The sequence below is a fragment of the Pongo abelii genome, chromosome 11 (assembly GCF_028885655.2).
Source record: "Pongo abelii isolate AG06213 chromosome 11, NHGRI_mPonAbe1-v2.0_pri, whole genome shotgun sequence".
NCBI lineage: Eukaryota > Metazoa > Chordata > Mammalia > Primates > Hominidae > Pongo > Pongo abelii.
In genome coordinates, this window is record NC_071996.2 from 63617820 (window position 1) to 63761998 (window position 144179).

Below are 144179 nucleotides of genomic sequence, written 5' to 3' on the forward strand. Positions count from 1 at the left end.
TCATTCTAGAGGGAATTCTAAGGTCCTATTACTTTGGGGATATTTTTAGAATCCCCATATTATCACCTCAAGTAAAACTCAAGTCAGTTTTGTGTGACTGCTACTAACTTGCATCTCATCAGCCCTTTCCGTGATTATGCAATTCCTTTCTGGTTTTTGTTCATTTGTGGGATGGTGGTAGGGAGGGGAGTAGTAACTGACAATTTCTTAATTATTCCTATTGAATTTCATTTTGGCATCAGCCTATTACTTGAGTTTGTCAAGAGTTTTTTAAATTTTTAGTCTATCAATCTTTGTTTTATCACATATCACTAAGTTTCCTCTTTCTTTTGATAGCCAAAAATACATACCTATCATATAAAGGGGAGGACAAGGTGCTGGGGAATCCAGGGTCCCACTTTTATTCTTGTTCTCAAAAATAATGTGCCTAAGTTGCAGAGAAAAAGAAACACTTATACACTGTTGGTGGGAGTGTAAATTAATTCAACCATCGTGGAAAGCAGTGTGATGATTCCTCAAAGACCTAAAAACAGAACTACCATTTGACCCAGCAATCCCAACACTAGGTATGTACCCAAAGGAATATAAATTGCTCTATCAATAAAGATGCATGCCCGTGTATGTTCACTGCAGTACTGTTCACATAGTAAAGACATGGAATCAACCTAAATGCCCATGAATGGTAGACTGGATAAAGAAAATGTGGCACATATACACCATGGAATATTATGCAACCATAAAAAAGAACGAGATCATGTATTTGCAGGAAAATGGATGGAGCTAGAGGCCACTATCCTTAGCAAACTAACGCAGAAACAGAAAAGCAAATACCGCATGTTCTCATTTATAAGTGGGAGCTACATGATAACACGTGGACATATAGAGGGGAACAACACACACTGGAGGGAGAAGATCAGGAAAAATAACTAATGGATACTAGGCTTAATACCTGGGTAAAAAAATAATCTATTCGACAAGCCTGCATTACACAAGTTTACCCTGAACTTAAAAGTTAAAAAAATTAAAAAGAATATGCTCAAGCTACTTCTTAACTACTTAGCCTGTGTACCTCACAGATTTATTTTTTAAAGCTAGATGCTAAGAACACTCAAATTGTGTCTAACTATCATCAAGACTATAAGCTGGGTACAGTGACTCACACCTGTAATCTCAACCTTTTGGGAGGCCAAGGTTGATTGCTTGAGCCCAGAAGTTCAGGACCAGTCTGGGCAGCATGGTGAGATCTCAACTCTACAAAAAAATTTAAAAAGAAAATTAGCTGGGAGTGGTGGTGCCCACCTGTAGTCCCAGCTACTCAGGAGGCTGAGGTGGGAGGACTGCTTGAGCCCAGAAGTTCAAGGCTGCAGTGGGCTATGATTGTAACACTGCACTCCAGCCAGGAGCAACAGAGTGAGACCCTGTCTCAAAAAAAAAAAAAAAAAAAAAAAAGAAAGAAAAAGTAAAGATTAGAAATAATCCCCTACAATGTTAAAAAGATAATTAAGATTTTTACAATTATTTTACTAATAAAGCCATGGAAACAGGCAAAAAACCACAAGCTTAGTCTAAGAAAAAAATCAGAGTGGATTTATTGAGAATATGGAGAAGGGTATAAAATAAATTTTTAACCCTTGATCCTTTCGCTTGTTTAATCCGTGGGTATCTAGGCATCTCTTCATGCGTAGCTCGAGCTCTGAGAACTTCCTCTCTGCCCACACAGCCAGCACTTTGTATGCATCACCACTCTTAACTATGTCAATGAGCAGAGTTAAACGTTTGCACATCTATCTCTTCCTTAAGAACATGGGCTCCTCAAGAGCAAAAAACCATTTTAAGAACTTCTGCACCCAGCATGGAGCCTAACACATGGTAGATAATAAATGTTTATTGAATAAATACAGTTGATCCTTGAACAACATGAGTTTGAACTGTGTGGGTCCACTTACATGTGAATATATTTCAATAAAAGTTAGACCAAGTGGGCCCACCTCCCTTGCCTCCCCTTTCACCTTCTCCTTCCCTTTGACTCCTCAAACCACTGATACAGCAAGACCTTCTCATCTTCCTCCTTTTCCTCAGCCTACTCAATGTGAAGACAACAAGGATGAAGACCTTCATGATGATCCACTTCCACTTAATGAATAGCAAATATATTTTATCTTCCTTATGATTTTTAAATACATTTTCTTTCCTCTAGTTTATTGTTAGAATATAGTATATAACATATATACAAAATATTCATTAATGGATTTTATATTATAGGTAAGAAGTATTAGTAGTTAAGTTTTGGAGGAGTCAAAAGTTATACGAGGGGGGTTGATGCAACTGTAACTGACCAAGCATGCTAACTAAATGTCCCTACAGGTATAAGGCCAATCATTAACTTAGGTAACAGCTTAAGTATATGAATTGTAAAGAGTAAGGACATTTTCCCTACACTACCCCACTCCCTACATCCACTATATCCCTTTCATCCATTCACTGTGACCAGAAGTTTCATTAAATGGGGATACCTTTAATTCTACAACTCAAACTAAAATGCAAATATCCCCTCTGGAGAAGCAAAACTTTGGCATAAATTTTTGTTGAGTTGCAAATAAGTCATATAGGTTACTCTGCCCAGTGCACAATTTATAGAGGTTGGGGTGGTCATGAAAAAGAGTATCTATCATCCCTGCAGGTCTCAATTCCCCTTAGCATCAGCCCTGCTGTGGCCATGGGCCAATAAAATCCTGAAGCATCAGCCCACCAGCAAGTAGAGCCTAGAAAACACTGCTGTTTTCACAAATACTATGCCTAGAGCATGAATTTATCCTGTAGGTGTCCATGTGATCATCTGAACCAAGTTTCTCAATCAAACACCCACCCCATGCAGCCTGGCTACCTAACTAGCTACTTGGCCAGAGTCGCAGGCACCTGGGTCTCCCTCTGAAGGAGGGAACCTATTCCTAAATCCTAGTTAGCAATTAAGAGACCTGGCTTTTTTGCTCTCCACTTTCTCTAAAGAAAGACTTTCTCGGATTCTTCTTTTTTTTTTTTTAATTTTATTTTATTATTATTATACTTTAAGTTTTAGGGTACATGTGCACAATGTGCAGGTTTGTTACATATGTATACATGTGCCATGCTGGTGTGCTGCACCCATTAACTCGTCATTTAGCATTAGGTATATCTCCTAATGCTATCCCTCCCCCCTCCCGCCACCCCACAACAGTCCCCAGAGTGTGATGTTCCCCTTCCTGTGTGCATGTGTTCTCATTGTTCAATTCCCACCTATGAGTGAGAACATGCGGTGTTTGGTTTTTTGTCCTTGCGATAGTTTACTGAGAATGATGATTTCCAATTTCATCCATGTCCCTACAAAGGATGTGAACTCATCATTTTTTGTGGCTGCATAGTATTCCATGGTGTATATGTGCCACATTTTCTTAATCCAGTCTATCATTGTTGGACATTTGGGTACCATCAGAGTGAACAGGCAACCTACAAAATGGGAGAAAATTTTCGCAACCTACTCATCTGACAAAGGGCTAATATCCAGAATCTACAATGAACTCAAACAAATTTACAAGAAAAAAACAAACAACCCCATCAAAAACTGGGCAAAGGACATGAACAGACACTTCTCAAAAGAAGACATTTATGCAGCCAAAAAACACATGAAAAAATGCTCACCATCACTGGCCATCAGAGAAATGCAAATCAAAACCACAATGAGATACCATCTCACACCAGTTAGAATGGCAATCATTAAAAAGTCAGGAAACAACAGGTGCTGGAAAGGATGTGGAGAAATAGGAACACTTTTACACTGTTGGCGGGACTGTAAACTAGTTCAACCCTTGTGGAAGTCAGTGTGGCGATTCCTCAGGGATCTAGAACTAGAAATTCCATTTGACCCAGCCATCCCATTACTGGGTATATACCCAAAGGACTATAAATCATGCTGCTATAAAGACACATGCACACATATGTTTATTGCGGCACTATTCGAAAGGGAGGCCTTTCGACCAGACCTGCCCTGAGAACCCTGCTGCCCCAGGGCAGTGATGTCTGCATTCTTTGACTAGTAACTCCCCTCAGCCATTCTTCTCTGCCTGAATAGGAACCTGACTTTTGCCTCCCACTCTCTAACTTGGGCTTGGAGCTGCTCATTCCACTCCTGCCCTGGTCATTATACCCTAACCCTTGCCAATCCTGGCTTAGTACCAGTTTGCTTCCTCCTCTGAAGGAATTTCTGCATTTTTGTCAGCCCTAGTCACATGATTTATGACTCTGAGAGAAGGAGAAAGGTGAGGAGTGGGGAAATAGGAAAAGGAACTACTAGAGATGACAAAAATTAAAACTTCCATCTGCCTCACGTATTTTGCCTAGTCTAGAACTGGTCAGTGGCATAGGTTTTAAATTTCATGTACTCAGAATTTCTTCAAAAAGCTTCTCTAACTGTAGCTTCTCTGTCTTGGCCATAGGACCCTCTCTCAAACAATGCCCCACCAGATTGAGGCCAACATACCCAGGACTAGCCAGTTCTGCGGGAGGCTGGTGTCAGCCAAGCTCAAATGCCAAAGTAAATAGAGGAGGGAGGGGGCACAGGATGAAGAGACCAAAGAAAGGGACATTTCCCAGTCTAGACAGGAGAGCTGCTTTTTTTAAAAGCTGTGTTTTTAAAACTCTGCTCATTCAAAACTGTAAATTCTTAAGAAGTAAGTTTTCCTTTCACTAGTGGCTATCTCACTTTTTTGTTGGTTTGTTTTGCTATATTTACAGCACTGGATAGGTTGGTTTTATTTTTCCATTGCACACAATAGCATTTAATATTTAACATTTCATCAGTAAGATAGTTATAAAACCCATAGTTCCAAAAGAAATGTAATGCTTCATTGTATGTTAGATAAGTACGTAGAAGCCTTTAATCATAAGTTTATTCAGCATTTTAGATACTTTTGAAATTATTTTTTATAGAATAATTTCATCATAAGTAGCAATATCTCAGATTTATTTAACATATAATTTAAGAGAGGGCAGTGTTTCAAAGTGGAAAACAAACTAGACTAAGAATCAGAAGTTCTAGACATTTTAGTAACTGTTGAAGTTTAGGTAAAGCCTCAGACTTCTCATCTGTAAAATGCAGGAGCTGAAAAAGGAGACTGCTTAATTCATACAGTTTTTATCCAGCTCAGTAACTTTATGTGCCAAGAGTGTAGTGCAGTAAAAAAAAGAAATGCACTTGGATTCAAAAGACTCAGATTTTAATCTAAGCGCTGCTTCTAACTTCACTTGTGACATTGAGCATTTACCTTCTCCTGTTTACCTCATCTGTAATAAAAAGGAAATGGAAGAGATGTTGTCTAAGGATATTTCCAGCTCTAACATTTTATATCAAAGAAAAATGTCTGTGGTGCACATGCTGTCTTCTGTTTGCATGTAAAATGTGATGTTTTGCTCTAAGCAGCCTAAAAGAAATACATGTATTTGTAAAGCATTTCCTGAGTTTGCTGGAACACACTTTTATCCCACGAACAGTGAACCTTAAGTTCTCAAGGCAGAAAAGCTGTCTTAAGAGCCTTGTTTGCTTCACCTCTCTTCTGAGTACCTAAGCTCAGGCTCTGCAATTGAGCTTAAACCTTATTACTACAAAGCTTCTTCCAAGTGACTTCTGTAGGCCATAAAGACAACTATAATCAAATTGGGTTTTTACCTCCTGTTTATAAACATGCTTCTTAGGTCAAAAAGTGACTTCTTAAAGGTTAAAAAGCCACTTATCAAATAAACTGAACTTTTAAATTTTCTTACATAAAATGCTTAATCCAAAAATATTTTTGTGTTTACAATTCCTGGGGTTTTTTGTTGTTGTTGTTGTTGTTGTTGTTAAAATGCCTTAACTATTCACATAAAGTATCTTGCTTCAAAAGGAAGTCAGAGCTACAGTCACGAGTGGTTTACAGAATATTTTCTGATAGTCTTTGCTTCATTTCAGTATCGTGCCATGATTGGCTGTTGCTAGCTACAAATAAGGAAGTCTTCAAGTTGGGGGATTTCTCAGTGGAAGTTCCCACTTCAACATAAGGGAGAGCTCTGGAGAGTTTCAGCAGCATTGATAGAGCCTGTGGAAAACACTTTACGACTGTGTAACTGTCTACATCTTTACAGAGGAATAGTCTACAAAGGAAGACTTGTAACCTGGAGAAGAGGTAATCTAATTTCAATAGTTCCTACTGATTCTTAACCTAGGAAAGTGGCCTGGATGTCTTAAACTGAAGTGTTGCAGATGTGTTACCCTCTTACTCTTGCTATGTGAGTAATTTATGACATGATTCAATAATGCCTTTGTAGTCAATGTCATAGTTAGAAATTTGGCCTTTAAAAAATGGCTGGACGTGGTGGGTCATGCCTATAATCCTAGCACTTTGGGAGGCCAAGGTAAGAGGATCACTTGAGCCCAGGAGTTTGAGGCCAGCCTGGGCAACATAGTGAGACCCCATCTCTATTTAATAAATAAATAAATAAATAATGGGGTCCCTAGCCAAGACCAAGGAAAATTTAAAATTTTTTTTTATTTTCTTTCTAACTTTTAAGATAGAATTTATGTCTCTACCTGAATGATTTTTTTAAGTTTATATCTGGAATGAGAGCCTTCTTCAATGAATGATTTTTATAACATAATGTTGATATTATGCTGAAAGATATTTGGCTTAAGTTGTTCATAACTTACTAGGCTGAAAAGTAAATTAAAGTAAAAGTGTATTCACACTTTTTTGGTTATATTTTTAAAAATCGATCCTGGCCTGATCCAGTGTGTCTATTCAAACATTAACTCAAGGCTGGGCACGGTGTCTTACTCCTGTAATCCCAGCACTTTGGGAGGCTGAGGCCGGCAGATCACCTGAGATCAGAAGTTGGAGACCAGCCTGGCCAACATGATGAAACCCCGTCTCTACTAAAATACGAAAAGTAGCTGGGCGTGGTGGCACATGTCTGTAATCCCAGCTACTCAGGAGGCTGAGGCAGGAGAATCACTTGAACCCAGGAGGCAGAGGTTGCAGTGAGCCAAGACAGCGCCATTGCCTAGGCAACAAGAGCAAAACTCTGTCTCAAAATAATAATAATAATAATGATTAACTCAAGTTTAGTATTTTTCTCATCTCATAAAAAGCACATGATAGTGACTATTTCATTACACTAAAGTGTTAATCTTATAGACAATGCTGCATCTCCTTGGACCATTTAAACTTACGCAGTTATAGTAATCTAGTCTTATTCTATTACCAATTAGCCCTTATATTTTCACAACCAAAAATGAATATTAAATACCATGTAATATTTCATTAAGTTATTTTCTTAAGAATAATCATAGGAAAAATGACAGCTCAAAAAGATTAAAAGTCAAGAATTATAGTCACTATTGTTACATTATTATAATAGCTGTCATATTCAAGCTTGTAAGTGGCAGAACCAGGGCTTAAATATAAATTCATATCACCTCTTTATCCAGGGCTTTCTGTTACTACTGCCCTGCATTCTCATAATATTAAAATAATATTTGAGAGATGTCATATCCCAAAAGATGGAGATTCTTATGATAGAAAAAGGAAGATGACTTGGCCATGTTCACGCAGCAACCAAGTCATTTTAGAAGCTAGGTCTTTCTTCTCACTCACCCACTCCCATCTCTTCACTCCCTCTAGGATACATACACTTCCACATGCATACAGGTGGGCACACTAGTGTGCCTCCAAGCAGCTAGCTTCAGAGCCGGAAGAAGATGTGGAGTTGTATACCCAGACTAACCTGCCTTGAGGTTCTGCCCAGCAACCAACTGGGGACCTAGAGCAATGTCTAGTTACTTCTTTTAAACACTTATGACATTGAGTCATAGAGATAACTAACTAGATGATTAAAAATAAATAAAGCTCTCCTGAAAAAGTTCTGATTAGAATTTCATGAAACTTATGCACTAATTTGAGGAAAGTGATCATCCTTATAGCATAGAAACTTCCTGCCTGAATATTCTATTAATATGTCTCTAATGTATTAAGGCCTCAGTAGACATAAAAGTTCTTTATCATTAAATGTATTCCAATATATTTTGTTTTGTCTTCTTGTGTGTGTAGTAAAGGTACTTGATAGGGATATTCTTTCCACTATATTTTCTAACTAATTATTGCTGGCTTCTTATTTTCACAATTTTATCTTTCATCTAGCAATTTTATAGATCCCTCATTTTTTCTAAATTACTTTAGGTAATTAACATGTGATGCCTAGACAGAAAAAAATACAATTATGTATTATCCCTTTTTTTCCTCACCACATTGGCCAGAATTTCTGGAACAGTGTTTAATAACAGAGAAGAGAGCAGTCAACCTTGTCTTGTTTCTGATCTCTGTGGGAATTTCCCTAGTGGTTAACATTAAGAATGAGGTTGGCTGTTGGTTTGAGATAAGTACATTTATCATAAAAACCAAATAATTGCCAAGTACCTTGTTTACTAGAGGTTTATTTAAAAAAAAAAAATAGAGACTTCATGTTAAACTATACTCGATGTCTTTTGGAGACAGCTGTATGGTTTTTCTACTTCAAACTGTGTAGTGGTCTGCTGTTACACAAGACAGTCATTGCATTTTTAAAAACTCCATGTCATCAAATATCGTGATATTAAAATGATTGCTTTGGTAATAAAGGTAGATTTATAGTTATGAGCTATGTTTTGTTGTTGCTCCAATTAAAATAATAAATTGGTAGTTCAAAATAAACCAACCAAACCTACACGTTTCCTTTTTTTCTGTTCAATCCACATGCTTAGACACCTCTTCTCTATTATTTTGGCTTCATAATTCTGTTCACAACTCAAACTAACAGAAAAAGAATGAAAACAATGTGACATAAGCCAAGTAACCCTATCCAGGCAGAGCAACCAAATAAACAAAGCAGCTGTTCCTATGCTTTGTGCAAAAACCTTCTTCCTATTATGACAGGGCTAGCTGCAGACCGCAATTCAGTTACAACTGTGGTAAGCAAAATGTGTGTCCAAATTGATTAATCTTATATCCAACTTATATTAAGAAAATGTATGCTAAAGAGAAATGTTTGAAATTTGCTAAGAATTTTTAATATTCATATTCAAAACTAGAAGGTTAGTGTGTTTTTTTATATTCATAAGTCTGTAAAAATTAGTCTGTATTTTTATTTTCTAGAACATATCACTGATAGGTTTCAGTTTTAAAATGAGACTAGTTTAATAAAGTAAAATGATAAAAATACCAAAATGTTCCAGTTTCTAAAGAAAATTCAATAGGAGTTATCTGTTCCTTGAAATGTTTAAAGAAGAATCCATAATACTGTTGGGCCTTGGCATCCCCTTTTGAAAATAATTCTTTAAATGCTTACAATGTCTTCCATTGTTATTGATCTATTTGGGGTTTATGCTATTTTTCATGCAGCTTAGTTTACTTGCTTTTGCTTAGAAATTATTCTTTTTAAAAATTTTTCAAATATATTGACATACATGGTATTCTCTTGAACTTTTTAAAATCATCTCCATAACTATGTGTATAACCCTTTTTCATGATGCATTTTGTCCATTTGTTTTTTTCTCTCTTTTTTTTCTGATTGGATGTCAGAACTAATCTCTTGGATCTATTCCTTCTATAATTAGCTCTTTGTAAAATTGTTTTTGCTTTATCTTTGTTAATATTTTCTCAATGCCTTTATTTTAGACTATTTTACTTTTCTAAGTTTGTGAGCTGAACTCTTAGTTCATTTATTGTTATTCTTTCTTCTTTTATAATGAAAATATTTAAGGCTAGGAGTTTTTTAGTAATATTTTAACATCTTACAACTCCTGATATATTTCTTTCACATTTCACTGTCTTACAGTTTTTAATTGAAGTTTTATTTCCTCTTTGATCAGATTTATTTAGGATAGTAAAGGGTTTTTTTAAATTAATAGTCTGTCTTTTTAAAAACCATTTTAGATTTAGAGAAAAATTGAGCGAACACTACAGAGAATTCACATATACCACCCTTCCTACCTCCACCACTCACAGCATGCCCTATTATTAACAACTTGCATTAGTATGGCACATTTGTTACAATTTATGAACCAGTATAGGTACATTATTATTAACTCAAGTCCATAGTTTATTCGGGTTTTCTTATTTTTTCCCTTTTTAAAACTGAGATGAAATTCATATAACACAAAACTAATCATTTTAAAATGAACAATTCAGTGGCATTCAGTACACTGACAATGTTGTGTAAGCACCACCTCTATCTAGTTTCAAAACATTTTTACCAACCCAAAAGGAAACAGTGTACTATTAAGCAGTTGTTCTGCATTTCTGACTCCCCTCAGTCCCCGGCAACCACAAATCCGCATTCTGTCTCTGGATGCATCTATTCTGAATATTTCATATAAGTGAAACCAAACAGTGTGACTTTCTTCTTTATTATTATTTTACTTTAAGTTCTGAGATACAAGTGCAGAACGTGTAGGTTTGTTACATATATATACGTGTGCCATGGTGGTTTGTTGCACCTATCAACCTGTCATCTAGGTTTTAAGCACTGCATGCATTAGCTATTTATCCCTCCTTCCTCTTGCCCCTCAATCCTGACTGGCCCCAGTGTATGTTGTTCCCCTCCCTCTGTCCATGTGTTCTCATTGTTCAACTCACGGTTATGAGTTAGAACATGCGATGTTTGGTTTTCTGTTCCTGTGTTAGTTTGCTGAGGATGATGGCTTCCAGCTTCATCCATGACACTGCAAAGGACATGATCTCATTCTTTTTTATGGCTGCATAGTATTCCAGGTGTATATGTACACATTTTCTTTATCCTGTCTATCACTGATGGGCATTTGGATTGGTTCCATGTCTTTGCTATTGTAAATAGTGCTGCACAAAACATATGTGTGCATGTGTCTTTATAGTATAATGATGTATATTCCTTTGGGTATATACCCATTAATAGGATTGCCTTGTCAAATGGTATTTCTGGTTCTAGATCCTTGAGGAATCGCCACACTGTCTTCCACAATAGTTGAACTAATTTACATTTCCACCAACAGTGTAAAAGCATTCCTATTTCTCCAAAGCCTCGTCAGCATCTATTGTTTCTTGTTTGTAATAATCACCTTTCTGACTGGCATGAGATGGTATCTCATTGTGGGTTTGATTTGCATTTCTCTAATGATCAATAATGTTGAGCTTTTTTCCATATGTTTGTTGGCTGCATAAATGTCTTCTTTTGAGAAGTGTCTATTCATATCCTGTGCCCACTCCTTGATGGGGTTGTTTTTTTCTTGTAAATTTGTTTAAGTTCCTTGTAGATTCTGGATATTAGACCTTTTTCAGACGGGCAGATTGCAAAAATTTTCTGCCATTCTGTAGGTTGATGCTCACTCTAATGATAATTTCTTTTGCTGTGCAGAAACTCTTTAGTTTAATTAGATCTGATTTGTCAATTTGGCTTTTGTTGCAGTTGCTTTTGGCATTTTCGTCATGAAGTCTTTGCCCATGCCTATGTCATGAATGGTCTTACCTAGGTTTTCTTCCAAGGATTTTATGGTTTTAGGTCTTATGTTTAAGTCTTTAATCCATCTTGAGTTAATTTTTGTATAACGTGTAAGGAAGGGGTCCAGTTTCAGTTTTCTGCATATGGCTAGCCACTTTTCCCGACACCATTTATTAAATGGGGAATCCTTTCCCCATTGCTTGTTTTTGTCCCGTTTGTCAAAGATCAGATGGTTGTAAATGTGTGGTGTTATTTCTGAGGTCTCTGTTCTGCTCCATTGGTCTACATGTCTGTTTTGGTACCAGTACCATGCTCTTTTGGTTACTCTAGCCTTATAGTATATTTTGAAGTCTGGTAGCGTGATGCCTCTAGCTTTGTTCTTTTTGCTTAGGATTGTCTTGGCTATATGGACTCTTTTGGGGTTTCCATATGAAATATAAAGTAGTTTTTTTCTAATTCTGAGAAAAATGTCAGTGGTAGTTTGATGGAAATAGCATTGAGTCTATAAATTACTTTAGGCAGTATGGCCATTTTCATGATGTTGATTCTTCCTATCCATGAGCATGGAATGTTTTTCCATTTGTTTGTATCCTCTCTTATTTCCTTGAGCAGTAGTTTGTAGTTCTCTGAAGAGGTCCTTCACATCCCTGGTTAACTGTATTCCTAGGTATTTTATTCTCTTTGTAGCAATTGTGAATGAGACTTCATTTAGCTTTGGCTCTCTGCTTGTCTATTATTGGTGTATAGGAATGCTTGTGATTTTTGCACACTGATTTTGTATCCTGAGACTTTGCTGAAGTTGCTTATTAGCTTAAGGAGGCTTGGGGCTGAGATTATGGGGTTTTCTAAATATAGACTCATATCATCTGCAAACAGAGACAATTTGACTTCTTCTCTTCCTATTCGAATATGCTTTATTTCTTTCTCTTGCCTGATTGCCCTGGCCAGAACTTCCAATACTATGTTGAATAGGAGTGGTGAGAGAGGGCATCCTTGTCTTGTGATGGTTTTCAAATGAAATGCTTACAGCTTTTGCCCATTTAGTATGACATTGGCTGTCATAAATAGCTCTTTTTATTTTGAGATATGTTCCATCAATGCCTAGTTTATCAAGAGATTTTAACATGAAGGGATGTTGAATTTTATTGAAGGCCTATTCTGCTTCTATTGAGATAACCACGTGGTTTTTGTCATTGGTTCTGTTTATGTGATGGATTACATTTACTGATTTGCGTATGTTGAACCAACCTTGCATCCCAGGGATGAAGCTGACTTGATCTTGGTGGATAAGCTTTTTGGTGTGCTTTTGGATTCGGTTTGCCAGTACTTTATTGAGGATTTTTGCATTGATGTTCATCAGAGATATTGGCCTGAAGTTTCTTTTTTTGTTGTGTCTCTGCCAGGTTTTGGTATCAGGATGATGCTGGCCTCATAAAATGAGTTAGGGAGGAGTCCCTCCTTTTCAATTGCTTGAATTGTTTCAGAAGGAATGGTACAAGCTCCTCTTTGTACCTCTGGTAGAATTCATCCATGAATCCATCTGGTCCTGGGCTTTTGTTGGTTGGTAGGGTATTAATTACTGCCCCAATTTCAGAACTTGTTATTGGTCTATTCAAGTATCACTTCTTTCTGGTTTAGTCTTGGGAGGGTGTATTTGTCCAGGAATTTAACCATTTCTTCTAGATCTTCTAGCTTAATGCGTAGAGGTGTTTATAGTATTTGCTGATAGTAGTTTGTATTTCTGTGAGGTCAGAGGTGATATTCCCTTTATCATTTTTATTGTGTCTATTTGAGTCTTCTCTCATTTCTTTTTTATTAGTCTAGGTAGCCATCTATTTTGTAAATTTTTTCAAAAAAACAGCTCCTGGATTCATTGAGGTTTTGAAGCGTTTTTTGGTGTCTCTATCTCCTTCAGTTCTGTTCTGAACTTAGTTATTTCTTGTCTTCTGCTAGGTTTTGGATTTGTTTGCTCTTGCTTCTCTAGCTCTTTTAATTGTGATGTTAGGGTGTCAATTTCAGTTCTAGCTTTCTGATGTTGGCATTTAGTGCTATAAACTTCCCTCTTAACACTGCTTTAGCTGTGTCCCAGAGATTCTGGTACATCATCTCGTTGTTCTCATTGGTTTCAAAGAACTTCTTGATTTCTGCCTTAATTTCATTATTTACCTAGGAGTCATTCAGGAGCACGTTGTTCAATTTCCATGTAGTTGTGTGATTTTGAGTGAGTTTCTTAATCTTGATTTCTAATTTGATTGCACTCTGGTCTGAGAGACTGTTATAATTTCAGTTCTTTTACATTTGCTGAGGAGTGTTTTACTTCCAATTATGTGGTCTATTTTAGAATAAGTGCCATGTGGTACTAAGAAGAATGTATATTCTGTTGATTTGGGGTGGAGAGTTTTGTAGATTTCTATTAGGTCCACTTGATCCAGAGCTGAGTTCAAATCCTGAATATCCTTGTTAATTTTCTGTCTCATTGATCTGTCTAATATTGACAGTGGGGTATTCAAGTCTCTCAATATTATTTTGTGGGAGTCTAAGTCTCTTTGCAGGTCTCCAAGAACTTGTTTTATGAATCTGGTTGCTCCTGTATCAATTTTCTGTCTCGTTGATCTGTCTAATATTGACAGTAGGGTGTTAAAGTCTCCCACTATTATTGTGTGGGAGTCTAAGTCACTTTGTAGGTCTCTAAGAACTTGCTTTATGAATCTGGGTGCTCCTGTATTGGGTGCATATATATTTAGGATGGTTAGCTCTTCTTGTTGCATTGATCCCTTCACCATTATGTAATGCTCTTCTTTGTCTTTTTTGATCTTTGTTGGTTTAATGTCTGTTTTGTTAGAGACTAGGATTGCAACCCCTGCTTCTTTTTTTTTTTTTTTTTTTTTTTTTTTTTGCTTTCCATTTGCTTGGCAAGTGTTCCTCCATCCCTTTATTTTGAGCCTATGTGTGTCTTTGCATGTGAGATAGGTCTCCCAAACACACCACAATGATGAGTCTTGACTCTTTATCCAATTTGCCAGTCTATGTCTTTTAGTTGGGGCATTTAGCTCATTTACATTTAAGGTTAATAATGTTATATTTGAATTTGATCCTGTCATCATGATGCTTTCTGGTTATTTTGCACACTAGTTGATGCAGTTTTTTCATAGTGTCATTGGTCTTTGTTGATGTTTATATTTTGGTGTGTTTTTGCAGTGGCTGGTACCAGTTTTTCCTTTCCATAGTTAGTGCTTCCTTCAGAAGCTCTTGCAAGACAGGCCAGGTAGTGATGAAATCCCTCAGCATTTGGTTGTCTGGAAAGGATTTTATTTCTCTTTCTCTTATGTAGTTTGGCTGGATATGAAATTTTGAGTTGAAAATTCTTTTCTTTAAAATATTGGCCCCCACTCTCTTCTGGCTTGTAGAGTGTCTGCTGAGAAGTCCACTGTTAGTCTGATGGGCTTCCCTTTGTAGTTTACCTGGCCTTACTCCCCAGCTGCCCTTAACATTTTTTCCTTCATTTCAACCTTGGAGAATCTGATGATTATGTGTCTTGGGGTTGATCTTCTAGTGGAGTATCTTAGTGGTGTTCTCTGTATTTCCTGAATTTGAATGTTGGCCTGTCTTTCTAGTTTGGGGAAGTTCTCCTGGATAATATCCTGAAGTGTGTTTTCCAACTTGATTCCATTCTCCCCGTCTTTTTCAGGTACTCCAATCAATCATAGGTTAGGTCTTTTTACATAGTCTCATATTTCTCAGAGGTTTTGTTCATTCCTTTTCATTCTTTGTTCTCTAATCTTGTCTTCATGCCTGATTTCAGCAAGATGATCTTCAAACTCTGATATCCTTTATTCCGCTTGGTCAATTCGGCTATTGATACTTGTGTATGCTTCACGAAGTTCTCGTGCTGTGTTTTTCAGCTACATCAGGTAATTTGTGTTCCTCTCTAAACTGGTTATTCTATTTAGCAGCTCCTATAGCCTTTTATCAAGCTTCTTAGCTTCTTTGCATTGGGTTAGAACATGCTCCTTTAGCTCAGTGGAGTTTACTACTCACCTTCTGAAGCCTACTTCTGTCAATTTGTCCATCTCATCCTCCGTCCAGTTCTGCGTCCTTGCTGGAAAGGCATTGTGATCATTTGGAGGAGAAGAGGCACTCTGACCTTTTGGGTTTTCAGAGTTTTTTTGTTCTTTCTCATCTTCACAAGTTTGTCTAGTTTTGATCTTTGAGGTTGCTGACCCTTGGATGGGGTTTTTGTGGGGAATTTTTTTGTTGATGCTGTTGTTGTTGCTGTCTGTTTGTTTGTTTTTCTTTCAAAGGTCAGGTCCCTCTTCTGTAGGACTGCTGCAGTTCACTGGGGATTCACTACAGACCTTATTCATCTGGTGTTTGCTCTTGCGCCTGGAGACATCACTCGAGAAGGCTGGAGAACAGAAAAGATGGGTGCCTGCTCCTTCCTCTGGGATCTCTGACCTTGAGGGGCACGAACCAGTTGGCAGTAGGAATGCTCCTATATAGGGTGTCTGACAACCCCTGTTGGAGGGTCTCACCCAGTTGGGTGTCATGGGGAGCAAGACCTGTTTAATGAAACACTTTGACTATCCCTTGGTGGAGGGGGTGTGCTTTGCTGGGGGGAACCCACTCATCTGGGCTGCCTAGATTCCTCAGAACTAGCAGGAGGAAAGACTAAGTCTGCCGGTCCATGGAGACCACAGCACCCCTCACCCTAGGGGCTCAGCCCCAGGGGGATCAGAGTTCTGTCCCTGAGTCCCTGGCTAGAGTTGTTGGAGTTCCTGCAGGGAGGCCCTGCCCAATAAGGAGGGATGAGTCAGGGTTAGGCTTGAAGAGGGTTTGGCCGCAGTTTGCCACAGCTGGTGTGTTGGGGTGGGGGTGTGGGAGTTACTGCTTGGGACCAAGCCATCCAGCCTCCCTGGCTCCAGCAGGGGAAAAGTGCAGCCTGGAGCTATAGAGATGGCTGTTGCCCTTCCCCCACCCTGGGAACTTAGTGTGTTAGGTGGCTATCAGTCCCAGTGTTGGCTACCATCTCTCCCCCAAGGAGCTCAAACAGCTTGGACAGCAGACAGCTGCAGTTGTGATGCTGACTGCCCCGCCCCTGGGAACTTAGCAGGCTTAAGCAGATTCTAGCTGAGTGGCTGTTGAGAATCAGTGCCACTCCGTGCTTGGGACACTAGGCCCTGGTGGTGTGGGCTCACTAGTGGGATCTTCTGATCTGTGGGTTGCACAGTTCCATGAAAAAAGCATGGTTTCCCAGGCTGGGTAGCAAACTCACTCACTGCCTCCCCTGGCTGTGGGCTGGGGGCTTCCCTGCTGCATGTGGCTCTCAGGTGGGCCACCGCACCATAATGGTCTTCCTTCCTCTCTGAGGGTCACGCCAGCCACCTGGTCAGTTCTGATGACAGAACCTGGATACCTCCATTGCCAGTGAAGCATTTGCACGCTATTATAGTTCTTTTTGATGGGAGCCTCCAATTGCTGCTCCTTCTAGTCGGCCATCTTGGCCTCACCTGTGACTTTCTTAAACTGTCTTTTTTTTACTTAGCACAATGGTTTTGAGTTTCATCCATGTTGTAGCATGTATCAGTACTTCATTTCTTTTTATGGCTGAATAATATTCTATTATATGTATATACCACAAATTATTTATCCATTCATCTGTTGATGGATAGGGTATTTGGTCTGTCTTCACTTTTGGACTATTGTAAATCATGCTGTTATGAACATGTATTTACATGTGTTTGTTTCAGTACCTGTTTTCAGTTCTTTTGGGTATATAGCTATCAGTGGAATTCTGGGGTCATATGGTAATTCTATGTTTAGCATTTTAAGGAACTGGCAAATTATTTTCCACAGTGGTTGAACTATTTTACACTCCAACCAGCAATGTATAAGGCTTCCAATTTTTCCACATCCTCCTCCACACTTGTTATTTTCTATTTGGGTTCTTATTACAGCCATCCTAGAGAATGTGAAGTGGTAATTCATTGTAGTCCTGATTTGCATTTCCCTGAAGACTAATAATGTCAAGCATTTTTTCATGTGTTTGTTGACCATGTGTAGATCCTCTTTAGATAAATGTCTATTCAAGTCAGTTACCTATGTTTTCATTGGATTGCTTGTCTTTTTGTTGTTGAGTCATAAGAGTTTTTTATATATTCTAGATTCTAGGCCCTTATTAGATATGTGATTTGCAAATATTTTCTCCTTTTCTATAGACTGTCTTTTCAGTGTCTTGACATCTTTCAATGTTTGAAGTTTTAAAAAATTATTAAGTCAAATTTATTTGTTTTCTTGTTTGTTATTTTGGTATCACATCTAAAATCCATTGCCAAATCCAAGGTCATGATGACTTACCCACTTGTGTTTCTCTAAGGGTGCTATTATGGTTTTATCTCTTATATTTAGGTAATTGATCGACTGGGAGTTAATTTTTGTATCTGGTGTGAGGTAGGGGTCCACCTTCTTTCTTTTGCATGTGGTTATCACTTGTCCCAGCATCATTTGTTGAAGAGACTATTTTTTCTCCATTAAGTGGTCTTGGCACCCTTATAACGGTTTATTTTTGGACTCTCAGTTCTATTCCTTTGGTCCATATGTGTATCTTTATGCTAGTGCCATGCTGTTTTGATTACTGTAGCTTTGTAGTCAGTGTTGAAATTGGGAAGTGTGAGTCTTCCAACTTTGTTTTTCTTTTGCAATATTCTTCTGGCTACACTTGCAATTTAATATGAATTCCAGAATCAGCTTTTCAATTTCTGCAAAAAAAAAAAAATAGGCCATTGAAATTTCAATAGCAATTGCATTGAATCTGGAGATCAATTTGTGGAGTATTGCCATCTTAATAATATTAAGTCTTCCAATCCATGGACATAGGATGTCTTTCTACTTACTTAGGTCTTCTATAATTTCTTTCAGAAATGTTTTGTAGTTTTCAGTCTATAACTATTTACCTCTTTGGTTAAGTTTATTCCTAGGCATTTTTTTTTGGATGCCACTGTAAATAGAATTTTCTTAATTTCCTTTTAAGAGGGTTCATTGGCAATGTATAGAAACAACTGATTTTTGAGTGTTTATATCATACCCTGTAACTTTGCTAAATTCATTTATTAGCTCTAGTAGCTTTCTTGTGAATACTTTGGGAGTTTTCATATATAGGATAATATCATCTAAGGATAGAAATAGTTTTACCTCTTCCTTTCCAATTCGGATGGCTTTTATTTCTTTTTCTTGTCTAATTGCACTGGCTACTATTTCCTGGACAGTGTTAAATAGCAGTGGTGAAAGAAAGTGTCCTTGTCTTGTTCCTAATCCTAGGGAGAAAGTTTTTAGTATTTCACCATTTGATATGTTGCTACCTGAGGGTTTTTCATAAATGCTCTTTATTATGTCAAGGAAGTTCCCTTCTAATCCTAGTTTTCTGAGGAATCATGGAAGGGTGTTGGTTTTTTTCAGATGCCTTTTTGCATCAGTGGAGACAATCGTGGGGTTTTTTTTCCATTTTTCTATGATGTGGTGCATTGCCTGGAATGATTTTCTTATGTTGAACCACCCTTGTGTTACAGGGATAAATCACACTTGATCATGATGTATAATACACTTAATAGGCTATTGGATTTAGTTTGCTAGTATTTTGTGGAGAATTTTTGCATCTATATTCACAAGGAATATTGGTTTTTAGCTTTCTTTTTTATCACATCTCTGTCTGGCTTTGGTATAAAGTCAAGGCTAGCCCCATAGAATGAGTTAGTAAGCATCCTTTCCACCCGTTTTTTCTCTAGCAGTTTGAAAATTTGGTGTTATTTAAGTGCATGGCAGTACTCACCAGTGAAGCTATCTGGTTCTGATGGCTTCTTTGTGGGGAGATTTTTGGTTATTGATTCAATCTCTGTATTATTATCAGTCTGTTCAGATTTCCTATTTCCTCTTTACTTAGATTTAGTAGTCTGTGTGTTTTTAGGAATTTGTACAGTTCATCTAGATTATCTAATTGGTTGATCTACAACTGTTCCATAACATAATATTTATAATACTTTGTATTTCTATTTGGTTGGCGGTAATGTCCTCACTTTCATTTTTGATTTTAGTTATTTATTTCTTCTTCCTCTTTTTCTTATTGATTTAGATAAAGTTTTGTCAATTTTTTTGATCTTTTCCAAGAACCAACTTCTAGTTTCATTGATTCTCTCAACTGTTTCTATTCTCTATTTCGTTTATCTCTTCTCTAATCTTTATTAGTTTCATCCTTGCTAGCTTTAGATTTAGTTTGCTCTTCCTTTTCCAGTTCCTTGAGGTATAAAGTTAGATTATTGATTTCAAATCTTCTTCTTCTTCTTTTTCTTTTTTTTTTTGAGATGGAGTCTCACTCTGTCTCCCAGGCTGGTGCAATCTTGGCTCACTGCAATCTCTGCCTGCCAGGTTCAAGCAATTCTCCTGCCTCAGCCTCCCAAATAGCTGGGATTACAGGCACATGCATACCACCACACCAAGCTAATTTTTGTATTTTTAGTAGAGCCGAGGTTTCACCATGTTGGCCAGGCTGGTCTCAAACTCCTGACCTCAAGTGATCTGCTTGTCTCGACCTCCCAAAGTCCTGGGATTACAGGCGTGAGCCAGCATGCCCAGCTCTCAGATCTTTTTTAATATGAACATTTACTGCTATTAATTTCCCTCTGAGCACCGTTTTTACTGCATCCCATGTATTTTGATACATTGCAATTTTGTTTTTATTCTTCTCCAAGTAAATCTAATTTTCCTATGATTTATCCTTGTGACTCATTTGTTGTTTAAGAATGTGTTGCTTAATTTGCACATATTTGTAAATTTTTTAGTTTTCCTTGTATTAACTTCTAGTTTTATTCCATTTTGGTTGGAGAAGATACTTTGTATGATTTCAATCTTTTTAAATATATTAAGACTTTTTGTGGCCTAACATTTGATCTATCTTGGGGAAGATTCCATATCCACTTGAGAAGAATGTATATTCAGCTTTTTTGGGTGGAATGCTCTACATGTCTGCTAGGTCTAGTTGGTTTATACTATTTTTCAAGTTGTCTATTTTCCTTTGGATCTTCTGTTTTTCTATTTATTATTAAAAGTGACATAATATAGTCTTCAGTGACTATTGTAGTACTGTCTATTTCTCCCTTCAAGTCTGCCAATGTCTCTTTCATATATTTTTGGGCCCTGTTATTTGATGGATATATGTGTATAATTGCTATATCTTCTTGATGAATTATCTTTTTGTCAATACATAATATCCTTCTTTGTCTCCTGTAACAGTTTTTTACTAAAAGTCTATTTTCTCTAATATTAGTTTGGCCATGCCATCTCTCTTTTGGTTACTATTTGCATGAAAAATCTTCTTCCATAATTTCACTTTAATCTATTGGTCTTTGCATCTAAACTAAGTCCTTTGCAGATAACATATGATTTGATCATTTGATCATGTTGTATTATCCATTCTGCCAAGCTCTGCCTCTTGATTGAAGAGGTTAATCCATCTACATTTAAAGTAATTATTGATAAGGAAGGTCTTACTTCTGCCATTTTGCTATTTGATTTCTGTATGTTCTATACCATTTTTCTATTTCTCACTTCTTCCAATACTGTCTTATTTTCTATTTTAGTTTATTCTTAGTGGTATACCATTTTATTCTCTTCCATTTTCTTTTGTGATTTTTAAAAAATATTTTCTTAGTCATTACCATGTGAATTACAATTAACAACCTAAATTTATAACAACCTAATTTTAACTGATACCAACTTAGTTTCAGTAACATACAAAAACTCTACTACTAAGCAGCTTAATCACCCCTTATGTGTTGTTGTCACAAATTATATCTTTATAAGTTGTGTGCCAGATTTATAATTATTTTTAAGGATTTGTCTTTTAAATCATATACGAAATAAAAAGAGGAGTTACAAACCAAAATACAATTATTCTAGCTTTAATATATTTACCTATGTAGTTGTCTTTACTGAAGTTCTTTATTTCTTTATATGACCTCAAATTATCTCCTAGTAGTCAGCCTGAAAGACTCCCTTTATCATTTCTTTAGGGTAAGTCTACTAACACCAAGCTCCTTCTGCTTTCATTTATCTCAAAATGTCTTAATTTCTTCTTTATTTTTGAAGGATAGTCTTGCCATTTATAGAATTGTTGGTTTACACTTTTTTCTAGCACTTTATATATGTCATTCTACTATTTTCTGTTCTTCATAGTTTCAAAGCAAAATTGGCTGTTAATCTTATTGATGATACCTTGACATAATGTGTCACTTCTTTCTTGCTGCTTTCAATATTCTCTCTTTGTCCTCAATTCAAAAATTGCCTCAAAAATTGAGAGTATCTGTACAATGAAATAATATATGAACAGGACCTGGCATACAGAAGGACCTCAATAAATACTGGGTAATATAAATGATTCCTGTTATTTAGTGGGTGATTCTACATGCATTTGATTTTTAATTTAAATAATTAGCCATAATTGTAACTTAAAATGTCTAAAAATTCACACTGAGAAGGTCTAGAAATTGGACTTACTAGAAAAAGACTTTCAGTCAATTGTCTTAAATATGCCCAAAGAGCTAAAGGATAATTTGATTATAATGCCTCAGTGTGGATTTCTTTGAGTTCATTCTACTTAGAGTTCACTGAGCAACTTGAATAAGCTGGTTCAGACTTTTAACAAATTGGGAAGTTTTCAGCCATTATTTCTTCAAATATTTTTTCTGCTTCATTTCTCTCATTTCTCCTTCAAGACTCCCACAATGCATAGTAGGTAAGCTTGATGTTAACTCTCTTATCACATTCTCTGACTCTTTCTTCTGCTTGCTGAAATCTGCTATTGAACCCCTATAATTAATTTTCCATTTGTTATTGTACCATTCAGCTCCAGAATTACTATTTGCTTCTGTTTTATAATTTATATCATGTTTTTATATTCTCCTTTTGTACATAAACCATTTTCCTGATTTCTTTTAGTTCTTTGTCCATGGTTTTCTTCAGTTCTTTGGGCATATTTAAGGCAACTGATTGAAAGTCTTTTTCTATTAAGTCCAATATAGAGACCTTCTCAGTATGAACTTTTAAAGACATTTTAAGTGATAATTATGACTTTTTATTTAAATTAAAAATCAGGCTGGGTGTGATCCCAATTCACACCTGTAATCCCAGCACTTTGGGAAGCAGAGGCAGATGGATCTCTTGAGCTCAGGAGTTTAATACCAGCCTGGGCAACATGGTGAAACCCTGTCTCTACAAAAAATACAAAAATTAGCCAGGCATGATGGTGCACGTCTGTAGTCCCAGCTACTCAGGAGCATAAGGTGGGAGAATCACATGAGCCCAGGAAGTCAAGGCTGCAATAAGCCAAGATCATGCCCTGCACTCCAGCCTGGGTGACAACAGTGAGACCCTGTCTCAAAAAAAAAAAAAAAAAAAATCAACTGCATGTAGAACCACCTACTAAGTTACAGGAATTTTCTATATTACCCAATATTTACTGCAGTCCTCCTGTAGGCCAGGTCTTGTTCATACATTATTTTGTTGGACAAGTACACTAGACCTTTGACAGGAGAAGAAACTGAGGCACAGGATTAGTAAAGTCATATGATTAGTAAATGGCAATACCAACATATGAACGAGGCAACTTTAACACAGAACTCTCACTTACAATCATCATGCTTTAGCTTCTCTCAGCTGTAGTTTGCCTTCATGAGGGCAATGATAACCTAAGACTCTGCCTAGTGAGTACAAGTTTCTCTAACATCAGTCATAATGGCCATCCTAAGCTTAAAAACATCCAAACATGTATCTTGAAATTTCAAGCATAATGCATGTCATAAAGAGGAAAGGACAGGTAAAATAGGAGCCCACAGCTGAGCCCACAGTCTTAACCTAGAAAGGAAATCAAGTGTGGCCTAGCTTAGAATCAGATCATTCAGTAGAGGACTCAACAGATCAGGTAAAATATGAGGAAAACATGTTCTAGGCTGAGGAAAGCAGCAAATACCTGAAAAGGACAAAAGAGTGATCACTTAAGGTATTAAAAGAAGCCCAAAATCACCAGGAAGAAGAAGCAGGACATAAGTCTGGAGAGTTAGGAAGATGCCTTATTCCAGGATTAAGATTTTGGATTTTATCCTAAAGGTGAGGGGAAGACATTTAATAGTTGTAGGTGGTAAAGAAACATAACAACATAGAATCTGACAAGGGAGAAAGTGCGGCAAACAATTAGGAGGTTAGCATTGTAACTATGAGTTGATGGTGGCTTGAACAAGGGGTAGGAATGGAGATAGATAGTGGCAATGGGGACATAGAGCGTAAGCATGCAAGAAATACTGCAGAGGAGTACTTACATGATGTACCTGATTGGGTGACAGATTGAATGCTGGGAATTAAGATATTTAAATCTTTTTATGTGGACAATGTTTTAATTTCTTTCTTCCTCTATTAACATAAAAATTAAGCATACACTTTTTTTTTTTTTTTGAAACAGAGTCTCACTTTGTTGCCCAGGCTGGAGTGCAGTGGAGCCATCTCAGGTCACTGCAACCTCTGCCTCCCAGGTGCAAATGATTCTTGGGTGCCTCAGCCTCCTAAGTAGCTGGGATTACAGACGTGTACCACAATACCTGGCTAATTTTTGTATTTTTAGTAGAGACGAATTTTCTCCATGTTGGCCAGGCTGGTCTCGAACTCCTGGCCTCAAATGATCTGCCTGCCTTGGCCTCCCAAAGTGATAGGATTACAGGCGTGAGCTACCATGCACAGCCAAAAACAAGCGTACACTTTTAAATTCTACTTGTAGTTATTTATCTTCATATTAAAAAAACTAAAATGATACATCTTCAATTATTATACTTAGAATGAGATCCTGTAATTTTCTTATTTCTATATATAGATTAGAAAATGAGTAAAATAGCAGAACACATTTACTTCCTGCCACCTCTTTCCCACCCACTTGCGTATTTGTTGCTGTAATCAGAAAGTTGTGACCATATTATTATTATTAAATTATTTATTAGGTAATAATTTGTATCTTATGTGTCAAAAATTACATTTTTCCATTGCTTTATAGTTGCAACATGTTTTTAATTTATGTTTAAATTATTTCAAATGTTTTCTAATATTTATTTTATATCAAAATTTCACCTTTCTTGAGTTTTTAATTTTGACTTCTTCTTGAATAAGGGAAGCATATCTTCAATTGTTTCAGAAAATGGGTGGTATGATGTTTGAACCTTGAGGTATCTGAGAATGTCTTTGTTTTCCTTTTCTTGAATAAATGATAACTTGAGTAGGCAGACGCTATAGGTCAAATCTTTCCCAGACAACTGTAGATGTTATTCTATTCAGCTTTTGAAGTTTAATGCTGAAGACAAGTTTTTCTTCCTTTGCAATTAATTTTTTTTCCACCTGGATTCTTGTTGAACTTTTTCCATACCTTAGATACCAGAAGCCTTCCTTCACCCTCTTAAGGCTGGACGATGGCCTTTCCAATGTGTTTTCAGAGTACCATATATTACCCCTAATGTAAAATCATAATACCACATTGTATAATAATTGCCTGATTCTTGTATGTATGTCACCCAGTATAGACACCAAGTTCTTTAAAGGTAGGACAGTGTCTTAGTGATCTTTCTACCCCTAATTCTTAGCACACAGCAAATATTCCCAAAATATTCACTGATTAAATTAATGAATTGATAGGGCATTTAATATTGAAATTTTTAACAAGATAGGTCATTAATATATTTCAAAACACATTGAGTCATTTTCATTTTTACGAAGTATTGTATTGGTTCAAAGTATTACTTCAGATAGCTTCTGATATATCTGTGGTCGCCGTCTCTGTTCTATTTACCCCAATCTCTTCTTCAGGAAGAAGTTGGGGCATAATCTTTCTACCATTTCCTTTAATGGTTGTCACCTATTTGTACTTTCCATTCATATTTTGGAAGAGTTTTTCAAGCTTTTACTCTAATCATTGATTTATTATTCTGCAATACTGATTCCACCTTTGATTGTGTCCAAATTATATGTGAATTTTGCCATTGCATGTTGTGTGCATGTGTCCTTACAGCCTTAATTTATCCAACTTTGGTTTTATTTCACCTTGTCTCTAGTTCCCTCCTTATCTTAGTCTAATAGCTTATCATATATTTCATCTCTTTTTGCATAGAAAATACAAAGCAGATTCTCTCCATATACTTCTGCTTCTGGTAAATCATTTTCCAAAGTATTCACTTTCTTTGTATTTTGAAGACTCTCTTTCAGACAGCATAATCTTTTCAAAGGGATGCTTTCTCTTGTAATTACTCGTTCCAAGCCTTGTGTCAACCTTACTACCTGAATGTGTGGATTTTGGTTCTTGACTCTTCTCATTATCTGTCTGATGCTATTAGTTCTTCAGCATAGATGTTGAGCTGGAAGACATATAGACATGCACAGTCAACAGCTAACTTTTTGGCTTGAAGCTGACATTTATCAACTTTGTCACTGCGGGTGTTGGGCTGAGGTGAGATTCCTTACCTTTAATAGCTAGTTACTTTACTATAAAGAGAAGAATTCCTGGTTAATCAGAAACAATGATTTGTCTTTTTCTTGATAAGAACCATATATGAAAAACTAAACCCCCAGAGAAACAAACACCCAGTTCTGTCTGCCCAACCCCTTTCATTATTAGTTTCCTAAGCTTGGACACAGAGCATTACACCTATCCACTCCCTTTGGGTTATTGCTGGTATTCTCTAGGCCATAGCTCCAAAATGGGTCATAGAGAGAGAAACTAATGGGAGAGATTAGGGCAAAGAGGTGTAAAATACTTCTTAGCCATCACACATAGCGGTGGAGTTACGAGTAGGGGCCGTGAGGCAGGTAGCTTCCTTACTATCCTTCCATACCAACACCTTTGCTTGCCTTCCAACAAAAAAGTACATGTCCATTTCAGCTTCACAGTTCTTGCAATAAGTGCAATATCCTATCAAATTCTGGAACTAGGGTGCGTGTCAACAGGGTTATAGCTGCTCTTATGGTACTTTTCTGTGAGTTAGAAAAAGCACCTCTCTGAGAAGACACAGGCTGAAGGAGGCAAGGCTTTGCAACTGAGCACAGCCTGCTCAACCATACACAGTGGCCCTGGTTGTCAGTCTGCCTTCCAAGGCCATTGTGAGTTCTCATGTTTTTCTGATTTTTCATAGGCATTTTAGTTGGAGAGTCTGCAATATAAACAGCCAGTCCAGATGTCATCGTAAATCAGAAGTCAACCAGATTCCATTAATAGTGATATTTCACATCAAAGATTTGACTGAGAACATAACTGACATTCCAAGTCATAGTAAGTGTTTATATTGCCAGGTTTCCTTGTCCTTAGGTTTATATTCAGAATTCTCAATAAATTATTAAGCAGTTTTAAAACTAGGATTCAAAATATTTTTGAGACAGAGTCTTTCTCTGTTATCCAGGCTGGAGTGCAGCGGCGTGATCTTGGCTCACTGAAATTTCTGCCTTCTGGGTTCAAGTGATCCTCCTACCTCAGCCTCCCATATAGCTGGGATTACAGTGTGCACCACCAAACCTGGCTAATTTTTGTATTTTCAGCAGAAACGGGTTTTCACCATGCTGGCCAGCTGGTCTCAAACTCCTGACCTCAAGTGATCAGCCCGCCTTGGCCTCCCGAAGTGCTGGGATTACAGGCGTGAGCCACTGCACCCGTCCAGGTTCCAAAATATCTTTTAAAGGCCTGCAATTCTCCCATTTTATTTTAATAATAATTAATTAATTATTATTAAATAGAGACGTGGTCTCACTATGTTGCCTAGGCTGGTCTCAAACTCCTGTGCTCAAGTGATCCTCTGCCCTTGGCCTCCGAAAGTGTTAGGATTATATGTGTGAGCACCACACCTGGTCAGTTCCCCATTTTCCTGTCATCATACCCAACCTCCAATGCCACATCACTGCACACTAACTTGAGGTATATAATAATATGAGTGAAGGAAAATTGGAATAAAATTATGTCATTATTTTAAAAGATTATTCCTCAAATAAATGTCTCAACTCAATTTCTAACCTTTGTAAAACAAATTGTATGTGAATTCTTAAAAAATCATCATTATAGGAAAAGGAAAATGTTTGATACCATTTTAGCATTGTTTAGAAAATAATTCTACCAGCATTTATGCATATTTCACATATAGGGGAATTATGCAGCCACTTCTCTTCAAGACTACAACATCATGGAAGTGGAAGAGAAAAATACATATTTAAGAAATGTGCATATCTAGCTTATTTCCTTATTCAAAGTTTTTAGCACCTCCATATTTCAAAATGCCTATGCATTCAGCTTTAGACTCTGAGTATATTACTAAATTCCACTATTTCAATCAGAAATCTTCAAACCAGCTTATTTAATTCGCTCAAGCAGTGCTGAATAAACTGGACTTCATCAAAATTAAGAATTTCTGCTTTGCAATAGATATTGTCAAGAGAGTAAAAAGACAAGCCACAGGCAAGGAGAAAATTTTTTGCAAAAGACATATCTGATAAAGGACTGTTATCAAAAATACAAAGAACACTTAAAACTCAACATTTGGAAAACAACCTGATTTAAAAATGGGCCAAAGGCCTTTACCTCCCCAAAGAAGATAACCAGATGGTAAATAAACAGCCATATGAAAAGATCCTCCACATCATATGTCATCAGGGAAATGCAAATTAAAACAACAATAAAATACGACACACATCTATTAGAATGGCCAAAATCCAGAACACTTACAACACCAAATGCTGGCAAGGATTTGGAGCAAGGAACTCTTATTCATTCCTGGTGGGAATGCAAAATGGTAGCCACTTTGGAAGACAATTTGGCAATTGCTTACAAAACTAAACATTCTCTTACCTTATGATCCAGCAATCATACTACTTGGTGTTTATCCAAAGGAGATGAAAACTTATGTCCACACAAAAAAACCTGCACACAGATATTTATAACAGCTTTTTTTCATCACACTGGTGTGAGGAATGTTGATAATGGGGAAGGGCTATGCTTGTGTCGGGGCAGAAAGTATATGGAAAATCTCTGGACATTCCTTTACATTTTGCTGTGAATCTAAAACTGCTCTCAAAAAAAGTTTAAATAATTTTTTTAAAGCAGTACTGTATTGTCATGTTTAACTCAATTACTTATTACAAGAAAACTATTCAACTAGTCAAAACGTTATATAAGAAGTTTCTGTTGGTTAAAAACATTGTTTCAAATATATTTAGGCTTTGACTTTTAAAAGTATACAGCAACATTCAAGATAACTAGACAGAATGCACTGCAACTTGGCAGGTTTTTACATCCTTGGACTTACTGGCCTAAGGAAAGATGTGTAAACATCCATGATTCAGAAATACAGGGAGAAATTGGGGCAGCCAGACCTCATCCTCTTGCCCTAAAGGGAAAAGATATCTTTCTTGCGGTATCTAAGATTTGAATCTTAGAGAATATTCATGCATGGCTAGGAATTGAATAATGGGAAAGTCTTAATTCATGGGAAATTTTCTAATAAAGTTCCACCTCCATTTCCAGCCATTCCTCTTTAACAAATATTTAGTGAAAAATACTACTAGTTGGGGAGAAACCAAATGGGTATGTGTATATGTAGTGTTTCTCAGAGTGTGGACTTTAACCACCTTTAATTACATAAATTTACGAGGATCTGTTGAAAATGCAGGTTCCTGGGCTTCACTCCAGTTGCTCTGAAATGAAAGCTGTAGGAGTCGGTTGGTGAAACTACATTTTGTTTCTCAGGTGATTCTTGTGTACTCTAACTCATATATAGGGTGATGTTATTTATTTACTGGTTATTTATTTACCGGTTATTTATCGTTTGGCAACAAAATCCAGCAAAGACCCACAAGTTACCTTTACACTTGACATAGGATTCTCTTCCGCGGCTGACGCTTTTTTTTTTTTTTTTCCCTAAGAGGCGGGGACTTGGCTGGGCAGGGCAGGGGGAGGGCGCTGGGCGGGGCAGGGAGGGGCGGGGCAGAAGAGCCCCGGGCTGGGCGGGGCAGGGCGGAATGGCCCTGGCCTTGTCGGGTGGAAGGTGAAGAGTTAATGGCTCCGCGCGCAGGCACTGCCCTCTGAACTGGAACAAAAAGCAACTTCCGGTTGGAGTCACTCGGCCAGGCGCCGGCGACCTGAGGGGAGAGGGAGCGCAGCTGAAACCGTGAACTCTGTGAGTAAGAAACTTTGTGAATTGGTGTGTCCGAATCCGTCAAGCACGACGTCGGAGAATTTGTATGCGTGAGCGAGAGGGACGCGCTGACAGTAGGGGCGCCGCAAGGAGAGAAGCGGAGGAGCAGCGGAGACAACCAATTTGCAGTTTGGGGAGGGATTTTGTGCGGGAGGAGCCACGCGAGTCCTTCCCCCGGAGAGGACTCCTTGTGGGGGGGTTTCCGGGCCCGCGATGTCAGCATAGCATCGTCGGCCTCTGCCCCAACGGCTTCAGGGGAGGGACTCGTCCCGGCTGCTTTGCCCGGGAAATGGGGGTGGAAGGGCCTGCGGTGTCGAGGTGAGCAGTGGACCCGCCAGGAACATTCCCGACTTCCTTCGGGAGAGGGACTGCCTCCTAGAATCAAGTAGTATCGTGGTTACTCTTTCGAAAACTTAATTGGTTCTTTCTGTTGCTTTCCCAACGTGGTTGCGCAATTCCCCACTGCCTTCCTGTGGGGTGTCATCATAGCCTGGTCAATGAGAAGTTGGGTAACTTCCCAGAGGGTCACGGAGGGAGTGGGTGGCCAAGGCAGGAAGAACAGGAGCCAACTCCGCCCACAGTGGGAACCCAGGCGTTAGGTGGAGTCCTCACGCCGGTGTAAACTGACTAGCAACGAGTTACAGGCAGAAAAGCTGTGCTTTTCTAGAAGTAGAAAGAGGGGGAGGATAATCAAAGAAGAGCTGTGCCTTTATTGTTATGCTATAATGAGCAAAAGTAAAGCAGCCTTGCTATGTAAAGTGGTGTTTATCTCACCTCACAGGAGATGCTTTTGACAAGTTATAATCAGGGAGAGATGGTAGTAAAGGAAGTGAAGAAGCAACGTGAAATTGAAGGAAAAGAAAATGACCTGCCTCCTTACCGCGGTTGGAATACACACCCAAACGAGAGGTAGCAGAGAAGCAAGCAGTGCATTCTGTTAAAAATTATTGTGTCCTCATTTGAGAGAGGAGGGATCCTCAAATAATACAACTATGTCTAAAGCAGAAAGTGAAATCCTTCTCAGTCCTCTCCCCAGTTGTAATCCAAGCCTTCCACATCTTTCCTGTATGTGCATAACTATGTTATTTTGCTTTCTTATGAAAATGAGATTATGCATACTGTTCGATAATCTGGTTCAGATTAAATGTATATATATATGGTGAAAGTCTTGCCATATGTAGCTCTATTTTATTGTAATGTTGGCGTGGTACTGCATTGTGTAGATGTACCAAATTATAGTTAACTATCACTTACTATGTCCTGTCCGTATATATTGCCCAATATTCTTCAAAATTATCTGTTTCTCATTAGACCACAGGTTTCATTAATCCTTTGCGAAATATATGGCAGATATTTTCAAGAATTATCAATGCTTTGGTTTAAAATGCCCAGGCTTTTTATCTCAGGTAAGAAGGTAGTCCCCACTCAAAAATTCTTAAAATCTTCTCCTATATTGCCTGTTAATTCTCTTTTTATGATTTACTCATTAAAACATCTGAAAATGATTTTTGTATACTAAGATAAGGATTTAATTTTTTTTCTTTGTTTTTATGACTGGGCAGCCATTTTTCCTGAAATCATTTGTTGAAATCACTTCTCTCCCAACTGACTAGAAATACCTCCTTAATATAGTAAATTCTCATGTGTACGTGCATCTTTTCTTCAGACTCATCTGTTGCTTTGATCTTTTTGTCTCTTCCTTTAAAAATACCAATCTGCTTTGATATTACGTTTTCTAGTAATTCATAGGACAAGTCCCTCTTCATTTTTCCTTTTCAAAATTTTCTTGAATATAATTGCATTATCTTCGAGATAAAATTCAACATAAACTGTTCATGCTTCATTAAAATACTCTTTTTGGGATTTAACCATTATATTTTCTTATATTTTGTGACTGGTATGTAGATGAGTGTTTATGTATCTGGCCAACTTTCTAAATTTATTAGTTTTAATAAATTATTTCACTTGAATTTTCTAGGAAGCAATCATCTAATTATAATTTATCTTATCTCTTTCTTTCTATGCTTTAGTGAATTGCGGGCTTCCCCAGAATGGTGGTAAATAAAACAGTGATTCTGGCCATCCTTTATCTTGTTTCTTAGTTTGGGGATGTTTTTATTATGTCATCATTAAATATGAAGTTACTATTAATTTCTAATAAATTATATTTATCAGGGAAGTTTCCTTTAATATTTCTAGCTCATTGTGATTTTTACAGAGAACTGTTTGGATTGCATCCAAAGTCATTTTTGCAACTGGGGATGGGGAGTGTCCATTGTATTAGATAGCACTTTGAGAACAATTTTAAATAATAGATATTGGATGTTCATTTGGTGTGTATATATATTTCTTGTTGTGTTAAAAGAATGTCTCTTCATTACTTCTTAACATTTTTTCAGGAATGGAAGTTGGATTTTGTCAAATGGCTTTTTGATATCTATCATAACCTTTCATAGGTACTTTTCATCTTTGACCTAATAGGATAGTGAATTATTTTAGTATATTTCCAGTTTGTGAACCAATCTTACACTTGGTCATGGTGTGATATTTAAGTATATATTGGTTCCTTTGGTAGCATTTTTATTTAAAATCAATGATTGAGATTCATTTTATACTCACCTTTTTCTGTTATTTTTGCTAGGTTTTGGTATCAAGGTTATGCTGGTTCCTAAAAAGAACTGGGCAGAGTTCCTCTTCCTCTGCTCTGATGTAGTTTAAATAGCCTAAGAACTCTGCTCTTTGAAGATCTGAAAGAATTCACTCATGAAACCATGTGGGTCTGGGAGTACATTGTTCTTAAGACAGCAACAATACTCAGCAAAATGGTTCAGAACAAACAAAAACTCCTTGGAGTAAATAGAATTGAATGAAAGAGTCTGGGGACACAGTAATGTCAAGAACTAAGAACAGCTGCTGTACTGATGCTGGTTATTTCCCCCCTACACACGACTTTTTTTTCATGGACAAGGAAAAATGCTGTAGGTAGGCTGAGGCTGTTAAGTAAAATGTCTTGCTATTCTTTCTCTTCTCTTCTCCAGTTATGTTACAGAAGCAAGGGTATTGCTTCTACATGGGCAAGTTTGTCTATGCCCTGAAAGAAACCAAGAGTGAAACTCAACTGGGAAAGCATCAGTTTCACTTTGTTGTCACTAGCTTCCCAATTTTGCCGGGAAATTTCTTACTTTAAAGGTAATAACCAAGCTGACATTTTACTGTAGCCAAATCCTACAGAGGGTTTCAAAATGAGTGGGTGAAAAAATATACAAGCTTAACATGCTTATACTTCTTTAACATGAAGTGAAAATCATTAGCATAGTTCAGGTATGTGCATGGTATGTGCACGCACATGGAGCAGTGCTGTCATCTAACAGAAGCCCCCCTTTTTACTTGACTAATGGTTTACTGTTAATACATCGATAATAGTGTAAGTAATCTTTGATAGACTTTTATAAATGATTATTTCAAATGCTTTTTGATCACCTTCAAGAATATGACCTGAGACAGGTAATGTAATTTAGCATTTGCATCTATGAACTGTGGAGGATACTTACAGACACTAAAGTGTTACTAACAGTAGGATGCAGGCATTATGTGAATGCGTGGGTATTTTATTTCCATTTATGGGCTATTATAGCAAAAATAATTGGGGACTTGCCCATGATGAAAGAAGACTGAATGTTTTTTAAAACCATACCTTTGTCCAAAAGCAAATGGTAAATAAAAATAGCCTGTTGACATAAAGCTTCGCTATTTCGATGCTATGCATTAGCTGATTGACTGTTACGGTTTATCCTTTTTGTTTTCTAACACCTTATAAGCATAAAATATTACTGTTTAATTGCAGTTCGTTTGTGTTCAGTTATGTAAAGCCTAGTTTTAGTTTCTATTTCCTGTAGGATTTATGCTGTGGCTGCCATTTCCCACCTGCTATTTCGTATGCTTGCTGCCATGGTTTTGAATCATAAATACAGGGAAAGAGGAGGCTATTATTTAGATATGTAACAAAAATCTCTTTATAGTTCAGAACCAAGATTATGATTATCTTCAGGAAGGGATAACAGAATATGAAATGAACTACTTTTTCAGTGAGTTGTTAATTAATTTTCAAAGTCTTTTGAACTAAGTGCAGTATTTGGTCACTGTTCAAATAAGTTGAGGGTAACTGGTACCAAGCCCTATGCAACGGAAAACAGGCTTTGGGACCTATGTAGTACATGTGTCACGTTTTCCAATTCCTAATCTATAAAAGCTTTTTAAATTGTGGTAAAATTCACATAAAATTTACCATCTTAACCTTTTTAAAGTATAAGGTTCAATAATGTTAAGTGCATTCACATTGCTGTGCAACCAAGAAAAACATTTTTAAAGGGACTTATTTTTCTTAAGGAAAAGAGTTTGGGAAGTAAATGACGGCAATTGTTTGTCTCATGGAAAATTTCCTGGACAGTAACTTTTTACCTTCAGAGATATACTCTCTATAAATGGTAATTATCAGTAGTAAGTTATGAGAGTAAACAGTTTGAGTACTAGTGATCTATAATAGCTTTTACTTAACACCAATACTTTTTTTTTTTTTTTTTGCAAAAAGAAGGGTCTACTGAAAATAGGTTGCTAACATTGAAAACAAAGTATTTTAAGTCATTGCAGTAAGGAATTACTGGAAATTGAGTAGACAAAGAAAATTAATATGAGTTCCATTTTGATGGTTACTTAGCAAGTTGAAGTTATGGGAGTCTTTGAAATAGTTGCAGTAGAATGAAGTATGAGAATTGTTCTATTGGACAGCAAAACAACCCAATCAGGTAATAGTTTTGCCAGAGAGTGACTTGCTATAAGGGACAGAAGTTAGAGACTTAGATTCTTTCAAAATAAAGGATTTTTTTTAATTGCTTGAAGAAAGATTTTTGGAATCAACAAATCAACTGTTATTGTGAGAGATTTAAGTGGTTTTACTATTCATAACCATTTATTATGTGGCATTTACTGGAATGTGATTTCATAACCTCAAGTATTTGGAATCCCAAAAGTAGAGATGCCTTTCCCTTGATATTGTTGTTTCTCAACCTTTAAAAATCCATATTTCCTTTCTGATAAACATTAAAATCTCACAAATCCTAGAGGATTGTAATACATGTTCCTTCCCATACAGTCCTACTCCTCCTCTACATCTCACCATACTGACTACAGACTTTCTCTTCTAGTTCCCTCATCTGTGAATATTATGCAAAGTCCTTTATATGATTTATGTAATAGATTTTTAATATTAACTATTTTAAAATTGCATATCCTTCCTCCCCCATCTTCAGATTCTAACACTGCCCCTACTCAGAGGAGAGGATACCCCTTAACGATTACTCAGTTGAGCACAGCCAACTGAGCAGTGCCATGTTTATGTTCACCTCAGAGGAGTAGAACATCACATGCCTACTTTCCGTTTTGGTGTTATACTGTTTAGTTGTGCAGTTAAACCCATAACATTTGATAAATAGTCTCAGAGAAAGAAGTATTACTGGAGAAAAAAAGGAAGTAAGGCAAAACTGAGACTCATGGGTGTGGTCTTTGACAGTGAAATCTTTTAGCTCTTGCAAGATCGCATAGAAAATGTCACCAAGTTCTAACATCCAGCAAAATGGAGAACATGTACTGGGGAGCTTTGGGTTTAACCAGTGAGATTGTCTTGTTTATCCTGTTGCATTTAGCCTTCCAGCTTATGGAAAAATACAAAATTCAAATTCTAACACTGCTGGATTTATGATATTTAAGGTTTCTGTTATATCAGCTGCCTGGATGGAGCACAGAAACAGTGTAGTACAATATGCTATGGGTATATTCATGACCAAAGTTTACAACATGGAAGGAGAATAGAAATGCAAGAGGTCAGTTGGGGAATTAGCTGCTTGTGTTATATAACTCCCTAAAAGTAGAAAATGATCACAAGTAAATGTGAGTAGTGACAGTTCTCTTTCATTTCCTTTCTTCAGGTAAGGAAAACACACTTAATATTTTTGAGTGTTTTTAAAGGTCTTCCTAACCATCCAAAAGAGAAGATGTCTTATTTATGTGTGTATGCCGTGTTGTTGACTGATTTTTTTGCTTTTTACTCCTGATGTGTTTTGTGGATGAGAAGGCAAACATATAACTAAGATACAGAAAAGACCAAGATGTAGTGGGGCACAGTGGCTGGACGCCTATAATCTCAACTACTCAGAAGGCTGAGGTGGAAGGATTGCTTGAGGCGCGGAGTCCAGGCTGCAGTGGGCTATGATTGCACCACCACACTTGCTGCACTCTACCCTGGGGGACAGAGCAAAGCTCTGTCTCAAAAAAAACAAAAAACAAAACAAAACAAAAACACAGAATGTGTCTTTCATTCACTATTCACCTCTTTATGTACTACAGTGGCAACTTTTCTGAAATAGAATATAAACTCATCTTATTCATAGCCCAAGGGGTTGGGAAAGGCTGGTGGCTTTCTTTTCTAGGGCAAAGTGGAAGGGGTAGCAGTTACTTAAGGTGATTTCCTTTCCCCATCCTGAAACTGCTTTAGATTTGAGTTGGTCTCTCACCACAAGTGTGAACTCTGGCAGAACATTTACCCAGAAACAGAATAGGCTCAGCAGTTGGGGAAACCCAGCAGAGGGGCCTTGCCTGCCTCCCAAATTACTCACACTTGTCTCTACCACCTACAAAAAAGTAGACCTTACTAAAGAATGACTAATCATCCTGGGGCCAAGATGGCAAAAATCCTACCTTTAAGCCTTTTGATTCTCTTCAAACGTGGAATTCCAATGTATATATACATAACTGATCAAAGCTCAGATGTTCTGGTTGAACAGGCAGTTAGAGGTGGAACATGGTTTGGCTCATACACTCTCAGCCTCAGTGCAGCTCCAGAGGCACCACTACTTACTCTTAATTACTACTTTCTTTATCCAGGATTGGTTGGCTGTCATTTGGCAGGATAATAATGGCTGCGAAAGACAACAGACTTAAGATATTGTATCTATTGTCAACCTAAAGAAACTGAGGCAAAATTAATATAGGGAATTTATTTGGGTAAAGGTTGAGGACAGCTGCCTTGGACACACTTCCAGGTTGCCTTCGGGGGTTGCTCCATTCGGCCTTTGTTGAAACCAGGTTTTTTTTTTTTTGAGATGGAGTCTCACTCTGTCGCCCAGGCTGGAGTGCAGTGGCGCTATCTTGTCTCACTGCAAGCTCCACTTCCCAGGTTGATGCCATTCTTCTGCCTCAGCCTCCCAAGTAGCTGGGACTACAGGCGCCCGCCACCACGCCCGGCTAATTTTTTTGTATTTTTTTGTATTTTTTAGTAGAGACAGGGTTTCACCGTGTTAGCCAGGATGGTCTCGATCTCCTGACCTCGTGATCCACCCGCCTCAGCCTCCCAAAGTGCTGGGATTACAGGTGTGAGCCACCGTGCCCGGCCGCAACCAGGTTTTTAAAGGCAAAAGAGGGCAAGGAATGGGCTGATACTTAGTTATTTGATAGGAATTCTCACTGGTTTACAGAAATAACACTGATTAGTGATTATACATTGTTGAACTATAGGACATGAGTTTTGGTATCTAATGTAAGGCATTTTATGGCTACTTGGCATCACAGAGTAGGTAGCTTCAAGAGGGTCATTTAGTTCACAGGGGAGAGTGAGGTGTGACTGCTGTCACACACTTACATTTCAGTGCCTCTCTGGGCCTGATAATTAAAAGGGGTTTGCACTCCTCACATTAAAATTTTTATTTCTCACTATGAAATAAGGAGGGAAGTTCATTTTAAAAGGAGTGGCGGAATAAGGAGAATTGGAGAACCAGTACAGAAGATTCAAAACCCAGATAGTAGAAGTCCCAGAAAGGAATACAAAAGGAAAGAAATTGCCCCAAAAAATTTTCAAGAAAATTTCCAAGAACTGAAGGAGGAATTTCCAGATTGAAAGGGCCCACCAAACACCTATTGCTATGGTATAGTCCATGGCCAGGTATGGTCCTGAAATTTCAGAATCCTAGGGACAAAGAGAAAAAAAATCCTAATAGTTTTCAAAGAGAAAAAAATCGGTTAAGGCCAGGCACAGTGGCTTATGCCTATAATCCAAGCACTTTGGGAGGCCAAGGCAGGAAGATCACCTGAGGCTGGGAGTTCAAGACCATCCTGGCTAACATGGTGAAACCCCATCTCTACTAAAAATACAAAAATTAGCTGGGTGTGGTGGCGTGCACCTGTAATCCCAGCTACTAGGGAGGCTGAGGCACAAGAATCGCTTGAATCCCGGAGGTGGAGGTTGCAGTGAGCTGAGATCACACCATTGCACTCCAGCCTCGAGCAACAGAGTGAGAATTGTACAAGATCAGGAATCAAAATCGATCTGATCCTCAACAAAAATAAACAGAAGCTAGAAGATAGCATAGCAAAACTTCCAGAATTCTGAGGAAAAATTACTTCCAACCTAGAACTCTTAACTAGCCAAAGTATCAGTTAAGTCAGAGGGTAAAGATATTTTTAGTTATGCAAAGCCTCAAGAAATTTACTTCCCAAACACTTTCTTAGGAAGCTGTTAGAAGATTTGTGTCACCACGTGGGGATATAAAACAAGAAAAGATTTAGGAGACTGAAAATGAGGGATTCAATTAGAGAAAGAAATGAGCAAAGGGTATCCCCAAATTCAAGGTAAAGAAGGTCCCAAGATGAAGGCTTTCCATCAGGCATAGAGAGCAACTAGTCTAGACTGGAGCAAGCCAGAAAGCTTACAGAGTGATTCCTCTAAAGAGATAGAATACCTGAAGTGTCTGAATATATTGAGGAGTTGTATTAGTGATAATAGGAAACAAAGCAAACAAGAATTTTCAGGGAAAAAAATTTTCAGAAAAGGAAAAGCATCCATGGTATATTATATTGTTCAGCAGTGAATAGCATTACATAGTAATAAAGTAAAAGTTGAAAAACTGCTAATCTAATGAAAAATTAGATATAACTGTATTGGGGAAATAGGGGAGAACAGGAGGCAGGGGATGTTTAAAGAGAACTGAATCCTAATTTTCCATAATGAGGAGACAAAAACTGAAAAATCAGTAGTGGCAGTATTACATGTTATTTAGAGATACAGAGATAAATACAAAAAAGAATTAGTCAAAAGAATTGTTGTGAAGGTGAAGCAGGAAATAGGAAGGGGAAAGCAGAGGACTACTGTTTTTCTTATTTTGTAGAACTACACAACTCATTAAGATATAGGTATGTATAGCTCTGATTAAAATGAAAACTAAATTAGAGGGGAGAGAGCTAGAGATTGTGCTTTAGCAACAGAGACCTAGATTTATCTGGTTCTTCCGTTTTCTAATTCTGTGCCTTATGCAACTTATTTACCCTTTTGAAGTTCAGTTTTGAAGTTCAGTTTCCTCCTCTGTAAAGGGAAGACAATATATGCTTCTGCAGAGGGAAGATTAAAAATGAGGTAGTTTATGTAAAGCACCTGCAAATAGATCTTTGTTCTTATCCCAACCCCAGTGCTTCCCATGATCAAATAGGGAACCACCTTCTTCATTGTTGGGATGATTGCCATTCAAACAGAAGACTGAGATTGTCCTGATCAATGACTCTTTGTGCCTCTTTGAATTAAAGGCATGTCTTTGAGATCTATCTTGTCTTTCAACTATCTGTAGATAGTTTGAGAATTTAAATAGAATTAAGATGATTAGAGTATTGATAGGGGGAACATCAAGTTAAAAGTGTCCTTGCTATTAGTGGGAGATGGGCTGTGGTCAGTCAAATTTCTCAACAAGAACTTTAACAAATGCCATTAATAGAGAAAACATTTGTTTTCTCTATTAATTAAGTTGATGAGTTGTGGAAGTTTTATGGAAGCAAGATCAACAAAGTGCTGTTGCTCTGGGCCATCTGCCAAAGTATCAAAATACCTTTATTTATTTATTTGAGAAAGTCTTCTACCTTAGCAACTGCTATTTTTGTTCCTAAATTCTATATACTTCTTGTAGAATAATTAAAAAGCAGATCACTATGGGAAAAAAGGCAACTTTATGAAAGCCTGTTTCCCTGCGTTGGTGCATATTTGTATAGTGTTTTATAGTGCTTTCCAAGCTATGACTCGACCCCCATGGCAGTAATTTTAAATCCATCTTACATCTCCCCCCTGTACAAAATTAGATCCAGGAGTCTTGGACAGGGTTTGGTAATGTATTTTTTAAAACCACCGTGGATGATTCTAATGTACTGACAGGTTGCGAACCAATGTCCTACAGCCTGACTCTATGCCAAGATTCTAAATTGGGAGAAATGGGGGAACAGAGGTCCATAGAAAGGTTAAATGACTTGTTTACTCTCACTCATCACCAAGCCTGTCTAGACTGGACATGTATTGTGTACTTCAACTCTGATTTTATCTTCAGTTGACTAGGCTTTTTAATTCAGAGTATCTAATCTAAATTGCCTTAGCAGAGAAATTAGTACATTTTACACAAGATGTGGTATAGTTAAAAATATGGTTTGCAATCTTTATTTTATAGTGTCTTTCTATTTTTTTCCAGAGACAAAAGGAAGTGAAACAGCAAATCTGAGTTTCTAATCAACTATTGCTTCCCCACAGTAGGGTGGCACAGCAAGTGTTAAGGTTTACTAGGTCTGAATATTCGTATTTGAGGTAAACTGGTGTGGCCTTGAAAAGGGTAGAAAGTTGGGTAATTTTGGCACAGACGCAAGTTTGAAAGGTTGGTCTGTTGGGCTGCCCAGGGATTTTTGTAGCCTTCTCTTTAGGAATATTCAACAGTCTGAAGGAGAGAACTTGTTGCATGGTACTGGATTAAAAATATTAGATCTGGTTTTAAGCTAATATATTAAAGTCATACCCTAAACATCTTCGGAATGACTGAAAATGGAGATCCGGAAATCTCTGAAACCTTATTTATTTTTTCATTCGAGTTCTCACAATTACTTCTAATAAAACAAGTTGTGACTTGCAAATCCAGCAGCCTATAGATGTCCTCAGGGAAATTAAAAACAAGGGATAAGAAGAGCTGTGGAGTCCTATGCCAGTGGTTAAGAGCACAGAGTAAAGCTTTATAATTATGTAGGTTTTTGCCTGTTCCTATTTATCGTTGCTAATGTTCTCAAGGCTAAATGGCTGCTCAGCTATTTTAAATTGTGATTTAAAGAGAAATTAGGCCCTTTTGTGAAAAGGTCCTCTATCTCTTGAAATTTCAACTCTTTTTTCATAGAAGAGCTCTCTTCCTCCATAGTGGTTTTTTCTGATACAGTAAATGACTCAGGATACTGGAGGGGCAGCCAACCCATTAACTCATAAGATTTAAACTACTTCTCTTTCGAAACAACTTCACCATTTATGAATCTTGTGTAGCCTGTGACTTCTCTTATGTTATTATCTTGTGTTTTGGGGGACCTTTTTGAGATTACTGAAAATATTTTTTTTCAGACTTTTCTGGTTAAGACCAGAGGATAGATACAAACTCTACCACTCTTTTGAAAAATCATTAGTACTACCGTATTATTTATTTATAAATCTGGTAGAGTAGAAGATACTTAAGGAAAATCTTGCATTCAAATACTCCGCCAGAGTTGTTTTTCCTGTTATTTAACAGCCTGTAAAGGTTAACAAAGCAGAGCATTAGATAACATTTCTACATATTGGATTAATAGTCTTTTTACATAAAATAACAGACACAAAATGTCATACACTATTTTATGCATTTCCTACTTTTCCTTCTGACCTCCTTCAAAGAAATAATAAGTGGGCCTGTCCTCTTTTTTGGTTTATATTTGGTAGGAAAAACATGTACATCTTGTGCTATAAGGTGGTGCAACAATGTGTATTGCTTTTCTCTATTGTTTTCTTTTCAAAAATGTAGTTTTTTTCTGCCTTTTTTTTTTTTTTTTTTTGGTAAAACGATTTTGGCCTAATTGGCCATCCAAGGATGTACTAGTATCAGGGGACATTAAAAACAGGACTTCAAGAATACAAACAACAGTGAAGGCATAGTTGCCTTCATTTTTTTCCTATAGATAATTATGCAGTTGATGCTTTCTTCCTCTTTATTATGATGTCTTTTCTAGCACTGTTGTCCAAAATTGGATTCAGTATCTTCCTTCTCCTCCTGAAAATTTTCTTTCTGTCACTTTATGTCTGGCTATCACCACTTTCTACTGGGTGTTTTGAAAACCAATGGCTGGTGAACCATCTGCAACAAAATCACCTGAGGCACTTTGCTAATTAGAATGTAGATTCCGAGGTCCCATTTCAGGCCAACTGATTTGCAGTCACAGGTACCTGAATTGCTGCCCTCTTGTCTACTGTGCACATCCAGTCGGCCACCAAATCCTGTTAATTCTACTCTTGAAATGCCTCTTGAATCCACTCATCTTTATTTCCCCTGCTCTAGTTCAAGCCCTCATCTTTTACCTAGAATACAGCAATAGTTGCCTGTGGTATAGCCTCACTTTGTCTCCCTCGCTAGTTTGTAGTCCATGCTGTTATCTGTTCTATCTAAAATATGTCCATCATCTCCTTGAAAATCTCTCATTACTCCTTATGTCAACATGTTAAAGTCTAAATTTCTTAGAGTGACATTCGAGGTCTACTATAGTCTAGCCATAACTGAGTCTGCTGCATGTGGTTTATGCGGTCAGTGTACTCTACAGCTCTATGGGATGCCATTCCAATCATGGTCTTTATGTATGGTCTTCCCTAGGATTTTTGTAGTACAGCACAGTCATACATGCTGACCCTGACTGTAGCTTATCATGGCACCCTCACCTCGCTGTCATCTCTGCACACATACTAGACTTGCATAAACAGAATACTCACTCCCTTCACTAAAATGCACCATACTAATGACTTTTCAGGGCCTCTGCTCTTTCAGAATGAATGTACTTTCCCCATTCATTCTCTACTTGTTGAAACTCTTCTCATCTTTCGGGACTCTGTTTAAGTGTCAGATCCTCTGTGAAGCCTTCCACAATCCTTCTTATTTTGATTGTTCCTTCTATTGAGCCTTTATCTTATATACCTTTTACTTAAGTTTTCTTTTTCTTCTTTTTAGGTAGAACTTTGAATGAAATGCATAAATCTCTAGTGAACCATTGGGTGAGGTCTACAAATGCTTATACCTGTGCTACCCAGACCTCTGTGAAGATGTGCCCAGACCTTTTTTTTTAAACATTTATAATTGACCTTTTGGCTAATTATTTTCATGTGTGTCTGCCTCACTCAATTATAAGCTCTAATTGGAGAAAAAGGCAAAGACCATGACTATTTTTCACTTTCCCAGGGAGAAAAGGAGTGCCTACTGTGTGTTCAACACTGAACCAGTCTTGAACGTTGTACCAATCAGGATACAGCGCAGTTCCTCCTTTAGAGACCCACAAAACAGTGGTTAAACAAGGGTTGCCTGCATCCCAGTGTTCTAGGTGGCTTATCACTGTAACATTCCATCCAGCTGGGAAAAAAGGTGAAAGGGAAAACTTGTTATGGAAGTTACACCCATTTGCCAATGACTAGCACGTAGTCACATGACCACACCAGCTAAAAATCAGAAGTATTAGTACTATAAGAGAAGGAGAGAATAGATATTGAGGAACAAATAACATATTTTATATATGGTCTCACTTAAATTTTACTTAATTTTTACTGTATATATGGTCTTAATTTTTATTGTAACCCTACAAACTATGTATGATATGAAAACTGATGTTCAGAGTTCAGTAAATGGCTAGGAAATTGCAGATCTGGGGTCTGAATTTAAAGCCTATATTTTTTTTCACTCTAGTAAAGTGTTTAGGAGGGAATATATAAATGTTATTGAATAAACAAAAGTCACAGTAATTTTCACAGTATTATTGGTAATCACATATTTTTCATATCACATATTTTTACAGTATCATATCATCTCTTTACTTCCAGGACACTCTATATAACTTTACTCCTTGCTTCTCACCATTGTGAAATGAAATGCCCTAGCAACTGGTTTGCAATCAAGGCTTAATTTGTAACATAAATTAAGACAAAGCAGCTACTGTTTTTAAATATATGATATCATTTATGAGGAAAAATAAGTCACTGTATTTGCTGAGCAAAAGTTTTTATGCTCTGTATAGTTTGGTAATGTTATGCAATTATAAAGTTAAAGGAGACTCTGTTATCCAAACTCTTTGTCTTAATAACAAAGAAAATCAAGGCTGCAGAACTTGCCTTTTCTTTCATTTCCACCCCTACTTGTTTTCAGGCATCATGGAAAAGCTTTAGCATAATCCGTCATGTTTATAGTAACCATCATTGTTATGCTTAAGAATTGTCTCAGGTTTGCATGGTTGTCCTGATCAGGAAAATCAAACTGAGCAGTGCATAAGAAATGCATGTAATCCTGGCCTGTTTTAGTAAAGAATTGATATTATTTAATATTAAAAACATCCTTATCACAGTGGGAAACCTGTTTGAAAAAGGATGACTGCCGTTTGATAATTAAATAAAAGGATTGGGTAAGATCATTCCCACCTGTATCTCAACACCCTATTCAAATACCACCTACCTCTCAAAGCCTTTCCTAAACTTCATAAATAGATTAACTTTCCTCTCCAAACTCTAGCCTTTTGGATATCTTAGGATGCTCATATACTATATGCTTCAAGTTACAGTTAATGGTACCTTCAAGGGAGGAGATTTCATGTCTGTTTCGTTCTCACTGCATCAGTGGTACCCAGCACACTTCTGCTCGTAGTTGGCACTAAATATTTTATCAAATAAGCATATTGACCATAACACCCTGGGAGAGCACTTTGCAGCTGGCTGTAATGAACAATCCTTGAACTAAGAATTTTAAAGATTTAATCTAGTTCATAACACAGCTTTATAGCTGTAGATAAGTCATTTAAGACTTCTGAGCCTTATCAGTCAAACAGGAATGTTAATATGTAATAGGAAATGAAGAATTGATGAAAATACTTTGTGAAAGAAACATAACTTTAAGATAGTACTATATCTGAATCCCTTGCTGTTCCCCATATGGTGCCTTACACATAATAAGCCAGCAAATACCTTGTTCTGATTGAATGGTAATGGGATATATTTTATTAAAATCAAAGCTTTGCTAGGGCTGGGAAGCTTTACCAAAGGAAGGGAAAATTATCTTTCTTGCTCATGCTGCCTCTCTTACTCCAGGACAGTTTCATTATTGAACCAAGGGATCAATGAAAGAGGAAGCAGGGATTTTCTTGGTGTTTCTTCGTGGACAGGCACACCATGGGCAATCACTGGGCTGGAGAGGTGGCACAAGAACCTACTGCCCTCAGTTTTGCTTGTCTGAACCACTGGTCTGGGTAGGAAAAAAGGAATTACTGCTAGAGTGACAACAGTGGGTAGATGAGAGTATCCAGGCTCCAGAAGAACTGCAGGGGACAAGATTGGGATGGTGATTTGCATTGAGCTAGCCCTGCTACCTTCTGGGATTTCAGAATTTTTTTCTCATGTAATGGAAGGAAACCAGCAAACCAAATCCAGAAATAAAGCAAAACCCTAACTAGGAGAGTGTTTTCAAGGGAGAGATTGCTATAGCATCAGCCTCCTGGGTTTGGAGAATGAGCTTAACCATGAGATTTAGGTTCAAGCATGTTTACTGTAAATAAAAAGCATTTTCCTGGAGTCTGGCAAATATTGCGGAAGGTGTACTGAAATGTAATTGAAATATAGCTGCCTCTTAAATTAATTTTATACTTAACAAATGCTAAAAATAAATAAATAAACAAGTGGCTTTAAAGTTCAGGGTGTTAATATTTGAAATCTGTCCAGTTTAATTAGCTGAGTCCCAGAGACTTTCCTTTTTCTCTGGTCAGTGTCACTGATCTAACACCTGATTCTCTTCTTGGTTGTGAAATAGGAATTAAAAGTATCATTTACTTATTTGTATCAACCTGGAACTTGTTTCTTCAGCATACATTCTTATTTCAGGAAATAGGGTGCATCCGTGTGGAATTTACTCGGTAGCTCCTCTCTTAGTGACATTTGTGTGATCTAATTCAAGGACCTGAAGGGATGGCGCCACATGATTTACTTGCATATGATGCAGCTATTTTTAGTGCTGCATTTACATTTTTAAAAACAAGAATGCACCTTCATGATGGAACAGACATGCATTTTTAACTCACAAACTCAAGAACTGTAGAAAAAGGAAGTTTCTTAGAAATTGGGTCCAAACACCTTTTTGTACTGAAGAAAAAGAAACTTTGGTCCCAAAAGATTTAGTGGCCGTTAACTAAGGGTCAGTCAGTAATAGAACAAAGCAAGGGACTAGATGGATTTCCAGTTCAAGGCTCTTATTTGTCCCAGATCTAAAGGTACAGGTGTGGTTTATACTGACAATTTTTAATGACATGCAGCTTTTTAAGGCAGTGATAGATAGCCACTTAGCTACTTAAAACCTCTAACTTCTGTATTAGTTTATTATAGTATATTATAGTCCCTGTGACTACCTATACTTACTTTTTCTTTCCTCTTTGCATATATATTTTTAATCTCATGTATTTTTTGTAAGTAGCCTTAGTATGTTTTTGAATGAAGCAGTGTCTAAAATACTCAAAATGATGCTTTTTATTAATGCTAACTGCTTATGTTTCCATAGTGTCTATGTCTGGGCAGAGATCCTAGCAACATTAATTATCGTTAACAGGATTTCAACTTTTTCATCTATCAGAAGTAGCAGTAGAAGCTAACTTCCTAAGTGGAATGCATAAAGAATTGCCATTTCTTCAGTTTTTCTAAAAGTAATGACATTGTTATCTAAAACCCTGGAATTGTTTTTATTGAGCCTGGTAAATTACTTAAAATGTATTTAGTCTCTTAAAATGAAAGACTTTGGCTGAAAGATTACTTGCATGTGGGTATTAAAAAAATGTTGTGATTTATGATCAGTTGATTTTTGTCAAGGGTGCCAGGGCTATTCAGTGGGAAAAGAATAGCCCTTTCAACAAATAATGCCAGGACAATTGGCTAACCTCATGCAAAAGAACGAATCTGGACCCGTACCTCATACCTTATACAACATTAACTCAGTATGGATCAAAGACTTTAATATAAATTATAAACTTCTTAAAAAGAAACAATTGAAAATCTTCATGACCCTGGATTAGGCAACAGTTCCTTAGATATGACACCAATAGTACAAACAACAAAAGAAAAAATAGGTAAATTGGACTATATTAAAATTAAAGACATTGTGTGTCAGAGGACACTATCGAGAAGTGAAAAGGCATCTACAGAATGGGAGAAAATACTTACAAATCATATATTGGATAAGAGTCTAATTTCTAGAATATATAAAGAACTTTTAAAATTTAACAATAAAAAGACAAATAACCCATTTATTACAAGTGGACACAGGATTTGAATGGATAAATTGCCAGAGATACACAAATGGCCAATAAGCTCATGGAAGGATGCTCGTCATTAGGGAACTGCAAATCAAAACCTTGATAAGGTATCCTTTCACACCCACTAGGATGGCTGTAATTTTTTAAGTGGACTATAAGAAGTATTGGTGTGGATGTGGAGAAAGGGGAACCCTTATACAATGCTAGTGGAAATGTAGAATGGTACAGCTTCTATGGAAACTGGCAGTTCCTCAAAAAGTTAAACATAGAATTACCATATGACTCAGCAGTTCCACTTCTAGGTGTATATCTGAAAATATTGAAAACGTGTTCACACAAAAATGTATACACAAACGTGCACAGTAGCTTTATTCATAACAGCCAAAAGGTAGAAACAACTCAAATGTCCATCAACTGTGGAATAAACAACATGTTGCATATCCATACAATGGAATATTATTTAGCCATAAAAAGGAGTCAAGTACTGTTACATGCTACATCATGGGTGAACCTCAGAAATATTATCTTTCTGAAAGAAGCCAGACACAAAAACCATGTATTATTCCATTTATATGCAGTGTCAAAAATAGACAAATCCATAGAGACAAAAAAAAAATTAATGGTTACCAGGAGATGGGGGAAGAGGAGGATTGAGACTAACTTAATAGGTATGGACTGTTTTAGGGAGGGTGATTAAAATGTTCCAGAATTAGATGATGGTGATGATTGCACAACATAATGAATATTCTAAAAAATACCAAAGTGTACACTTTAAAATAGTGGGTTTTATATTATATGAATTGTATCTCAATTGAAAATGTGAAAATTAAAAAAGTGTGCCTGAAGATATAACAAAAGATGTTATAACAGATTAGAGACTGAAATTTTGAAGAATTTTCACAAATATGAAATAACTTGGTACCCAATATAACTGATAGAGAACTTTGTCTAGTCGGTAGCTTTTAGAGAATTAAGAGAAAGGTCCTGTGTTGTGGTTTTTACAGTTGGACAGGAAGAATCAGAGTCATTAGTTAGCCTTCTGCTCAGAGCCAAGGAATGTCGTTAAGAGATGTTATGCAAACTGAGATTATAAAACCAAATTACCTCCACTGAGCAAATCACCTGTATTCAGAAACAGCAGGGAAGCTAGAAAACTAGTTGGTAGTGGGGGTAGGACTGATGGGATGTGATTTTTCTTTTTTAATGTACAATGCAACAGCGGCTCTCCCTAGATTTTGTGCTAAAATAAGAGCATTTTCACACATTTTAATTGCTCTGTGGTAACAACAGTGCGAACTCCATCCACAAACATTTACTATCTATTTAATTTTCCTCTAATTTCAGTGTAGCAAGAATTCACCTCATAAGTGGGAGTAAGAGTCCATTTAGTAAAATGAAATCCCTTCCCACATTGCTGATCCTATTGTACATTTCTATAATAAAGAATTTAAAATGGCCTTTTATATTTTCTCATTTTTAGATTAAGTTTATAGATTAGTATTCTCAAAGTAGCATCTTCTTGAACTGGAACCCCACTTGCTCCTTGAACATTAGAATAAGAATATTTAAAAATTGTGGAACTTAAGGTTTCATAAGATTTCTAGTCAGGATTTTAGATGAGACTTATGTTTATAGTACTTGGTGCTATAATGTTTGTGGTAAACCTTATAGAACTATCTTTAAGATGCATTTTTAAAATGAGATTTATGTAACTTAGTAATTATCTAACTTGATCTCATTATTTTGCAGACCTGTCATTTACTCCATCCTTTATAGTGATGCTACAGGACGAAGAGGAATGGATAAAAACATTGGCGAGCAACTCAATAAAGCATATGAAGCCTTCCGGCAGGCATGCATGGATAGAGATTCTGCAGTAAAAGAATTACAGCAAAAGGTGTGTGGTTCTGGTTTTGAAAGTTATTCTTTATCTTGGTACATGGAATTTTAGAGCCTTTTGCATCTGAAAAATGTTATATTGTTAGAAATTGCCCTGAAGAACTATAATTACAGAAATGCAGGTATATATTAATGGATGAAATTTGAAGTTCTTGTTTGTTGTTTAAAAAATATTGCAACCCATAGGAAGAGTTGATTTGATGGGCTCCTTTTCAGGTGATTGTGAAAGATTGTGAATGTTGTCTTCCATAAATAATTTTAAAATATCAGTATTTATAAATAAGGAAGAAATAACTATAAAAACAGTTTTATGACACAGAAGTATCACTGTCTCTGTTTGTTTGGTTTTGCTGTTTTTTATGTTGTTATTTGGCTGGCAGGAAAACTTTTCAAGTCTTAAAATATTTAAGAACTAAATTTGTTATTAATTTATAATACTCTTCCATTCTTTGTAACGAGTCAAAGTAGACTATTTCAGTGAAATCTTTAATGACTTACTAAAGTTTCAGCTTTTACAATTATCCCTGTACACATAACATTTATTTTTAGTACTTTTAGTTTCAGAAGAAAGTAAATTGGAGGAAAGGCCTATCCAGGCAAAAATTACTTAACCTCATAGTTCTTAAGCACATGTCTGTTACCGGTTCATGATGAGATTTTCACTGATCTGCAGCAAAATGAGAAAAATAAGGCTAATTATTAAACTTCTCATAATGCTACATTTATTTCATTTAAAATTCTGCCTTCTATTCTGTTGTTATGTTCCATGTTTCCATACGATCAAAGTAAAGAGCAGAATTTTATTAACATATACTTTTGTGAAATGATGATGATAGGATTCTCTCCTTGTTTATTATGTTTACATAGTAGTGCTTCAGAAGTCTCCAATTTCACCTACACGTTCTGTGATTCCCCAGAAGGATTCATACAACTCAACATTCGATCATAGTCATAGCTAAGATTTATTACAGTGACATAGTAAAGATATATAGCCAGATTATTAATGGAAAAAGACATCAGGAGGAGTCTAGAGGAATCCATGTTGTTCAGCCTTCCTATACACCTTTCCTTCAACTTTAAAATTCAGTAACGTGTGCAGTACATCAGGAACTCCATTTTAGTTTCAGAGTTCAGGGTTTGTTGTTTTTTTTTTTTTAATTGAGGATTGATCACATAGGCACCCTCTTGTCAACCAAAATTCCAGACTCTCTCAAAAGGAAAGGTGTTCATTGTAAATCTCATTGTATAGTCTTAAGTGGGCTGGCACAGTAGGCACAACATTATCATTTAGGAAAGGTTTTCAAAATCCAGGTTCCCAGATGCAAGCTGTATTAGTCCGTTCTCACACTGCTATAAAGAACTACTTGATGGCCATGCGTGGTGGCTTGCGCCTGTAATCCCAGCACTTTGGGAGGCTGAGGTAGGTGGATCACCTGAGATCAGGGGTTTGAGACCAGCCTGACCAACATGGTGAAACCCCATCTCTACTGAAAGTACAAAATTAGCCGGGCATGGTGGCACATGCCTGTAATCTCAGCTACTCGGGAGGCTAAGACAGGAGAATCACTTGAACCTAGGAGGCGGAAGTTGCAGTGAGCTGAGATTGCACCATTGCACTCCAGCCTGGGCAATAAGAACGAAACTCCATCTCAAAAACAACAACAACAAAAAAAGAACTACCTGAGACTGGGTAATTTATGAAGAAAAGAGGTTTAATTGACTTACAGTTCCACAAACTTAACAGGCAGCATGACTGGGAGGCCTCAGGAAACTTACAATCATGGCGGAAGGCAAAGCAGAACCAAGTACCTTCTTCAAAGGTGGCAGGAGAGAGAGAGCAAGGGAGGGGGGATGTGCCACACACTTTTAGCATCAAATCTCATGAGAACTTGTTCACTATCACAAGAATAGCATGGGGAAAATCCGCCTCCATGATCCAGTCACTTCCCACCAGGTCCCTCCCCCAACATTGGGAATTACAATTCAGCATGAGATTTGGGTGGGTACACAGAGGCAAACCACATCACTAGCCAAGGGAAAACTTGCACCTAAACCTTTCTGAAGACAACAGCCTCAGGCCTGCTGTGTTAAATTACTTCTGCACAGGCAGTTGAAAGTGAGGGATCTTATGTTGGTTTTCCCAATTAAAAAAGAAAATTACTAGCCTGTGAAACTCTGAAGTCTAATATGCTAATATTTTGGAAAAGCTCTCAAACCTTGTTTTTCCTCTAATCTCACACAACAACAGTAATCAACAACATAGAAGAAGAGAACAGGAGAAGGTCAGAGAATTGAAGTTTAGAATTTGGATTTTTTTTTTTCCTTTCAAGTTTAAGGCGTAACCATTTTTATTAAAAAAAAAAAATCTCAGAGTTTATTCTTCTTATTTTGTGATTAGGTTCATTAAGAAAACTTGACAATTGTGACCAAATGTGTGTGGGTTTCTCCCCACATATTAAGCAGTGGACACCAGCTAGATGTCCTCCAATTCAGTTCCAACACCATCTACTCAGAGATAGCATCAGATCCCACAAGTAAAGGGCTCAGTCCCACAAGACCACCCTCTCCCCTCCCCAAGTTGCAAGTTCCGGCCTCCAGAACTTCTAACCGACTAGTTTCCAGTTGGAGTTCCCACAACCCCCTCTTTGGGTTTGATTAATTTGCTAGAGTGGCTCACAGAACTCAGGGGAACCAATACTTACTTTTACCAGTTTATTTTGAAGGATATTTTACAGGATATTAACATCCAAATGAAGAGACATATAAGGTGAGGTCTGAAAGGGTCCCGAGTACAGGAGCTTCTGTCTTTGGGGAGTTGGGGTGCACTACACTCCCAGCACGTGGATGAGTTCTTCATCTTTCTGTGAACCTCCACATGTTCAGCTCCCCAGAAGTTCCCTGAACCCTGTCCTTTGGGGCTTCTATGGAGACTTCATTGATTGTCCACAATTGAAGAATGGACAACCAGTTCAAAATGTGATTGCACAAAAAGGGTGTGATCTAAACCCAGCAGTTCCTGTCTATTCAGATTCTTCTTGGTTATTCTGTGGAGCATTCCTTCCTCCAGAGTATGCAGCAGGACCCTCTCTGGAATGAAGGTCTGATAACCCATAGTCATATTAGAGTCCTGTCTTCAGCAAGTGAGAGAAGGGCAGGAGAAGGTTAGAGAGAGAGAGAGAGAGACTGTTTCCTGAGGCCTGCTTCCAAGGCCTGAAGCACCTCAGCATTGTAACAAAAGACTATAACAAGTGTTGTGAGAGTTATGAGCTAGGAACTATGGACAAAAACCTAATCATAATGCCACAGCTAGCCATGCAATTATTAGCTTCTTCCTTAAATACAGGAGCAACACAATTTCCTTCTCCTTTCTAATTGATAAATCTTTAAAACTAGCTGTCATTCATAACCCCCTCCATTCTTCAGAAATCATCATTATTCTTTGTGAGTCTCCTCTTGGTTTACAAAAGAATACTCCATTATGGAATACCTATGAATACTTACGGACTGTAAGTCTTCATTAGGGGTGGATAACAGGAAAGAGTGCACAGTATGAGAGAGGGCTTTCTAAAATTATTGAAATGAAGTTTAGAATTTGAATTTTTTTTTTTCAGTTCAAGTTTAAGACATAGCTACTTTTGTAGAAAGCAAAAAAACTCAACGTTTGTTCTTCTTAGGTTCATTAAGAAACCATGACAATTCTATATTTCTTCTAGAGGAGTATTAAGATATCTTTTGGATAAGACAGAAACAGGAATTCCTGTTAACTCCTGTTCTTTTTGCACTAGCCATTGGTAAGCAATTGGGAGTTTAACCCCCTTATCTGCTGTGGAAGAAGCCTTTGCTCACATTAGCATATATTCCAAGGAAGGAAAAGGGAAATTTTTTTTACATTTAGTTTTCAAAGGTAATATTTGTTAAGTACTCAAGAATGGATGAAGAAAAAATGTATAATATATATTCTTATATGTTAAATTCAAAATATTCTGGTAGATTTATTTAAGAAACATTTATTGAGTACCTCCTAAGTACTGGGCCCTTAATGAAGTTTTGAGAATACTGAAATAAATAAAATATCATTTATATCATTAAGGAACTTTAAAAAGTTCAATAAATCATAAATAAAATAGATATTTTACTATATAGTAGAATAAAAAAAGAAAAGACGGTAGTTATTACTATAGTGTATTTTGCACTACAATCGAGATGAGTATAGGATAATACATGAGCACAGAGAAGAGACACTTGGTCTGTGAGAATCAGGTAATAAGCTCAATGTGAGTCAATACTTGTGCTAAGGTTAGGAAGAGTTTAGCAAACTGGGGAAGAAGCAGGAGGAGCACTATATATTAAAAACAACTCAGAAGTGAGAGAGTATATGATACATTTCATGTACCACAAGGAATCGTATAGCTTCAAAGAGAATGATGGGACATTCCAGGAAAAGAACCTGTAAAGGTAGATTGGTATGGCTAAGTAGTTTGTACTATATCCTTTTTCAATCAAAAGTTATCGAAGGATTAATACGTGCTTTGGAACAGTCTTCCTGACAGTGGGATAAAGATAGATAGGATACAGAACAATGTGAAATTGAGCTCAACAAATATATATTAAGAACCTATTTCATACTAAGCAATGTTCTAAGAGCAAGCAATATAAAATAACTGGCAACTATCCAGTTGCACTTTATGCACTTTAATATATGTATTGATATAAAATTATGTAGTTATATGATACATAAAATATCTATTAATATACATACTAAATGTATGCACATATACATTATACCTCAATTTTTTAAAAAAGTGAATGGCAATCATTTCAAGCAATCAAAATGAGGACATAAATTAAGCATTAGAGATGAGTTGGGGAAAAGATTTAAGGTTTATTGAAGAGATAAAATGGAAAGCAGGGGCACCTGAATGCAGGCCACATCTGAGGCCTTGTACCCTCTCAGATGGTATCCTGGTATCTGGAATAAATTACTGGATTAATGGTGGTGCTGATGACTGAAACCAAGGATGGATAAGAGGGTACAAATTTGGGGTGGGGAAATAAGATCTATAATTAGGTTTTAGTTAATATTTGTAGTTACCTATGAGGCTTATAGGTGAAGATGCCAATGGATGGTTGTAAATTTGGATCTAGGCCTAGAAAAAGTTCTGAATTGGAAAATGTAGATATGGAAGTAATGGATTTTGTTGTATCCTTAAATGTGGATAACATCTCCCAGTTAAGAGTGTATAGGTTGAAGGAATATTTGAAGGATAGAAGTGGGAGAGGGAGAAGGAAAGGAAGAAGGTCAGTCACTTGGCTTCTGGAGATTCAGAACATAAGCAATTTCAGAGGCATAGGAAGAGAACTTGGAGAATACCAATATTTTACAGAATAGGCATAGAGAGGGAAAAATCATTAAGGAAACTAATAAAAACCACTCTACAAGGTAAGAAACAAATTATAGAAAAAGAGTGTAGTATCATAGAAGGCATTAGAAATAAGAAGGAAGCACTAGTTAGCAGTACCAGATATCCAAGAAATCTAGTAAGATGACAACTGAGAAGCCAATTGCATTTGGCTATGTGGAGGTTACTGACATTTATGAAGGCAATTAAGTTGAGTGGGAAGGGCAGATTGTAGTAGGCTGAGGAGAATTAGGGAATGAAGAAGTAAAGACAATATAAACCACGTGGTTAAAAGCTTGACTGTGCAGAAGATAAATAGAGTGATAACTAGTGAGGTTTTCTGTTTTTTGTTTTTTTTTTCTTTTTTTGGATGAATGAAACAATGTGGAAGAATAAATAATATAGCAGAGAGAGAGGAGAAAGCTTGAACATAAAGTGAAAAAATAATTCATGCCTTTTTACAATCACATTACACAACAGCCAGAGTGATCCTTTTAAAAAGAAATATTTAAATGTTAATTATATCAGTCTCCTACTCAAAATTTTTCAGTGATTTCTATAAAATAAAAGCCAAAATTATGAAGAAAATTAGCTGGACATGGTGGTATGTGCCTGTAGTCCCAGCTACCCAGGAGGCTGAGGTGGGAGGATTGCTTGAGCCCAGTGATCCTGGGAGGCTGAGGGAGATTGAGGCTGCAGTGAGCTGAGATCACACCACTGCACTCCACCCTGGGTGACAGAGCGAGACCCTGGCTCAAAAAAAGTAAAACAACGAAAGTCCTTCCTGTGGCCTACTAAGGCAGAGCCTAATCTGGTCCTTACCAGACACTCCATTTATCTCCTACCACTGTATTCTCTCACAGCTTTTCTACCACATGGGCTTCCTGTTATTTTTCAAATATATTCCTATTTCAGAACCTTTGCATTTACTATCCCATTTGGTTGGAGTGGTTTTTATTTGGATATTTTCATGGTTTTCTCCCTTACTGTTTTCCTCCTTTATTGGTTTCAAGGGCAGTCTCTTCAATAAACAGTGCTAGGAAAACTAGATAACCATATACAGAAGAATGAAAGTAGACCCTCATTTCTCACCATATATAAAAATCAAATCAAAATGGATTAAAGATTATATAGAAGACCTGAAACTATGAAACTACTAGAAGAAAACATTGGGGAAATGCTTTAGGACATCTGTCTGGGCAAAGATATTTTGGGTAAGATCTCAAAGGCACAGGCAACAAAATTAGACAAATGGGATTACATCAAGCTAAAATTACACAACAAAAGAAACAATCAACAAAGTACAGAGACAACCTACAGAATGAGAGAAAATATTTGCGAACTATCTGTCTGACAAGGGATTAATAAGCAGGCTATATAAAGAACTCAATTCAATAGCAAAACAACAAAAACAAATCAATTTTGAAATGGGCAAAAGATCTGAATAGGCATTTCTCAAAAGAAGACATGCAAATGGCCAACAGGTATTTAAAAAAATGCTTAACATACTAATCATTAGGAAAATGGAAATCAAAACCACAATTTGATATTGTCTCACCTGAGTTAAAATAGTTTTCTTGATTAAAAAATTTGACGAAAAAATAACAGATGCTGGCAAAGAGGTGGAAAAGGGAGAACACTCATACAGTTGTTAATAACCAAAAGAGAGCAAGAGTGAATATACTAAAATCAGACAAAACAGACTTTAAATCAAAAATTGTTCCAAGCTGGGCATGGTGGCTCACACCTGTAATCCCATCACTTTGGGAGGCAGAGGCAGGTGGGTCGTTTGAGCACAGGAGTTTAAGACCAGCCTGGGCCAGCATGACAAAATCCCATCTCTACAAAAAAACAAAAGCAAAAAACACCAGGTATGGTGGTGTGCTCCTGTAGTCCCACCTACTCAGGAGACAGGCAGGTGGATTGGTTGAGCCCCAGAGGTGGAGGCTGCAGTGAGCCATGTTTGCACCACTGCTCTGGAGCCTGGATGACAGAGCAAGAGCCTGTCTCAAAAATAAAAGAACAAAACAACAAAAACTACTACAAGAGACAGGTAAGGGACATTATATAATGATAACAGGGTCAGTTTATCAAGCAAATATTAACAGTTATATATGCATCATACACCAGAGCTCCAAAGTATATGAAGCAAGCATTGACACTATTGAAGGAAGAAACATTACAGCTCTATGATAATAGTAGGAGAATTAAAGTATTATACTTTAAACACTTTAAATAATGGATAGAGCAACTAGACAAAAGATCTATATGGAAATAGAGGATTTGAACAACATTGTAGAGCGGCTAGACCTAACAGACATATGTAAAAACGCCAGCAACAACAGAATACACATTTGCTCAAGGGCATATGCAACATTATCTGGGAGAGGCCATTAAAAATGACTTAATAAATTTAAAAAGATTAAAATCATGCCAAGTATGTTTTCTAATCACAATGAAATGAAACTAGAAATCAGCAAAAGGAAAAGTGGGAGATTCACAACTATGTACAAATTAAATAACACGCTTAAACAACCAGTGGGTCAAAAAAGAAATCACAAGGGAAATTAGAATATATATTGAGACAAATGAAAGTGTGAATACAAAGTACCAAAACTTCTAGGATGCAGTAAAAGCAGTGAATAGAGAAATGTTTAGCTGTAAATGCATGTATTGAAGAAGAGAGATCTCAAATCAGTAACTTAACTGTATGCCTGAAGAAACTAGAGAAAGAACAAACTAAACCCAAAACTAGCATAAAGAAGAAAATAATAAAAATGAAAACAAATATAAATAAAAAATAGAAAAACAATACAGAAAAACAAAAACAAGTGTTGACTATTTGAAAAGATCAAGAAATGTGACAAACCTTTAGTTAGCTTGACTAAAAAAGAGGGAAGACAAATAACTAAAATAAGAAAATGACATTATTACCAACTTTACAAAAGTTAAAAATATCATAAAAGAGTGCTATGACAATTGTATGCCAACAGATTGGATAAGCTAGTAAAACATCCTAGGAACACACAAACTACTAAGAATGAATCATGAAGAAAATGAAAATCTGAATAGACCTTTACCTAGTAAGGAGATTGAATCAGTAATCAAAAACTTCCCAACAACGAAAAGCCTAGGATGAGATAGCTTCACCAGTGAATTCTGCCAAACATTTAAAACAGAATTAATACCAATCCTCTCAGTCTCTTCCAAAAACTTGAACAGTACGTAACACTTCCTTACCCATTCTATGAAGCCAGCATTACCCTGATACCAAAGACACTATTAGAAAAGAAAACTACAGACTAGTATCACTTACGAATTTTTGCTATGGTTTGAATGTTTGTCACCTCCAAAACTCATGTTGAAATTTAATTGACAGTATAACAATATTAAGAAGTGGGACCTTTAAGAGATGATTAGGCCATGAGGGCTCTGCCCCCATGGGCATAATTAATGCTGCTCCAAAACTGTCAGTTTGGCTCCTGCTGCCCTTTCTCTTTGCTCTTCAGCCACATCATACCTTCCACTATGTGGAAGATGCTAGTGTCTTGGTTTTGGACTCACCAGATACTGGTGTCTTAGTTTTGGACTTCCCAGCCTCCAGAACTGTGAAGAAATAAATTTCTGTTCTTTATAATTTATCCAACCTCAGGTATTCTGCTATAGCAACACAAAACAGACTAAGACAATATCGATGCAAAAAATCCTCAACAAAACACTAGCAAATCAAATCCAACAGCATATTAAAAGAATTACATACCATGACAAAGTGAGACTTATTCCTATAATGCAGTAATGGTTCAGCATACAAAACTAGTCATGGTATATACCATGTAATATACCACGTTAACAGGATTAAAAAGAAAAAACATGATCCTCTCAACTGATTCAGAAAAAGCATTTGATAAAATTCAACACTGTTTTAGGATTTTAAAAAACACTCAATAAACTAAGAATAGAAGGAAACGAACTCAACAAAATAAAGATCATCCAACTAGGAAAAACCCACAACTAACATCATACTCCAGAGTGAAAGACTGAAAGCTTTTTGTCTACAATCGAAATAAGTCAAGGATATACTTCTATTCACCATAGTACCGAAAGTCCTAGACAGAGCAGTTAAGGAAGAAAAAGAAATAAAAGGCATCAAATTGGATAGGAAGAAATAAAATTATCTCTGTTTGTAAACAACATGATCTTAAGTATAGAAAGCCCTAAAGATTCCACACCCAAAAAAAACCCACCTGTTAGAACTAATAAACAAATTCAGTAAAGTTACAAAATCAACATGCAAAAATCAGTTGTGTTTCTATACATTAACAACAAACCATTTAAAGAAGACACAAATATATGGAAAGAAATCACATTTTCATGAATTGGACCCTTGCCTTTCTCCATATACAAAAATTAAAACAGATCAAAGACCAAATGCAAGAGGTAAAAACCATGAAAGACTTTGAAGAAATCTTAGGGGGAAAGTTTTATGACATTGGATTTGGCAGTGACTTCTTGCATATGACACCAAAAACACAGGCAACTAAGGAAAAAATAGTTACGTTGGACTTCGTCAAAAGTAAAACTTTTGTGCGTCAAAGGACACTTATCAACAGAGTGGAAAGGCAACCCACAGAATAAGAGAAAATATTTGCAAATCATATTTGGTAAGAAATTGATATCTAGAATATATAAAGAACTACAGCTCAACAACAACAAAACCTGGATTTAAAATGGGCAAGAGACTTTACAGATTTCTCCAAGAAGTTATACAGATGGCCAATAAGCATATGAAAAGATGCTTAGCATCCCTATTCATTAGTAAAACCACAGTGAGATGCTACTTCACACCCATTGGTGTGGCTGTTACTCAAAAAAGCAAAATAAGTGTTGGCAAGGATGTTTAGAAATTAGAACCCTTATGCATTGCTAGTAGGAATGTAAAATAATGCAGCCATTGTGGAAAATGGCATGGCAATTCTTAAAAAAATTAAACATAGAATTACCATATGATTCAGCAATCCTACTACTATTGGTTACATACCCAGAAGAAGTGATAGCAAGGACTCAGTTGGATATTTGCACATTCAGATTCAGAAAAGCATTTTTCACATTAGGCAAAAGATGGAAACAACCCAAGTGTTCATAAGCAGATGAATGGATAACCGTAAGGTGGCATATACACACAACATAGTAGTATTTAGCCTTAAAATGAAAAGAAAATTTTACACGTGCTACAGAGTAGAACCTTGGACATGTTATGCTAAGTTAAATAAGTCAGTCATAAAAGCAGAAATATTGTATGATTAAATTTAAGTGAGACACTAAGAATAGTCAAATTGATAAAGACAGAAAGTAGAAGGGTAGTTGCCAGAGGTTGAGAGGGAGGAAGGAATGAGGAGTTAGTGCTTAATGGATACAGAGTTTCAGTTAGGAAGGATGAAAAATGTTTCTGGAGGTAGATGGTGGTGATGGCTGCACAACAATGTGAATCTTTTATTTGATATATATTTTACCATATTTTTAAAAACTCTATTACAAAAAAAGAATTGGTCTAGCCTAGATTATCTTAGTAGCCATGTTTTATTGCTATTCAACTGTCACTCATCAATTTATATAAACTCACCAGCCTTTTACCACTTAGCTGTCTATACTGCACGTTAGTTCTTCTCTCAGTGTTTCTTCCAGTTCACTGCAATTTGAGACTCAGAAGTTTTTCTTTGAGAAGTCAGTATGCTGTATCCATTAAGGAGCATTCTGTTCAGGAAAGACATCCAAGTATTCCAAATTGATAAGGGAGGTAAAGACAAAACAGATAAGTGATTTTTAAAATATTATTGGCTTAGATTACAAAAGCACCACATGCTTATTTTTTTTAAAGTAAACAATTCAAAATGTACAGAATATAAAGTGATAGTCCTCTCCCTCACTCCCTAGGGCTATCCATTGTTAGTAATTGGGTATATATCCTTTCAGAGTATGAGAATCATATTTTTTCAAAAATGGAAGCATGCTAATCTGAAAAAGGTTTTAAATGTTTTAATGTCATCATCTTCATCACTAAGATTTGTTGAGGTTTGTTTGCCAGAGAGCTTTACAGTTATTTAATCCTTATATAAATCTTATAAGGAAGTGTTAGTTTCATTTTTTGGATGAGGAAAATGAAGTGAGAGAAATGAAGTAACTTGCCCACAACCACATAGCTACTAAGTTAGTAGAATTAGTAGAGCTAGAATTTGCAAAAAATGTTTGACCACAAACTTCTTGTCCGTAACTTCTCTGCCAAAAATTGTCAACAGTCTTTCAGGTTTGTACATATAAACCTACCTCATATCATGAATACCTGACAATACCTTGTACTACCCTTCCTTCTTGAAACACTATTTTTCTTTTTTTTTGAGACGGAATCTCACTCTGTTGCCCAGGCTGGAGTGCAGTGGCGCTCACTTGGCTCATCTCTGCCTCTTGGGTTCAAATGATACTCCTGCCTAAGCCTCCTGAGTAGCTGAAATTACAGGCGCCTGCCATGACGCCCAGCTAATTTTTTTATTTTTAATAGAGATGGGGTTTCACCATGTTGGCCAGGCTGGTCTCGAGCTCCTGACCTCAAGTGATCTGCTCACCTCAGCCTCCCAAAGTGCTGGGATTACAGGTGTGAGCCACCATGCCCAGCCCTTACTTTCTGTTCTTATATGAACCTTCTCATTTTTTCCTGTGGCTTGAGATATCTGTGACAATTAACTCCTAAATTTATATTCCTAGTCCAGACCTGCCCTCTGAACTGTATACACATATGTATCACTGCTACTTGGAAGGCACATTAAACTGAATATCCAGACCTGAACTTACATATTCAACATTTTTTCTCACCTGTACCATTGTAAGAGCGTAATGAGTTTAATAAGCTGCTGTGTGGAATAATACTACCTTTTATTTTCCCTAAATTTACTTCACATAAATTTCAAAGGATAATCTCTCCTCTTACCACTACTAGTGTCCTGCTACTGATCACGAAGTATATTTTACCTGGCCCCTAAATTGTGTTTTTCTCTTTTAGTTCTAGACTAAATTTTCCATTGTTATGCCTAGGCTCTCTTGCCACCATGCTGTTAAATTGTTTTTTTTTTTAGAACCTCTAGTCTTAAAACATGGCTCTTTTTAGCTTATCCTCTGGTACAGCCCTCATTCTAGACCATACTAAAATACCAGACAATTTCAGATACATGGAAGCAGTGCACTAATCTCAGATACACAGAAACAATCTTCTTCCCTTCAACATTTAAATTCATATTACTTCATAAATCAGAAAGGAAAATTAACATTTAATGAATGAGCATATTCTACAGGTGTCACAGCCCTACAAAAGTAGGCATTGTTAGCTTTATTTTCAAATGAAGAAACCGAGACTCAGAAATGTTGATTTTCCAATCTAAGTTGCAGAATCTGTACTGAAACTAAGTTTATCAGAACGAAGACCGTACTCATTATACTAACCTAGCTAAGTCATAGCTCATTCCAGGTTTTCAAACTGTTTTCTTCCCATTGCTATGAATAACTTAATATAGTCTCCTCTCTTCTTGGATGAATCCTTACTTTGTGATTTATACATCTCTTTTTACCAAGAGAGGCTAGAGTATAGTTTGCTATTAATATTTCCTTTACCGATCCTTCAATTTATCATGTGCCAAGGACATCATATATGCTAGCAATTAAAAGATAGATAAAACAGAGCATTCACTTAAAGGGTTCACAGTCAAATACTGCTTATTCCATTTCTTGGCATGTGTAAGCATTCATACATACCCACACTAAGAGGTCTTCTCTTCATTCCAAAGTAGAGGAATCTTTTAATCACAATAGCCTCTGACCAGACAACTTTTACTATGCTTACAGAATAAGACAAAAGATTATTATGGAGAGTATAGGGTGATAGAGTTGGTTTGGCCCCTGAATTGGTTGTTATATAGGATAAGCTATTACAGAGAGACTAAGAAATACAGTGCATAAATATAAAAGTTGACTTTTGTCTCCACTTGGCACAAAGACTCATGTGAGTAATCCCAGCACTTTGAGAGGCTAAGGCAGGAGGATTGCTTGAGCCCAAGAGTTCAAGACCAGCCTGGGCAACATAGCGAGACCCTGTCTTTATTTAAAAATAAATAAATAAATAAATAAATAAGTTCTCTCTTTTGTAGCAGTCCGCAGGTGAATAGAACAGGGCTAGTAAGGCAGCTCTACTGTTCTTAAAATATGGTTTCCCTCTCTCAAATCACAGTGGCTGCTCTCCTCATTTCCTTGCCAGTGAGAAGGGGAAGAGAAGTGAAGAGCAGGCAGCTTTCTTTTAATGATGTTGTCCAGAATTTGTGCAGATTATTTCTGTTCACACCCTCTAGCCAGAACTTAGTCACATGATCACATCTAGTAGTGAAGACGGCTGGTAAATATATCCTCTAGCTGGGTGACCGTGTGCCCTGTTAAAACTCTAAGAAAGAAAGAAATTGGATATGGGGAATAATTAGCAGTCCTTGCCACATCTTTTGGCTGACTAGGCTAAAATTGCCTGGAGAGTTTCAGGTATCACAAGACTCCATAATATGGAATTAAATATTTAATCAGTTTATTACTCATACCAAGTTACTTGTCATCAATTTCTGCCACTGTTCCATGAGAGAAATTTCTGTTGCTTCTTTGACCATCTTTCCAAGAATCAGTAATAAAATAATTAAAACATCTGAAAATGTTAAAACTGATTGCAATTTACAAGTCAGATAACCGTAATCGTAAATGATTAGGTTATAGAAAACCTGCAGCTGGCCTCTCCTGATTGTCCCAAGATTCTTTGCATTATGTAATTAGAAAATAGAAATCTCTTTGTTGAGAAGAGAAATTTGAAATGGAATTTTTCTCTTCTTGCCCCCTCTTGATTAAAAGACAAAAACTGACAAAGTCTTACATAGAAAGGAAGCATTCTCCTTAATTCTAAAATTATTCAGATGCTATGCTGTATTAATTGCTTTTTCTTTGTACTGAGAAGAAAAGTGAAGGATACATAATATTTTAAACCATCCAATTTGCTAAGCAAAGAGTCTTATTGATTTGCCAGTAAGGCTGAAGAGAAGGCCTAAAATAAGAGTAAATTTGACTGTGCCTTGTCTTTGTATCATAAATTACAGATCTTCTCTAACGTTTTTCTGACAATAAATGTTAAGCGATAAGGACCGTTTTGTTGTCAAGATTGCTTTATTCAAGAGCTAGTCTTGACCCATATGAAATGTAAACCTTTAGCCTAAGGCTTATGTTACCTCTAAAAGCTTGTAAAACATATTTTAAAGGATTGCAAACGGCATAAAATACCTTTATTGTAGGTACTGTGTTAAAAGAAATCCTTCATTTTCACATAAGATGTAAATGGCCTGATTATTGTTTACCACTCTTTTTTTTTTCATTTTTTTTCCCCCAACAACATATATACTCTATCCAAAGTGTTGACGGGGTAAAGTGGTTCATTCTGGGTTTTTTTCCTAATGAAGCTACTGGTATTAGAATAAAAGTGCTCCAGGTAGTTTCTGATCAAAGCTTTATTTCTTTGTTGTACATTGTCAGTACTTTGCCGGTAGATTCATTTTCCACGTTATCAGAATGGAAAATATTTGTATCCTTTCTTCCAAGGTTTTACTTCCAGAAATATGTCCTGTTAAAACTTTTAATCAGGTATGTAGGATATATGTTCAAGGAGATTGGTTAATAAAGAATTAATGATATTCATTCAAAAATATATTGAGCAGCTACTATGCGTCCGGAACTGCACTAAGTACTAAATCTACAATGATAAGCAAACAGACATGCTTGCTTCCTGCTTCATGGAATGGTGGCACAGTCTAGTAAAGCAGAGACTAATCAAACAGTCTCACAAATATAGCTTGAAACTCTGATCAAAGTATCAAGAAGAAAGGTAAATTGCTCTTAGAATGTCTTTTGGGGACTTGACCTAATCCAGCAGGTCAGAGAAGATTATCATTATATAATGATTTTTGAAAGGGCAGGTTTGGAGGGCTTTTTAAGTTCAAGGACCTGCATTATAAAACCCATTGGCCTAAAAGAGCTTAAAGTATAAGGGAAATAGTGCAATGAGAAGAGTCAGGGGCTCTTAGTAGGGACTTGGAGACCATATTGAGGACTTTCGGTTCTTTATTCTAGGAGCGTAAGAAGCCATTTAAGGTTTTTTGGGGGACAAGGGTGAGGGGTAGGAAAAAAGTATGGAGTAATATGATTACATGTGCATTTTGCAAAGAACACAGTGGCTACTAGAGAATAGGCTATTGCAGCAGTCCATTAAGTTTGTGGTAATAGATTTAAGAGATATTAATAGTTAAGATTAAACTTGATACTTGGGGCCAGGCACAGTGGCTCATACCTGTAATACTGGCACTTTTTTTGGGAGGCCCAGGCAGGCGGATCACTTGAGGTCAGGAGTTCAAGACCAGCCTGGCCAACATGGTGAAACCCTGTCTGTACTAAAAATACAAAAATTAGCCAGGCGTGATGGCAGGCACCTGTAATCCCAGCTATTCAGGAGCCTGAGGCAGGAGAATCACTTGAACCCAGGAGGTGGAGGTTGCAGTGAGCCTAGATCACGCCACTGCACTCCAGTGAGCAAGACAGAGCTCCGAAAGAGCAAGACTCCATCTCAAAAAGATAAATAAAATTGATACTTGGTAATGGATTGGCTGTACAACAAATAGATGTCAAAGATGGTTACAGCTTTCTGTATAGATAAGAGCACCATATACCGAGAAAAGGAATACTAGCAAAGAACCAGACTTTTGGAGGGGTGGAGAGGAGAGATGAGAGGAAGTGGTAATTGGGGGAAATCATCAGTTTTGAATATTCTAAGTGCTTCCCCAGGAACAGTTGGCCACATAGATCTATAGCTTAGAAGAGAGATCTAAGCTAGAAGAAAAATTTGAGCTACTGGCATGGATGAGATTACCTAGGAAGAGAATATATAGCAAGAGAGGGCCTCAGGTGAGCTAGAGGTACTAATACGATGTGGCATAGTGGTTAGTTAGGGGCTTGGGCTTTGTATTCAGGCAAGCCTAGATTCAAATCTTAGCTCTGCTATCTACTGGGAAATCTTAATAGTTAAGATTAAAATTGATACTTGGGGGCCAGGCGCGGTGGCTGACACCTGTAATCCCAGCACAATGGCAGCCTGAGGCAAGCGGATCACTTGAGGTCAGGAGTTCAAGACCAGCCTGGCCAACATGGTGAAATCCTGTCTCTTCTAAAAATACAAAAATTAGCCAGGTGTGATGCGGGAGTGCTTGTAATCCCAGCTACTCGGGAGACTGAGACAGGAGAATCACTTGAACCCGGGAGGTGGAGGTTGCAGTGAGCCTAGGCAGATTATTTTGTACCTCTTTAAGACTCAGTTTTCTCATCTGTAGAATGTGGAAAATAGTCTCCTGGGAAGGTCAGTTTAAAGATTAAATGAGATAAAGAAAATAAAACTGATTTTGGTACATAGTATTAAATGAAATTATCACATGATGATAATGTGTTGCTGAGTTGAAAAATTTGGTTGCAGAATAGTTCTCATTTGTAAAAAAGTGTGATACATATACACACATGTATACAGGAGTTCTGAAAGGGTATATACCAAAATGTCAATAGCAGTTACTCTTGAGGAAAAATGGAAGGCAAAGTAAGGGAGGATACTGCCACGTTTTACTTTGTACATATCTGTATGTACTTGTACATTATTTTTGTTGTGTTGGTGGTAGTGGTCATTTTGTTATTTGAATTTTTCAACAAATGTGCGATTTTTATAACTTTTAATAGCCATTAATCTTTAATCATTTAGTCCATTTTGTCTCTTTGTAAACTTTGAACAATCAGGTCTTGGTTTTTTGTTTTGTTTTGTTTGCTTGACAGAATGTTTTTGATTCAATGGAGATACCATACTGATTTCTCATAAAGAAACACCTGAGTCCTAGGTTACAATGAACTAGAAAAATGACTGAGAGATCTGGCTTCGGTGATAACCAGAGATTTTGTTCATAAACATATGGACTACATGCTCTGTGTCTTAGTCCATTTGCACTCTATAACAAAATACCTTATACCAGGTAATTTGTAAATAATAGAAATTTATTTCTCACAGTTTTAGAGGCTGAGAAGTCCAAGATCAAGGCTCCAGCAGGCTTGGTGTCTGGTGAGGGCCCAGTCTCTGTTTCCAAGATGGCACCTCATTGCTGCATCATCTAGTGGAGATGAACACTGTGTTCTCATATGGAAGAAAGGATGGAGGGCAAAAAGGACTGAACTCTGTGTGAAGCCCCTTTTATAAAGGTCTTAATCTTATTCATGTGGGAGCAGCCCTTATAACTTAATATCTCCTAAAAGGCCCCACTTCTTAATACCATCACAATGGGGATTAAGTTTCAACATGAATTTTGGTGGGGACACACATTCAGATTATAGCATTTCACCCCTGGCTCCCCCAGATTTATATCCTGCACACATACAAAATATATGAGATACATGTACAGAATACACATTTATTCCATCCCAAAAGCCCCCAAAAGACTTACCTTATTCCAGTATTAACTTTAAAATCTAAAGTTTCATCTTAACATTATCTAAATCAGATATGGAGATGAGACTCTCAAAGTACAATATATCCAGAGACAAATTCCTTTCCAGCTGTGAGCCTATGAAATTATACAGTTATATGCTTCCAAAAGACAATAGTGGGACAGACATAGGATAGACATTCCCACCCCAAAATGGAGCAACAGGAAAGAACAAAGGGCTAACAGGTTCTAGCCAAATCCAAACACCTCAAATAAACAACAAAAAACCCAGTAGGGCAAACATTAAACCCTGAAGCTTGAGTGTAGTCTTTTACTCCCATTTGTCATTTTCTGGACACACTGGGGTGGAAGTTGGGCTCCCAAGGCTCCAGGCAACCCTACTCCATCACATTGCTGGCTGCATTTCTTGTGTGTTGGAGTTGCATGCCTTTGGGTCTCCCAGCCTGGAGTTGCACCCTGGTGGCTCTACTGGTCTGGGGTCTTGGGATGGCCCTGCCTGGGCAACTCTACTAGGAATTGCCCTGATGGTGACTCTCTGCATTGGCCTCACTCCCACGGCTTTGGATAGTATGTAGATACCTTACTCATTGTTAAAAACAGGAACTAACATTTCCGATGAGCATATTGTGAGACAAATACTTTATATATTCTGTGTCTTTCAATCCTTTAGGTAAATATAATTTTCATTTACAGAGGAAGAAACCAAAGGCTCAAAGAGGCAAGTAAATTAATCAGGACCAAAACACAGGATTGTAAAATAAAAATAGTTTGTCATAGTTTACCATTTGGCATGCTGAGAAACTGGTGGCAGCGCTGTCACCTAAAAGTAGATAATTAGATTGGAAATCTGATCTGTCAAATTGCAGATCTTCTAGATAAATCTTGGTACTGGAGGGTGGGAACGTACAAGGCTTATAACCTAGTAGGCAGAAAATGGTTGAAGAAAGACTTGTGTAAGCCAGGATCTCTGGGTTGCTGATCCTATTTGATCTCATACTATTTAAAGAAAACTCAGAATTGAAGTTGATTCTTAGCTTACCAAAATTTCAAGATGTATTTTAATTAGATTGTGTCTAAATTAATTAGTTTCTATCTAAAGTGCTATGTATTAGGATAATTAATGTTTATCTTCCTTCATGAACTGTAGAGCTTCCTATGGAGAGCATTTGTGGTAGCCATGCAAATCCTTTAGTAAATCTTTCATTCTCTTTATTAACCTCGGAATAATTTGAAAGGTTTTTAAATTGGGACTATTTCATTTTTTTTTCAATCCACTCAACATTTATTAAATTCCTTAATAAATCATTGGAGGAAAGCAGTGATATTTTTTAGACTATTGCAGTTAATTATTGAGGATGAGAAGAAATGTTTGACTTAGGATATTACAGATAACTTAAGGCACTTAAACTTTTTTTCCCCTATGTAAGAAATAAGTGCCTTGGAAAATACAAAAAAAAAAAAAATGTTCAATACCAGCAATAGGAAACAATTCAATTTATGGAACTCTATTTTAACATTTATGATACTCATGAAAATTTAAAATCTATCTACACAAAATTATAGGAAATATGCTGCCTTAGTTTTGAAGAGGAAATATTGAAATTTTGCCTGGATAAAAGGGCAATTTTTAAAATAAACTTTTTGCTTTGCTTATCATAATCTAGAGTATGGGCAACCATTTTTAATAAACTTAGGATGTGTGCTATATTTGATCACCAGTGTTTTAAGTTTTACTTTTGAACACTAAGAAAAAATACAAAGTTAACATTATGGGCCAGGCATGGTGGCTCATGCCTATAATCCCAGCACTTTGGGAGGCCAAGGTGGGAGGATCACTTGAGCCCAGGAGTTTGAGACTAGCCTGGGCAGCATAGCAAGACCCTGTCTCTATACAAATAACATAATAATAAAATAAAAAACAAAGTACCTTATAGCACAAGTACCTAAGTACCTGTTTACCTCTTTAGATGCTGGTAGACCACTTGTTTTGCTAGTCTTTGAAATTGGAAGGGGTGTCAAATACACAGAAGCCAGAGTCATCTTGGCCAGATGGTGTTTGATACAGATGGATGGTTAGTTGTCATGCAGATCTCCTAGTTGGTAACTTGTTGCTGCCATCTGACTCAAAGAATCATTCACACACACTGGCTGTCAAAAGCATCTTCTCTTCTGTCTGTTTTAGCTGTCATGTCTGTGCTCTGTACAGAAGTGTTGACAAGACATTGCTGTTGTACATTTTCAATGTGGTTGTTAGTGAGTTTTCTGTTTCGTGAGGTCTTTGATAGTGCTAGAATGTACTTGCTTTGTAATTGTATTTTAAAAAAATACTATGACTGTGCAACAATAATCTGACCTTGTAAAAGGACTTTTCAGGTTTTAAATTTAGGCAGATATGTTTTGTGAACAAAAGCATTTAATAAAATGGAAAAAAAGACTAGTTTCATTTAGTTTCCAAATAGCAAATAAACCAAGTTCTACTGGTTATTTCCCAGTTTGATGTAATATTTCCTTTTGGACTTTCCCTCTCATAGTCTGTGGTCAAAATCTTTATACTCATTTCTGAATATGCATTTTCTCAAATTACTACCTTTTTTCTAACGGTATAAGCTTCCCTTTTAAAAAAAAAAAAAATCTTCAAACATTACCTATCTTTTGCATCCATTTTCTCAAACTTAGTTTCCCTTTGTCTTATTTACCTCTGACCTTGTTTCTGTTTTTAGTGTTTCCCTTAGAGAAATATAAGCAAAAGCATTCCTCCATTCCTTCAGATCATTTCTGAAAGCATATCTGTTCCTCTGATATTTCTTTTTTTTAAGTGAAAGCAAGTTTATTAAGAAAGTAAAGGAATAAAAGAATGGCTACTCCAGAGGCAGAGCAGCGGCATGGGATGCTCAACTCTGATATTTCTTTAACAAGTTAATTAGTTTGTTTATTCAACTAATATTTACTGAGCATCCTAATATGTGCCAGGCACTCTGTAATACTCTGGAGATATCAGGAGGAAATACTCTCTACCCTTGAGGAGTTCAGTCTAGAAGGAAATCAGACATTAGACAATTAGACTAGAATATTATAACTACTAAATACAAGTATGTGAAAAGTGTAGGAGGAAAACATGGACTCTTGCTGTTCTATTTCCCCTACTATACTTCCAGAGTGTTGGTTTTTAAAATTATTGTAGACTTTGCTCGACCTTTATAATACTTTCTTAAGTAGCTTAAGAAGTAGTTAAAACTTCAATTTGAAATAGCCATTGATCCATTAATTTTTCCTAGCTATTGAATACATTTTCAGGATTATTTATTTATTGTAATATCTTATATGCAGATGTGCTAAAGTATGTTTTTTAAGTCAGAGAATAGAAGATAAAAATTAACTGGCAGAAGCTTTCTGAGTTGGTTTCAAAAGAAAATATATGGTTTCCTCATTAAGGTGGGAAAAAAAGACATAGACTTGAATAACATAGACATTTATTCTGGGCCTGTCTCTAACTTGCTAAGTTTTTTGGACTGGTTACTTAATCTCTGGACAGTATAATGTATATACCTATCAAAATAAAATGAAAAAATAGGTACTTATTGATTGATGTTTGTGAAGAACTTTGAGTTCTTGGAGAAAGCTTTAATTAACGCAGAAATATATAGAGAAGACTGTAACTTGTTTGCTGATTCTTCAGCCCTGGTGGTGCTCTGTAGCCCAAGTAAATCTAAGGTATTTAGAATTTGCTATAGATTTTTGGATCCTTCATTCAGTCAGCTTACCACACTGTTTCTAGGGGGTTGGGTGTGAATTTATACAGGAATAAGATGTCTTATCCTGGGAAGCCAGGCCCTAGACTAAACTTGGGTATCAGTGATCAGTTCTGAGACATATTCATTGGACATATACTTCATGTAGACCCACATGATTCATTCTTCTGTTCACAATAATAAAATGTAATTGGAATCCATATTTCCTTTTTTAATTTTTCAGTGAACATATACTGAACATCTCCTATGTATAAGTTACTTAATCCATATGAATTCTATGGAGAATGTGAAACTATGTAAGACTGCCTTTAGGCAATGTGCAAAGACAACATACCACATGGGTTGCTTATCAGCTTTGCCAGTTATTCATATTTGGAATGGATTACTTATAAAAGTTCACCTTTTATTTGGGAAAATGTAGTATTTAGCTATAATTTCTTTTTTTTTTTTTTTTTTTTTTTGAGATGGAGTCTCGCTCTGTTGCCCAGGCTGGAGTGCAGTGGTGTGATCTTGGCTCACTGCAAGCTCCACCTCCCAGGTTCATACCATTCTCCTGCCTCAGCCTCCCGAGTAGCTGGGACTACAGGTGCCCACCACCAGGCCTGGCTAATTTTTTGTATTTTTAGTGGAGATGGGGTTTCACCATGTTAACCAGGATGGTCTCGATCTCCTGACCTCGTGATCCACCTACCTCGGCCTCCTAAGCTTTAATTTCTTAAGCTAATTTATATTTGCTAATCTATAAACAGCTATGTAATTTATTAAAATTTTTAAGTTTATTGGTCTCTGAAAATAATAGAGCTTCACTAATTTTGAACTTTAAGAATCAGTTTAAAGTCAAATATCTGGTATCTACTGAAGATCATTCTGAGATTATTAGAACTTCATTTAATTTGCAACTTAGTCATTATTTATTTATCCCTCCAGGGATAGAAATTGGTTAAAAAAAAAGTTCTCTGTTATTGTTTGGTGATACACTTTTAAGACTGTACTAATTTGGTAATTGTGATACAACAGTTTCAAATTTGCTTGAATTTTGCAGCATCTGTATTCCTCAGTACAAACTTGTGTCTTTTTTCATTGCTTTATTCTCACAGTCATTGCAATAACATAGCAAAATGAGTGGATTAACAATATAAGGGAAACTGTGGCATTTAAGATAGACACCAAAGGTCAACCATATTCTCTTAATTTCTTAAAACTTTGTGGAGAAGTTTCTGGTCAGTATAATTTTATAATTTGTATTTGTCCCTTTGATTTTTATCAACACTTCCTTAGTGTTTGTGTACTCTAAAAATAAATTTAGAAGTGTGTTTATTTGAAAGACACAAAATCTTAATTTTTTAAGTTATTGTGTATTTTTAAAGAATCACTTTAATATAGCATCTGTTGTATCATTTGTGCTTTTTTTTTTCATTAAGGAATAAATGCTAAATTACAGTTTTGATCCTTACTGAAGAATCAGGAAATCATAGATTGAATCCTTGACTGAAATGTCTTTAAATAAGATAATCTTTAAAACTTTTATGGTGCTTTAAGTGTCTTAAATCACTGATGTTTGTAACAATTACAAGTACATTCCTGTAGCCAGTTTGTATCTCATAAATCACAATACCTGCAAAATGACAATGTGGGCAACTCATATGTATTTATATTATTAATGGACGGTAAATATATGTTCATGTCTATCAGTGAATATCAGGCTAACTAGTTTTTATGTCAGCAGACTGAGAACTATGAGCAGAGAATACGTGAACAACAGGAACAGCTGTCACTTCAACAAACTATTATTGACAAGCTAAAATCTCAGTTACTTCTTGTGAATTCCACTCAAGGTATGTTCATGTTAATTTTTTATGTATTTCTAAAACCTCTTGGTGAACAGAAAGGTGTAAGTTGAGTTTTTCTATTTTATTCCTTTGTTGTTTCTCAATAGTTTTGATATTATAACTGTGGTACAGTTATATGTTATGTTTATTTAAATGAACACTTGCAGGATATGGGAAAGTGAACTTTCACATATACTATACTATATGGTGGAACTCTAAGTTTATAAAACTTCCTAAAAAGCAATTTGCCAGTAAATAGCAGCAAAAGCTTTTGAAAACATCTATGCCTTTTGAACCAAAAACTCAAGTCCTAAGACTACATCATAAGAAAATATTTGTTCAGGTACTCAAAAATATATATGCAAGGATGTGTATCACGGTATAATTTCTAATCATGGAAAGCTAGAAACAAATATTCAATGTGTACAGTGATCTATGTGAATAGCTATGTAGCCAAGAAAAGTGATGATAATAGGTGTTAACTTGTAAGAATATGTTGACGATGTATAGCAAAATGAACAAAGCAGGATACATAAATGTTATTTTCATTTATGCAGAAAAAGGTGATTCTTGTGTGAATTTATATGTATAGGAAAAGAAGAATTCTGATAGAATATATAAACCAAAATATTAACTGGAATAATTCACAGGTGATAAAAATTTGGGTAGCATTTACTTTTTATTCTTTTTGGCTGTCTGCATTTTCTAATTTTCCTATAATAAGCATGGAGTCATAATACAAATAATTATCTTAAATAAGAAATGCATACCTGAAAATATGACTTATATAAAAGTTGAATTGTTGCTGACAGATGCAAAGAGCATATTTCTAGTTTTCTGAATTCTGCATATTTTACATACTGCTGGCTTTTGGAGAGCAGGGGTTTTGTATGTTTGTTTAGTGAGAAGGAAGAAATATAAATGGACAACTTGTCAAAGTAACTATTACCTAAAGAATTTTCTAAAACTCCTACCTTAAAATCTATTCTCTTTATGGTTTTAAGTTTGTATTATTTTTTGCTTTTTCAGGTGGTACCAAAAATAAGGGTTTTCTGCTAATGTCCAAGAGGTTTTTGTCTTGCAGATAACAGTTATGGCTGTGTTCCTCTGCTTGAAGACAGTGAAACAAGAAAGAATAATTTGACTGTTGATCAGCCACATGATAAAGTGATTTCAGGAATAGCAAGAGAAAAACTACCAAAGGTAGACGCTGCTTCTGCAGAAAGCAGCATTTAAATGCTAATGCATAACATAGCTTCCTCATTTTATTTTTCTTAAGTGATCTACCACTGGAATTCCAAACAGAAGTTCCATATATACAAATATGTGGCTTAAATATTTCTAAATAGAAGAACTATTTTCAAGTAAAATAAAGGCTGATAGTTTTGTATTTCCTACTGACCGTTTTTCTACATCACAAGCATTTCAACAAAGAAAAGATTTAACAAAGAAATAGGGCTGGGCACAGTGACTTACTCCTGTAATTCAAACACTTTGGGAGGCCAAGGAGGGAGGATCACTTGAGCTCAGCAGTTTGAGACCAGCCTGGGCAACATAGGGGGATACCTATCTCTATAAAAAATAAAAAAATTGGCCACGCAGAATGGCACACGCCTGTAGTCCCAGCTACTCAGTAGGAGGATTGTTTGGGCCTAAGAAGTCAAGGCTGCTGCAGTGACCCATGATCATGACACTGCATTCCAGTTTGGGTAACAGAGTGAGATCATATCTCTAAATAAATAAATAAATAAATGAATTAATGAATGAATGCCGCATACATATGTACGTGTGTGTGTGTGTGGTGTATGTGTGTGTGTGGTGTGTGTGTGTGTATATATAAATAAACAATGAAATAAAAGATTAAAATCAGGTAAATAATAACACACAGATTAGATAATAGCTTTCTAGCTTTTTCTTCAATTATCTGTGCTTAGTTTAAAAGAAAAATCCACCCAACTAGCTTAAGCAAAACTATTGAAGTAATACAGAAAGAAATAGTACATATCCGCAAGGAGACATATACAAGGACGTTCATGCCGTGGGTTAGAAACAACCTAAATATCCACCAATAACAGAATAGTCCATCTTTAGAAACTTTAGAAAAATTAAAATATACTAAATATATATTAATTTGCCTAAATTTCAATAGCGATGTTGAGTAAAGATGGAAATTACAAAATGATAAAATGGGAATACTTTATGTAGTTTGTTGTTGTTGTTGTTGGTTTTCTTTTGTTTTGTTTTTGGATTTTTTTGGAGATGAAGTCTTGATCTGTCACCCAGGCTGGAATGCAGTGGTGCAATCTCTGCTCACTGCAACCTCCACCTCCTAGGTTCAAGCAATTCTACAGGCGCATGCTGCCACGCGTGGCTAATTAGGATACTTTATGTAGTTTTTAAAACATAACATTAATGTTTATGAAAACACAAATATGTAATAAAAGTATAAAAACCTGGACAGGAAGGGCACACATCTTCTTTAGAAAAACGATCACCTCTAGAATTGGGGAGAAAAGGGACTGTGATATCTGAGAAAGGAATAATGAGGGCTTCAGCAGTTATATCTGCAACTTTTTTTTTTTTTTAACAGAAGAGAGCTAAGCAAGTATGCAAAATGTTAACACTTGTTAACTCAGTAGTATATGTATGTATATTATATTGTTCTCCATGTTTTCATAAGTCATTGAAATTTTATAAGTTTGAAAAGGATATTTTTAATGAGATGAGTTGGCTTTTAGTGGGATGATACATATTTTGAATAAAATAAGAACTCCTAGCAAATAAGGTTTCTTAACATCAACAAGAACAATTAAATCAAGAGTGCTATATTTATTTCTTTCCTTCTAAATAAAGTAGGAGATTTTCACTTTGTCAGGGTTATTCAGTTACTGATTGCATAACGAAGACTATCTTATTATTTAACATCAAATCTGAGAAATCCAATTTTGAGAGCTTTTTTCTATAAATAAAAATGTTAGAATAAGAAGTTCTCTTGGTACCCCTTAGTACATATATTTTTATTTTAAACCATTCTTTGAGTCATTCAGTTTTCTTCACTCCCATTCGAATTTTCATTTATCTAAAAATGCTGATAAACACAGAAACCATGGCGTTGAAATATACTAGGTTTATTTTGCAAAAGAGGAAATTGAGAAACAATGATTCTGACTTTTTGGAATGCAATTTTGTTACTAGGCCTATTGTAGTACATTATAAAATTGTTGAATTACTATACTGACATAAATTTAGTGCTTAAATAAACAATATTTCTAATCTTCCTGTTTCAATGTCTTCCAAATGCCATTACTTAACTGCAAATTTAATAATAATTTATAGCATTCCTTTGAAAGTAATAGAATATCTCCAGTTTAAAGTATGTAGAAAGTAGTTTTGAAAATAAAACCTGGGTTAGAACAAAAGGGATGATGTGAAAAGCTCTAAGATATAGTAATAGTTTTGTTTTTTTAAATTTGGATAATTTGTTATTTATGAAAGTTTTAGAGTTTATTTTCAGTCAATAAGTATCAAAAGCAGACCTTCAACAGAAATCTTTTTAAAAATTATATTTGTTTAAATTCTATAAGCTAAGTATTTTATCTGTGAAATATATATTTGGATACCTGGGATGAAATTAAGTTTAAGTAACAGAAATCATTTCAGAGATAGCCTGTGTGCAAAGAATGAATAATATTACATCAATTATAACTATATTTTTGGGCAGACGGTAAGAGGAAAAGCTCCGAGTAAGGAATAAATCTAACTTCAGTGAGTTATCTTAATTATCTTTACTAATAGGGGAAAGGTTTATGTTTTAGCCACATTTTTATACTTTGAATAGCTCATCAACTCAATTTTCTTTGTAACCATTTAATAAAAATAAAAATTAAAAATTAACTGTCTTGTATTTCAGCTTTCTCTTCTTTTATATATCTCTAGCCAAAGTGCTAATAAGCACTAAACGTATAAGGGATTAAAGAAAAGAAAAAATATATTCTAAAAGAATGGATAAATTAGATTTATTGAATATTTGAGAGTTGGCTGTATGCTTAGTGTAAAAAAATTAGGCCTATGTTAGAAAAAATACTGGCCCATCAAGCAATGGAAATTAAAATATGTTCCATTGGCCTATGTGTTGATCTATACTTAGTGAGTTATAATTCACCTTTAGCTCATACAGGTGAAACCTTTCCTAAAGAACTCTGAATATATGGTTATATTCAAGCTTCTTCCACAATGAAAAAAATCCATGTCGGTTGCAGTTTTTTAAAAGTATGCACCCACATGGATGAGAACTAGAAGGCATTATAGAGAAATGGTTAAGGTGATGGTATGATTCTTTTTTATTCTATTTTTAATATGCTTTAATATTATTGGTCTTCTGCAAAACTAATCTATTTCTAGAAATCACATTCCCAGTCAATTGGCCTAGCTTCTATAATGAATTAGTAAGTTAATAGAAATGCTTTGAACCAGTAACAGAAGGAAGCCACTATGAGCCACCCACAGTCCTTTCCTCCTTCTGTTTGGTGGGTGGTTTGAGGATTTGTTTTCTTTAGACTATTTGTTTTGTTTAGGATTTTGTTTTGTCAGGATGTTTGAGAAGGGAAAGACTTGTGGACATTTTGGCAAATAGCCATTCTGGCTGCCTTGGAAAAAGAGACACAAAGTAGAGGAAAGAGGGATATTTGAAGGGGAAAGAGGCCCTTTTAGAAAATTTTACTTAAAAAACATGAAATTTATAGTTCAGTCTCTATTCATGTTATTCCTATACAAAAAGAATGCAAAAATCCTTTGACTTCTAAAGGGACAGAAAGAGGTAAAGACAAAGCCTCTATCATTAGATGACCCTTAGTACTCTGCTTGAGACAGTAGGGAAGGAAATACTCAGTTTAATGGAAAACCTTAGTTTTGTGTTTTGTACACCACAGTAATTTGCACAGTCTTTTGCATTATCTATCATATTATTCCAGACTTACCCCAAAACTGAGGGCTTAGAACGACAAATTTACCTGAGTTTCTGTGGGTCTGAAATTCTGCAGTGACTTACCTGGGTGGCCCTGACTCAGGGTCTCTTATGTTGAAGTCAGGATGTGGACAAGGACTGCAGTCATCCAAAGGCTTAACTGGTTGGAGGATCCACTTCCAAGATGAGTCACTCACATGACTGTTGGCAGGAGGCCTTTCCATATGAGCCTCTCTGCACAAACTGATAGCTAACTTCACTCAAAGTAAGGGATCTGAGAGAGAGAAAGGTGCCCTCTGTGACGTAGTCTCAAAGTCACATTCCTTCACTTCCACTTAATTTTGTTCATTAGAAGCAAGTCACTAAGTAGTAGGGCAAGAAATTAAGCTGCACCCCTTGAAGGGAAGAGTATCAAAGTTTCATAGATATGTTTTAAACGCAACACAGGTATTGTAGATTGTGGTGTACAGAAGAGGATGGATGTGAATGATCAAGAGACAAGGGGGCTGATACTTAATTTACCTTATGACAAATATTGATGAAAGGTAAAGGAACTTAATATTCACTTAATAGTGAATTAAATTCCTGAATCGTGTGATTATTAATCCTAAAGGGAAAAAATATCATAGCCTGTCATCTTAAGAACAATTTCAAAAATTCTAATATGAATATACTTTCCAGAGGAGAATAATAGCAATGCTTAGAGAACTAAGAAATTGTTGCATATTACTAATTCTTTTTTATAATGTTAAAAACTGAAAATGCAGATAGGAAATCAGATAACAAAAATGCACACAATTATTCTTGACAAAGGCCGTTCATCTCTTGTTTACAGAACACCATTGTCAGACATAGTAACTTATGTCCATGTTAGCAGTTACTATTTAAATAACAAGTTTTGTATTTGTGTAACAAATATAAAGGCATTCTATAAAAATACAAAACTATAAATTGTCAGTTTAATTCACTTTTTTAAAAACCAGGATTGTAATGTACTGTGTCACTTATATAATCTCAGAAATGAGATTTTTGTAATTTGCTTCTGGGAAACAGTTTGGTTGCCAAGCTAAATACTATCTTGAGTGTCTAGGTTTTGACAGAAATTGTTTGCCCTCATCTTTCTATGCTACTTTTTGTTCCTGTGGAGAATTATACAAAATTCTTGGGTGGTTTGATGCAAGAAAATATGTAGAAAGCAATAATGTAGAAGACAAAAAATTTGGTGATATTGGTAAATTGATGTTCTTCATTTATCCAATAATTCTGAATTCATGATGTATACTTAATACTGCCAACCACTAGAGAGCAAAGAGATGTTGTCCCTGTCTTCTGGCTTAAAGTCTTGATTTAATAATTAACATTATTGAATGTTGAAAAGTTATTTCAGATTCTAGGATCCAAAATATGAAGTGAACATGGTATGAGTTCACTAATTAAATAGAGTTTATGTTTTCTCATGTCTATATATTTCTAATTTATTCTTTAAACATGTCTTTATTTTTCATCTGAGTTAATCAAAAACTCAAGTAAATGACGAGAGCAGTTGTTACTGAAAGATGTCAGTTAAACAGTTTGCAGATTTCAAATATAGCTATCATTGTGATTAGATCAGCAGATATGGTGGCTTTGAGGAACAAGAAAGATTTTTTAGGTTTAGAATAGTATAAACAGTGATATAGCTGTGGAGCTGGCAGTTGCAAGCAGTAAGATGTGCTGTACCTGACAATTGCAAGTAAATATAGAAACTCTGACATGTTTGGAGAAAGCTGTTGTCTAAAAAGTCATTTGTCAATCACTTACAGAAGAAGTAGTTATTGAACTCCTATTTGCCAAGCCTTGCTAGTCATTAACAGAAATACAAAAAACAAAACACAGCAATAGCAATAGTATTGTAACAGACAACATCTATCCCCTTTAAGGAGCTATAGTCTGGTTGGGGAAATGACGATTTGGAGACCTACAGCAATTAGCAAGCTTTATAAAATAATGTAAAGTTCTAATTATATAACAATATGAAACCCCATCTCTACTAAAAATACAAAAATTAGCCGGGTGTGGTGGCAGGCACCTGTAATTCCAGCCACTTGGGAGGCTGAAGCAGGATAATCGCTTGAACCCGGGAGGTGGAGGTTGCAGTGAGCTGAGATCGCGCCACTGCACTCCAGCCTAGGTGACAAGAGTGAAACTCCATCTAAAAAAAAAAAAAAAAAAAAAAGACTAACTATAATTTTATGGCACAGATAAAACATATAGGACCTTAATTTAAAAATTAAAATTCTCAGTGAGCTTAAGGTAGGCTTGATCAAGGGCCCAAAATTTAAGTTTGAGTACAGAAAAGAAGACAAGTTCTTACTTCCTTTATCTTGGTTATGTGTGCATAGATAAGTAAAGTTAAATTTTCTACAAGACTTTGATGGAAAAAGGATAATTTCTAGACAAGAGCCAGAATTATTCTAGGTCACTTGGGAGAACATTATGTATGTAAACTGAAAGCTAAAACTGAGGGTTTTGAATGAGGCATTTCATTTACCATAACCATTTTTAGTTGACATAATCATGGCTTCAGAAGAGAAAGTGCTTTCTACCTTTTTCTTACTTTATTCTATAGACAGTCCTTCAGTGAGCGGCATTTACGCATGGTCTGCTCCTTCAATTATGTATAGCAGTTTTGGCAGGCAGTACATGAACTTGAACTCTGTTTTGCTTTCTGATCTTCTGTAGCTAATAAAATCCTAATCTCACAGGTCTAGGTCTTAGATGGCATCCCCATCCTTACACTGGTCATATCTTTTATACACTGGACTTCAAGTGCAGTGCCCACTTAGGGATCTTCGTCCGAGTTTTGGGCCCCTGTAGCTTCTCTCAACACTCCAGACACTTTCTGTTGCAAGTCCCCTAAACTTTCTGTTTGTTAAGTTGCTATATGTTGTCCAGGTACCTGGTTTTATATTCATTGTAAAAGCTTTAAAATGGTTTATAGGTAAATGATAAATGTTTTTCATCATTTGAACAAAAGCTAAAAATTAGGCCGTTAGTCAACATATGTAACTGCTAAGTGATTTCTATGGAAAAGCCAAATCTCATTTACATCATCTAAACACATAGCACCTCTTCTAAGAGAGGAACTTGAAATGAATGTAATTGCATGTGTTTGTTACTCAACTTTTTAAAAATTTGCCCCTGAATTCCTTTAATGTTTAATCTTTTCTTTCCATCTTTTATCATACAGAAATGGTGATTATGCACACTGTACAATGGCACAGGCCAATGTAGGCTGGGGCTTAGAGAACTGGAGAAAAACATGTGTTTGTGTGTAGTACCTCAGGTACTCCTTGCCTTGCAGTCCAAAGCAAATGTACCACTTCTCCTGGTTTTCTTTCTGGAAACTGTGTTATATATACCCTATTTTTATATACAATGCTTCTATATTACTCCTCTTTAGAGACTAGCCTTTTTTATAGACTTTCTGGTAGAATGTTAATTAGAAAGGAAAATAACTGTCTTCCACCAATTTATTCATTAAAAGTTCAGTTTTTTCCAAAGCGTCATAATACATAAACTTTTTTTTTTTTTGAGACAGGGTCTCATTCTGTCACCCAGACTGGGGTGCAGTGGCACCATCTCGGCTCACTGCAACCTCCACCTCCCAGGCTCAAGTGAATCTCCTGCCTCAGCCTCCCGAATAGCTGGGATTACATGCATGCACCACCACACCTGGCTAATTTTTGTATTTTTAGTAGAGACGGGGTTTCACTATGTTGGCCAGGCTAGTCTTGAATGCCTGACCTCAAATGATCCACCTGCCTCGGCCTCCCATAGTGCTGGGATTACAGGCGTGTGCCACTGTGCCTGGCCGATACAGAAACTCTTAAGAAAAAAAATTGATATCCAAAACACTTTAATAATTGCATTGAAATTTTCTGTTGCAGAAACTTTGTTTCCAAATCTAAATTATTAATTAATCCTAACCCTTTCCTGCTCTGGGTTTGTGTTTTTGAATTCAGTACATCATCTTACAGTTTTTGCTTTTGTTAAAATACTGGAAATAATTTTGAGGAAGAAAAGAAAATAAGAAGTGATATGTCACCTTCTAAATTCTCTTTCCTAACTTAGAAGCAAATTCGAATGTCTCTAGTATGGCTTTTCTCTCCTTATTTCCCCTATCATCCCTTTTCTCACACTTCCCTTTATTTAAAACTTGTCTTCAAAGCACACAAAATAGAGTTGATAAGAATCTATCCAGCCCTGATTTCTCTTGGCCAAGGCATGAAAGGCTGTTCTCTCAACCTCGATAGGTAAGGAATAGCCCCCGTCCACCTCCATCTTAGTCTGTATTGCTGTAAAGGAATACCTGAGGCTGGGTGATTTATAAAGAAAAAAGGTTTATTTGGCTCATGATTTTGATATCTGTAAAAGTTCAAGATTGGACATCGACATCTGGCAAGGGCCACAGGCTGCTTCCACTCATGGCCGAAGGCAAAGAGGAGCCAGCATTGCAAAGATCCCATGATGAGAGAGGAAGCAAGAGAGAGAGGGGAGGTGGCAGATTCTTTTTAACAACCAGTTTTCTCAGGAGCTAAAAGAGTAAGAATTCACGCACCTGCCATCCTTACCCCCACAGCCCCCAGGATTTCTCTATTCATGAGGGATCTGCCCCCATGACCCAGAACCCTCCCATTAGGCCCCACCTCCAACATTGGGGATCAAATTTCAAAATCAGATTTGGAGGCGACAAGTATCCAAACTATAGCACCCACAAACCATCTAGTTTATCTTACTATTATAACCTGTCATCCTAAAAGTTCTCAAAATCTGGCTGGGCGCAGTGGCTCATGCCTGTAATCCCAACATTTTAGGAGGCCAAGGTGGGTGGATCACTTGAGGTCAGGAGTTTGAGACCAGCCTGGCCAACGTGATGAAACCCTGTCTCTACTAAGAATACAAAAATTAGCCAGGCATGATGGTGGGTGCTTGTAATCCCAGCTACTCTGGAGGCTGAGGCAGGAGAATCGCTTGAATCTAGGAGGTGGAGGTTGCATGAGCCAAGATCATACCAGTACACTCCAGCCTGGGCAAGAGTGAGACTCTGTCTCAAAAAAAAAAAAAAAAAAAAGAAAAAAAGAAAATTTCTCTAAATCTGTTTTGAAGGTATTTTTTTTTTCAGTGTTATGAAATGCTTCTACATTCAACCTGCTGTGATTTTTTTTTGGTTGAATTATATGATGAAAATTCAGCCTCAAATAGATATTGTAGTTGAAAAGGGGAAGAGTATTTTAATAGCCTTTTTAGTGATTGTGGATAGCCTTTGATATGCATTAAAACTTGGTAGTGTCTTAAAATGTTAGCTGCAATATGGAATCTGAAACCATATCAATGAACTTTTCTGCTACATTAAAAGCTGTTGGTCTGTCTTGTACTTTGCATATGTCTTTTACTAATGTATGATTCTGAAACATCATGAATCAATCATTTGGAAAATATTGGTTCACTAAGTTGTGTAGATCTTGCAAATGTTGACCTATTATATAACATTTTAAAATCACATTTAACATCATCACTGATTGCATCAGAAAAATCTTTTAAGTATTGGGCATCTGTCAAGCTTACTGTGACAGGTACAGGTTTTCCAAAATTTTAATTTTCACTTGAAAGCTCAAATTTTATCATTGGCAACAAATCTTGTCAGTTGCTTTCCTTAACATGACAGGCTAACTTCATTTGCTTTTGAGAAAATGTCTGAATAACCATAGCTTGTGTGTCAGTCATTCTTTCAAGCAAAAATGGCATTCCATTAGAAAAGTAACTAGTTTACTTGCAACTCAAATAGTTGCACTAGTACTTTTCCCCAAGACAATAATTGTACTTCAGTATGCAGCAGAAGTCCTTTTGTGTATACTTCCCATTTTGTCACACAAAATATTAAAAATATGTTGAGATCAAGTTTCAATAAAAGTAATCATTTTTACTGCCTTATTAAGGACATTCTTAGTTGAAACTGCCTTTTTTTTTTACTGAGTGTGTGACATTGAAGAATACAGTGACAACAGTTTGATATGGCCTTAGTCATACTCGGGCACCAGCAGTTTTATTCATTGTTTTTGCATCATCAGTCTAAATGCCAACACAGTAAAAAATGCAAATATTAATAATATCTTAATTGTGACAATAGTTGATTTCAATTATGTCAGGCTCTGGGATTTCATTTTATTCTACTTACAAGCTAATAAGTCAGTCAGTTACTGTTTCATGGGTGGGTACTGGAGGAAAACAGAAAAGTGAATCAGAGAAAAAGGACTTAATTATTTACAGTAAAGCTAGTAGCCAAGAACATCTTATTTTCATTGGTCCCGCCTAGGAGGTAACACAGACACAGATGATGCTTATACATGCAATGGTTACATTAAAGGAGAGGCATATTGAGCTTGGGGAACCCACCATTTTATAGCAGGCAGTAAGCATGCCTGCTCTTTGTCCAAGAGGGAGACATTACCTGGTCTTTCAAATTTGCTCTGCAAACACAAGCCTGAGAAAAGCCTCAGGTAAAGAACAGTGAGATTCTTGTATTCCTGACATGAACAGCAAAAATATGCCAGGATGCTGAGGGGCCATGGCAGATTACCTCTCCCAACAGTGGATCCCTTGAAAGGCTCTTGGGACCTTTAAGGATCCTGGACCATATTTTGAGAACCACTGGTTTAACCAGATTATAATTTCCTGTTAGAAAAAAATCATATTGCCTTTTTCTCAGTAATTTACTTTTCATCCTCCTGAAAAAATGTCATGTTCTAAGAATATTCCAGCATCTCCTCAGGAACTTTATTTGTACATGGAGGTCCTAGTGCTTCCTCATCAGTTCTTTTCACATACATTGGATAATCAATTGTTTTACATCTTCATACTTTAAATCATGATGCTTGTAAATTAATCTATATTAAGTCTAGAGCAGACTCTGAATTTTGACTCTAATTTGTTAAAAGATAGTTTGATAGTAGATATCTGCATTTTCTAGTATGTTCCATAAAACCCTAGGACTATGAAGTGCTGCATACTAGGTACTCTGTTTGGTAATTTTTAAAGGCGCAAGACTGTATCTGGGATCTGAAATCAATACCAAGAAAACCACTTAGCTTTGTTTAAGTACAGGATCTTCAGCTAACACTCTTCCCAGTATTGTATTTTAACATCCTCTAACTGGATTTGTAGTTCCCTCTAAGATACTGCTAGATTTTGAGGGTAGAGGAGGGGGGAAGAGTCACCTAATTTTTTCATTTGCACCTATACACTCTGAGCTTCTCTGCTGCTTGGTTAAGCAGTGTCTTGCTATGTTAGAAAAGCTGATTTATTTCCTGAAAGATTTTTTTCTTTGCCAGTTAGTCATCTTTCTGTATACTTATGCTCTAAACTATATATCTTAGAATCCTAATAAAACTATTGTATAGCAGTTTCCACACATTCTGCATTGTCATTAACCTGTGGTTTTTGTCTGCCTCCCTGATAAGTCCCTTTTGGAAACAAATAATTCTAAGATGAGCATCTTTTGTTGTCTCTTTCCTGTTATGTTTGTCAATAGTAGTGTGATTTTTGCATTTAAGCTTAGTTTCCTCTAAGTAATTCCATATTTGATGGATTTACTCATTGTTATTTCTACTCCTAATTTCTCTGGACTATTTAACATTAAAGACAGCATGTTTCCCTCTACATTTTATCTTAATAATATTATAGGGAGCCACTGACTTGTCTGTATTCTCTAGAAGTTACATCTGGACCGTATGTCTGCTAGATGGCCAAATGGCCACAGTGAATCTCCTTGCTTTCCTTCTTGCTTCTGCTAATTGAACATTCTCTCCTACCTTCTCTTTTTTACCTGTGCTGCAGCCTGAGACTCCTCACTTCTGTCCTCAGTCTTGCTTCTCATCTTATCCTGAGCTGTGAGCATAAAGTGATAACTTTTTGATAAAGCTGAATCTAAAACTCTTCTTCCTAGTTTTTTTCTTTTTGATAAATATTCATTCCCCTTTGACGTGAAGAATATACTAGGTCTTGGTAGTTTATTTTTTACTAAGTTCTTTCTTGGCCAAAAAAAAAAAAGTTGGTGAGGCCCCCGGTTTTGAATTTTACTACTCAGGAAAGGCCTAACCTCAGTTTCTTTAGGGTTTCTCCTGCCCTAAGATTTATTGATGCTAACAGAAAAGAAGACAAGTTCTTATTTGCCTTTATCTTGGTTATGTGTGCATAGATAACGTAAAGTTAAATTTTCTACAAGATGTTGATGGAAAAAGGATAATTTCTAGACAAGAGCCACAATTATTCTAGGTCTCTTGGGAGAAAATTATGTAAACTGAAAGCTAAAACTGAGAGTTTTGAATGAGCCATTTCATTTACCATAACTGTTTTTAAGTGACATAATCATGGCTTCAGAGGAGAAAGTGCTTCCTATCTTTTTCTTACTTTATAGACAGAATGCTGCTGTAGACATTTGTATACAGGTTTCTGTGTGAACATAAATTTTGAAGTGCCCAGGAGTGCATTCATTAGGTCATATAGTACTTACATGTTTGGAGTTTTTGTTTGTTTATTTTAAGAAACACAAAATGTTTTCTAGAGTGGTGAAGGGTATTGGTAGTTTTGTTTTTACAGGCAGTGAACTTGATTAGCTCAGGGTAAGTGTCACTCCTATGGAGAGGGGCAGCTCCAATCTCCGTCCAATCCTTAGAGCTTTAGCTGCAAAGCTTTTAGTCTCACCCAACCTGGGGACTGCCAGAGACTTGGGCTGAATTTAAACTCGGAATTTAAAGTTCTCAAATTCTCTAGGTCTCCTTTCCTTCACTCTCTGGTGACTATGGTTATGATCTCATTCTCCTTCTTGGTTCTTCCAGCCAGAATGTTAGTGGGCTTTGTTATTGGAATTTCAGCCACTACTGTGCCTCTACTGCAGTGTGGCCATCATCAGGACAAAACCATAGAAAACTGGGAATTCACTCTAAGCCAATTACTTACTACACATTTTTTACTCTCCTCCAATATATGCAAAGTTCGGTCTTCAATGTTTTCAGGTAGTTGGTTTGTGTGTGCATATGTGTGGGTGTGTGTGTGTGTGTGTGTGTGTGTTGTCCAAAGTTTATAACTGTTATTTGCAGAAGAATGGTTTGTTAGGTGCTCACTCCTCCACAATGGAATCTGAGCTCCTAAAGTCTAGCTTTTGGTTTTTTTCTGGCTGAGTATGGTCAGGATATGGTCCAAAATCACCCAACATATAAAGAACCCAGAAAATGTGACCCAGTTATAAGAGAACAGACATCAACCTTAAGATGATTCAGACACTGAAATTATCAGACAAGGACTTTATCAGCTGCTATAATTACACCCAGTCTTTTATTAAAAGATAGCTGGGGAGGCAGGAAGGGAGTTAAGCTTTCCAGAGAGGATAGAATTACCAGTAGGGTACTCCACCCATTGTCATGCTTTGTCAAATGCTTAACTTCTATGCCAAGTTTGAGAAATACTATGAAATTTTGTCAAAGAAAATACTGCCAAATTGCCTATGTTAACAAGTGACTCGTTTGGCAAAACTTGAGTAAATCTATCTTAAGTTATTTTTGGATGTACATTTCTATTTGTACGATACATCCTTGAGAACACAGCAAAAAAAAGGCTATACCAAAGGTTTCCCCTCCCACCCTGGGCAATATTTAAGCATCAAAACATGGCCTGTAACTGCTTCTTAGTGATAAATATATTTTTTATTGTATGACAGGAAGATTTTAGAATCTTAAAATTAGTTTGCCTTGGTGCAATATGTAAATGTAACCATTCTTTATCTCCAACCCTATGCTGGATAACTGTACCACTTAACTTCTCCAGCAGCCAAGCATTATGGCTAAGTAGTTAAAGCTACTGGGGCAAAAAGGCTTGTGTTCCAATCACAGCTACTCCGCCTGCCAAACTATACACAAATTATTTGATCTCTTCAAAGCAAATTTTAAAATCATAATTAAATACGTAATTCAGAAGATTTTGTGGCTTGCCAGGTGCAGTGGCGTGCACCTGTAGTCCCAGCTACTTCGGAGGCTGCAACGGGAAGACTGCTTCAGTCCAGAAATTTGACTCCAGTCTGCTCAACGTTGCAAGACCTCCATCTCAAAATAAGCAGATTTTGTGATATCAGTTAAATAAGTAATACATGCAAATTGCTTAAATAATAGCTATTTTCAAGAAGATAGCTTCTGTTCTTCATGGTATAGTGGCATAACACTAAATTTGTGGTTAAAGTATTTTTCCAAATCAGTTCATTTTTTTCTTTTTTGAGACGAGTTCTTGCTGTGTTGCCCAGGCTGGTTTCAGACTCCTCCCTCTCAGCCTCCCTAGTAGTTGGGATTACAGGAGCACACCACCATGCACAGCACAGATCAGTTCATTTTAAATGTAGTGTTTGGGGAAAGAGTGAAATGAGTGTGAGAAATCTTAATTAAATTGGTCACTGAAATTATGCAGTTTCCATTTTGCATTAAAAAAGCATGTCCACAATTAAATATTTCTTCCCTTTAAAGAAATAAATTCAGAAAGATACATGCAAAAGGTACCTAATACAAAGTGAAAGACTTAGAAGATAGTAGAAAAGTATTCATCTCATTCTACAAATTAACTTTGATAGAATTGAAATTACAGTAATTGTGGCAGTACTGGTAAAGGATTTTACCTTTTCTAAAACAATATGTTTTATTGTAGCATTGAATCAGTAGAGATTGTGGGGATGGGTTATGTTAAACCACAACCCAATAAAGAACTTGGAAGTAATTAGGGTGTTTAATTTTATTTTTATATTGTTTATTTTCTTGCCACTTCCTTCAGAACTCTGGGATGGATCCCATTTTGCCCTGGAGTTGTTCCCACACTGGCAGTGGGTTTGCCTAGCACACTGTATCACACAGAACAGACAAGGCTCCTAGGATTTGTGTTTCTCTTGCTTTGCTAGATTTTCAGGAATGTTAATGAGGGTGAGAGAACCATAGATTTTATATGGCCATAAGTTCTTTTAGATTAAATACAATATTCTATTTTTTTTTTACTTTTGTCCTCAAACTTTTATGTACTATTCTTTTATGTTTGTTCTTATCAAATATCTTTCTGTAATTTTTTTTCTGGTCCTGTTTTATACCTTAATCTTTTTCTGTCTCAGCCCTTTTTTCACTTTCTCCCTGATTTAGCTGTATCCAGTGCTTGACTTCACCATAACATCTTTTGTCTCAGTATATGTAGACTGGTAAGGAAATATTCAACCTCAGTTCCTCCTTTAACATTTCATTCTTAGATCTCAAAAATCTAAGTGACAAGTGAATCTTTATTTTCAGTTTTTTTCCTACTACTTACTTTTCCCTTTCCTGTAGTGAATTTTATCAAGCTAACATTTATACCTATTCCATAGTTTATATTCCCTCTACCAATCCATCCCATCCCACCTTGGCTTATTTCTTGGTTTACATTGATCCAAGTAAGGATTCTCGTTTCTGTTTTAAAAGCATATTTCTATTTAGCCTCATCCAGAAACGAAATAAAACATTGACTACACTCAGTTGCCTGAGCTAGCTAAAAATAAATATTCCTTTGCATGCAAGGATCGTAACTAAAGTTTAAAGGGAGTCTTTGATATGAACACTGGAGTAAAGTGAAATATGTATCATTGAAAACTAACCTTCTTTACTTAATAGAAGCCTTTTAAAGTTTAGGTTTCTTATATACCTATGAGAGAATATACATCTTGTTAAAGAGTTTAGTCAGAATTATCTTTAAAAATTCCATGACTCAGCTGGGCGCGGTGGCTCACGCCTGTAATCCCAGCACTTTCAGAGGCCGAGGTGGGCAGATCACCTGAGGTCAGGAGTTCGAAACCAGCCTGACCAACGTGTTGAAACCTTGTCTCTACTAAATATACAAAAATTACTCGAGCATGGTGGCGGGCACTTGTAATCTCAGCTACTTGAGAGGCTGAGGCAGAAGAATCGCTTGAACCCAGGAGATGGAGGTTGCAGTGAGCCAAGATCACGCCACTGCATTCCAGCCAGGGCAACAAAAGCGAGACTCTGTCTCAAAAAAAGAAAAAAAAAAAATTCCGTAACTCAATTTTATTTTGCTGACTTTAATTGCTTAAAACTTTTAAGAAAAAATATGGTTTTGAATGACAATTTTTATTTCTTTTCTATATTGTTCCAATTTTTTATAAAAGGAATAAAATAATTTCACTTTTAGTATCAACTGTAACAAAAGCAGGTGTTAAGGAAAATGTACATTTCTTTCTTTGAGAGGTTGATATCTAACATATCCTCGAACGGGAAACAAAAACATTTTTGATTATTTTTGCATCAATAATAAAGCCTGATTTGGACTAATGAAATATTAACCACTTTTTTTCTCCTTCTTAAATATCACTGCATATTCAACTGTCCCTTGAACATATATTTTTGATATAATACCCATCTAGGGAGAAGCTTAAATTGATTTACACTAAATCAAAATTCTCCCAATTCACATAAGAAATTTAAGGAAACATTTTACATCTTCCAACTGTTTCAGATGTGTTTATCTTAATGGATTTAGTTGAATGACTTACCCAGCGACATACTGGAAGTGTATATGAAAAGTATGATGTGTAAAACTCTTATTTCAGCATTCATTCCACAAGTTCAGCATTTCCAAACTAGTACTTGGAACAGTTTATGATGTTAAGTATTTTAAGTTTTAGTACCTCAAAATAAATTCATTTTTTGAATGATTTAATGCTTAAAATCTCCTAAAATATAATGTTCAAAATTCCCTTGCTTTCTTATTTGAAGTTACAACTTCATCTTCCTGCAGTACAGAGCCCACTTGGATTATATTTGAGAATAGAAAGAAAAATACAAGTTATCCTTACTCGCTGAGATGCTCAACAAACTGATTAATCTTTATTAAGATAATGCATTGAAAAAAAAGTCTGAATTTCTGGGAAAGTGTTGAAGTTGCCATTGATTATACTAATCCTAAATCCTTTGAAAAATTAATGATTGTTTTCAGAAAGTTGTATCAGACTGCTATAATGGAAAATAGCATTAACATGTTATGCCCCATTCTAAATAAACCCGACTTCAAAATGTCTGTCAGAAAACCGTTTACTTTTTTTTTTTTTTTCCCCCAAGTAACATGTTAAGAGGTCCCTTTGAAAATTTTTCTTGGGTACTGGGAACTCAGAATTTTCATTTGAAATATATTAACAGCTTTATTTGGCATCAGTGATAAAAGGTGCAGTGTATTGCCTAGTACAACCAGTAATACTTTTTTCAATAAGAATAAAAACAAAAATAATAGTAAGCAGAGCTGTGTTCCCAAAGAAGCTGAAGACCTTAGTTTAGATACTTCATAGGAATTCCTTAAGGAGTCCTCCTTTACCTCCTGCCAATACACCGAAGGAATCTTTTCTTGATAAATTCACCCACACTAGTTATCAAATCTAAACATCACAGAAGTAAGTTAGCATCAATTATTTACCAAGCGAGACAAAGGTTTGTCATTTTTTTCCTATCTTTTCCTTCAGCCCTCTTCATCCCCATTAGTTTTTAATACTTTAATCTCAGAAGCAATCATTCCTAGTTTATGTCAAAGTCAGGACTTTGGAATTTGGAGCACTATCTTTACCACTTTCTGTAACTATCTCCAGTTTTAGGCTAAAACTACAGGGCATTACTCTTTGTTTTTTTTTTTTTTTTGGTTTTTTTTTGAGACAGTCTTGCTCTCTCGCCCAGGCTGGAGTGCAGTGGTACAATCTTGGCTCACTATAAGGAGGTCATTCAATTTAATATATAATCATTTATTTTATGATTTGTTTGACATATTAAATTGTCAAATATAAGCATTCTCTTAATATACCTCTTCTCTGATTTTGTTGATATAGACTTAATGATAAAATCTTTTAAAAGTTTGTTTTCGTATTTGTAGTGTTCTGACTGGCTGGCTAGCTGTAAAATGTTGCCTTTCTTCCTAGTCCACACTAAAATCCATTGAGTGTTCTAATTGTACAAAACACCATAGAAAAATCTTGTCTACCGCTTTTAAAAACAAACGGTGAATGTGAAAATATCTTCTGATGTGACTGCATTGTAATGCTCATTACAGCAGTTTTAATCCAGAAGAATACATGACCTGAATGTTTGTCAAACACATGATATGCAGCAACAAAATAATCTTTATTTTACTTCAGTCTGACAATATAATGTATAAAATCACAAATTCTTCGTATTGGCAAGATTTTATTTTACTAATTCTGAGATATAAAAATAATACTCTGTATATATTTAAAATATTTATTTAGAAAAAACTGGGAAATAAATTGGAGAAGATATTAATTTTAAGAAAAACAAACTGAAATCAAGTCTTTGTCTTAGAGAACAAATAAGACTGAAGAAATTGAAAGAAATCTTTTGAAAAGCAAGAGTGAGGTACTTAAGTGATAAGACACAATGAAGTAAAATCTTCCATTTATAATAGCTACAATGACCTTAATTGAATAAAATCTAAATGTCACTAAAGACAGATGTCCACTGGTTTGGATTTGAAATTTAAGAACTATACAATTTTGGATGAATTATAACTTATGATTCTGTATTAGGATTCTTCAGATCTCTGGGCTTTTCAGTTTATAAGCTTTAGAAAGTACACAACACTTTCTAGGTATGATGTAAAATTTTTTAAATATTTAAACCATAGAATACATTATTATAACATGTTCTTTAATGTTGATTTTTAAATGTCAGAATAGATGTAATACCAGTGTAAGCCACAGGGTGGGAGTGAAAGGCAAGAACTTGTGTTGAAGCAGCTTAAATACATAATTGCACCATCTTTATAAACCTTTTACATGCTTGTTGAATTATAAGGAGCTGTAGCTTGGTTTTCTTTCTTCCTTTAATACAGCTGCATTCTTCAGCAAAGAATCTATAACAAAAGACAAACACGTTGATTTAAATATATAGGCCATTTTTACTGAATATCGAAAGAAGTAAACACATAGATTTTTTTCCCCCTAAGTTTCTGGGTGTATGAGGTGCTTGGTGAACAGAGCAGCAATTTTGATCAATAGTTGAATTTGAGAAATTTCTTGAATTACCAGTACCAGAAATAGTAATTGAAATTACCAGAAATATTTCACCTCTTCAGATTTTCCTTCATTTTCCTTTTTCCTTGATTTTTCTCATTTAAAGAAAAAAATCAATTGTATATTACATATAAGTCTATAAGCTGTCTCAAGTTATTTTTCAGTAGGGAAGGCAAATAAATTTTCCTTTGTGTTTTCTCTTTACTCAACCTCATTTGAATTTGGGAGCAATTTAAAGTAGTAATAGTAATCATTTTGTATCTTTAAGGTAAGAAGACAAGAGGTTTCTTCTCCTAGAAAAGAAACTTCAGCAAGGAGTCTTGGCAGTCCTTTGCTCCATGAAAGGTAGTTCTACATCCTTTTTTGCCAACTCTTAAAAATTATCAATACTGAAATATATTTTATATATTTTTTTAAGCTTTAACAATTGCAAAAAAAAATAGCCTTTTGGAATAAGTGGAAGTGACCAACCCCTGAATCCTACGTGTTAAAAATGACCTAAACAAGTCATGCAGTTAATAGCAGAGCTGGATCTAAAACTTGAATTCTCTAAAGCTCTACTATTTCAATAGACCAAGTGTTAAGGCCGTATTTCTTTATATGAATGGATCCTAATGTGAACCTTACCAAAATGAGGAATATTTAATATTCTATTTAAGATATTTGCAGAGAACAAAAGTCAATGCATTGAAATTTCTAATGTGAGAATAAGACAGCCAGCATTAGTGTATATATGAATAAGTAGATATGCTAGACTATACTATATTTATGTATTAAAACTTTTAATTTATCACTTACTTTGTGCCTGGCCCTCTACAAACACAAGCTGATTTTTGGGACATTGTCTAGGAATTTAAAATAATTTTTTTTAACTTTTAAATAATTATTTTGTGGTACTACATAAGTTTGATTATTTAAAAAACTTGGAAATTATAGCTTTACATTTTAAAATGTTGATTTTTTTTTTTTAGGGGTAATATAGAGAAGACTTTCTGGGATCTGAAAGAAGAATTTCATAGAATATGCATGCTAGCAAAAGCACAGAAAGACCACTTAAGCAAACTTAATATACCAGACACAGCAACTGGTAAGATTTAATTTAATTTACAGTAATATTGATTTGCTTGATTGAAATTGATTTCCTTTTGAATGTGAAAATATTCCTGAATGCCTATTAAGTGTGTAGCATCAGTAATTTACCCCTCATCCACATATGTTTGAATGTGTACATGCTGTGTAAGTTCTGTAATGTATTACATGTGTAATTGTTGGTTTTTTTCTCTTTGTTGTATATGGTACTATATAGATTGAATTGAAAGACATAATTACTAATTATCTTAATGAGATATCCCACCTTAAAAAAATACAAAATAAATAAACAGACTATATCCCTGAAAGTTTTCAGTTGTTGTTTGGGGACTTTATTAAACATTAACTTTTATGTTAATAAGTGACCTTGAAGCCACACTACCATATTATATGAGCTAAGTAAAATTATAACATCAGGTTTGTTTGTAACTTCTGCCTGAAAGTTCATTACATACACTATGGATAGATTTTTTTTTCATGTTCTTTTTTTTTTTTTTTAATTAAATACAGGATCTTGCTATGTTGCCCAGACTGGAGTGCAGTGGCTATTCACAGGCCTGATGGTGCACTACAGCCTTGAACTCCTGGGCTCAAGAATTCTTTGAACTCATTTGGTTCAAGAATAAAAATGTGGCCCTCAAATTTCCTGAGTGCTAGTTGTGTTTAATGCACAAAATACACATTTAGTATAAAATATAATTTAGAAGGAACATTTGTTTTACATATGTGTTATAGTATGTTTTGTAAATGCTGTACCCTTTCCTAAAACCCCAGACTGGCTTCCTGGTGTTTGTTTCAGTAGTTCTATATGAATAGCAAAATATAAGGGATTAGGTCTGGCAACCAAACACTTCTGCAAACAAAAGGAAGGTAAACTGATCATTTATAATGATAAATTCTCCTTTACCTTTGTGATTTGAGCTATTCTGCAGACAATTCCCAAGGGATGTGATTTACAGTTTTCACTCAGAGATGTTGCAGTCTTGCTAACACCCCTTTAATTAAAGATCACTTTCCATTTCTTGCAGCTCTTACATCTAGGCTATTTAAAATCATTTTATAGTGTAAATTCACTTTTTGCTACTACTACCATTTTATTTTCAGAAAAGTTACACAATGTGGTATTACAGAAACAAAATAATCTTTGTAGACAGACATAATTTGGTTCTTTCTCTCCCTTCCCCCACCTCCCCCAAAACAGCACTTTTCTTCACCTTAATTTTTGTTATTTTCATGAGAAATTGATCTTTTGCATGGACTAAAGATACTAGGTACCTCTGAAGTAAATGAATTATTTCTGTTTAAAATATGCTAGCTATGGAGAAGTAGTACCTAGAATTCATAAACATGCTTTTTTGAACATCAGCATCTTTTCAAGGCATTGTAATGGTGATATATTCTTTGTTACACAGAAAACTTACCTCATTATCAATGACTTAATACTTTGACCATTTTTAAATTGCACAGGTCTAAATCTGAGTATGTATCTGTCAACTAGAACACTGAGTATTTAACTTCAGTTTCTTCTTCACTAAAACTGCTTCTTGATGCTTTATTTTTATGCTTTATATTAACAGTGTCACAAATAATAAATACATTATTCTCAAAATATTTTGTGCTACAGACTCTAGTGAAGTTTTGCTGGGGTCCAAAGAGAAACCAAAATAAATATTATACTCTGACAGTAGTATATCAAAAGGAGAAAGGAAAAAATATTTTTTGAAAAGATGCCTATTCAGGGTTTCCAAGTATGTATGCTACACTGTATAAAAATATAGAAGAACTATTTTGAATATGATTTGCACAATATATCTGGGAAAGGTATGTGTATTGTCCCTATGTTATTTTGTATTAAAATTTGATTTTTACTTTTAAATAACCAGATATGATTCATTTGAAAATACTGAATTAGAATTCTACATTTCCTATTTATTACTTTTAAATACTTTGTTTTTTCTACTTGTCTACATATGTCAATAGACTTAAGAAATGATAAAGATAAAATGTATGTTTATCCATAGCTTCAAATAAAGTACTGTTTGGTTCATAAAGGAGTATCCAATTTCAGTAGAGATTAGGAAAGAAGAATATAGGATTAAGGGTAACAAACATCCATGAGAAGGGTAACAAACAACCATGAGGTCTTTTTCTTTTGTCAATATACAACGTAATTATACTGAGAAGTAACTAAATGGATAGCCTACATTTAAAACTGGGAAATCTAAAAATATTTCCCATTTTACTTTTTCCTTGCAAAGCTAAGTATTCTTAAAATAGACAAAATAGAAAAGCTATTTGCTCACCTGATCATGTTTCTCAATATGGTGTCAGGATGACAAGTGCTTTCATGCATCTCATTTGAGTTTTAAGTTGTCTCAGCTTAGATTTCTAGTAGCATTAGGAATGTAAGGTTTAAATTTTTTTAATAGATATTAACTCTCTTGAGTTATCAAGTTAATCTGCTTGAGCAGATTAACTCAGATTATTTTAATGTGGCTGAGTTTTATGCCAGCTAGCTTTGCTGAAAGAAAATATCTGTTTTTTTAGAGCTGTTTGATTTCTCCTCGTTTTGTTCACAGCGGGGATAGATCAACTGCTAGAAAAATAATTCAAAGCACATTTCTGTCAATTTGGGGACTTCTCTCTATATATAGGAACCAACATGTTCAATGTAGCATAATGGTTCAGAGCACAAATCTACAGTTAGGTTGCCTGGGTTCCAGTGGCAGATCTACCACTTACTATTGTAGTTGTGTGGCCTTTGAATTAACCTCTCCAACCAGTTTCTTCACATGTAAAGTGGGGATAATAATAGTGCCTACCTCAGGATTACTTTGAGTATTATATGAATTAATGTACATACAATTATTATAATAGTACATGCCATGTGGAAGTGCTATTAATGTTAATAGTCATTGCCATTAGCAGCAGCAGCAGATTCTCCAGCATTCACCTTGTTCTCCTTGTGAAGATCATTTGATAAGTCTGTCCTCTTCGGGTGTTACAGAATCTGATTATCTCAACAGTTGGTTTTCCTGATTTGTTATTTGCAAGTAGCAAATGTCATCTACAAAGACAGTACTGTTTCCTAGACTTTCCTACCACTTTCAAGTCTACTGCCAGGGAAAATGACTACTCGAGAGTTAATGGACTTTAAGAACCTCAGAGGCTAAAGAAATCCAGATAAAAATTAAGCTTGGTAACAATTACTGTAGCACTCCTAGTCATAGAGTATCTGGTAAATGTTGATTAGTATAGTAGGCTTTGTAGGGGAGAGATTACAGATTCATTCAGAATTCATTTGTTAGGGGCATACTATGTGCCAGACACTGGGCAAGGGTCTGGAGTTAGAGGGAAACAAAACGGTTTAAGACCTCAAAAAACCTACTTTAATGGGAGAAAGAGAGTTATACTTGGAAATACAGTCATGGGCCAAATGACATTTTCAGTCAACAACAGATTGCATATACAATGATGGCCCCATAAGATTATAATGGTACTTAAAAGTTCATATCAGCCCAGGCGCAGTGGCTCATGCCTGTAATCCCAGCACTTTGGGAGGCTGAGCTGGGCAGATCACCTGAGGTTGGGAGTTCGAGACCACCCTGACCAACATGGAGAAACCCCGTCTCTACTAAAAATACAAAATTAGCCGGGTGTGGTGACGCATGCCCGTAATCCCAGCTACTCGGGAGGCTGAGGCAGGAGAATCACTTGAACCTGGGAGGCAGAGGTTGCAGTGAGCCAAGATCATGCCATTGCACTCTATCCAGCCTGGGCAACAAGAGCGAAGCTCCATCTCAAAAAAAAAAAAGTTCATATCACCCTAGTGACATTGTAGGTAGCTGTTGTTACATTGTAGCACACTGGTTTTTTTTGTAAAATTAGTGTAACCTAAGTGTATAGTGTTCATAAAGTCTACAGTGATGTACAGTAATATCCTAGGCCTTCACATTCACTCACCATTAACTCACTGACTCACCCAGAGCAACCTCCAGTCCTGCAAATTCCATTCATGGTAAGTGCTCTATACAGGCATACCCATTTTTTATCTTTTATGCCATATTTTTACTGTACCTTTTCAGTGTTTAAATACACAGATACCATTGTGTTACCTACAGTATTCAGTACAGTAACATGTTGTATAGGTTTGTAGCCTAAGAACAATAGGCTATACCATATAGTGTAGGTGTGTAGTAGACTATACTGTCTAGCTTTCTGTAAGTACACTCTATGATGTTTGCACAATGACAAAATTGCCTAAGACTGCATTTCTCAAAATGTTCCATCATTAAGTGACACATAACTATATAACAGAGTGTTTCAGTCCTCAGGGCATCCAAGAGTCATGGGAGAGTCATCCAGAGAAACTTATGTCCAAGCCAAGATATGAAGGACAAATAAGAGTTGGGCAAAGAGTAATGGGAGGGGACACTTCAGGCAGTCTGCACGGCATGTGCAAAGGTGCAAAGACAAGAGAGTGTGGCTATTTTGGAGAACTATACGAAGTTCATTATAGCCAGAGTATGGAGTGAAAGATGAGCATGGAGAGATGACCAGGGGCCAGTCATGAACAGTCTAATAAGCCTTTTCTGAGATCTGAGGGGCTTGTAGAGCCATCAAAAGATTTTATTAGGAAGGTAACATGGTCAGATTAGTATTTTAGAAAAACTACTCTGAGAATGAGGGATGGAGGCGAAGTTGCAATGAAGAGAACAGATTGGATATGAGACAAATTTAGAGGCAAGGAAGCAGTTTAAAGGCTGTTATAATAATCCAATAAGAAAGGATGGTATGAAGAGAGGTATAAAGAGAGGCAGTAGGTATATAACAAGATGAACCAAAGAAGTTGGTTGCATTGTACTACACATACCCAAACAGAAAAAAATATATTGGAATGTGCTGTGGCAAAAGACAGAGAGGTGTCATGAGACTGCCAAGACCAGAGGAATATAAAGGAACTGACATTTGTTAAGTGCCTACTAACCTGTACAGATACTTTGTATACCTTGTGTTCTGTATACCCTGTCTACCTAAATTTGCATCGTTGGTAATGTCTCTATTTGTGAATGTTCAACAGTGCTGATGACAATCCTTAAAATACATACATTACCAACTTCAGTGCCTTCTTTGAGGGGCATTGTGGAGCTTAATTTGGCTTTTTCTAGTGTCTCAGAATCATCAACATGGAGAGTACTTTGATGATTGTTTTTTTGTATTGAGCACTCATTGGCCCTATACTAGACTGTAGTGTTTTCTAAGTTCTTATATCAGCTTTTTTGTCTTTCTTATCTCTTCCTATGCTTTTAGCTCTTGTTGATATCTATGTCTGCCTTTAGCAACTCATATTCCCTTTTAATTTGCTGTTTCAAACCAGCTATGAGCTACGGAAATACCACCAAGTTTGTTAGAATAAATCTAAAATGACAATAGGAACAAAATTCATATATCTATGAACCTTGTGGCTCTAATTCTGGCTAGAAAGGAAGCTGTACTTCCTTTCTAGCTTTTGACTGTGTCCTAGAAAGCTGAATTTGTTGGATAAGTGGTTCTAGATAAATGAGCTACAGAGGCCCTTTTATCTACCAGATATTTACCTGTTTTTTACAGAGGTCTTTTTTAAAAAAAGATATAAGATGATAAAATAATCTATTCATCCACAGTTTTCTTAACATGCATCACAATATTTCATCCTTCCTTTGCCTTCACTGTCTTCTTTTTCCCAACTCCTGCAACCACTAGTCCCTCACATGGATTATTGAGAGCAGACAGTGGCTAAACTGATTAGTGATATACTTAGACAGTGACAATAATAAATGACCTAATTTTAGATATACCTAGTAAGATTTTCCCTTTTAACAACTTATTTGTCTAAGCAAACTCACAGTTATAGCTTCCGTTACTGACAAAATGTTTAAATGTATACACTACAAGCAAATGTTTTTTAAGTGTGGAGCAGTGTAACTGTGAACAAGATGCAAAGCTTACAGCAGAAGACCTAGGAAAAGACAAAGTAGTTAAATTGCAACTAATAAGCTATGTTTCAGTTCACCCACTGGAGACTGCTAATATTCTGTGTAAGATGGTAGCAAATTTTAAAATTCCAGTTGTCTTCATTTGCTATAAAAACCAATAGAAAAAATAATAATAATCTCTCCAAAGCTGATTGAACAGATTTTTTTAATGATTTGAATGCGGCTGTTTCTCTTTTGTGTTCTTCTCCCTGCAGAAACACAGTGCTCTGTGCCTATACAGTGTACGGATAAAACAGATAAACAAGAAGCGCTGTTTAAGCCTCAGGCTAAAGATGATATAAATAGAGGTGCACCATCCATCACATCTGTCACACCAAGAGGACTGTGCAGAGATGAAGAAGACACCTCTTTTGAATCACTTTCTAAATTCAATGTCAAGTTTCCACCTATGGACAATGACTCAACTTTCTTACATAGCACTCCAGAGAGACCCGGCATCCTTAGTCCTGCCACGTCTGAGGCAATGTGCCAAGAGAAATTTAATATGGAGTTCAGAGACAACCCAGGGAACTTTGTTAAAACAGAAGAAACTTTATTTGAAATTCAGGGAATTGACCCCATAGCTTCAGCTATACAAAACCTTAAAACAACTGACAAAACAAAGCCCTCAAATCTTGTAAACACTTGTATCAGGACAACTCTGGATAGAGCTGCGTGTTTGCCACCTGGAGACCATAATGCATTATATGTAAATACTTTCCCACTTCTGGACCCATCTGATGCACCTTTTCCCTCACTCGATTCCCCGGGAAAAGCTGTCCGAGGACCACAGCAGGTAACTGTTTTGCATTAACAAATATATTATTATGTGTGAACACACATTTTGCCATACATGCACAGATATGCATCTCTTTTACGTTATCAAACATCTTTTTTAAACTACTGACTAGCCAAAGTTAAGGCTTTCAAAAAAACAAGTCCTATAATAAATGACATGAAATTAGAAAAGCTGAATATGGTAAAACTCTATTGTAAAGTACCCTAGAATTTATGTCAGATTTAAAAATACCTGTTAAGCTTTATCCATATCTATCATGGTGTCACTTTCTTAGTTCCTTATTCAAAGCTTGTTTACTCAGGATTAATAAGATTATTAAATTTCATAGTGTGAAACAAATGCTGTTTAATAGTTTGTGTATATCATATTCATCTTTATAAGAATTCATGATCTTTCATAAGTAAATAATTGCATCTTACATTTCTATTTATCAAAATAAGTGAACTGTCTTTCAATGAATACTTCTACTACATCCTCAGTTATATAGTACACAGATCTGTAGGGTTTAGTTTGGTTTTGGTTGCTAATCTGGAAATGAACATGTAGCCTAGTATATTTTTTAAATAGTCTCTGCATGTGTATGATATCAAATATTTTATTTAATGTTTCTAAAGCTCACAGACTTATATCCCCCAAACCACTCCTGCCCTCCCTTTTAGATTCAAGTTCTATCACAGAATGATTCTTTTAGTTAAAAAAAGTTTGTCTGAAAGCAAATGAAAACTATATAATGTTTACAAAAAACAGAAGCTTATGAAAATACAGATTGATGTAAATGTCTATGTAACTTGCAAACATTTGTCTGATTTCTCTTTGCCTTGAGATATTTAATTTTTTAAAAAAGTTATTAATACCCTTTTGCTTTAAGTACACGTATAGGTTATAGACTTAAATCAGCATGCAAAGAAGGCAGTTGTCAAGCTGTGGTATATTTTAGTAGTGGGAAGAACTAGGCATGGCTGACAATAAGTTTTAATTATAGCCTCACTGTTCTTGTTCATTGTACTTTATTTCACGTCATAGTCTCAGTTATAGTTGCTACTAAATGAAACAAATTAAACAATTTCATTTATTGCAAGTAGAATTCCTGTGGAGCTGTGAAGTGCATCAGTTCTAATGCTTGTTACTTTTTTCCCTATTGTATGTCTTGCTTGTTCTTTTACTAGTCTGTGCATTCATGTTTCAGTAGATGGCACCCTGCATTGTACATTTGCTTTCTATACTACAGCAAGGGAAACAGCTGGTATGTGATTACAACTTGATGGAAAAGTATTCAGCTTAAAAAATTCAGGAGAATTAGTGTTGAGTTGTCACAAGACATGGGGCATAAGGTTAGATAATTGATATTTTGGCAGAAAAAGCAAAGAAATTAGTTTGTTTTGAAGACCATGTTATAGTTTAGGATGGAAAGAATATTTCTTAAAATGAGTTTTTTAAAAAAAAACATTTTAAGCTATTTTATTAGTATTAATAAAGCTAGTATTATACAAGCTAGTATAAGTACAAAACTAGTATAAGTACAAAATTCCTGAGTTGGGCCAGGTACAGTGGTTCATGCCTATAATCCCAGCACTTTGGGAGGCTGAGGCAGGAGGATTGATTGAGCCTAGGAATTTGAGACCAGCCTGGGCAACATAGTGAGACCTTGTCTCTACAAATACGTATAGATATATAGATATATGTAGCTGGGTGTGGTGGCATGCACCTATGGCCCCCAGCTACTTGGGAAGCTGAGGAGGGAGGATTGCTTGAGCTAGGTAGTTCGAGGTTGCAGTGAGCTGTGATGGTGCCACCACACTCCAGCCTGGGTGACAGAGCAAGACCCTGTCTCAATAATAATAATTTTTAAAAAAAATCCTGAGTTGTTTGTAGATAGTACCAAAGAGAAGTGAAATTTTTGGCTACATATTTCAAAATTTTACTTTATATCAATCATTACTACTAAACATCTATTTTATATATTCAGCTATCATAACCAAGACTAAAGTATATCAATTATTATTGTTCTATGTGATTTTCTTTTTTACTTTGCTGAGTCAGTGAGTGGGATCCCAACTAAATTCTATGAAGAGATCAAATCTGAACTAAAAGTTCTTAATAGAGAAAAATGAATATGGACTTAATAGGTAAATCGGGAGTAGAAGATTGGCTTACCAAATTTAGAAGCTAAATTGCTTCTGACTTAATTTCTTACTATTTTATATAAATAAGAATTATCTTTAATCTTTTATTTTTGGCCATATCAATTTCCCATTACAGTGATTTGTACTTTTTTGTTTAAACTGAAAACATTAAAATTAGAATCAAGTTAACTCTAACTAGATTTTTGTTTGTATGCTCACAATTTTTACAACTTTTATCAAAGAAGTTTTTCCAAAGAAAGTTATTTACCCTAAATTTTATAACATTTATTTTAAATATTACTATTTTTGTAATAAAATTGACATTTCTTATGACAGGAATTGAGTCAGCATTTTATAAGTCCTCCATACTGATATTTGAATGTATCTGGGTGCCTAGACAGACGTATATTTACACCAATTGTACACAGCTGTCCAGTAAACTGTTTATAAGAAGACAGTGATGTCGTGAAACCCAAATGCTTCAATTAGTAATATACTGTTTATGTAAATGATTGGTTAACCAGAATGAAAGAAGTTAGGGGAAATAACAGTAACACTTGTCGGGTGCTAGACTAGGCTGTGTGACTTTAAAAACATATTAGTAATAGGAGGATAAAAGGGGTCTCTTTAAATTTGACTTTAAGAGGTGATTCTTCTTAAAATATCAGAATTTAGCTGTGTCAGAGTAATTTACCTGTGTCCACATAAGAAAGATATTTAAAAAAATAATTTGGTTTACACAATTCAGGAAACTATTTTCCAGTTAACAGACATCTATTGTGTAGCTATTATTAAGCTAAATGCTATTTCTTGTCCTTCCAGAAATTTAAAAAAAAAAGAATAAATGCAGTTATGAAAGGGTATTTATGTGCTGGTTATAGTGGAGGTGGTTCTGTTAGATTATGACTTTTCATAATTCTTTAACCAGGCAACTATTGACAAGTTTCACTTTATTCAGCCACAAGAATGAGTAAGGCCAAACTACCTATTATATATAACAGAAGCAAAGTAAGAAGTCAAAACACTGCATGTGTCAGATTTTGAATGATTAAATATTTGCGTTTTTAAAAACAAAAGATAACTGATCAGTGAAATTTGTTCAGTAGTTTAAAAGCAAAATTTTCTTTTTAAAAATCAAAATAATGCTGATTCATGTATGATGTATTCACTGTATTTGCTTATAAACAGTAGTGAAATTGATTTTGATTAAGACGCAATGCACACACACATCATGTCTTGTGTACTGTGTAATTAATAAAGCCCCTATAATTTAAGGTTTTTATTGTAAAAAACAAAAGATAGAATTTAATTTAAAAGACCAGAGTATTAACTGTTGTTCCAAAACTACTGCCTTTGTGATCATTGAGTATTAAAAATTGCATGCTAAAGCTGCAATCTTTTTAAATATATAAAGATAAAATGCATAAGTGTGTGTCCCAAGTGACTTTTAATCAAAGTTTAATTGTGTACTTTATGAAACCAAGAATTGAGTCATGTCCTCATGCTAACTTTACGGAAAAGTAATTTGCTTTTATATTAGGGAATTAAATATATATGCCCATACATAACTCATTCAGAAATTCAGATTTGAAGTCCAGTGCTATTTGAATTTAAACATAAGTAACAGATATTTTTGTTTGTTTCCTGCAGCCCATTTGGAAGCCCTTTCCTAATCAAGACAGTGACTCGGTGGTACTAAGTGGCACAGACTCAGAACTGCATATACCTCGAGTATGTGAATTCTGTCAAGCAGTTTTCCCACCATCCATTACATCCAGGGGGGATTTCCTTCGGCATCTTAATTCACACTTCAATGGAGAGACTTAAGACACATTTGAAAACAGACATATCAAGTTCTATGTGGTGATTTTGGGTTTTTAATACTATAAATACTTGATTGTAAACTAAATTCAAGATCATTTATAGGAAAATCTAGTTTCACAGCTATTTGAATTTTTTTCTGGATTTACTGTATAACTCTTACTTTTTAAAAGATCATTCTGTTCTTTCAAGGAGAAATAAGCCTAAAAGAAGAAAAACAAAAAAAATTCTGTATAAAACTAATCCTTTGTATTCATGTTTACAGTGCTATTACTGTAATTCAAAATTATGTATGTGACTTACAGAGTTATATAATAATAATTTATGTTTATTTCAAATATCTAAGTTTATTGCTTGGATTTCTAGTGAGAGCTGTTGAATTTGGTGATGTCAAATGTTTCTAGGGTTTTTTTTAGTTTTTTATTGAAAAATTTAATTATTTATGCTATAGGTGATATTCTCTTTAAATAAACCTATAATAGAAAATAGCAGACAACATAAACATCTTTGTAAATATCAAACCTAATACATTTCTTGTCCAGTGATAAAACAACTGGTAGAATTAAACACTTTAGATTTTTAAATAATATACATGGCTTTAATTTTTACTATGTGTATAGCTACATGATGAAATTAATTAAATATTAAGAGGTACTTATGTTGTGATCATTATTGTGTCCTTTGTTCCTGAGTAAAAAAAAAGAAAAGGAAGGAATCACATTTTTAGGGAAGTTTATAAAATTCATGTTTTTGTTTCAGTAACCTAATAGAATGGTGATGACCAGATTTGGTGGCATTTATTACAATTAGTGAATCACTTTGAATTTTAGAATTCTTTTTCAAACTAAACTTTCTAAGAAACATTTGTTTTTAATGGGAGCAAATCTAAAACCCTGCAAGGACTATCTATATTTGTTAACTTAGATTAGAAATGTTCATATTCTTGTTGAGAAATTTGTTATTCATTGTTAGCAGCCTGATTGATGGCCACTGGAAGAACATTTGAGAGAGTGGATACCAAATTCAGACGGCTGCAAAATTTGTTTAAAATGAGACTTCCCTTTCATTTTTATTCCCTATGATTCTCGCCTTTTAGGTTTCTGTTTTCCCCTGATTCTTAAAAGTGTTTAAGGCATGGCTTCCATTTTATGAAGTAAGCATTGATTTGCAACTCTCAGAAATTTAAGCCTTCTTGAAGCAATTGCTTTAAACTAGAGGGTGTGGGATGGGGGAATTTGAGCAGGCCTGTGTGCCACAGTGAAGAACCTTAACTTGTGGAAGAATGAGAGTGGTGCCTCGACTTCTCCCGGTGCCAAGCACATCATATTGACATGTTCCTCACCAGGGTGACAGTAATTATTAGGTATTCACTGCGAAGGGTTCTGAGGTATGTACATCTTTCTTTCATTGCCACTAGGGCTGAATGGAAATGCCTAGACAATTATCCAAGTTTCTTCCCTTCCCCCCACCTCCCGCCCACCCAGCCTCCCCTCTCCACACACACACACACACACAAATTAAAAATAAAAACTTCCCAGCGTGTACCAGCCAGAATATACCACTGTACCTATCTCGTGAAAGGGGATTCTTTTTTTCCCCTGTCCTTTTCTAGATGGGAAGACTTTCAACACAGTTGACATCTACTAGCTTGCTGACAACCAGAGGAAACTCTCTGTCCCAGAAAGTGACTCAAATTAAAGTGTACCATTGACCTTCCTCCCCAGCCCATCCTTTCCCCGCCCCCACCACTTTTAGCAGGACTAGCAAACTCGCTTTTCTTTTGGGTTCCAGCGGCACCCTGAGCTCCACGTTGTGAAGTACATAGACCTTTTGGGGCCACAGGAAAGGCGGCCTGGAGAGCAGCCCCCTGCCCTGCTCTACAGTGGGAGCGCGGTCCACCGCTCTAAAGGTGGAGTGGGCACCCGCCAGGTCTCTCCCTCTGTCTCATGACTGAGTCGTGCAGGGTCTGGCTTTTGGCATCTGGTAAGCGTGGCCGGGTAAGAACAGCTCCCAGGTAAAAAAGCTGCACACGCGAAACGCCGAGTCTGAAAAAAACCACCCCCGCCGAGGCGAGGCAGTTGTGAGCGGGATGCCTGAGAAGTGGGAGGTGAATGTCCTCGGGAGGGCCCCCCCGGTGCAGCTTTCCCCGGAGGCTGAGACTGCTGCCAGCGGGGACATCTGCTTTCTTACACTCCAGCCTGGCTCACCCCGCCCCCTCAGCCCCGGGTTGCGTGGTTATTTTACCAACACGGGGGGAGGGAGAGCTCGAGGAGGTAGAAAAGGGGTGGATGGAAGCTTAGAAGATTTTCTTCCCACTCCCCCCACGTCCCCTCCTTTCGTCACATCTTTTAACCTTCAAGGTAAAGACTTAAGGAAACAATAAGCGTGTCCGCCGGCTCGCTGGGGTTCTCGGGCGCGGGGCCTTGCCACTCTCCATCCTCCCCGAGTCCCTCCCCGAGTCGGGCCGCGCTTCGGCGGTTCGGCTGGGCGCAGGGGCCGGCCGGGTGCGCCCAGCCTGTGGCGCCTCCTCTCCCGGGCTGCTGCCTCGACAGCTGCTTGTAGCTACAGTAATTAGACTGTCAGTGCTTGTTAGAGGAGAGAGGGGAAAACACGCTTCTGACAGCAGATTCCAAGACTCCCCAGTTTGTTAATTTCTAAGAGATTTTTAAAGCATTAATTGAGGTCTCCCCAACTCTCCCCTCCCGTCCCTCTCCGCAACTCCTCCCTTCCCAAAAATATCTTTAGGAGAAGCGAGTTCTCTCGGCGTGGAAGCAGTGTTTCCCGCAAAACTGCCAGCCCGCCCCCAGCTCACGCACAGACACCCAATTTCCCATATACAGATAAATGCACACATGTATACGCGGAAGGTTAACTCGGCGGAGGACTCGCCCAAATAAGCACCGGGATTGCATTTAAAATAATAAATAAATAAATAAATAAATAAACTAGGAAGGAAAGCGGGGGGAGGGAAGCAGAAGTCGGGAAGAAAAGAGAAAAGCAGCAGGCTGATTACGAGGTGTCAAAACTGCCAGGAGCAAGAAGGTGATAGCAATCAGGGGTGAGAAGAGTGCGGCATTCGTGCGGGGCAACTAATTATCCGTCTCATTTGAGAAGAGCAGCATTTGAGGCAGCAGCGTTCGCCTGCTGAACGGTGACAGATTGGCGCGGAGGAGAGGGGAGGTGTTAAAACAATGGAGCCGGGCGCGCGAGCGCTGCTGCATGCTAATCAGCCCTCCCTCCGCCTGCCTGCCGCGCTCCCTCCTTCCTCTCGGCCTCCCTCCTCCGCGATCCCTCCTCCCGCCTGCGGCGCTCCCTCCTTTCCAGCGGGCCCCGCGCCGCCGCCGCCACCCGCTTCCTGCTCCCTCGCTTTCCCGCGCGTCCTTCCCGCCGCTGGCGAGTGGAACCCAGCCACCGCCACCGATTCCCTAGCGGGCCGGGAGCCCCCGCGCGGCCCCCCGCGCCGGCCCGGTGGAGTGGAGCCCGGCGGGCTCGCCCGAGGCCTCGGCCTGCGCCGCGCGCCCACTCCCCGGGGCGGTGGGGCAAGGACCCGCGCTCCGGGATCCACATCCTGGGGAAGAGGCCGAAGAGCCTGCGTTCTCACGCCCACTCGCTTTCTGGTGAATTGACCGCGTCGGCCAGCGAGTGCGAGTGGGAGTCCAGGCGAATTCAAAAAGGGCTAGGGACAGCCAGGGGTGGAAAGAGTGACAGGGCCACGAAGGCCAAGAAGGGCTCCAGGACTGAGCGCAGATCTCCTGCCCTGCCCGAGCGAGGCAGCCACCCTGAGGCCTCCAGCCGCCCCCAACCCGCCCTGCAGTGGCCGCGCCCTGCTGGCGTGCGGCGAGTCGGCGAGGTCAGCACCCCCCGCCACGCCTCCCGCGCTGCGGCCCTTAGACCCCTGGAGCCCCTTTTTCGTCAGAGCTACCGGTCCACGGTTTAAATGATCGCAGCGAAGACACATAAAGGGCCTTAGTATTAGCTGTGCTTCCAAGGCCTGACCTTCTGACCCCAAGACTAGGGGCCGTCTGGGCCTCGAGAGTTCCCTCGAAAGACTGTCGTGGGGAGAGAAGGGCTTGGAAAGAAGCGGGCCGCGCTCCGCCCTGCCGCGGAGACTGCGGGGCAGATGGGGGCAGGAGCTGATCTGGAGGCCCAGCTCCCCGCCTGGCCGCTCTGTTCTATACTGTGGCCTGAGAGAAGCTGGTTAAAAACAGCAGCGTCCTGGCCGCCCCTCCGACAAAGAGCCCATCGGAACCCGAGTCTGCTGAAAAAAGCCTTTCATACCTGTTGATGCAGGCGGGGACCTGAGATTTGATACAACCTCCTGTTACTTTTTGACCGTAAAAGCTGATTGTTGCGCTTAAAAGACACTTTTATTCCTACCATTAAAATATTTTTACTGTTATGGGTTTACATAAACTACCCTTATAAACATCATAAAACTTCCTTCCCCGTAAGCCATGGATGGACCTCCAGAGTAACTAAAAACCTGTGCAGTGTAATTGTTTCTTCTGCTGACCCCTACCTATGCATAACTTTATACACACCATTGTTCCTTTTTTAAAAATCAATTTAAAATAAGGTTTGCTAAAGCTCAGTCATATATACACAAAAGTTTCATTTATATTATTCTGCTTTGTAATATTTCATGATAAAAGTACACAAAAATGAAATTAAATGAGTAAATTTTGGTATTTTTATACCATCCTCATTGATCCTAGTCATGTGAAAAACTACACAAGTGCACAGAATCATTTTTCCTTTTAGAATATGACCAGGCATACCAATAGAATAGCTGAATGCAAACTTCAGATCTACTAAAATCATACAGAACGTTTTAAAGTTTTTAAGTTGAAAAATCTTAGAAGAGTTACATAAAGGATTTTGTGTAAGTAAATGTTAATGCTTTCTGCTTTCCACTCTTTGGAAAACCACTAAGCAGGCCTCTGCCCTTGGCATATTACAGATTTTTCGCTGCTACAGTATTAGCTGGCATTTGGAAAATTCCCTTGTGTCTGAATCTGTTAAAATAGCAACCTATCTAACAGCAAAACAAATTTTAACTTTATATTTATTCATGTAAACATGGAGATTCAGATGTTCCATCAGCATCAAAATTAAGCAATTTATTAACTATTCACCAGCCTTTGCTTCATTAACCAATTCTATAGAAGCAATGTCTCTCTAAAGCTGTGAATCTACAGAGCTCAAATAAATTTAGTTCAATTCCATGTTGTTAAGTATCTCACCAAATTAATCTTCCAATAACTTGGTTTATACAGGCTTAGTGTAATTTCCTCTCAGTATACAGACCTCACAAATTTGCATGACTGTTTTAACGGTGTATTTACAGATAAGTTTTTATTTGCACATAAGGACAAAAAGGTGAAGTGAAATTTGGTCCCAATGGAAACCTGTTAGGTTCCCTGAACATATGGCTCATTGGGCTGTTACTTCCTTTTTGAGATCATTTTCCAAGATTTTTTAATATATACATCAATTTGACACCAGTTATAAAGAAAATATATTGGCTTTGAAGATTCCTCCACCTGGGGCATATCTCTTAATAACACACCATGTAGTCAGGTGTACTTCTGAATGTACAGGTTTCCAGTCTCTGGAAACAGGGCATAATTTGAAATCAGTCAGAGCTGCCAGTTGATTTACACTGTCTTTGAAATTAAGTAGTTCTTTGGATTCTTAGAATGCCACATTGATTTAATTAATACAGTTTAGGGGTGACTGACTAAAACTCTTTTTTGGAAGGCTGTGCATTTGGAATCCACAGTATTACAATGATTTCTCTCAGTAGATACAAGTGATGTAAGTCTCATTTGTTGAAAGTGTGTGGTGCCAGCTTAAGACTTAAGGGGAAAATCACAGCACTTTGAAAAAGATGTAAATGTTCAATTGGTAAAAAAGGGGAAAAAACCGTGCTAAAACATGTGCCTATTTCCATTATGCTTAATTTACTATTCAAAACAAGTTTTTCCTAATAAGCTCTATTGTTTCTTTCTGTTTTGTAAAATTTAATATGTGTGAGACAAAAACCAGATTCAGAATGTGAATGAAGTCTGTTTAGCGAAAGATTGTGGGAGCTTACAGTTCAAGAAGGCCTCAAATTAAAAGAAACATCACCTTCTATCACCGAAAAGATACAAAGAAGCAAGTTTCTTGGGTCATTTCTAGAACCAGTTCCAAGATTGCCAACTTCCTCCATCCTCAGAGCTCCTCATGAATGAATTCACACACTTTAAAGTGCACCAAGCACTAGAATATTCAGAATGATTATGCCACATTTATTTACTGCATAGCTGTAGCTTTCATCTTATTGTAGTCCTCTTTTCTCTGAAGCATCAATCCCCTAATAGGACTGAAGTAAGTTCTCAAACATGTTATCCCCTTGTCCTGCCTATAGAGGGTTATGTCTATCTCAAAATCACTCACACATTTTCAGAGAATCTGCACCTGATTATGCAACCCTTTGACGTTTAACCCATCTCCCATGGTTGAATGTCCCCTTGGAATCTAGAAGGTCTGGATATCCTGGCACTTGCCCATGTGTCCTTTGTTGTTTAGAGCTATACCATGAATACATTAAAAAACTATCTTGTTAATATCCTTTGGAAGGAGTGTACAAATAATGACTTCTCACTTTAAAATAATTCAAGGAATAGTTGTTTTTAAAATAAAATATTAAAGACTGCCTAATTCAACTTTCTTTTTGTGTGGACAAAACAAACAATAAAGAAACAAACAAAAAAACCCCACTGTATCTAAAGAGAATAAATGAGTCCCTCACATCTACTCAAATAGTTGGAACTCAACTCAAGTTCTCCTGTCTTTTTCAAACTATTGTTTTTTCCATAACCAGCTCTTACCTCAAATAAAATATAGTTTTTCAGTGACTTTGTACTTTGTTTCAGAGGAAGCCTAAGTCCTATCCGAAGTCTTTTTACACAAAAGAATAAACCACAGAGAGTGTAGGGGGCCTGACATTACCTGACACTGGAGTGGAGTTTATTATTTAAAGGTTGTCGGCCAGGTGAGGTGGCTCACGCCTGTAATCCCAGCACTTTGGGAGGCCGAGGCAGGCGGATCACCTGAGGTCAGGAGTTCGAAACCATCCTGGCCAAAGGGGTGAAACCCCATCTCCACTAAAAATACAAAAATTATCTGGGCGTGGTGGTGCATGCCTGTAGTCCCAACTACTCTGGAGGTCGAGGCAGGAGAATCGCTTGAACCTGGGAGGCGGAGGTTGCAGTGAGCCGAGATCGCACCACTGCACTCCAACCTGGGGGACAGAGCCAGACTCCATCTTAATCAATTAATCAATCAATCAATCAATCAATGTTGTCAGTTTATCACCACTCTAACAAGGGCCCCAGTCCATTTCTGCTTGGAGAAGAGGCACCTTAACCCACTGGGTGTTGAGCATCTCTCTGGCCTGCTCAAATGAGGGAAGAGCAAGTCATGGAATATATTTTTGTAGACACAAACTAACATGAGAGAAGATAAAAAATGATTTGTACCTCTAGAGTATGGAGTTAAACCATACCATAACTGCCAAACCACAGTGCAAAGTTTTTTAACAGTCTGAATTCTAGGTTAGAGTTTGTCTGGGGGAAAAAAATAGCTAACCAGCATGAACTGGAAGCGAGCTTATGTATTTTCTAAAACTATTGGTCTGGAACTAAAACATTCTCTAAACCAACCAAATACTTCATTTGGTTCCAGAGCTGGCCTTCACTGTCTGGAGATGGCTGTGAAGCTCAGAAGGAAGTCTCGGCCTTATATTATCTTCCCCTGAGAGTGTTGGTGAATCAACTCTGAAAACAGCACTCATTAGACAAATAGTTTCTCCATTTGCAGCTGTTAAATAGTTCTACCCGCCAGTGATAAAGGGGCATCCTGTGTGGGTGTATTCAGACCACTTCAAGCAACTGGCTTAAAAGGAAGGCTAGCTCACTGGGGATCCAAAGTATCAGTAAGGGTGATAAAGCTTGCTTGAAAAAGCTCTCTCTAACTGGGGCTGGGGAAGCAATGCAAGCAGCAGGCTTCTTCCAGAAAGCAGCTTTCTAACTCCTCACCCTCTCACACACACTTCAGTATGCAAAGACCCACTGTTTTGTTGCGTTTTTCCTGAGGTTTTACCTTTGGCATTGCAAAAACCTTTTCTTTCGGCATCTGCAAGACCCTATTGGATGAGATCTATTTCTATGTTAAAGCCTTTGATACATTTCAAAGCGGACTTTGCCTTTAAAGTTCTCATCTCAACTCTTTTTTTTTTTTTTCAAAATAAACTAAATACCAATGGGTAACGTGGCTCTATAGTCAAGGTTTAGAAAAAATATATGCACTAATGCCGACATGGGAACCACTGTAACTGACATTCCACTTGCAGACATGCTAGGGTACGCTCTACCGGCTAGGGAGGGAGGGCTTCTGTAGGCCAGACCCAGTCAGCCAACCTTAGGAAAGGAACTCGGCTCCATTTCCTAGTGAAGTGGCAACAATGACTGTCATTTCCTCCTCAAATATAATGTAAGGACGTTTCCAAGTCGCTTCAGTCATTTCTTCCTCCTCCACCCTACCATGTGCTTACAAAAGTATGCTGTAGAAACTCAATTTCTTTTTCCAGGCAAGGTTCCATTAAACATGTCCCCAATAACCTGATTACATCAGACAATGAGCCTTCCTTCTTATATGATTTCTTCAGCAGAATATTTTTTAGTTAGAATTGCCAGATTTAGCCAATAAAAATACAGGATGCCCAGTTAAATTTCTTGAATTTCAGGTAGATAACAATTTTTTACTCTAAGAATGCCCCATGCAGTATTTGGCAACCCTATTTTTAACATCACATTGACTATATAAATATGAAGCTGAATCTTAGCAGATTCTCTCCTAGTTTGGGGCTGGGGAAGTGGTTAGGTGTGGAGCTAATATTTACTCTTTTTCCGCCCGGAGTTTTCTTTCTTCCGTTCTCCTTCCGCAGGGAACGTCTTGGGGCTTGTCGAACATCTCTCAGCATTTACTGTACGCCCCCCTCCCCTCGCTTTTGCTGATAAAATGGTTGGTGTTGTGTTTAAAGCGTTTATAAAGTCTCCTCCGTGATAACGCGAGCGTTTAAGAGAGAGAATTCGTGGCACACCGCTTCCTCCCCTCCAGAGTGCCCCGGCGTCTCTCTAGCCTCCGCCTCCAGGCGGGTGAGGAGGTGACACCTGAGAATTCCTCCCTCTCACCCCTGACCCTGCCGGAAAGGGAAACTGAGATGCGGGCATTGGGCCCTGGGAAGCGTGGGGAAGGGGAAAGGAGAAAGCCAGGTGGATTTTTAGGTCCCTTCCAGTGCCACACTGCGAGGCGTTGCGGGGCCGCGCGAGGCAGGCCCTTCCATGAGGCCTGGACTGGAGGCCTCCTCCAGGCGCCGGCCCTGGCCTGGGCCGCCTGCCGCCGCTCAGGGGCCGCTCGCCTGGGCCCCAGGGCCCCTTTGCCGGCGGGAGGCCGGGGAGACCGACTGCTCTCCGCGCCCGGGGTCGGAGGAGGCCAGGAAACTTCGGCTCCCGAGCGACAGGCACCCAGGTTCTTCTCAGCCCCCCGGCCGCGGCCGCGCCGGGCCTCGCTTCAGCCGGGCGATTCTTCCCCTCATTTGTTGCATTGTTTGCATTAATATGAATATCTTGTTCTGTTTGTTTTGTCTCCTGAGAGCCAATAAAGCTGTGAGTTTTTTCTTTACACCAAATGCAGCTCTACGGGCGATCAATCAATGGGTAGTCTTCGGATAATCTGTGAGAGTGAGAAATCTAATAAAGCTAGCGACTAAAAAAGGAAAACAAAATCTATTTTTCTCTTAGGTTAACTACGTCAGGATTAATGTGTTCCACTTCTGCTGCCTGAGGTGGGTTTAACTCTTGTTTTTCCCCCCCGCCCCCAACAAATTGATTTAAATGTCAAGATGGGAGGGGAAGAGGGCTGAGGAAAGAAAGAGAAAAGAAAAGGGATGTTTAGGAGCTTCTTAAATTTTCTGATGGTTGGCCGATTCTTTCAAGAAGAGGAAAGACGATACTTTCTAACGTCCCAGAAAATCAGAGAAATGGAGGATTCTAACAAAATGTAGTTTGGCAAAGAGGCCCTTCCTCAGTTTTCCGAACAGACAGGAAATGTAAATTGATAATGACGTAAATAAGTGATGATAATAAATCAAGTTATTATTAGTGCCCCCTGCCCCATCACTTGTTTGCTTTTGCTAGATGCTAAACTTAACTCCTCAAATGCATTTTTTGGAAGGCCCCTCAACCATCCTGAGCAATGCAGGAAATAAGAGAAAGATCATCTGCCTGGGCTGCTGCAGTTCTCCTCACAGCACAATGCAACCAAAATCATTTATAAACAGATCAAAATAACAATCTGAATTATCTAACATTAGCAGCTGAACTGAAGAGCCCAAGATTATGTGCTGAATTGTTAAATTGCAGTAGCATTGTTTTGGATTGCTAATTAAAAAAAATAAGCAAACCCCATGACTCTAGATATGACAACTGAAAATACCCACAAATTATTTAATAAATGAAGCGTCTAACAACTTTAACACTTCCTGGTCGCCCTGTTAATAAATGTAATTTGAGGTAGATTTTTAAAATCTTCAATCTAAACAGTGAATTCATTACGCGCCATTCAGATCTCTAGATGCCTATGGACTTCTTGGAATTAGGTGTTAAATAGACAGAAGTGAACCAAACTGCCTTTAAAAGCACAGCATGACCATGTAATTCTTTTTCCAGTTTGTGGTAAAAAATGATGAAACTTCTTTCCAAGTAGCTATCACCCAGATTTAGTGTGAAAAGTAGTGTAATTGTAATTCACGCCATCAGGGTCTATCGCTGATAGACGATCAGCTGTTCTGTAGAGGGGAGAGGCTTTCTTTTCAAATAGGAAAGCTGCCAAGTGCTCTGCGATACCTCCAGCAAGCTTATCGGATTGAGTTCAGAGCCAAAACAGCAGCTGCACACATATGCAAATTGGCAATTAATAGTATAACATTCTGTAAAAAAAAAAAAATGTTTAAAAAAATTTTTAAAGAAAATAGAAAGAAGCTACCTGAACATTAACCTTAACTGTAACTGGGACTTCTAAGATGAATGACTAAGGATTAATTACCCTCTGGAGAGGACTTGCTCTTTAATACCTTCTCTTACAGATTAAGTCTTTGTTGTCTTGCTGAGTTTTGTCTGTTTCATGGAACACAACAATACACTGTACAGGAAGAACTTTAAAATAACTAAAAAGCTCTTATATGTCGATTCCAGAAAATGGAGAAATTAAGTCCTTTCCATGAATCACTCCTTCTGTAAACAGAGATCACAAAGCAAGAGCTTTAGCATCCTCGTGAAAAGACATTTTGTTCTGGGTGTCATCATCTCCTTCCACTACAGCTTGCAATTGGAACAAGCTTCATATCCTGGGGGTGCTGCCTATCTCTGTCTTGATTTCTGTCTGTCTATTCCTCCCATTGACAGGAATATCGTTTGTATCCTCCACGCAGCAGTTTGCAGAAATCCAGCAAGGTTTATGGTTTATGTTGCCCAGCATGTATAAACACAGTGCTCTCAAATGTTTTTTAAAAATCTGTGAATTTGTTAGATGTCTTAACATCCTGGTCCTCCTACCCCAATTCTCAAACACAAAGTACTCTATTTCCCTGATATAGTCCTACGATAGTTCTGGCTAGGATTAGGTTGACGGTCTAAGCCCCAAGAAAGGCCTGGCATTTTCATAGCAGGCCTTCCCCAATGCTTTGAGTCTTCCTCTCTCACTCCCTTTTTCTTTTTCCCTCGGAGGAGGGGGTGATGGGGGTGGGAGGTCTTTAGCAAATGTTTCAGGTAATCCGTGAATTCTTAATAGTCATATTTCCATGGTGGAAGATCTCCCTGTTTCTCTGATGTGACAGGTTACAGAAACCTTGGTGTTGGGGGTTTTACAGATATTTACAAGTTCTAGGAGTTTGAACTTTGGGTCAAGATGTTGACTCCTTTTAATGTGTGAGGGTGAAGGAGGTTTTATTTTGCTTTATTCTTTTGGATGTTATGAGATGAGATTGTATCCAGTCTTGGCTGTAACCTATACCATAAATGCAGAGCTGCAACCATTATTTCTGTCTCTTTCTCCTTTTATCACCTACACTTCTAGAGATATTACTTTCAGTTTTATTGCAAATCATCTGTGTCTTTAGTTTAAACCATTATTTTTCATATACCCCAGGCACATTTCCCTTACAATGAGACAAATTTTAGATTATTAATGTTCCACCTAAAAGGATACTGTACACTTTTCATTGCCAATATGGGCTTTGAAGCTTAAATATCAACATTTTTATAGGAAATTTACCCATGTCAAATTTAAATATATTTGCTTATATCTCTTGGAAAAAAGATTTTGGATAACTATCAATTAAGCAGCCAATTCCATTTGGGGTGCAGAAAATTTTGAGCCCCTTGATAAGAAGGAAACAATTTTTCCTCTTAATAACCAACTCTGGATCAGAAAAATTGAACTTTTCTAAATATTTATTATTAACAAAACTTTTTTTTGTCTGATTCCACTAGAAGCATCCTGTGTTGTGAACACCATAAAGTTATCCTATGTTGTGAACACCATAAAGTTATGAGGGAAAAAATGTCAAATCTAAATTTTATTTAGAAGTAAGATATTGTTTTTCTTGACTTGCAATCCAATTTGAATGCGTTGTTAGACTTTTCTGTTTTCTTATGATTAAATAACAATGGCTTAAAATGATAGCAAGTCAACTGAAAAGTTGCTTTGGAATAAAACAAAAGTGGGAATGCCAACTTTCTTTTCTTCTCTATAACTTCATTAACATGGTTGTATAGACATTTGCGTGTAAAAATGTAGCTAACAAAAATTACACAGAAGTAAATTTAGTCCTCTAGTGCCTACCTCTATGGTGAAATCAGACCATTTGGCATAGTTTGAATTCTTCCAAGAAGCCTGGTTTCCACCTGGAAAATAAATTACTAAATTTGAATGTGTTACTTATACTATGGTGAGTTGTCTATCTGTTACATTTTATTTTAGTGCATATACTAGAAATTGTATTTAGGGTGTTCTAAAATTGTCATCTGTCAAGGTAGAGAATTATAATAATATAATTATACTCAGAAAGTGTTCTGATTTTAGATTATTTTGGCACTGTTACAAATATGAATTTTTTAAAAATTCAGAATGTTTATTACAAATTCATATGTTTAATTGTCAAATTTTGAGATTAATTTAGATAAGCTATAACCAAAGTTTATTTTCTTTGCATTTATTGGTACAGAGTTAATGCTTATACACAGGCTTCAGTGTAACACATATACACTATTACAATATTTAGCTGTACTTATTTGCTTTATCTTTAAATGGTACTTTGTCCCAAAATTTTCTGAGTTTGATAAATTATCAAACATTTATCAAATCACTGTTGCATTCTCTATTCATCAATACATTCTGTTTTAAATCATAAACAGTTTGATTCTGAGTTATAAGAAATATTTTGAGTAATCAAAGATTCTATGTTGTATGATGTAAAGTCTAATAATGAGATTATTGATGAGGTGTCATGATCAGTGAAGACCATACTCAGTGAATTTACCCAGATAAAACTATGTGTTATAATGCTGCAAGTGTACACAGAGGTAGGAGATAAAGATGTGCTATCATGGCTCAGTAAAAACTCCTCACCACAGCTAGTGACAAGAACAAACAATGTTTTGTTAAAATGTGTAGGTTTTTCTTCATCTCAAAGGATAGTGCATTAATCTCCTAAAGAAAGTAATTGTTCTCTCTGAAATGTACAGTAAGTTGAGTTAAACAACTAGAGCAAGTATGGTTGTGGAATTTTATTTTCTCAAGCTCAGAAACTTTTAAATTAACTACAATATACCCAAATATGTCTAATTACTATACCACCCTTGCAATGATTACAATTTTGATGTTTGTCATTTTTTACATCCTAAAGTGCTTTGTGAATCCAGGTGATTATATAATGGATACCATCTTCTGTGGGAGTGAAAAGAAGAAAAACTTGATTCATACTTAAAGGTGCTATATTTGAGGAATGTGATGTTAAAATATTTTCTCTTAGCACAAGGCATTTGTTTTAAAGAATTTATCCGGAGGACTCAGGACATTTTCTATATAGTAAACTGAATGATGAACATTATTTAAGATGATAAGTGGGAATAAATTTTAGAAAGTCATATCTCTAGAAAAATTTACTTGACCATTGGATTAATAGTCTAAGAAGTGATGGTGATAGAATAACAGTAGTGTCTTGGTGAAGCCCTTTCTCTTTGCTAGACACTTCATGTACATTCCCTCATTCAGTCGTTAATAATCACCTAATGAACCCAACATGATTTTGTTTTACTGATGAGAAAAATGAGGCTAAGTTTAAGTCACATAGTTTGTAATGGATGAGGCTTTATAGCTGTGGGACTCTAGAGTCCATCTGATCATGTGATGTAGTTCCATTCTGGTTTCTGAAGGACAGAGACATGGAGGAGGTTTGAAAACTGTCTCTTTCCCCTCTTAAAATTCAATTTTTCCTTTACTAAATCCAAAAGAGTAAGTGAAGTGGTCCAAGAATTTAGCAATGTAGTCAAGGTCCATTTGATTAGGAAGTCTTTATATGACTAGAAACAGGATTGCTTTGGCACATACATAAAGACTGGGAGATCTACACATCCATCCTCAAATTTAGCAATTTGAAGCAGTTAGCTACACGGACAGTTTTGTATGCATTGCTAAATGCAGACACAAAAACTGCATTTGCAAAAAGAGGAAACCCAGTTAAACTAGGTTGCAAATTTGGCCCTAATTTAGCGTAGCATTTGTGATACATATAGGTTAGAGTGACATTTATATAATGGTGTGAAATATGAGAAAGTTCCAATGCTAGACACAAAGACTTTTAAAAATTGCTTTTGCCTACTTTGGTTAGTTTAAGAAACAGGAGGAAGAATTTGGTTTTTCAAGTGATGGGAAGCCTTTAAGGATGTTGGAACACTGTTCAGTCCCCTGGGGTTCTGCCTGCTGTACAATTTTAAATGTCTTTTAGCTAAAAAATTGGCCAACAAGGGAAACATAGAGATGAAATCTCTTCTTTCTTATCTGGAAAGTGAGAAACTATAGGTGGCTAACATAATCCAATTTTGATAGTCGAATAAATGGTCAGCTTTTGGGGTCAGAAAGTCATAATCCTCCTTGTTAATATGTCTAACTGGAGTAACTACCTACCTATTAGAATTTATCTTGGAAATTTTGTCCTTATGCTCAGTTGTAGACATGTTTCAGCTTAAGAAATACAGCCAAAACTGAGACTAGATAAATACACCATGTTTCATGTAAATGCTGCTATCATGGTACCTGAAACTATTTCCATTTCTTCATTGAAGACCACTGGAGGGCAGTGTTTTCTCCTTTGGGAACAGCACCTGGTTTCACATGGAGACTGCATAGATGTGTTAAAAAGGCATCTAGGTTACGGGAAATGAGTTATACTTCTCATTCAGGCTGTGCTTGGAATTTACCCCCTCCTGTTTACGTGTCATTCAGATTGTTCCTTATCATACTGCCTGTCAAATTAGTTGTACCTGAAATCAGATTCCAAAAGATCATGTACAATACATATTTGCTGTTTTAGAGCTTTATATTCATTAACTATTTGAGGCATTATGTCAAGTTCATTTTGCTAATATAAATAGCAAATAAAAAAGGATATATAAGCAAGAGTAGGCAGTTTTAACCAGATGCTTTGCACTTAAAATTTCAATATTTCATTGATTTTATTTTCAGTATAATTTTATTACATATAATATGTATACATATATTTGTCACCAAATTAGCAAATTCACATTTTCTGGAAAGAACAAATGAAGACTTTTCCTAGAAGCTTATTTGTCGTATCTTATGATATGCCTTGTTCCCTAAGGATGGTATGTGGAAAAATGTTTAATGTCTTCTATTTTAAAAAATGATCTATTGCTGAGTATTAAATTATAAAATTATACTAATTTGTGTTTCCATTAGTTAAAAAATGAAACTGGGTTACATAATAATTTGGTGTGTCAGGGGTCCATTTAATCTTTATTTAAAGGCATATACTGCAAATTGAATTCTTTTAATTATAATAGTCATGTTTCATTGTTAAAAATGAAATTTTTAACAATTTTAGCTCTGTGACTTTGTCTAGCAAAATACTGCTATTTTTGTAAAATCAATATATAATTTTAGTCTAATGATTTACTTGATTTATTTTTTTCAATAAAGTGACCAGAAGCTTACCTGGAACTTGGCCAAAATAAGGCAGAGCAACCAATCACTTGAAGAAAAACATAAATAAAAATACCTGTATCATAAATGCTTTTTTAAAGTATTTCATTTTTATAACATTATTTCCGATTACAAAAGTAATACATGTTCATTGTGTACAGCCGCATGCCACCACGCCTGGCTAATTTTTTGTATTTTTAGTAGAGACGGGGTTTCACTGTGTTAGTAAGGATGGTCTCAATCTCCTGACCTCGTGATGCGCCCGCCTCAGCCTCCAAAAGGGCTGGGATTACAGGCGTGAGCCACTGTGCCTGACCTCTTATACATATTTTTATGCACTAGTATGTATTAAAAATAATTAGGATATATGACATTACTCATTTATGAGTGACACTTCCCTTAAAATATATCACATTTTCCCATGTCATTAAATACTAACTATAGTATTCCATAGTATAAATGCACCATAGTTTGTCTAACAGGTTCTCTAACACTATGTATTTGGTAATTGCTAATTTTTCATTTTTTTGAGATAGAGTCTCACTCTGTCACCCAGGCTGGAGTGCAGTGGTACAATCTCGTCTCACTGCAGCTTCCACCTCCTGGGTTCAAGCGATTCTCCTGCCTCAACCTCCTGAGTAGCTGGGACTACAGGCATGTGCCACCATGCCCGGCTAATTTTTGTATATTTTAGTAGAGATGGGGTTTCACTATGTTGGCCAGGGTGGTCTCGAACTCTTGACCTCAAATGATCCACCCGCCTAGGCCTCCCAAAGTGCTGGGATTACAGGCGTGAGCCACCATGCCCGGCCAATAATTGCTAATTTTTCTATATCATAAACAATGCTATGTGAACATCTCTGTAGACAAATATTTGCATACATTTATAATTACTTCCTCCGGATAAATTTCTAAAAGGGGAATTTTAGGGTCAAAAAGGATTTTTTTTATAAGTTTTGATATGTAGGCTAAAGTACCTTCCAAAATGGAAGTACATGAGAATGTGTTTATCCTTATCTTCACCAACACTAAATGTTAACAGGTTTTTAATGGTCCCGAATTTGATGTTTGAAAAAATAATTGTTTTTACTTTTAGTTATTTTGCGTACTTGAAAAATTTTAAATTTCATATATTGTTTGCCATTTACAATAATGCTTTATAGTGTACTTATTCCTATACAACACCCATTTTTTCTGTTGGGGTGTTTGTATTTTTTTTATTTTTTATAAAGAAAAGTATTTATGTAAAATTGCCATAGTAACACTATGCCATACATTTTACAAGGATCTAAGCTAAACTTTATCATATTTTGTTATTGGCTTTTTCACTTTTAAATTGTGAATTTCTCAAGTGTTTTCATTAACATTTCTACCTTTACTTGTAGAAAATCTTCCTCATGGCCGGGTGCGGTGGCTCATGCCTGTGATCCCAGCACTTTGGGAAGCTGAGGTGGGTGGATCATGAGGTCAGGAGTTCGAGACCAGCCTGGCCAGCATGGTGAAACCCCATCTCTAATAAAAAATACAAAAATTAGCCAGGCATGGTGGCACATGCCTATAGTCTCAGCTACTTAGGAGGCTGAGGTAGGAGAATCACTTGAACCCAGGAGGCGGAGGCTGCAGTGAGCTGAGATCGCACCACTGCACTCCAGCCTGGGCGACAGAGTGAGACTCCATCTCTGAAGAAAAAAAGGAAAATCTTCCTCACAAAAGGTTAGATAAATATTCACTTTTATTATTTTTTATTTACTTCTTTATTTTTTTATTCAGACAGGATCTTGCTCTGTCGCCCAGGCTGGAGTGCAGTGGGACGATCATGGCTCACTGGAGCCTCAACCTCTGGGGCTCAAGTGATCCTCCAGCCTCAGCCTTCAGAGGAGCTGGGACTACAGGCACGCATGACCACCTGCTAAAATACTCACTTTTGTTTTCTCCTACATATTTGATGATTTTTTTTTGTTTTTATTTTATGCATTTAATGCTTTAATATGTCTACAATTTATTTTGGTTTATCATGTGAGGAGAGGATTGGATCCTTGTTTTTCAACTGTTAAGCAATTGTCCCTGCAAGTGTATTGAAGAATATACTTTTTTCCTACTGATTTTAAGATTTTTGAATTTAGCTGAAAGCTTTTATCTTCTAGGGACCTCTCTGGAGATTTATTTCCACTCCACTGATTTCTCTATTCTTCTACCTTTATCACAATATTTAAATAATACAGTCTTATATCTGGTATTGCAAGTCCTTCAGTAGTTTTCCTTTCCAAAATTTTCTTTGTCATTCTTGACTATTTATTCGTTCATATTATTCTGAATTACATTATTAAGTTAAAAGATTCACTTAAGAACATATGTTTTGCTGTGAAAAAATACTCAAGATATATTAAGTGAAGAAAGCAAATTGTACAACAATATATATATTAGCCTTCTTAAAATTAAAAGTCAGAAAAAGCATAGAACTGTGTGTGCAGGCCCAAGTGTATGTAAGGCTGTTCCTTATTGATACATATAAACATTCTGGAAGACTGGCCAAAAAAAGTATTAACAATGGTTAGCTTTGGTTAGTGGGAATGGACATTGTGGAGAAGAGGAAATTTTGCTCTTTACTATAAAGAATCTTCTTAGGTAGTTTGGATTTTCTACCATGAACAAGCATTAGTCATAAAATTTTGGTAAATGTCTTTGAAAAAATCTTTGAAAAAGATTATTAAAAAGCTACTTACACATGAAAGGACAAATACTGCATAATTCCACTCATCTGAGGTACCTAGAGTAGTCAGATTCATAGAGACATCAAGTAGAATGGTGGTTGCCGGGAGCTGAGGGAAGGGGACAATGGGGGTTGTTGTTAAAGGTGTACAGGGGAGTCTCAGTTTTGCAAGATGCAGTCTGGAGACGGATGGTGGTGATAGTTGCACAACAATGTCAATGTACCTAATGCTACTGAAGTGTACACTTAAAAATGTTTAAAACAATAAGTTTTATTTACCACAATTTTTTTTTTTGAGACAGAGTGTCGCTCTGTCGCCCAGGCTGGAGTGCAGTGGAGCAATCTCGGCTCACTGCAACCTCTGCCTCCTGGGTTCAAGCGATTCTCCTGCCTCAGCCTCCTGAGTACCTGGGATTACATGCACACGCCACCATGCCCGGCTAATTTTTTTATTTTTAGTAGAGATGGGGTTTCACCATGTTGGTCAGGCTGGTCCCGAACTCCTGACCTCATGATCTGCCCACCTCGACCTCCCAAAGTGCTGAGATTACAAGCGTGAGCCACCTTGCCTGGTCCTACCACAATTTTTTTAAAGCTATTTACAATGATTTACCTCTGGGTCATTGGATTGAGGAGTTAGGATGTAGGCCAAGGACAATATTTTTCATTTAACACCTTCTGCATGGCCTGAATTTTTCAGGAGAAGCCCATATTATTTTCATAATAAAAAAATTTTAGGACTCTCTCTGGACCTATTCTGATTCAGAGGCTGCCCAATTAAAAGAAATTTAATGTCATAGCTAATTTTAAAAATTTATTGGAAATCCTACGCTGAATTACATTAAATTTATAAATGATGGGACAGCTTTAAAATATTGTTATTTACTCATATAGAAAGTTTTCAAAAATTTTAATGATCCTTTGAAAATTTTGAAATTTCTTCATATGGGTCCTACACAAGTTCTGTAGTTTATTAGTGTATCCCTGGGTTTTTTATATCTGTATCTCTATCTACAGATTGATAGATATATATAATATCAATTGCCTAATTGCTATTCTTTGTACAATTAATTTGTCTCATTGAAGACTTTTTTGTAATTATTTTTTCCTCTAAATAACTGAAGGAAACTGTTGATTTTTATAATTTTCTTGACTTTAATCTTAAAAATAATCCTAAAGTAATTGGTCCATTCAAGTTGGTCAGTTCAAGTTCAAGCTAAAATTATTGGTTTGTGTAGAAATACTCTAATTTAGCCAATGTAACTTTTTTATTTATGTGATTTTTTTGAATCATGTAAACATGGCTTAATAAAAATCTATTATAAAGAATACTCTATAATATAAATGCCTGCAGAGTATAATACCTGTCACTCTCTGAAAAGGAATGCAAAGGAGTAATGAATGAAAAATAATTATTAGTACGGTAGGATTTCCATGAATAATTTATGAGAACGTAGACAAGGAGTAAACAATAGATATCACCCATTTTGAGTCCTATAGACTTTTTCCATATTTGCAGAAGATATTGTTTGTATTTTTTTCATTTCTAAAAGGAAAGTGTTTTGCTTTTATTTCTGACTATATATTATCATTGTAGAAAGCATTCAATACTATAGATAAAAAGTATTTTCTTATATGAAGATCAACCATAAACCTATCATCCAGAAAAAACTACCATAAATAGTATTTTGCCTATTCCTCAAGAATTAATTATATTAACATATATTTCACATATTTATAAAAATGAGATCACACTGTACATACAGTTTTATAGTCTCCTTTTTTTCTCTTAATATATAATCACTGCTGTCTTTTAATGTCCATACAGATCTTCATAATTCTTAATGGCTATTGTTGAAATGTATATTTTATTTTATGGATGTTCCATAATTTATTTGATCAATGCCCTGTTGATTAACATTTAGGTAGTTTCAGCTTTTTTACTTTGAATATTGTAATACATCTTTTCACATTTGACAAGATTATTCCTTAAGAAATGTAAATGCTCAATGAGTATGCATAATTTTAAGACTTTCATGTTAAAATTAAATATTTTTTCTTAAAATTAAAATATGTGTTATTGCTGAACTGTCCTCCAAAAGAGGTCACGGTCATTTTGCTCTCAAGACTTTTCTACATTGATTTTTCTTCTCTTTTTTTTTAATTTTCAAACTCTGCAAAGTCTCAGAATATATTAGGTGTTAATATAATCTTAAAAATCATTTACATTCCAATAGATGGGAAATTTTATTTTATTGTTTCTTTTAATTTCCAGAATTTGATAAGTAATGAGGTTTATCTTGTTTCCATGTTATGGCCTATTATCTTATTCCTGCTGTTCTTCTGGAGTATACCTCTTATTATTATTGACTTGTAAGCACCTCTCTAGGATTACAAATATTAATTTTTTGTTTGCGATGTGTATTTTTTTAGTATGTCTTTAGTCTCTTTACCTTGTTTATGCCATTTTTGTCATACAAAGTTTTTATGTATTCCAATTAATGACATTGGTATCACTCTTAGACATTCTTCACAAGATTAGTAAGAAAAAATTCAGTATTTTATTCTAATTATGTTATCTTTATCTTTTCATATTTTTCATTTATATCTCTTACCAACTTAGAGTTTCTTTTTTTAAAGTATACATTAGAGATTTAATATTTCTTCCAAGGGGTTAGTTACTATCCCCACACCACTTTTGAGCAATCCATTATTTTCTCCACTAAATTCTTGGATATGCTGTTATCTAGTTCCGGATTTTTGCCTCTATTTCGTTGACCTTTTTTAGCTGTGTGATTCTGAGGTATTGTTCAGGTTTTTCTGCAATAATGCTGTGTAACAAACACTCCCCCAAATCTCAGTGGTGTACAACAACAAATATTTATTTCTCTTTCATGGGTATCTGGGTCAGCTGTGACACTGCAGTGTTCTTCTGGACACAAATGGACTTTGCTCCAAGCTACAGGTCAGATTTGAGTGCTACACATTTCTCTTTTTTCAGGCTGTGATAACAACAGCTCCCTGGAACAAATTCTTCTTATAATGGATGGTAAGAGTACAATAAGGCTTGCTGAAACTTGCCATACTCTTAAACCTCAAATCCAACACATTGTTTTTTCCATGCACACTGCATTGGTCTGAAGATTACACAATCAACCCTAAGTGAATGGGAAAGGAAAGTGCATTGTCTCCACGGGGAAGGCATGTCAGGGACTTAGAGAAAATGAAGAACTGTAAGCAAATAATAATATCTACCACACTGAGCTAGTTATATTTTCTAAGTCTCAGTTTCCTCAGTGTCAAATAGAATAATTGTGAAGACTCAATTATATAGATGATAATTGTACCTGGTATTCAGTTATTCAAAAATTGTGTATCTGGTTCCTAACAGTATATCACTTAAATTACTATAGTTATGCAAGGTTTTTTTTGTTAGTTTTTTGTTTTTTGTTTTTTTTTTTTTGAGATGGCATCTCGCACTGTCGCCCAGGCTGGAGTGCAGTGGTGCAATCTTTGGCTCACTGCAACCTCTGCCTCCTGGGTTCAAGCGATTCTTCCGCCTCTGCCTCCCAAGTAAGGACAACAGGCGCCTACCATCACGCCCCACTAATTTTTGTAGAGACGGGGTTTTATCATGTTGGCCAGGCAGGTCTTGAACGACTGACCTCAGGTGATCCGCCCGCCTCCACCTCCCAAAATGCTGTGATTACAGGCATGAGCCACTGTGCCCGGCCAAGATTTTTTAATATTTATAAAGGCAGATTAGCTCCTACCCCTATCATTCTTTCTTTTAAAGGATTTTCTGACTATTCTCTACCATTTTTTCCTCCAGATGAATAAATAGATTTTAGATTCCATCACATACGTTCATCTTTTTAATAAGTGAGGAAAATATCTTCTCAGTCATACTACTTTTAGACTGATGAGCAAGTTGTTCCACAGCCTTACCAAGAGGAGGTTGAGGAATGACTTGGAAACTGTAATAATCAACATATTTTTTGTTTATTCAAAAAATTCAAAACTATACTGCACCAATTTGCAAATGATATTGAATAAATTGGGGTGGTTAGTATCCTGGAAAAATAAACTAAAATTTAAATTAGGATAATGATCATATTTTTAAAATGAGGCTCAAAAGAAGCAAATGTGAGGTGTATACATAAACAATAACATATAGAATTGTGCAGGAATGTCTAGGCAAAAAGCACAGAAAAAAAAGACTTGAGGGTCTATCTAGAGTGCACAAACAGTCCCAATGTGGATGAAAAAGAGTTTTCATGATTTATGAAATATCCCAAACAGGCAGGAAACCATTTTTCCTCTGTTACATGTATAAATTATACTTTTTTATATTTTTTTTAATTTATTTTTTCGAGACGGAGTCTGGCTTTGTTGCCCAGGCTGGAGTGCAATGGTGTGATCTCGGTGCACTGCAACCTCTGCTTCCCAGGTTCAAGCGATTCTCCTGTCTCAGCCTCCTGAGTAGCTGGGATTACAGTTGCGCACCACTATGCCCGGCTAATTTTTGTATTTTTGGTAGAGACGGGTTTCACCATGTTGGCCAGGCTGGTATCAAATTCCTGACCTCAAGTGATCCGCCCACCTCAGCTTCCCAAAGTGCTGGGATTACAAGTGTGAGCCACCACACCTGGCCCTAATTATACTTTCATTTGAAAATTATTTCCTGCTTTGAACCACATTTTTAAAGGATGTGTAGAAATTGATGTGAGTTCAAAGAATAAAAAAGTAGCTAAAAAGATCTAATTTAGGTCCTTAAGACAAGCTAAGGGAATTGGCATTTTTAGTCTTAAAAGGCTAAGGTATGACTTGATTAGTATTCATTTGTAAAATTTATTTCCGGAGAAAAAATACTGAGCATTGTTCCTCTATGTCTAAGTAAGAACAAAAAAATTTTCATGAAAACAATTTATGACTATAAGGAACAATGATTGTTGTTAAGTCATGGAAATACTAAAGATAAATATCAAGAAAGATTTAACATTTTCTATGTCTGGAAAGTGAAATAATTCTATGTTATAAGCAAGAGAATAGACAATTATGAATCTGGTTAAAACTGTCATTTGAAGGCCAGAGATAGATGAACTCTTCTAACACTATGAGCTTATAAATTAATCTCAAGATAAATTGCCTAACATGTTAATCTGTAGCATTCATTAATAAATTAACTTGTGTATTATGTAGTTCATCATAGCAAAATATGTGACATATTTATGTACATTTTTAATGTAAAATAAAATAGCATCGTTGTCCAATTTACTCCTTCTTGATAAATAGCAACAGATATATTAGGAATTCATTTGGTCAGTTTTGTTCTGTGGATCATTTTAGGCTATTAGGCAAAAGCATCCAATAAAATGTGACTCAAACTATGCCCATTCATTATTGATTATAATATAGAAATATGGGGTTTTAAACGTATTTTTAAACACTACTTTGAGGCTTAATTTTAAAGCCATATATTTTAAGTTATCCTCCAAAGACTCAAGTTTTGGAATGAAAATCCCCTTTTAAATATTATTTGTTAGTCCTAAAAAACTGAATTTTGAAAGGGGCATCTTCCATGCATTTAAAAAGGAGTCTGTAATAATTTAAAAAAAACACACGAAATTCTCAGTAAAAAGGCAATTGGGAGGAGCAACATCCTTTGCTTTCAGTCTTATGAGGAAGTAACTGTTCCGTGTATGTGTGTGCGTGTATGTGTATGGGTGCATGCGTGTGTGTATATATATGTGTGAGATAAGAATTTTTAAGTGAGGATAAATGTCAGTTCTCAAAAATATAGACCTGTTGATTAATTTATCTTTTTTTTTTTTTTTAAGACAGGATCTCGCTCTGTTGCCCAGGCTGGAGCGCAATGGTGCAATCATAGCTCACAGCAGCCACAGCCTTCTGGGCTCAAGAGATCCTCCTACCTTAGCTTCCTGAGGAGCTGAGACTACAGGCACATGCCACTGCACCTGACTAATTTTTAATTTTTTTATAGAGATTGGGTCTCACTATGCTGTCCAGGCTGGTCTCAAACTGGTGGCCTCAAAAGATCCTCCCACCTTGGCCTCCCAGATTGCTGGGATTACAGGCATGAGCCACCACATCCAGGCCTCAGTTAATTTAGATCCAATAATAAGAAATGTGTTTTGGTAGAAAGCAAGAATGAAGTAAAGTTGTTTTGTTTTTATTTAAACATCTGCCTATAGTTCTGTGAAATGTGTGTATATATGTGGAAAGCACAAATAGTTTATTCCCTACTCAACCCACTGGTATAAACTTTGTGTAAGAAAGCAGTACATTTACAGATTACAAATGAGTCAGTCCTGTTCAAATTTTTAGAATATTTCCAAACCACTGATATTATTGGCTCTGATTTCATTTTGCCCCAAATGAAGGTCTGTTCTAACTTCTCTCTGCTTTGTTAGTTTTACATAATTAAATGGGCTTCACTGCTTGAAAGACTTCCAATGGGTTCTACTTTTTTATTGTGTTATCTCAACTATTGATAAATTCATATTTGCAAGACTAATAGGCTGTCAAACTGTGTTGATGTCTGTGTTAGTTGTGAATATCCCTTAAAGTGTTCTTTGCATTGCAGCAAGAGAGATCAACCCATTTAGAGGAGAGTGTGACCAAAAGTGACAGCCTTGCTTTCTTGGCTATAGAATCATCAATGCATGGAAATATGCACAAGGTGGAAATAATGTAGGATGTCTATTTCAATTTCTAAAATTAATTTTTAATAATATTTTGTGTTTTATTTAAAACACTTTTTTTTTGTAAGATAAAAAACTATATCACAAGACCCCACTGTCAGAACTGTCTATGGTCGTAAAGGTGAAAATAGTGTTTATTCTGCCTTCTAGTTTACTTTTCTACCACTAAACAGCACCAGAGGCATGGCAACATTCAATATTTATTTGTTGTTTTGATTAACTGACAATGTAATATAATGGTAACACAATTGACCCTTCTTTGGTTTTTTTAACTTCTACATAACTTTGCTGTTTTTAAAGCCACAGTTTAAAAGTATTTAGCTATTCTCAGGTGATATGGTTTGGATGTTTTGTTTCCTCCAAATATCATGTTGAAATGTAATCTCTGATACTGGAGGTGGGTCTAGTGGGAGGTGTTTAGGTCATTGGGGCAGATCTCTCATGAATGGCCTGATGTTGTCCTCAAGGTAATGAATGAGTTGTTGCTCTATGGGTTCACACAAGATCTGGTTGTTTAAAAAAGACTGGCACCTCCTCCCTCTGTCTTGCTCCCTCTCTCTCCATGTGACATGCTGGCTCCCCTTCACCTTCTGCCATGATTATAAGCTTCTGAGGCCCTCACCAGAGGCTGATGCCAGCACTATGCTTTGTGTACAGCCTGCAGAACATTGAGTCAAATAAATCTATTTTCTTTATAAATCACCCTGTCTCAGGTATTTCTTTATATCAAGGCAAAAGGACTATATCAGGTGAGAAGTAATTTGACACACACAAAAAAAAGTTTAGTTGGCATTTTCATTCACTGTAGTTGGAAATTTGGCAGTGTTCATCAAAATACAGTACACATGCATTTGACTCAGTAATTCCATTTCTTTAAGCCTATACTATAAAATACTCAAATGTACCCACAAAGGCTACACGTGCAAGGCTACATGTCGCATCATTGTTTTCAATAGAAAACACTTGAAAGAACCTAAATGTTCATCACAGATAGTTTAATAAAGTAAGGTATATCTTTACTTTGAAACACTATGCAACAATTTTAAAAGAAGGAGGTATATCTATGTATACAGACATGAAAAGATCTTCAAGATGTGTTGCTTAGAGTTTAAACAAGCAAACCTCTCCAAACAATGTATGTGATGTAAATGCTTAAGGATATATGCTGAAATAATAGACATTGTCTTAGTCTGCTTGGGCAGCTATAACAAAACACCTCAGCCTGGGAAAATTATAAATAATAAAATTTTATTTCTAATAGTTCTGGAGGCTGGGAAGTCCAAGATCAAGGCTCCAACAGATTCAGTGTCTGGCGAGGGCTTGTTCTCTGCTTCCAATATGATGCCTTCATGCTGCATCCTCATATGGCAGAAGAGGACAGAGGGCACTCTTCCCAACCTCATCTATAAGGGCATTAATCTCATTCATGAGAGTGGAGCCCTCAGGACTTAATCACTTCAAAAAAGACCCTACCTCTTAATACTATGAATTGGTGGGAGGTGAGAACACTAACATTCAGGCCATCACAGATGTCAAACTTTTAATCATATTAACCTCTGATGATAAAATGATGTGTTTTAAGATGTGGGGAAGAGCTTTCACTTTTTACTCTAATATATTGGTGTGTTGTTTTAATTTTTAATGATGAGCATGCATTTAAGTGTGAAATAATTAAATAAACCTTTGATTTTTAAAGCAATTTTTACAGAGAACCATTTCTCTGATAAACAATTTTTAAGAGTATAACATGAAATACTTATTCTCTAATTATTCTCTATTAATGTTTTTCTTTATGTACAACTTATGTTACTTGAATCCCAGTAGATATTAATATGTATTCATATATGTTCTGTTTTGACATTTTATTTTCTATTTATCTGCTTACCTCACACAAGACATTATTTATTGCTGAGATTAAGTCTGGTCCATATAGACCTTTGTAATTCAAATATTAAAATTACAAAAAACATTACTTACCTCCTGTCATTTCTTAAGCTCTACTTTTGTATATACTTGTTTACAATCTAAAACTTAGGTACACAATTATTTATTGTTTTTACCTGTTTTATCATGAGAAATATTTTAAATAATGAATAAGGAAGAGATGCTGACACATATTGAGAAATTGCCTTCCAAAAAAAGTAACTTTTTAAAATGTTACAAATGCATAAACTTACTTGTTCGCTCTCACTAGATTTCAGCTACAGGTTTTGATCTCCACTTTTTAAAATCCTGAATATCTAAACCAAGTCTTTCATTATTTTCTCTGAAGCATAACTTAGTCTTAACAGAGGTCTTCCTTGAAAAGAGGAAAGTTTTTTTTATGGTTGAAGCCTGAGGTTGTCTCATTTAAGGCCATTTTAAGCTGACTTCTAATATTAAGATTATTAAGGAGAAAATGTAGGTATCCCTTATCTCATATGGCCTCTACAGAATCTGATCTGGTCAGCAGAAGAACTGCAAATAAAAGCATGATTTCCTAAAGTTTACTGCAATTTTCTCCCCCACCCTCCCCTCCGGCCTTTTTTTTTTTTTTTAGACAGAGTTTCATTCTGTTGCCCAGGCTGGAATGGAGTGGTGCAATCTTAGCTCACTGCAACCTCCACCTCCCAGGTTCAAGCGATTCTCCTGCCTCAGCCTCCTGGTAGCTGGGATTACAGGTGTGCGTCATCATGCCCAGCTGATTTTTGTATTTTTAGTAGAGACAGGGTTTCACCATGTTGCCCAGGCTGGTCTTGAACTCCTGACCTCAAGTGACCCACCCGCCTCGGCCTCCCAAAGTGCTGGGATTACAGGCATGAGCCACTGCACCTGGCCAAATTTATTGCCATTTTCTAAATGAAAAGGTATTATACTAATAAGATGGAACAAAATCTAGTGATAGTTACTGCTTTAACGATTCGGATTCAGAAATAGCCACTCATATTCTCAGGAAGAAAAGTTTTTAATTCAACAAATAGAAAATAAAGCTGCTTTCATACATTTTTCTGTAAATGCATTCCAAGAAAGAAATAGGCAGGTAAAAACCTTAAAGCAGGAAAATTCAGCAATAAATAATGCAGCTTTTTGTTTGGTTTTAATCATTCATATTATTTTCTTTGTTCTTTAAATCTACTTCCCTTTTTCTTTTATAGTAGTATTTCTAAAGTCAATGGAGAAAGGATACATTGTTGAAGAAAAAGCAACAAAAGACATGTTAATGATATGATACAAAAAAAGGTTAAAAATCTTACTTAGGTCTTAATAGTCGGTGCAGGACATTAGCTTCTCTTTATATTCTGTTTTGTTTATGTTTTTTTTCTTTTAGAGATTAGGTCTTCCTAGGTTGCCCAGACTGGGCTTCAACTCCTGGGCTCAAAAGGTCCTCCTGCCTCAGGCTCCCGAGTAGCTGGGACGACAGGTGCACACCAGTGCACCCAGCTACGTTCTGTTTTCTTCTCACTTCTCACCACCTCCATTTTTCATAAGCACTGTCATCTTAATTGAATATCAACAGAATGAATGATGCTATTGGGAGCTACAACTTTCATTTAAATGTACAAACTTTTAAATAGTTGATGATCTAATAGAAGAGACAAGATAACCCTGAAATGAATTCACTTAAACTAATATGGATTGTTTAGTTATTCTAGATATTTAATTGTAGGTTTGCTTATTATATAGATATTTGTATGCATCTATTACATAAATTATTACATATAAATACATGTACACGAAGGGGGAGAAGTCATTAATTGTTCTGTATTAGTCCAGAGATGGTTTCTGCAAGGAAATATTGATGGCTGATAATTCCATGCTTTTAGAAAGCTTTAAGATTATAAAGGACCAAAGGACCATATGAACTTTTTACTTCTAGAAACTGCAATATTGTCACGAAAATGATTGGTCTCTACTGGACAACTAAAAATACACATATATAATATCCAACATATATATACACACTCATTACTATTAGTCTGTTCGCCTTAAGGTGAAAAAAATTTCTGTCTTTCAAACTTTGTTTCGAACTGAATTTGGATGAACTGGAAATAAATTCATATATGAAGAAAAAAATTTGTTTTCCATTTCTATATGCAGTTTGATAACTGACTTCTACTTTAGAACTATTTTTCACACAAATATAAATAATACACATTGAAAGAAATGTCCATGTTGTCAGCAGGAATGAAATTTAAAATCGCTTTGCTGGGAACATAACCAGTCCTCATGTAACCTTCACTCAAAAGAGCTAATAGTAGTATAAATGCATCCCATTTACTGAAACCTCCATTTATCTAACTTGGATGACTTTAGTAATGTTATACTTTCTTAAAATTAATAAAAGTATTATACTTACCTGTATCTCTATGAAGGAATAAATGAAGCTATACAACTAATTTTATGTATTTGTTAGCTATCCTATGTTTTTACGGGGCCAAGCTCCAATATATCTGTTCCTAATGATCTGCTTCTTGTCCTTGGTAGGGTGAGTTGGAATGCCATTTCTGATATTTTTCTACTGAGGATATTTTCTTAGTACTTCAAAATCCAAATAACCTTGAAGACCCCATCTAGCACAACTTTGGTTAAAGATATATTACCTACCTGTAACTAAACAACAAAGATAATTTTTTCCTCAACAGCAAAGTGGGGAAAGTATTCCGAGTTCTGTCTGAAACTTGGTTCATTTCTTTTTAGGGTACACTGGACAATTAAATAAACCATTTTCCATTTTTTTGTTAAGTGAACTTTTAATAATAAAACAAGCCACCTAAATGGTTTTCCATTGAGATGAGAAGTTTTATAGAGACCTTGGGTTGTTTTACCCAACACTTTATGCTGTGAACAACTCATGGTTATGTTGAGAACTAGGCTGTTACATGCCTTTCATGGTCTAATTTTAAAGGTTCTGCGGAATGGAGCCTCCACTACTTTCCTGGGAAGACACTTCTCCAGTGTAGCCCCTCTAATTATTTAAGGTAGGTCTCCATTGCTTTAAAATAGCTGAGTTATTCAAGTTTGAAAAGCAGCTACTCACAAGCAGCCTGACTTAAACTGATAAAAGCAAGGAAATTCTGGATCCATAATTCACCTTCCACCCCTTGACCTCACAAACCGCCATATTAGCGTGATCACACCAAAATACCAGCTTGTGTTTACAGTTTCAGTCCTCCTGATGGCGGACGGGCGCGTGTACACGAGCACTCGCTCTGTGTGCACTGAATAGGATCACGATCCGGAGAGCTGAAAATGTAAACACAAGCTGGTATTATGGTGTGACTGGCGGTTTGTGGTTCTTTGTTTGAATACTTTAAAAATGGGCACCCTGGCAAGAACAAAAGAGGCAGAAAGCAGAACTGCTCTTAAATGGCTCCTCTCATCTTTGTCCCTCCTCAGGTAGACCCGAAATAACTTACCCACTTGACAGGGTCCCCAGGAACCATGTGTTTTTGCCTAGTTGGCTAAGCTTCAATGCAACAGTTTTGTTTTCAAATGCAGGCCGTTAATACTTTGCCTTTGGTAGTTTTAAATTATTTTCTGAGTATTTGCAAGCACTGTACTTCTCCAGTTATTATTTGTACCAAAATCTTCCACCTTGCAAATTCATTGCAATTTGATATGTTTAAGTAAGAACCTAAACGTCTTATATGGCCTTTTTAAAAAATTTGCAAATTAACAATGGTTCTTTCACCCCAAATGAAGACTGGCACCAATCTAACTCTATTAGACCACATGTCTACCTACCACTCTTGCTTATGCAATTTTAGTCATTGATTTTGAAGTGCAGAAGTTGATCTCAAGAGAAATGTAAAGAGTAAAAAATTTAAAATTATAAGCTTTATTTTAGCGTAGCACCTGGTAGCATAGTTGGTCCATCCGTTTCCTCTGCAGCCATTGTTATTTTTCCATTTATTTTTCTTTTTTTCTGAGATGGAGTTTTCGCTCTTGTTGCCCAGGCTGGAGTGCAATGGCATGATCTTGGCTCACTGCAACCTCCACCTCCTGGGTTCAAGCGATTCTCCTGCCTCAGCCTCCTAAGTAGCATGCGCCACCATGCCCGGCTAATTTTTTGTATTTTTAGTAGAGACAGGGTTTCACCATGTTGGCCAGGCCAGTCTCGAACTCCTGACATCAAGTGATCCACCCACCTCGGCCTCCCAAAATGCTGGGATTACAGGTGTGAGCCACTGCGCCCAGCCCATTCCTCCATCTTAATGCTACATAAGTTTGATCATTGGCCCCTTCACTGTAAACTTTGATTCTTAAATAGATTGACTTGTAGAGTGAAGAGATTACCATATCATTGCAAGGAGAAAATACAGACATATAAAGAAGAAAGTTTGAAAAAAACTTATTTCCTCAAAAATGTCAGTACAGCACATGATATGCTTGACTTGGTGGTAAAGTATGCTGTTTTGATTTTTAAAGAACAACATTCTCCCTTTGGAATTAGGTATATCATTGTTGCCAAAAAAAGGTAACTAAAGGAACAGTGGATAGTTTGGCAGATCCCTTTTCTTAAATAAAAGTTACAAATTGATTTTACACCTATTGAAGCAGCCATTCGCCACTGTAAACTTATTTCTGACAACTGTTTCTTTTAGAATCCAGTAAGTAATTGAAAAACAAAAGTGATTTTCTCAATACAGTTGAAAAGTAGTTAATGTAAAGACATAAATACAAACAGCTCCTGGTTGTAGACAGTTTTGATGTAGACTGCAGTTCTTAATAAAGGAATAAAGAGGGATCTTAGCTTGGGATGTTTTAATGAAATGCCACTCAAATGGAAGCAAGTGATTTCAGAAGTGTTGTCAGTCACTTTAGACTGAAGAGAAATAACAAGAAATAACTTTTAAAATATCAAATAATTTGCACTAAAATGTTATACCATAGCACCTCACCTTTGAATAGGCCAAAAATTTGCCTTGTTTAAAACATACTGTACTTGATCACTTCACGAAACTGCACAACTTGACTGACCTTTGTCATGTTGTATCTTGATTATCTCTCTCCATGTGAGATCCCTCACCAAGACAGCTTGCAAGCATTTCACAAATTATAATAAAAGAACCACCTATATGTACGTCAATACTGACATATCTGGATCTTGTTATTTTCACCTGGGGTATGGTTAGGCTCAATTGAAAACTAAATTATGGAATGAATAGATTTCCTGGAAGAGTGAGTTTGGTCTTATTTTACACACACATTTTCAGAACAACCATATGAAGCTGTTTTGGAGATTTATTATCTATGGTAATATGTTCAGATATATAAATAATTAATATACAAAGAATTGAATTTTCACAAGTTTTTATCCCCAATATAACATAAACTCCTATCTTGTGTGCCATATTTCATATTCTAGAGAAAAAAAATTCTATGCTACAGGAATTCATAACTTTAGATTTTCATTTTAGTGGTTTTAAAAAGTTTTTATTTCAAATATATGATTATAATTTTACAGATAGTTCAAAACATTTATGAGCTTGCAGACATCCTTATTACTCCTCATAATTTGCATTGGCCCATCCACTTTTTGATGTCATGATTTTACTTAGCTACCTCATCCTATTAGCATTTACAGATGAATGCGGCCTTTCAGATTAGAAGGTCTTTGACAAATTTATCTTGTGGAAACTGGCTAAGAAAGGTAGAGTGGGTGTCACAAATGCTGCAACAATTTCCCACTTCTACATCTAACAATGAGGGTTTTTAAGAAAGATGAAAAAGTTCTAGAGATGGACGGCAGTGATGATTGCACAGCAATGTAAATAGTTAAAATGGTTTCATATTAAATATATTTTACAACAATACAAAATAGAGTTAAGATTAATCTGAATGAGAAATTAGGGACTGACTCTAAGAAACTACTTGCCTCACAAAATGCAACTATACTACAGAAAAGATGCGAAAATATCTGAGAGATTAAGCAGAAAAACCAAACATTCTTCCCAATTCATTGGAGCAAACACTTAGGAATTCTTTGCCATTGGAGTTCATTCAAATTCAAATTAATCATGTAAAGTAGCCAAAAGATAATATTAAAGTAAGGTAAAATTTATTAAATATTCTTTTTTCTCTCCTCTGTATTTTTTAACTGGCCATTTTTATTTGTCCAGGTTGTTATTTTTTTAAGTCCATGCACATGAGCATATAAGTTATCTGTATGACTACTTCTAAAAATGAAAATGAATAAAGTAAAAAGAAGTGAAAAATAACACTGCCTTAAATACTAGTGAATTTTAAGTAGTTGAATTTTTTAAAGTAAACTCTAAGTCATACTTTAGGGCCTACTTTCCCACTTTTTAATAGCTTTCTAAAAAAATTCAAACCTTGAAGTGCATGCAATTAGAAACATGCAACAGTGAGGCTAGGCTTAGTCACAGTACTATTTCAATGCAAGCGGCTTCTATTTTTGTGTCCTACGGAAAAATAGGATTAGAATGTTCTAACCTCTGCTCATTCTGTAGGTGAGAGTATTAAGTTGACTGTTTAAAAAATTGGGAGATTGGTTCCTTTTTAGTCAGTTCTTTCTCATGTTTTAGTTACTAGGTGATTATTTTACTAAGATTTGGAGCATTAAGGGCATACAATTAATTTTATATTCATAATCAGCTCCAAACTTTCCTGGATAGACTGCTATGGATGTGGCTTATCTATGAGTATCGGGACATGGTTTCTGCCTCATACTCATATTGTCCTACTGGTTTTGTGCCCTAGCTGCATGGTTTTTAAGGCACTCCATTATCTAAATCAGCACACTGTTATACAAATTTATAGAACCTCAGAGCTGGATGAATTTTGAACACATCTAGTTCAAGCACCCATCTGATGATATTTGTGCTTACACGGCCTTAATGTTAATAATTCTAGGGGTGGTAATACTTACTATTACTGGGGCATATATAATTGAGAACAGGAAAACTAATAAGCCAGGAACAAGTTACTATTTCCTTATCTGCAAAAGATGTATAGGATTGAAGATTAAACCAAATAACCTATATAAGCATACCTAGCACAGTGCTAGAAATATAATACATACTAAAAATAGTTATACTTAAATCCATTTGCATCACACTTATTACTCTTTATGTTCCCAAGTATCGAGTCCTATTTAATGTCACATAGTTTTTTTTGGTACTTGATTGTCTATTATGATGTTAAGGTTGAAGTTGTTGAAGTGTCATTAACCTAATATTATGATATAGAACCAGTTCACAGTTTTTTTAAATGAAAGAAAAATGAAGATACTTCTATTACATACTAGATTCTTGTGACATTAGGGTTTTGGATATGTCAAGATAAATTTACATAAATATTTACTTGTTCATTTAATTCACTTTCCCATTCACTCACTCTAATGCTAAAAGCTTCGTAAACATCACTAGAAATTTTGGAGCCTTATGACAGCCTCAATGAATGCTTGTTTTTACAAATCCAAAGCTCCTCTTCTACTTTATTCTACATTTTGGTTGACTAGATAACAGAGGAGTATGAAAACCTATTAACTTCTAAATCTAAAATACCTCACATGTCTATTTCTTAATTTTATATGTAGATATAAGAAAACTGGTAAAAATTCAGATACCTACCTTCAGCTAAGTATTATAGTCTTTGAGCCATATTTTCAAATGTTCTTAGATATTTCTAGTTCTATGATTATTATTACAGCAATCTGATTATAAGCAGTTTTGGTAAAGGTAAATTAATTTAAATTATGAAGATGTGACTTAAAAAACCTTAAAGTAATTAGCAGCTCTGGTTTACCTGAAAGACAGTTATTAGAAGCATGTAATTTAGTATCAGCACATCTCTAATATCAATGTTATTTAAAGCTATACATTAAGAGTCATAAGCATCTGTAGTGATAGAAGAAGCATGCAGCAAAGTACTGAAAAACTGGAATAGAATTAATTGGTTTTGGTCTACCCACTTCAAATTATAAAATAGCAACAGAAAAAAAATTAAACACTAAATGTATTCGTTAGGCAGGATCAGCAATCATGCTGCCCACACATGATCTGCAATGAATTTGTAAATAAGATTCATCACCTGGAGGATAATAAACTCTAGTTTAATGGTCCAAAAGACTAGAAAAGTAAAAACTACTAATGACTGTACTGTATAAACACAGGAGTAAGAATGTACATTGGTTGAGGAAATAGGATAACAAGGAGAGTCCGTTTTGTTGTTAAAGTAGACCAAAAGGTACACGACATTTATCTGGAAGTTTTTCTAAGGTGTTAACACTGCTCAAAACAGGGTCACTTAAAAGGAATGGAAAAGTGTTACTACCAGGTAAAGACAGCAAAAGTTGATTTTTAGAAAGAGTTGGCATTTTAAAAAATAAGGATCACTGTAAAAAAAGCTGATATAGTTACCTTAATTTTAGTTAACTTTTCATAATTGCATATTAGAAAGTTTTACTAATAATAATCTGAAATGATTTTAGTACACTATCTTCAGATGTCATTCTGACAATGAAGAGATATCTTCAAGTATTATTTATTGAGATAAGTATTAAATAAAATTTTAAGTATTACTTTAGTAGAGCCTTTGATGTGAACTACATTTCCTCTTGTAAGTTATAGTTCTATAACACATCTTAATTTTGAATCCAAAACAAAACATTCAGCTTCACATCCATCAAGTGAGAATTTCTTCCTAAGGGCAAGCTAAGAACCTTGACAAGCACAGAGGTAAAAGAATTAGTTGCAGTGTTTATTTAAAATTCACAGTTCTGGTCTCTACCTCATACCAATTGAAACAGTCTCTGGCATTGTAACCCTGGAATCTGTATACAATTGTAACAAGATCTCTACTTGATTCTTATGCATACTAAAGCTTGAGAATGACTTTACTGGTTAATATTCATGCTTGTCCTAAGTTTCTTTAAATATTTCCCTTTTATAAACAAAATTATTTTTTCAGTAGTCATATAGAAATACATTTACAGGCCAGGCACGGTGGCTCAAGCCTGTAATCCCAGCACTTTGGGAGGCAGAGGTGGGCGGATCACCTGAGGTCTGGAATTTGAGATCAGCCTGGCCCACATGGTGATACCCTGTCTCTACTAAAAAATACAAAAATTAGCTGAGTGTAGTGGCATGCACCTGTAATCCCAGTTGCTTAGGAGGCTGAGGCAGGAGAATCTCTTGAACCCGGGAGGCAGAGGTTGCAGTGAGCCAAGATCATGCCACTGCACTGCACTCCAGCCTGGGTGACACAGTGAGACTCAGTCTCGGACCAAAAAAAAAGACTTAAGATTACTTATATAAAATAAGTAAGTTATCAGACCTGCAGTCACTTTAATGGAATCAATAATATTATTAACGCTAAAATTAAAAGGGGACAGAAGTCAAAGGGAAATCTTAATATAGGAAATAACATTCAAGTTTTTGAATGCTCTAGAACTCAGTTATTAATTAGAAATATCATCAATATTTAAAACATACCATTTTTAAGCAACTTTAACTATCAAAACATCTCAGTACTTCAAATGATCTAGATGTCATAGATCACTCAAAACAGATTCCATAAAATATTGTAAAGCCCATGTAATTCACAAATAAGACTTGTATTAGACCCAATTCTAATAACTTCATTTATCTGGTTTATTTGAACACAGTACATGAAAGTTGGGGAAAAAAGACATTTGTTATTAGTAGTTGCTTTTAGAAAGTACTATCTGGAAAAAAGGAAAAACATGCTTATTTAAAAACAAGCCTCAAATTACAATTCTACTAAAATACTGTAAAGAGTTATCTCAAAATGTATAATTATCTGGGGCCATTTAATGTAGGGTCAAATACTTTAGAATAATTTGTATGTCATTGTGTAGTATCATGATTGATGATCACTATTAATTATCAGGAAACAGGTTTATAAACCCTAGTTTAGGAAGGCAGAGAAATGTGTCACCTCTTTTAGATGGATTGCTTAAAAGTAACAATTCTTAAGGAATTAATAAGTTTTTTTTTTCTCTTGAGCCAGAGTCTGACTCTGTCACCCAAGTTGGAATGCAGTGGCCTGATCTCAACTCACTGCAATCTCTGCCTCCCAAGTTCAAGTGATTCTCCTGCCTCTGTCTCCCAAGTAACTGGGATCGCAGGTGCCCACCACCGTGCCCAGCTACTTTTTGTATTTTTAGTAGGGATGGGGTTTCACCATGTTGGCCAGGCTGGTCTCAAACTTCTGACCTCAAGTGATCTGCCCACCTCGGCCTCCCAAAATGCTGGGATTACAGGCGTGCACCAGCATGCTTGGCCTCTTTAATTCTTAAAGAGGTACATTTCACCTATCATGAAAAGTCACCAGTTGGATTTACCTCAAAGGAAGACAAGGTTTTTTCCCAAATAGTTTAACTTAAAGAATAGGGATCGTTACTTAGACATAGGCGCCATCTAGTGGCAAAAAGTAATATGAAACTGGCTTTCACATGGTAGGTTGTCAATAAGCATTAGTTCCTTTAATTCTTTCACACTTTTATTAATATAGATGAGCAAGCAAGACTAGTCAATAGTAAAACTGAACAGGTACTGAAAGAAAATATTGTAGATGAAATATGATTAGACAAGAAAGGATTTAAGATGTTTTGAGTAAGAGCTGGAAGAGTGACAGATATAAAATGACAAAGAAGGAGCAAAAGGCATATAAGCTGGGAGCATAATATCTAGAGGACTTGCTAAAATCTTTTTTTAAATTGTCTATTTTAAATTGCACAGATTGAACTGAAGATTGTTTATTTAAGTTGAGAGGAATAGAGATGGCTGAAGATAAAGTGAGGAAGAAGTCAAAGATGATGAAGATACTGTTAATGTAAATAGGGAAGATACAGAGCATACAAAATGAAAGTCAATACCAATAGAGTTTAAGAACAAACTTCATTGGAGATTGATTATAGATATATTCATTGCGTACAGGCATCTTATTGGGAACAGTTTTCTTACATTTTATTATTTCCTTGTATTTTATTAATATGGAGTAGAATCCTCTCTTTGATGAGGGTGGTTACATGGGACATTATTATACATTCAAAAATTAGCTGGTCATAAGGCAAACTGGGTTTTCTGATTATAGTTAACCCACAAGTATGATTAAATAACTACTCTATATAACTAGACAAATTCTAGGGAATAGGTAACATTGAAAGAAAAAATAATCTTTGCTTATAATCTAACAAAATAACAGCTGAAATAAGAAGGGGTTAATTACAACTGATAATATTTCATAGAAAAAATAATATAAAAGGCATTCCAAACTTATGACTACTGTCCAATCAAAGCTCAAGAAAGGGGGTTCCTGCTTATCCTGGTGCTTTGTGCCAGCCTAAGAGAAAGTAACTCTATTAAATTTTATAGTGTGGGCTTATTATTTGGTTTGACATATATTTCTATACTTTTGGACACTGCTATGTTCAAACATAAATACAAAATACATTTTTTCCAAAGTTAAAATAGGAATTCTTTTTTTAATCAGCCACCATTTTGGATTAGGAGGCAGTATACGAGATGAAGAGCAGCTAGGGTTTAGAAATAGATGGCCATGGATTGAACCCCAGTTCTGCCAATTTTTAGTTTTTAGCCTGTTTACAAAGTATTCAAATTCTCTGAGCCAACCTTTTGTTCTATAAAGAATTAATAATGTCAATTATGTAAAACCCTAAGTGGCATTGCCTGGCTATGGTAAGTTTTCAATAAGCTTTAGTTCCTTTAATTCGTTGACCCTTTTGTTACTATAGATATGCAAGTCTAGTCAATAGTAAAAACTGAATGGAAATATGTTAGATGGAATATGATTAGACAAGGAAGGATTTAAGATGTTTTGAGTAAGAGCTAGAAGAGACTGACAGATATAAAATGACAAAGAAGGAGCAAAATGCATATAAGCTAG

At 36.3% G+C, this 144179-nt stretch overlaps 1 protein-coding gene and 2 long non-coding RNA genes across 5 annotated transcripts; all 3 read left to right on the forward strand.

Annotated features, from left to right (window-relative positions):
* Positions 1 to 6083: 6083 nt before the first annotated feature.
* Positions 6084 to 28709, forward strand: LOC129058003 (uncharacterized). Its single transcript, XR_008522813.2, has 2 exons — positions 6084 to 6191; positions 26715 to 28709. It is a non-coding gene; the product is annotated as an uncharacterized LOC129058003 (long non-coding RNA).
* Positions 28710 to 29555: 846 nt separating this feature from the next.
* On the forward strand, positions 29556 to 105197 carry TANK (TRAF family member associated NFKB activator). Of its 3 annotated transcripts, none has more exons than XM_024243448.3 (9): positions 29556 to 29738; positions 30538 to 30665; positions 48897 to 49044; positions 72511 to 72619; positions 73698 to 73816; positions 92966 to 93042; positions 93669 to 93784; positions 100016 to 100596; positions 104373 to 105197. In XM_024243448.3, exons 2-9 carry the CDS (start codon positions 30541 to 30543, stop codon positions 104547 to 104549), a joined length of 1452 nt encoding a protein of 483 aa, XP_024099216.1. In that variant the 5' UTR covers positions 29556 to 29738; positions 30538 to 30540; the 3' UTR covers positions 104550 to 105197. The 3 variants fall into 3 exon arrangements, with proteins under 3 accessions (XP_024099216.1, XP_024099215.2, XP_009236051.2); XM_009237776.4 differs by lacking the exon at positions 29556 to 29738 and adding an exon at positions 30012 to 30074; XM_024243447.2 differs by lacking the exons at positions 29556 to 29738; positions 30538 to 30665 and adding an exon at positions 29745 to 30074.
* Positions 105198 to 113460: 8263 nt separating this feature from the next.
* LOC103889970 (uncharacterized) lies at positions 113461 to 118015 on the forward strand. Its single transcript, XR_654325.3, has 3 exons — positions 113461 to 113863; positions 114392 to 114435; positions 115844 to 118015. It is a non-coding gene; the product is annotated as an uncharacterized LOC103889970 (long non-coding RNA).
* Positions 118016 to 144179: the final 26164 nt, after the last annotated feature.

Excerpts from the sequence above, each read along its gene's own strand:
- TANK (XM_024243447.2), top strand. The coding sequence starts at position 29,803 with ATGCGTGAGCGAGAGGGACGCGCTGACAGTAGGGGCGCCGCAAGGAGA. Across the intron at positions 93,043-93,668 it reads AGTCCTTTGCTCCATGAAAG|GGGTAATATAGAGAAGACTT; the intron begins GTAGTTCTACAT and ends TTTTTTTTTTAG. Across the intron at positions 93,785-100,015 it reads TATACCAGACACAGCAACTG|AAACACAGTGCTCTGTGCCT; the intron begins GTAAGATTTAAT and ends TTCTCCCTGCAG.